The sequence below is a fragment of the Guyanagaster necrorhizus genome (assembly GCF_019112545.1).
Source record: "Guyanagaster necrorhizus MCA 3950 unplaced genomic scaffold BT62scaffold_29, whole genome shotgun sequence".
Lineage (NCBI taxonomy): Eukaryota > Fungi > Basidiomycota > Agaricomycetes > Agaricales > Physalacriaceae > Guyanagaster > Guyanagaster necrorhizus.
This window is the reverse complement of record NW_025064908.1, coordinates 21,429-160,844: the sequence shown is the minus strand read 5'-3', so window position 1 is coordinate 160,844 and position 139,416 is coordinate 21,429. Positions and strand designations below refer to the sequence as shown.

The 139,416-nt window shown below is 45.9% G+C and overlaps 24 protein-coding genes and 1 non-coding gene across 25 annotated transcripts in view; 17 read left to right on the top strand and 8 right to left on the bottom strand.

The window, feature by feature from the left end:
• Positions 1-81,684: 81,684 nt before the first annotated feature.
• BT62DRAFT_922602 (uncharacterized protein) lies at positions 81,685-82,494 on the bottom strand (the record flags this gene model as incomplete). The annotated part of the gene is made up of 4 exons (XM_043184414.1): positions 81,685-82,028; positions 82,115-82,149; positions 82,265-82,383; positions 82,447-82,494. The coding sequence occupies 4 exons, from the start codon at positions 82,492-82,494 to the stop codon at positions 81,685-81,687; spliced, it is 546 nt and encodes a 181-aa protein (XP_043035911.1).
• A 570-nt stretch (positions 82,495-83,064) lies between these two features.
• Positions 83,065-83,927, top strand: BT62DRAFT_922601 (uncharacterized protein; the record flags this gene model as incomplete). Its single annotated transcript, XM_043184413.1, has 4 exons — positions 83,065-83,149; positions 83,230-83,517; positions 83,610-83,647; positions 83,700-83,927. 4 exons carry the CDS (start codon positions 83,065-83,067, stop codon positions 83,925-83,927), a joined length of 639 nt encoding a protein of 212 aa, XP_043035910.1.
• A 1,894-nt stretch (positions 83,928-85,821) lies between these two features.
• On the bottom strand, positions 85,822-86,055 carry BT62DRAFT_1010332 (uncharacterized protein; the record flags this gene model as incomplete). Its single annotated transcript, XM_043177643.1, has 2 exons — positions 85,822-85,966; positions 86,033-86,055. The coding sequence occupies 2 exons, from the start codon at positions 86,053-86,055 to the stop codon at positions 85,822-85,824; spliced, it is 168 nt and encodes a 55-aa protein (XP_043035909.1).
• Positions 86,056-86,819: 764 nt separating this feature from the next.
• Positions 86,820-87,582, top strand: BT62DRAFT_905912 (uncharacterized protein; the record flags this gene model as incomplete). Its single annotated transcript, XM_043183616.1, has 3 exons — positions 86,820-86,978; positions 87,036-87,110; positions 87,160-87,582. 3 exons carry the CDS (start codon positions 86,820-86,822, stop codon positions 87,580-87,582), a joined length of 657 nt encoding a protein of 218 aa, XP_043035908.1.
• A 1,907-nt stretch (positions 87,583-89,489) lies between these two features.
• On the top strand, positions 89,490-90,591 carry BT62DRAFT_996585 (uncharacterized protein). Its single transcript, XM_043190593.1, has 5 exons — positions 89,490-89,700; positions 89,751-89,779; positions 89,836-89,900; positions 89,952-89,988; positions 90,039-90,591. Exons 4-5 carry the CDS (start codon positions 89,953-89,955, stop codon positions 90,582-90,584), a joined length of 582 nt encoding a protein of 193 aa, XP_043035907.1. The 5' UTR covers positions 89,490-89,700; positions 89,751-89,779; positions 89,836-89,900; position 89,952; the 3' UTR covers positions 90,585-90,591.
• Positions 90,592-90,747: 156 nt separating this feature from the next.
• BT62DRAFT_1010328 (uncharacterized protein) lies at positions 90,748-91,802 on the bottom strand (the record flags this gene model as incomplete). The annotated part of the gene is made up of 3 exons (XM_043177642.1): positions 90,748-91,031; positions 91,545-91,686; positions 91,737-91,802. The coding sequence occupies 3 exons, from the start codon at positions 91,800-91,802 to the stop codon at positions 90,748-90,750; spliced, it is 492 nt and encodes a 163-aa protein (XP_043035906.1).
• Positions 91,803-93,209: 1,407 nt separating this feature from the next.
• Positions 93,210-94,021, top strand: BT62DRAFT_935974 (uncharacterized protein). Its single transcript, XM_043187043.1, has 2 exons — positions 93,210-93,940; positions 93,991-94,021. Exon 1 carries the CDS (start codon positions 93,491-93,493, stop codon positions 93,746-93,748), a length of 258 nt encoding a protein of 85 aa, XP_043035905.1. The 5' UTR covers positions 93,210-93,490; the 3' UTR covers positions 93,749-93,940; positions 93,991-94,021.
• BT62DRAFT_954786 (short-chain dehydrogenase) lies at positions 93,783-95,411 on the top strand. Its single transcript, XM_043188320.1, has 6 exons — positions 93,783-94,190; positions 94,250-94,430; positions 94,494-94,697; positions 94,744-94,775; positions 94,839-95,170; positions 95,227-95,411. Exons 1-6 carry the CDS (start codon positions 93,983-93,985, stop codon positions 95,302-95,304), a joined length of 1,035 nt encoding a protein of 344 aa, XP_043035904.1. The 5' UTR covers positions 93,783-93,982; the 3' UTR covers positions 95,305-95,411.
• Positions 95,412-97,455: 2,044 nt separating this feature from the next.
• Positions 97,456-97,896, bottom strand: BT62DRAFT_905944 (uncharacterized protein; the record flags this gene model as incomplete). The annotated part of the gene is made up of 1 exon (XM_043183617.1): positions 97,456-97,896. A coding segment is annotated over one exon (441 nt), but the record flags the coding sequence as incomplete, so codon positions are not given.
• Positions 97,897-99,910: 2,014 nt separating this feature from the next.
• On the top strand, positions 99,911-100,135 carry BT62DRAFT_905846 (uncharacterized protein; the record flags this gene model as incomplete). The annotated part of the gene is made up of 1 exon (XM_043183614.1): positions 99,911-100,135. A coding segment is annotated over one exon (225 nt), but the record flags the coding sequence as incomplete, so codon positions are not given.
• A 687-nt stretch (positions 100,136-100,822) lies between these two features.
• Positions 100,823-101,202, top strand: BT62DRAFT_827419 (uncharacterized protein; the record flags this gene model as incomplete). The annotated part of the gene is made up of 2 exons (XM_043182388.1): positions 100,823-100,975; positions 101,032-101,202. Coding segments are annotated over 2 exons (324 nt in total), but the record flags the coding sequence as incomplete, so codon positions are not given.
• A 2,867-nt stretch (positions 101,203-104,069) lies between these two features.
• Positions 104,070-104,149, top strand: BT62DRAFT_t153. The gene has a single exon. It is a non-coding gene; the product is annotated as a tRNA-Thr (tRNA).
• Positions 104,150-105,563: 1,414 nt separating this feature from the next.
• On the top strand, positions 105,564-105,788 carry BT62DRAFT_823688 (uncharacterized protein; the record flags this gene model as incomplete). The annotated part of the gene is made up of 1 exon (XM_043182369.1): positions 105,564-105,788. A coding segment is annotated over one exon (225 nt), but the record flags the coding sequence as incomplete, so codon positions are not given.
• Positions 105,789-106,144: 356 nt separating this feature from the next.
• BT62DRAFT_1010322 (uncharacterized protein) lies at positions 106,145-107,366 on the top strand (the record flags this gene model as incomplete). The annotated part of the gene is made up of 3 exons (XM_043177641.1): positions 106,145-106,388; positions 106,444-106,580; positions 106,647-107,366. 3 exons carry the CDS (start codon positions 106,145-106,147, stop codon positions 107,364-107,366), a joined length of 1,101 nt encoding a protein of 366 aa, XP_043035899.1.
• Positions 107,367-107,488: 122 nt separating this feature from the next.
• BT62DRAFT_922593 (uncharacterized protein) lies at positions 107,489-108,563 on the bottom strand (the record flags this gene model as incomplete). The annotated part of the gene is made up of 6 exons (XM_043184412.1): positions 107,489-107,575; positions 107,726-107,880; positions 107,911-107,971; positions 108,040-108,103; positions 108,271-108,493; positions 108,536-108,563. The coding sequence occupies 6 exons, from the start codon at positions 108,561-108,563 to the stop codon at positions 107,489-107,491; spliced, it is 618 nt and encodes a 205-aa protein (XP_043035898.1).
• Positions 108,564-110,005: 1,442 nt separating this feature from the next.
• On the bottom strand, positions 110,006-112,003 carry BT62DRAFT_996582 (AP endonuclease). The gene is made up of 12 exons (XM_043190592.1): positions 111,681-112,003; positions 111,455-111,622; positions 111,320-111,403; positions 111,232-111,297; positions 111,092-111,206; positions 110,942-111,041; positions 110,878-110,894; positions 110,795-110,826; positions 110,738-110,741; positions 110,575-110,687; positions 110,203-110,519; positions 110,006-110,147 (listed from the first exon to the last, which is right to left on the bottom strand). Exons 1-11 carry the CDS (start codon positions 111,935-111,937, stop codon positions 110,213-110,215), a joined length of 1,263 nt encoding a protein of 420 aa, XP_043035897.1. The 5' UTR covers positions 111,938-112,003; the 3' UTR covers positions 110,006-110,147; positions 110,203-110,212.
• Positions 112,004-113,672: 1,669 nt separating this feature from the next.
• BT62DRAFT_1079267 (P-loop containing nucleoside triphosphate hydrolase protein) lies at positions 113,673-116,799 on the top strand. The gene is made up of 12 exons (XM_043179469.1): positions 113,673-113,810; positions 113,862-114,267; positions 114,321-114,439; positions 114,492-114,556; positions 114,612-114,644; positions 114,691-114,921; positions 114,986-115,111; positions 115,166-115,293; positions 115,352-115,614; positions 115,677-116,240; positions 116,315-116,503; positions 116,569-116,799. The coding sequence occupies exons 2-12, from the start codon at positions 113,950-113,952 to the stop codon at positions 116,675-116,677; spliced, it is 2,145 nt and encodes a 714-aa protein (XP_043035896.1). The 5' UTR covers positions 113,673-113,810; positions 113,862-113,949; the 3' UTR covers positions 116,678-116,799.
• Positions 116,800-117,789: 990 nt separating this feature from the next.
• Positions 117,790-118,613, top strand: BT62DRAFT_954777 (uncharacterized protein; the record flags this gene model as incomplete). Its single annotated transcript, XM_043188319.1, has 5 exons — positions 117,790-117,988; positions 118,039-118,257; positions 118,303-118,357; positions 118,410-118,469; positions 118,529-118,613. Coding segments are annotated over 5 exons (610 nt in total), but the record flags the coding sequence as incomplete, so codon positions are not given.
• Positions 118,614-119,173: 560 nt separating this feature from the next.
• Positions 119,174-120,112, top strand: BT62DRAFT_1010318 (uncharacterized protein; the record flags this gene model as incomplete). The annotated part of the gene is made up of 3 exons (XM_043177640.1): positions 119,174-119,581; positions 119,632-119,711; positions 119,770-120,112. 3 exons carry the CDS (start codon positions 119,174-119,176, stop codon positions 120,110-120,112), a joined length of 831 nt encoding a protein of 276 aa, XP_043035894.1.
• A 479-nt stretch (positions 120,113-120,591) lies between these two features.
• On the top strand, positions 120,592-123,247 carry BT62DRAFT_935964 (uncharacterized protein). The gene is made up of 12 exons (XM_043187042.1): positions 120,592-120,802; positions 120,856-121,025; positions 121,082-121,111; positions 121,156-121,173; positions 121,224-121,244; positions 121,294-121,563; positions 121,611-121,857; positions 121,912-122,140; positions 122,191-122,316; positions 122,366-122,449; positions 122,500-122,511; positions 122,558-123,247. Exons 1-12 carry the CDS (start codon positions 120,629-120,631, stop codon positions 123,079-123,081), a joined length of 1,905 nt encoding a protein of 634 aa, XP_043035893.1. The 5' UTR covers positions 120,592-120,628; the 3' UTR covers positions 123,082-123,247.
• Positions 123,248-128,192: 4,945 nt separating this feature from the next.
• Positions 128,193-130,239, bottom strand: BT62DRAFT_1079262 (uncharacterized protein; the record flags this gene model as incomplete). The annotated part of the gene is made up of 4 exons (XM_043179468.1): positions 128,193-129,030; positions 129,084-129,161; positions 129,216-129,747; positions 130,179-130,239. 4 exons carry the CDS (start codon positions 130,237-130,239, stop codon positions 128,193-128,195), a joined length of 1,509 nt encoding a protein of 502 aa, XP_043035892.1.
• An 800-nt stretch (positions 130,240-131,039) lies between these two features.
• BT62DRAFT_381111 (uncharacterized protein) lies at positions 131,040-131,520 on the top strand. Its single transcript, XM_043180714.1, has one exon. It carries the CDS (start codon positions 131,130-131,132, stop codon positions 131,448-131,450), a length of 321 nt encoding a protein of 106 aa, XP_043035891.1. The 5' UTR covers positions 131,040-131,129; the 3' UTR covers positions 131,451-131,520.
• Positions 131,521-132,513: 993 nt separating this feature from the next.
• Positions 132,514-134,128, top strand: BT62DRAFT_905772 (MFS transporter; the record flags this gene model as incomplete). Its single annotated transcript, XM_043183609.1, has 6 exons — positions 132,514-132,618; positions 132,671-132,944; positions 132,997-133,030; positions 133,086-133,669; positions 133,730-133,909; positions 133,965-134,128. The coding sequence occupies 6 exons, from the start codon at positions 132,514-132,516 to the stop codon at positions 134,126-134,128; spliced, it is 1,341 nt and encodes a 446-aa protein (XP_043035890.1).
• A 1,290-nt stretch (positions 134,129-135,418) lies between these two features.
• On the bottom strand, positions 135,419-136,952 carry BT62DRAFT_1010311 (uncharacterized protein; the record flags this gene model as incomplete). The annotated part of the gene is made up of 4 exons (XM_043177639.1): positions 135,419-135,696; positions 136,462-136,738; positions 136,799-136,864; positions 136,929-136,952. 4 exons carry the CDS (start codon positions 136,950-136,952, stop codon positions 135,419-135,421), a joined length of 645 nt encoding a protein of 214 aa, XP_043035889.1.
• Positions 136,953-139,103: 2,151 nt separating this feature from the next.
• Positions 139,104-139,416, top strand: part of BT62DRAFT_1010309 (uncharacterized protein) — a gene marked incomplete at both ends in the record, with an annotated part of 1,729 nt that continues 1,416 nt past the window's right edge. Inside the window, 2 exons of the mRNA XM_043177638.1 lie at positions 139,104-139,159; positions 139,307-139,416. The exon at positions 139,307-139,416 is cut by the window's right edge and continues 186 nt beyond it. Of these exons, the coding sequence (XP_043035888.1) occupies positions 139,104-139,159; positions 139,307-139,416 (166 nt within the window). The remainder of the gene's footprint in view (positions 139,160-139,306) is intronic.

Below are 139,416 nucleotides of genomic sequence, written 5' to 3'. Positions count from 1 at the left end.
GAGTTCACTGGATGTGACTAGTAGTCATATGCATCAAGGCCTTTAGATTGGCTTGAGAGAGAATAGTGTGATAATAAACTTTAGCTTGAAGCTGGAGACTACTAGCAAGAGCAAGCCTCTTTAAATACTGTACAAGTCTGGTGCTAAATATACTACTGCTAATTGTGCATTGCTGAGTCTCTTGTGCCTATTGTCTTTAGGCACCATTACTGTACATAAAAAGATAATTGAGCATCATTGGGCAATGCTGTTGCATTGAAAGACAATGACTGACTTGGCTGTCTGTGGTGACTAAGCCTTGTCTCACAGTCTTAAGTGCTTGTGTTTAGTGCCCTGACTAAGCATAAATAGGGGTTAATCCAGGAAAGAAAAGAGAAAAATCATAACAATACCACTCATGAATATTCAGTCAATGACAAAGTTTGGCTGGATACAACAAACCTCCACCTTCCATGACTGAAATGTAAACTTGCTGACAAGCAAACAGGCCCATTCCCTGTATTAGCAAAAGTGAGCAGCTTCACCTACAAATTATGACTCTCAGCGACCTGAAAAATTTATGATGTCTTTAACAAGACACTATTAACACCCTATATCACACCAGCTTTCTCTAACCAGAAATGACCACCTCTGCCACTGCCTGACTTGATCAATGATGAAGAACACTACAAAATCAACTAAGTATTAAACTATAAATTATGGAAAATCAAGATAAAGGGTGGCAGTATGACAACAATGGTCAACTACCTGGTTAGTTGGAAAGGCTACAGACCAGAATCAAATCAATGGGTTAATGAATGACACATGAACACTGAGGATGCAATACATGAATATGACCAGAGGCATTGACCAATTTAACAGTCAATGTCTTTATGAATCTTATGAGAAGAAAGGCAGATTACCTGCTCCAGAATGACCATACTTATCTTTAAATTAAGCCATTGGAATGATGGTCTTAAGGCAAGGGTAATGTTACAATTTTTCCTCATTTTTATCTTTTATTCAAGAGATTAACTCCTATCTTTGCTTAGTCAGGATATCTAGGCCAACACTTAGGACTGTGGGACCAGGGCTTAGTCATCACAACACATCCAGTTGGTCATTGTCCTTTGATGCAATGGTAACTGCTCAACAACAGACAATACTCTTTTGTAGATAGCTTAACAACACTGGACAAAACACTCTATAATGCCAGGATGCACAATTACATAGTTATATCTTTAGATGGATGATGACTAGTATATAAGTAGCATAGCTCTTGCTGTAGTATCCTCGGCTTTGAGCTAAAGTTTATTTCTTCACCATCTTATCTTGAGCCAATCCAAAGGCCTTGTGATACAAAGCCACATAACACAATCAGTGAACTCTGACATCATTGCCAAAGTGTGAGGCAGTGTCAGTTTATTACATGTTTAGATCACATGTCATTTGGGCTTAACACTTCTCTACTCATGAGATTTATGCACTGAGTTCAATGACAAGACCTACTCACTGACCCTTTCTGCAAATATCATGACACCCAGTGAGCATCCATAGATAAATCTGAATATAGGTACTCTTGTACCTCATGCTGTTCTCTTGTCTTACTACCCACAATTCTGCAGCATGACCAGAAAAGTCTTTATACAGCAACTGACAGTGCATATAGATACTTCAATTTAGTGAACAGTATCAGCATCTCATATAATGCATCCATCTCTTGTGACAGCCACTGTGCACTCACAGCTTTAAAATATACATTGTGTCTATCTGACCCATTACCTCTGATGAGATGCATCCACTCAAGCTATATTCATCACCTCTTTCAAGGTTGAGCCTTACACTGTATACAGTATGTTTCTCTGCCTATTCTTTTGCTTACATTCTCAGATTCAGGAGTACCCTTTGAAGACTGTGGAGCCATTAACCTCTGGACAACCATCTGATCCTGTGAAACAAATGAAACAGGGTACCTCTCTGTGTTCAGCCTAAACAAAAATAGACCCATCACTGACTGGCTCTTCCTCACTCTTGTCACTACCTTGAGGGCCACATCTTTTATGGATGAGGTTGCTGCCATCGTAGATATATCTGTTGGGTTCATCAAGATTTGGCAGTTATTCAATGATGCATCAAACACCACTGCTGTAGTGCACATTGATCTAGTTGACAAAAGGTGCTGTGCAAATGCAGTTTGGTATGGCTGAGAGAGACAATAATGTGATGTATACTGTTACAATTTTTCCTATATTCTTTCTTTTTTCTTATCTTATCAGAGCATCTATCTTATCTTGAGTGCCTCTTTAGAGAGCATAGAATGATTATATAATCACAATAGATAGAGTGTCATTGCTCACTCACAGACAATGCTCCACTGTTTTATCCCCAACAACCAGGCAGGATTGGTATTGTAGTGCAGAACAGCACAATACATAGTAGCTATATTTATTAAAAGTCAAATGGTATATAAGTAGTATAGCTCTTGCTGTAGTAACCCAGCTTTGAGCTATAAGTTTATCTCATACTATCTTTTCTTGAGCCTTGCTTGTCTTTGGCCTTGATAGCACTTCACCTATTAGAACACAATGAGTGGACTCTAGCATGACTGTGTAAACACAATACAGTGCTAGTTTACCATGTGTTCAGGTCATATGCTAGTTAGATCTAACATACACAGACTTTGTGGCATGCCTTATTGTCTCAGAGTGAGACTTATGACACCACAGGCAGCTGGCTTGATGTGCACAGATGAGACCTCCTGGAAATACATCATTTCTCTTATCAGAGACTCTGAATTGGAGAGAATTTCACATGTCTGCAACTGTTTTTAAGTGAATGTGTATGATGAATATCAGTGGCTTACATTACAAAGTAAGTACAGAGAAATTGTTACTTGTACACCTTCCAGCTGAAGGATTGAAAATTTAATGCCTAGAGATATAGTGTTTAAAGTTCAGAATGGATATGTAGATAAGTGACAGAGAGCAGATAGATTTAAAGAGCAATGAGATGAAGAGAATGCTGACTAGTTAGCATTGTGGATGAGAGACCACAAGAACCTCCAACAGAAGAAGCAACAATTACTATACTGCTACCACCTGAGAAGAGTGGGCTAGAGCAAAAGCAGAAGAACAAGCCTGAAATGCTGCTGAGTTTGCAGCAGCCCAGGTCTAGCACAAGTATAAAGAAGATCAGTATGACTGCCAGTTTCAATGACAACAGTGTGAGTCTTTGCTCTGAACAGATAGTATTGGAGACACCAATACTATTCCCTCATACTCTGAGTCTGTACTTGATGCCTATGGACTATGAGTCCCTCTTAATGTTCATATTTCCAACCACAGACTCTGGAGATTCCTTGCAGGAAGGGTGGCAGCACTCTTCCTCAATCCTCAGTTCTATCAAAACTTCCATCAGTATTGCTGAGAACTGGAGGAGCAAAGAGTGTGCCACAGAGCTTGAAGGAACATTGAAACCAATCAGCATGATGAGCATCCTCCTGCTAGGACTGACTCTAATGATGCTAGCCTTAGCAATAACAATGACAACCAGCTTCCCAGCAACAATCAAACCTTTAGTTCCATCCACCTATAGTCCATGTGACAGCTCCCTTGTCAAGGACAGTGAGGACAAGAAGGATGAAGAAGATGAGGCAGATGAGAAAGAGGATATTTCTCTTAAATGGAGAGATTGGGAGTATGTCAAAGAAGATACAGACAAAGAAGCCTTGTGTGAAGAAGTACAGTGGGAGAGAAAAAAGGAATATTTAAGGCTGTACCAGAAAGAGATGGTGTTTCTATGGCAGGATGTCAATTGGCTAAGAATTCCATTAGGGAGAGAGTATGCAATTTTAGATGACATTGAAAAAGCAGACATTCTACAGTATGCAGTGATAGAATATGCCATTAGGATCTACAACCAAATCCACCCTGAAAACCAACTCAGCAAGCTTCCTCCATACAAATCAAAGTACCAGGTGGAACCTATGCTATGAACCCCTTTGGTTATGCTGAAATGAGCTGTTTACATGGCCCCATCCATCTGAACTGCCAGCTTGCAATATACATACTTGATGCTGTCAGTCTGAACCATGGCAACTTGGCTCACCTACAGCTGCCTATGGCTGACTCCCTGAAACACAGAATTCCAAAACTCTTGAACTGGCCAGAGAAGCTGACTCCTGGCAGACAACTACCATCTGACAAAGCCAAAGGAAGTGGCTAGGACTCTATCAAAGATGACCCTGAAGCAATACAGCTAGGATTCACCATATGAAATGAGATGATTATATGCAAAGAAGCAGGACTGAGGGAAAGCCCCATCACTGATAATAATTCCCTTCATTCATTCTCTGCTCCACCAGTTAAATGGCAATGACTGCCCTTTGACCAATGACTGAACTCAATGGGAGCATTGCCAGAGAATGCTGCTGTCCTCCAGTGCAAATCTGATTTACTTTGAAAGCCCCACTCTTTCAAGGATGCTGTTACATGCATGCCACCAGCCTCCACATCACCTCAACTCACTATGAATTCAAACACAAGTCCCACTGGACTCTGCCCATTTCTCATTAACTAATTTTATTTCACTATTACTATTTCACATTTGTATTTCACACACTAGTATCTAGACCTCAAATATGATAGCAAATAGTTAACACTGGAACCCAATGGATCCTGACTTGGAATTAGCTACCAATAGTATATAAACCACATATGAGCATTGTAAATACTCAGTTTAAATATCAACTTGGATAGCCATCTACACTTCATGCTCATTTCAGCTCCTCTCTATCTTGTCTGTCAGATTCCATTCCAAAGGATATTCTTTTTCACTGCCACAGAACCCTGTTCTGTCCATCCAAATCCTTGGGCCCTGACTTGAGGGTGACATTGCCAATAGCTTTGTTGATGCCCATGCACTTCAGTGGTCTCTGCATATGCACTCAAGCCCAATTGATTGGCATGTTCCTAACAGTATATTCAAACTCAAACCCCTGAGTTGAAAATTTTTATCATATCCACCACATTTATCCAGCCCACAGAAGCTGATCCCAAACAAACCCAGCCTACCCATTGCAACATGTTTTCCATGGAAGACATCCTGGCTTCTGTCTTGAAGGAACAACCAGACCTTTTTAGATCAGTCTCCAGTGGAGAACAACCTTTCCATAGGGAAACCTACACCCACTCTAGCTTCACTGTCTGCCAACCTAATTATGATGATTCCCCTAACCCTTTTGATGCCATCAGCATGCTAACCAATGCAGCCCAATGGGTCAGCCTGATGTATGGTGTCTGAACTGACCCCCTAATAGACCCCTTATCCTTGGGCAACATGCATAAGAATTCAGACAGCCCAGACACAGAGGGCAGAGGTGAAGACACCCCTACTCATACCCCCATCCAATGAGAACCAGGTGGTAACCCACTAAATCCTTTTTCAGGAGGTCCAGATGGTCCAGGTAGTTTAGGTGGTCCCAATAGCCTGGATGGCTCTGACAGTCCCACAGGCAGCAGCAATCCAAACCAGCAGAATATGTTCTTAGAATTCATGAACTTGTTATGAGGAGTCTCTGCTTCTCTTAATAACTCTAAGCCAGCCACCATTCAAACTAAAGTCAAAGAACCAGAACCTTTTAATAGCTCTGATTCTTGCAAACTGAAGGCCTTCATAGTCTCTCTTCAGTTGAACTTCAACACAGACCTACTGCATTCACAATGGATGCTAGCAAGATCAACTATATCATTTTCTTCCTGGCCTGCACCATGCTTAACCAGTTTGAACTAGACCTTCTTAACCCTAATCTGCAGAATCTGCCAGCCTGACAATTCTCCTATGTGGCTTTCTTAGATGAGCATCATAGTAACTTCAGCCCCTTCAATACCATCAGAAATGCTGAAGATGCATTAGAACACCTTCAGATGCATGATGGAGACCGGATCATGAAGTATATGGTTCAATTCAATCAGTATGCCTCACAAATTGGGTATAGAGATAACCTCCTCTGCTATGCCTTTTACTGTGGCCTCTGTACCCACATCAAGGATGACAGGGCCCACCATGGGGAGCCAAACAATCTTCATGACATGTGCTTCCTTGCCTAAGAACTTGATACTCACTACTAGACCCAGAAGACTGAAATTGTCCATGAAAACTGAGACAATAAGGCCTCCAACTAATCCTCTAACCCCACATCTAAGAGGTCCAACTCTTCTTCCTTGGACTCCAGCTTCACACTGGAATCTACCATCTCTAAGCCCTATGCCAGCAAGCTAGGCAAAGATGATCATCTTACTCAGAAAGAAAAAGACTGCCAGTGCCAGAACAACCTTTGCATGTTCTGTAGAGCCAAACACAAGACTGAGGATTGCAACAAGCAGAAGGCAGCAGCCTCTGCCAAGGGTCACTTATTGATTCTGGTTCTAGCCACTGCTTTGTTGACACTAAGTATGTAGCTGCCAATGATATTCCTATTAAAACTATCTCTAGCATGAAACTGATTATTCAATGGCTCTGTCAGAAGCCACATATCTCAAACTGCAATCATTTCTATCTGTTTTCCTTCTGGAGACACTTTTCCCATTGACTTCTATGTCACTTGTCTGGATTCATCTTACAATCTTGTCCTAGGATACAACTGGCTCTCCTGCTACAATCCACTGATTGACTGGGCTGAGAACAATATCACTTTCCATTCAAGCAACCAGGATCCCACTCCAATCAATTCTATGGCCTCCACTGCATCTCTGGGACTTTCATGCCCACAGGACAACAGTACACCCCTCTCTAAGCCCTCTAGCTCAATTCTGGGACTTCCATGCTCATCAGACTCCATCAATCCAACTTCTGGAGCTTCACTCCATTCCAAATCTACTTCAGGTAGCTAGCAGGCTCCATTTCTATATGAATCCATCTATTCCTATCCTCTCTCAGAATCCTTTACTATGAAGGCACATCCAAAGATCTCCATCATATCCACTGCTGCATTTGTCTGAGCCAGTGCAGAAGAAGGCACTCAGCAGTTCACACTGCAGCCTTCCTTGCTTAATATTGGAGCCAAAGCCATATCCACAGAACCAGCAGGTCTTTCATCAGTGCCAGTAGAGTACTATGATTTTGCAGACATCTTCAGTGATACTCTCTCTAAAAAGCTACCTGAACACAGGCTGTATGACCTCAAAATCAACCTCAAGAAAGGAACATCTCTACTACTTAGACCCATTTATTCTCTCTCAGAATCTGAACTCAAGGCCCTATGAGAGTTTATTAATGATAATCTGTGCAATGGGTTCATTACTCTGTCCTGCTCTTTACATGAGGCTCTGATCCTATTTTTCAAGAAGAAAACCAGTGAGCTCCAACTCTGTGTTGACTATCATGGCCTAAACAAAATCTCCAAGAAGGATTGTTACCCTCTTCCCATCATTTCTGATCTCCTCAACTCCACCTGCTCTGTGCACATCTACACCAAGCTCAATCTTTGACATACCTATCATCTTGTCCACATAGCTAAAGAGAACAAATGGAAAACAGCCTTTTGGACCTGTTATGGTTCCTTTGAATAGCATGTCATGCCTTTTGGCCTCACAAATGCTTCAGCAGCATTCCAATGATTTGTGAATGATATATTCTCTGACATGCTCAATATATCAGTAGTAGTCTACCTTGATAGCATCCTCATATATTCTGACAATCTAGAAGATCACCAGAAACATGTTTATGAGGTCCTATGCAGACTTAGAGCTAATGGACTCTACTGCAAAGGCTTCAAATGCAAATTCAACTGGGATTCTGTGAAATACCTAGGCTACAATCTATCACCTGAAGGACTTTGCATGTTTGAAGAAAAAGTCAAGGCCATTGTTGACTTGCCAGTGTCATGAAAAGTCAAGGACATCCAATCTTTTTCTGGCTTTGCCAACTTCTACTGTCACTTCATACACAAATATAGTGATATCATTATTCCCTTTATATGACTCACCAGATCATAAGTGGGCAGTGCCAGGAGTCTGATCATTGCTGGAGAGCTGATCACTGTTCTAGTTACTGGATCTGGTGATATTGGCTGGAGGAAGAAGCTGGAGGGTGGCTCTGAGGTCAGGGTCATATCAATGGCCACTATGTGTTCTTGCTGCCTCCAAGTCTCAGCTATAGAGATGGAAGTTGGTATAGAACCAGAGATTAAAGAAGAGAGCTGTGACTCTTCCTCCCAGAAATTGCCAGAGCCCATAGTCAGGGATGTGAGCATTGAGGGAAACTCAAAGCCTATAGACATTGAGAACAGAGTTGGCATGTGAGGGGATGGTATCTGTGCTGATGTTGCTAATGGCTTGGAGAGAGGGATTATTGCCCCTTCTTGTGGCTTCACTGGGGATGACAGAGCTGGCAGATCCTGTCCAGAGATTGGTTTCAGTACTGGGCTCTCTGAATGGAGAGTGCATATGGTCTGTTCATAGGTCAGGAGTGCAGGAGCTGGAAGTGCTCCACTTGGTGGCTTTAAGCTCTCACTGTTGTTAATGATACTGTGCATCATATAGCTCATCATAATAGAGGGCTTCTCTTTGTGCTTGTTCTTCTTCTGCCCAGTGAAGGTCCTGGAGGACCTCTCCACTGACTGCTCTGAGCTCTTCCTCAGTGAAATCTCTTAAATGGTGGTCAATAATGTCTTAGATAGTTGGTTCCCACCACTCTCCTGGGCCTTCAGACCCTGGGTAGGAGTTGGTGTACTCAGTTGATGGTGGATGAGACTCCAGAGTTGCATAGAGAGAGTTGTGGGTGGAGTGTGCAGGCAAAATGGATTGGGGTCCTAAAGTCATCCTAGTAGCATTAAGAGAGTCTCATGCATGGTTTCCAATGTCAGGTTCTATGGAGATAGAAGTGTTAGAGGGCATATCATCAAAGAAGTTATTGGAGAGGTCTTCATCCTCATGGTCAGAGACCAGCAGTGGGATCCACAGGTTTCTGAACTCTGTGAGATGAGGGTTACTGTTTCTGCTATTAGTTTGAAGAGATTGGAGAGGGTATTGGTGTCTTTCTTTTTGTGGAGTGTCCTACAAATTCATTCTCCTAGACTTGGCTTAGAGTATGGATCCTGTCATAGGCTGGTAGAAGACACAGGGAGTGACTGGGATGTCATGGAGAGAGAGGTCAGATGTGATATTTCAGAGGATTCATCAGATATTCTGGAACTCTTAGTAGTGTCTGACTGCCCAAGCAGTGATAGATTGTCATCTTTGGCAAAGCTGGATGATTACCAGCAAGCCTAACAGTGTTCCAATGATGGAAGTGAGGAGTTCAAAGAACTTATGGTCAAATTTTGGTGATTCAGAGTTGATGGATGATATTTAGTTTGCTCCACACTATTGTGCATGAAGAAAGGGAAAGATTTAGGCTAATTATTAGACTGAAGCTGCATGTTAACACACTCTCTCCATGTTCAGGCATGTAAAATTGCAAAAATTGAGAATACATGGACTGCATTCCAGTCCAGTAAGCATATAACTGAGAATAGGATAAGAGTGCACAGAAACCTAGCCATTATAAGGCTAAACTGAAGTAACAATGAGCACACTACATGGCCTAGTAGCAGACTAATACCAGAAGGGTTAGACTGCATGTGAGGTCACAGCACTTGACCCTAAACACACCAATACCATTACAAGGGGAACATGTTAAAAATAAAAAGAATACAATCAAAATATGATTGGCATTCTGATCACATTGATCAAGGATGCACAGCCATTGATGCACTGATAGAACATGCTTTAGAACAGAGAACTGAGACCCAAAGAAAGGTATCTGAATAACTGGATGTTGAACAGAGAAATAAAATGATAGCAACAAAGGAATAGATAGAGAAATACTATCCTCAGAGATGAATAGCATATATACTGCTCAGAGACTTGCATGTATACCTATGATGCCTTAGCATGCATAACATAGTGAGGAACCCTACATCATACTGAGTGGCACATTTTGTGAGCCAGATGGAATGTCGAGACACTGGAAAAGAGAACATAACTATTGTGGCTGACACCAGACATGAGAGATAACCCCAGAGGTCTAGAACAGTTTACTGCTGTCAGAGATGTGTCACTAGAGAAATAAGAAAGTGAGCAGACCTGGCTAGGCCAGCTAGCCAATGTCAGCTAGTGAGAAAACAGCAGACACAGTCCTGGCCCAGAAGAGAATAAGCACAGCAACTCTGATATATATGTGAATAATGCCCATAGAATCCAGCATGGAGCCCCATGCTTTGAAGATACCATAGTAGGATTATATTAGTAAGTATCACAGTAGAGTATTTAAAGACTGCATTGTATAAGTAGAAAAGAAAGTTTCCAACCCTCTCAGTTGCAGTGTATTGGACACAAAAAGCCTTGCATCTTAGCTTTGGGTTTGTGTTTGTAACTTTGAATGAGAGAGTAGACTAATTGTTGATATCATTGAGAGAGATTTGAGAACTAAGTGAGGCACAAAAGCTTATAAGGGACTTGAGTCTGATTCAATAAGAGGTTTTGGATTGTACTCTAATCTGAGAATAAGAGAGTGGTGGCTGAAGGGCATCATCTTGAGTTTTTGAGGTATTTGTGACATGCAGTGCTACAGGTGGCAGAGGTTCAAACTCTTTGGTCTGTTGGATGGTGTTTTACTGTGTTTTGTGTCTCTGAATCACATAGATTTGAATCCTGTGGGTCTATGATTGGTTTGAAAGCTTGTGTACAGAGATCTGAGCTCTTTGGCACTTGTGGATGTGTTTGTGATTAGTTTCTGCTTAGAGTGCTAAGCTTTGAGTCATGTATTGTGTGTGTTAGAGATTTTGAGTTGACCCAAGCTATGCTTGGGACCTTTTGAGAGTTTTGTGAGAGTGTTTTGACATATTGTATTGAGTTGCAGTACTCTGTGCCTTGAGGCCCAGCAACACCAGTTGCCACCTCTTGTTTTGATAAAATAAAAAGCTTTGAGACTTAGAGAGACCAAGGCCTGTTGTAAGCATACTATTGCTGTTTGCATGCAGTGGATTCAGTGAAAAAGACAACTATATTTGCTAATTACTACTTTTATCACATTATAATCCTCCTATGAACTAAGAGTTTTATGTGTGTGTTGATGTGAGTGTGGTCAGTGGATAGCACTCTGCTGTATCTGTTTTCACCTTGTGCACACTCAGATCCTCTTCACTGGCAAAGGCAGCTGACTGCTCAGAGGACAGCCACCACTTGATGAAGCTGAGGGAAGTAGGACAGGAAAGAACCCAGTAAGAGACAATTCTGAAGCCATCTGGTTAGAGTTCACAATCAGAAACAGAGTAGTCATATGAAAGGAAGCTGCTCTACAAGAAAGTCTCATTGCCAACAATGGCTCCCTTCACTCTTTCCCTGGACCTCTGACCAAATAGCACTGTCCACCATTCAAAAAATACCTGAATCCAATGGATGCACTACCCCTGAACATTATCATGCTCTAATGTAAACTGGACCTTTTACAAACCTCTTGTCTCTTTAAAGGGGCATCCAATGATATTGATTGCTTTCTGGTCAATTCCAAACAATACTTTGAGGTGTATATAGTATATCTAAGAACTGACATGAACAAGATGGCATTCACAGCCTCCTACTTCCAAAGCAAGGCCAAACAATGGTGGATGCTCATCTCCTCCTCCTTTTACACTTGCATCAGACAGCATCAATGCTTCCTCTTGTGGCCAGTCTTTGAACAGATAATACATGACAAATTTGTTGATCCAGCCATCCAGGAGGTGCATAAAAACAAGATGAAAGAATTATGAATAGCCAGTGACAAGGTCACAAGTGAGTACTTTGATAAGTTGAAGCATCTAGGAACATTGGCTGGCATATAAGACATTACTGATGATGATGAGCAGATGGTCAAGTACCTCAAACTCAGTGTCTCAGCCTCATACATAAGGATGATCTCCAACATTGGGACTAACATCCTGAAGGGGTATGATTCATGAAAGGATTGGATCACAGAGATGAACAAGAAGTGACTGCAACAAAAGGCAGTCAATGCTAGAGTCCAGCCTAAGAAGAAGCCTAGCCCATCCTCCAGCAGAAAGACCAGTAACAGTATCACCCTGAAGGGCAGCACACTATCCTACAGAGTGCAGAAAACCAGGATCAGGAAGACTTACATTGTTATGATTTTTCTCTATTTTCTTCTTTTTGACCTCTATTTATGCTCAGTCAGGACGTCAAGAATAAGTGCAGAAGACTGTGAGAACAGCTTAGTCATCACAACAAGCTGACCTCATCATAGTTTTCCAATGCTACCAATGTCCAACAACAAATGCACAATCAGCCTTTTATATACAGTAATGATGCATAAGGACAACAAGCAGCTGAGACAAGAAAACACACAATAAGTAGTAGATATTAATAGTTAAGCATGTACAGTATTTAAGGAGGCTTGCTCTTGCTGGAAACCTCAGCTTTGAGCTAAAGTTTATAACTATCATTCTATCTCAAGTCTACCCTTGACCTTGTGATACATCAGTATAAGTACACATCAGTGAACTCAGCTGATCCCTCGAAGTGTGAAGGGACATCTGTTTATCACATGTATTAGTCCATGTGACACTTGGACATAACAATTAGCTTGAAGCTGCCTCTTTTTCTTTCTCAAGCCCAATTGTGCTGAGAAACTGAATGCCTCCCTCTAACAACAACAATTCTGACTTTGATCATGAATTCTTTGAACTCCTTGCCTTCATCATCAGAATATTGATCAGACTTTTGGTGATCATTCAGCTGTGCTGAGGATGCCATTCTATTACCACCTGGGCTCTCAGACATTACCAGGAGTTTCCACCCATTCAGCACATACTATAAAATGTAACCCCTGATCTCCCTCTCTATGACATCCCCGAATCCCAAAGAATGACCTACCAGCCCTCAGAAGCCAGGTTTAGTGGCTCGCATCAGAAGAATGATCAAGAAGAAGCAGGAGGACAACATTTCCTCTGACCTGGAAACTAGCACTCTCACATCCCAGAAGAACATGGGATCTTTGTACCAAACATGGTCCTTCATGGGGAAGACCAGAACCTCCTGGAGGACTTCTTTGAGCAGTCCTCCTCTCCTGATCCCTCTTCTGCCTCCTGTACCCATGGGATTGCCAACCATGCCTAGGACTCTCTAGATGCCCCTTGGATGGCTTGATGATCCTGACCCTCAACTCCTCACAGCCAGTCTCACAGCATCCCCTTCCCTGCCAGAACCAGCATCCAGATGGGGCAGGATCTCCCAAACCAGCCAGACAGTGAACAGCAGTGACAAGAGTGATGGGAAGAAACCATATGATGGTACTTTCCAATCTGAGACTTTACTGTCCCCTTCAACTATGATGATGCCATATGACAGGAAGAGTGTAGGCAGCAAAATGACCTGCAGCCAGTACATGATGAGCATATGGAACACTGTACAGAGGAAGAGTCACAGAGAAGAGCTGCCACCAAGTATGACAAGCAAAACTGAGACACCCAGCAAAGGATGGAAAGAGACCAGCTGGACAGGGCCAACATCTCCAACTGGTATGAACTCCAACCAGAGATTGCGAGCATCCTTGCCCCAGTACAAGCAGACCCCTCCCTGTTCTCCCCAACCTTTAGAGAACCCAGCACTGTGAGAAGTGGAACCCCTGAGTACTGGGCAGATGGCACCTGAACCAAAGGAGGCCAATACCCTCCAACACCATAATATCCCTCTTCCCAACAAATGCCCAGCACTGACTCTGCATTCAGGAGTGACAAGTCTGTGCTCAGACACTACAGACTTCAGATCCCTGGCAATGCCCATATCCCCACCCATGCCCTCTGAGGATTTCTCAGAAGTAGGATTATTGGTCAGCTTATCGATGACAACTACTGATAAAATGTCTGTCTCTATCGCAAGCAAGTGAAGGTGGTGAGAGCAACTGGCAGAAACAGGTATGACTCTGACATCAGCAGTCAGCCCATAGCTGCCTATAACTATATACCAGGTCCTGCAACTGCTGGACCAAGCACCCAGCCAGGGGTCCAGGATGATGATACAACCAGAAGGGGCAGGGAGTTTCTATGACCTGCCTACTGTTTCCCTCCTCAAGGAGGAAGGGGACACAGAGAAAACAGAGGAAGAGGAAACTGAGAGCAGTGACCCACCTCACCCAGGCAGGATCCTCAGATATGGATTACTGGAAACAACAGATGAAGAAGAACTTGAGCAGGAAATAGAGAAGGCACAAATGCAGGAATATCAGGAGTTTTACCTGAGAGGGGTAAATTTCTTATAGCATGATGCTACTTGGCTAGCATTGCAACTAGGACAATTATATTTAAATTCCACCACTAACAAAAGAACAGAAATTCTGAGGCACATGGCTACAGACTATGCTGCAACTTAATACAACCAAAGACACCCTGAAGACTGGGTCCAAAGACCACTGGCATATCCAATGCCAATAAAAGTCCACCCCATGCTGCAGACACCACTGACAGCACCAAAGTGAGCCATATACACAGCCTCATCTGTCTGAAGCATGTTTTCATACTCCACCCCCTCCTCTCACTCTATGGCAACTCGGCTCTCCTGATCCTGACTACAACCCAGAGAGATGCTGACATCTATTGAAACCCATAGAGTGGTAAGGGAAGCCAATTGTTAGGGGCTCAGCCCCTTCCAGACAAAGCAACAGGAAGCAGAAAGGAACCAGTACAGGATGATCCAGAGGTGGTCCAATTAGGATTCACCATTCATGATGGTGTCATCATATGAAGAAAAGAATTACCATGAGGGAGTCTGGTGGCAGATGATAACTTGTTACACTCCTTCTCTGGCCCACCACATGAGTGGCAGCAGCCTCCTTTTTCTGAATAGCCCAATCCAATAGAAGCATTGCCTCATGACATAGCAGTCCTTTAGTGCTACCCAGACCTTTTGCAAAAACCCTGCCCTTTTAAGGGAGCCTCCAATGACATCAACCACTTCCTTGTTGACTGCAAACAGTACTTCGAGATGTACATTGGATATCTCAGAACAGACCTAAACAAGGTCATCTTCACTGCCTCCTACCTGGAAGAGAAAGCGAAGACATGGTGAATTCTCATCTCCCCTAACTTCCAATCAACAACCAGGGAACACTATCAATATCTCTCATAGCCAGTGTTTAAACAAATGTTAAATAACAAATTCATTGATCCAGCAGTACAAGAGGTTCATAAGCAGAAGATTAAGGAGTATAAGATGGGGGATAAGGCAGCTATGGACTATTTTGATGAGCTAGAGTGGCTTGCAAAGCTCACCGGATTCTGGAATGACATCACCAATGATAGATGCATGGTCGAGGCTCTCAAGCGAGAAGTCCCTCCTTCTTATATCATGATGATTTCTGTGATCAGCATTAAAATCTTGATGCCAAACAGCTATAACAAATGAAAGGAGCAGATCATTGAGATGTATAAGGAATGACAAAGGCAGAAAGCAGAATCAATGACACTGCAAGAATATCCCAAGAAGTCAACACTGCCAACCCCAAATAAGATGACAGGGACAACTGTCAGAAAATCACTGGGACCCTCTATGGCCCTTGCTTACAGCACCCAGAAAACCAGAACAGAAACAACTTACACTAGGACTGGGAAGCCAATGAATATTGACTGCATGAAAAAAGAAGGAAAGTGTTTCAATTGCAGACAAAAAGGGTGTTAAGCCCAAGCGACACGTGACTTGACAACACATGATAGACGGCTGTCCCTTCGCACTTCGAGGGATCACCCGAATCCACTTGTGATGTTGTCCTGTTTCGGTGTGTCACAAGGCCACGCAGTGGCTTGAGAGTAGAATGGTATGAATATAAACTTTAGCTCGAAGCTGGGGTATACCAGCGAGAGCTGTGGTCCTTAAATACTGTACAACTGTTTGCTAATTATACTACTGCCTATTGTGTATATCTGGTTCATTGTGCTCGTTGTCCTTGAGCGTCGCTATCGTACATAAAAGGGCGATTGTGTGTCGTCGGGCACGACCGTCGTAATGTCTGGATGGAGGGTTTTAGTTGTGCTGACTAAACTCTCCACGGTCTTGTGCCTTCTGACTCAGTGTGAATAGGGGTAAAAGGAAAGAAAAAAGGAATAAATCGTAACATTACCCCCCACTTAAGACCATCGTCCCAATGGCTTAATTAAGGGATAATTCGTAATCATGTATTGCCTCGTCCGCATTCATATATTTTTTGTTGATCCATTGGTTAGACTCCGGACCATAGCCTTTCCAGCTAACAAGATAGTCAACTGTAGTTGTTGTGCCGCCTCTGCGGGCTTTTACTTTTCGTAGTTTGTGGTTTAATACTTGGTCGATTTCGTAGTGTTCTTCATCATCGATCAAGTCTGGGGGCGGCGGTGGTGGTCGTCCTTGGTTTGGGAAGGCCGGCGCGATGTATGGTGTCAATAGGGATTCATTGAATACGTTGTGGATCTTCCATCCGGTTGGTAAACGTAGTTTGTATGCTGATTCTCCGACTTTTGCAAGGATTGAGAAGGGACCCATGCGTTTGTCGGCGAGTTTGCGTTTCGGTCATGGGAGATGGAGGTTGGTTGTATCAAGCCAGACTTTGTCGTGGACGTGATACTCGTGTGCCGGGCGGCGATGTTTGTCGTATTGGGTTTTCATTGCTGCAGCTGCTTTCTCGAGTGCTTTTTTCGTTTCGGCGTGTATTTTGTCCATCGTCTGCGCGAAGTCTGTAGAGGCTGGAGTTGTTGTTTTATGGTGACTTGTTTGAGTTAGATGTGGATGCCTGCCGTAGTTGACAAAGAAGGGTGTTTGGCCTGTGGCGGAGTGGACTCTGTTGTTGTGCTGGAAGGCAGCGAGTGCCAGCCATTCAACCCAGTCGTCCTGTCTGTAGTTGATAAATAGTCGGAGATATTTTTCAACTTCTTGGTTCGCGCGTTCGGTCTGACCATCCGTCTGCGGGTGATATGCTGTCGACGCGTTGTGTGTGATGTTGAGCAGTTTATATAGGTCGGTAAGGAACTTGGAGATGAATTGTGGTCCCCGGTCTGAGATAACTACTTGTGGCATCCCATACCTTGCGTAGATTTCATCCCGCAGTATCTTCGCCCATCCCTCCGAATTTAACTCGGTCGAACAAGCGATCGGAATGATCGCTTTGGAGAATCGATCGACTATGATGATGATCGCGTCGTAGCCATTGCAATCCAGTAATCCGGTGATCATATCCACTGATATGTGAGTCCATGGTCGTGCTGGTATCTCATTAGGATGTAATGGGGCCGCCTTCGGTTGTGTGGATGACTTCCCTCTTTGACAGGTTTCGCAACCTTTGACGTACGCCGTGATATCGTTGGTGAGTTTGGGCCACCAGTAGTCTCGTAGGACAAGTTCCTTTGTCTTGGCGATGCCTGGATGCCCTGCCGTGGCATGGTCATGGTGTTTGGCGATGACATCACCGCATAGGTTCTGGTCGCGTGGGATGTAGATCCTCCCATCATAATGGATCATCCCTTCCTTCCTTGTGAGCCCTCTTTCATGGTTGAGCGAGGCGGCGATCTTTTGGTCCCACCGATGCGGGTCTCGTGTCGCGCTTTTGATTCGCTCATGCATTTCCTCCTCCGTAGGCATTATCATCGCTCGAAAGTGTTCAGGGCGAAGGATGACGACTCCCTCGTTATCGCTTCCCCCCTGATCGTGGTCTGCGCGACGAGAGAGGAGGTCCGCCTTTTTATTGGTGACCCCGGCTTTATGATGGAGAGTGTACTCGTATTGAGCGAGTTCGGTGACCCAACGAGCTTGGCGACGGTTTAGTTTTTGAGGTTGTCGGAAGTACCTGAGATTCTGGTGATCGGTCCAGATCTCAAAGGTCTCGGCCGCTCCAATCAGGTAGTGACGCCACTCTTCGAGGGCGAGCATTATTGCGAGCAACTCTTTGTCGTAAATCTCATAGTTCCTTTCCGTTACTGTTAACGCCTTTGAGAGGAAGGCGACGGGTCGCCATTTGCTGTCCTGTTCTTGGGACAAGACGGCGCCTATGGCCCCTTCGCTTGAGTCTGCTTCCACGCGGAATCTACCTTCTTGGGACGGTATGGCGAGGATTACGTCTTCCGCCAGTCGTCGTTTTAGGTCCTCGAAGGCGTGTTGCTGGGGTGTGCTCCACCCCCAGGGTGCGTTGCCGGTGAGTTGGGTCATGGGCCGTACAATTTTACTGTAGTCCCGTATGAACCTTCGGTAGAAATTGGTGAAGCCTAAGAAGGACTGCAACTCCTTCTTCTTGGTTGGTGTCGGCCAGTCGACTACTCCTGCAACCTTTATTGGGTCCATTCGAATGTTCCCCTCGCTAATGATTACTCCGAGGTATTCGGTTTCTAATACCTCGAATTCGCATTTCTCCACCTTGAGGAATAGCTTGTGCTTCCTCATAAGGGCGAGCACCCGTCGGACCAAGCTTCGGTGTTCCTCCCTGGTCTTGGACATGATAAGGATGTCGTCTAGGTAAATGGTAACCTTCCCGGTGGCGATGAGGTCCTTAAAGATATCATTCATCATCCACTGAAAGGTGGCCGGGGAGTTGGTTAAGCCGAAGAACATTACTGTTGGCTCGAAGAGCCCCCAGTTAGTCCTGAATGCCGCCTTCCATTCATCCCCTTCCTTGATTCGGACGTTGTTGTATCTCCAACGTACGTCGAGCTTGGTGTAGTATTTGGCTCCTCGGAGTTTGTCCATTAATTCCGAGATCAGGGGTAAGGGATATCGATTCTTGATCGTCATCTCGTTGAGTTTCCGGTAATCTTGGACAGGTCGAAGCTTGCCATCTTTCTTTTTCACAAAGAAAAAGGGGGAAGCCATAGGGGACTTCGACGGTCGGATCCGCCCAGAGGAAAGGTTCTCATCAAGGAACTTATCGAGTTCCTGTTGCTCCTGGTTGCCGAGGGGATAGGTCTTGCAATCCAGGTTGGCGTTGGCATTGGGGATCAGCTCAATGGCATGATCCCAGGGTTTTGGGCCTGGAAGCTCATCGAAACTCTCTTTTTCAAAGAGGTCTCGGAAGTCCCGTGCCCACTCCGGTACCATTTCTTTGAATGTCTTCTCCTCCCTTCCCTCGTTCGCTTTGGCCGCCAAATTATTGGCATGGTGCACTGCCTGGATATGGATTTCTTTCTGTAAATCCACCGCTAGGATGGTTTCACCATCCTCCATTTCCTCATCCCACCGGTCTTCCGGGTCCTCATCGGGTAGTTCGTACGGGATTTTCCGGCAATGGCATCAGGCAAATGTAAGTCGTCCGGTTTTCCAATTGATAAGCGGATTGTGTCGGATTAACCAGTCGTGACCAAGGAACAGTTCCTTTGTTCCGAGATCAGTAACGGCTAAATCAATCCTTTCTGAATGATCTCCGATGGTGAGTCGGAGTTCGACGAATTCTGTGATTGATCCGGCTTGGTTTTTGGTTCCGTCGGCATTGTATACTGGAATAGGTGCTGCGGTGGACCTGGTAGGAAGTTGATGTTGGAGAACGAAGGCCTGATTGATGGAACTCCCTGTGCATCTGCTATCGATAAGGGCGGTTACCGAATGCGTCGTTCTATTGGTTAGGGTTTCGATCTGTGCCTTAGTGGTCAAGTCCCGTCCCGGGGTCTTGGCTCGTCTGACAAACTTCTGTGGCCCTTTCAGTTCGTCCAACCATTCCAGGGCTCGACTTCGTTCTGCTTCTCGTAAGCCGTGGACGGTGTCAGTGGTGACCTCTTCCTTCCTGGTCCGGTGTATCCATCCTTGCAGTACGGCCGCAGCCGCTTCTTCATCCCTTGCTTCTCTGATGGCTCTCCAGGTCCACTCGGTATCGAATGGTTTGAGCCAGGTTTTCAGGCTCTCTGCCTGTGTTCGGCCCGGGGGCGTTTGAGTTTTGTTTTGCGACTCTTTAGGGTGTGCGATAACGGTTCAGGGTATATTCGAATGCGTTGTAACTACAGAAGTATCATAAGTTTGTACAATGGTAGGGGCCCGCACAATATGAAGTCCTTTGGCCGATTCAGTGGAGTTGCTCACTGATCGGCCTTGTCTTTTACTTCCTCGATCTTTGTCTCCTTGCCCAGCTCTTCGTCTTCTTTTTGCAGCTCGGCGATCTGCGCTCATATGTCTTCACGGGTTCGTTTCTTCTTTGGGCAGTCTTTGGCCATGTGGCCTTTCAGCCCACAGTTGAAACATTTTCCCTCCTTCTTCATTCGGTCGATGTCCATCGGCTTGCCGGTACCGGTGTATGTAGTTCCCGTCCCAGTCTTTTGGGCACCGTAACTTGGCGTCTGGGGAGATCCCGATGATTTCCCGGCAGTTTGCCCTGGCTTGTTCGGGGTTGGCGGGGTCGGCTTTTTGGAATACTCCTGTAGCGTCGTTGCCTCCGCTTTCTGCCTTTGTTGCTCCCTGTACATCTCGATGATTCTTTCCTTCCACTCGTCGTATCCGACTGGCATCAGCATCTTGACGCCCATAGCAGAGATCATCGTGAGGTACGAGGAGGGGACTCCTCGCTTGAGTGCTTCTACCATCCTCCCGTCGTTCGCAGTATCCTCCCTGATTCCGGCAAGCTTCGCGAGGCGTTCTAGCTCGTCGAAGTAGTCTGTAGCCACCTTGTCCCCCATCTTGTACTCCTTGATTTTTTGTTTATGTACTTCTTGTACCATGGGGTCTATGAACTTGTCGTTCAACATTCGCTTGAATACCGGCCATGAGGGATATCGGTAATGGTCCCTAGTGGTGGATCGGAAGTTCAGAGAGATCAGGATCCACCACGTTTTGGCTTTGTCTTCTAGGTACGAAGTAGCGAACGCGACCTTGTTCATATCGGTTCCGATGTACCCAATATAAACCTCGAAGTATTGTTCGCAGTCCACCAGGAATCGGTCGATGTCATCAGAGGCCCCTTTAAAGGGGCAGGGCTTTCGAAGGAGGTCGGGGTGACACTGTAAGACGTTGGCATTGACAGGGAGTGAGCCCATCGGGTTGGGCCAGCCGTCAAACGGCGGCTGTTTCCATTCTGCTGGTGGCCCAGGGAAGGAGTGTAGGGAGCTGTCGTCAGCGACTGGGCTCCCTTTTGGTTCAACAACCCGGACGATTACCCCATCCTGTATTGTGAAGCCGAGGCAGACTGCCTCGGGGTCGTCTCAAACAGGGTCCTTTCCGCTTGATTCTGCTTGGTCCGGGGGAGGTTGTCCGCCGAGAAGCCGGCTTCCACTACGGGTCCAAGGATTTTGGGTCTGAACGGCCTGCCATGCCGGCCGAGTTCTGTTTTGAATGAGTCGCGATGCCGTGCTTCGGATCGACGGACTGTCTTCGGCCCGACTCCGAATTGAGGGGCGATGTAGATTGCTCGCTTTGGTGGGATGGGGGGGGTACGCGGCATTGGTGCCGGTACTTTCGGCTTGTTAATTGGTCGATATGGGGGTATCGGCGCGAGCGGGTCTTCCGGATGCCATCGCCCATATTCTTTCCATGCATACTCCATCGCGGCATACTGTAGAACTTTTTCTTTTTCAGTCCCTTCCGCGTACCTATATTCAAGTCCCAAGGACGTCGCTTGCCAGCGCACATCCTGCCATAAGTGATTCCTTCCCTGCTCGTACAATTCCTGATACTCCCTGTCCCTGGCCCTTTCAATCTCTTCTCGCAATGCTTCTTCATCCGTATCCTCTCCTGCTCGTTCCAGTCGTCATCGGTATGGGTCGTCACTGTCCTCGTCGTCCTCCTCGTCGCCCTCGTCCCCGCTGTCCTCTTCCCCGAGGAGGGAACTGACGGGCTGGTCGAAGATGGACGGCGCGGCTGGTCGAAGGGTCACCAGGGACCCTTCCGTTGACTTGGGTGCTTGGTCCGTCGTCCCCTCGATCACTGGTTCGAGCGATGGGAGGACTTCTGAGTCGGCTGTAGCGCATCCCACCGTGCGCTCTTGTTTCCTCCAGTTCTCGGCTATAGACGCTGAAGAGTCGCTGGAACTCGGGATTAAGGAACTGTCGAGCGACCCTACTGCCCAGGAATCGCTGGAGAGCCCTGTCGGGGACGTGGGCATTGTCGGGTACTCGGAGCCCGTAGGCTCCGAGGACGGAATCGGCGTCGGAGGAGATGGTATCGGTGCGGGTGGGGTACTCGAGGCTAACAGGTCGGGGTCTTTCGGCATTTCCTCGCCTGATTGCCTCGTTCCAGCTGACGATGCTGGCAGGTCCCGTCCATGGGTCACTGTCTGAGTCGGGCTCTCTGAAGGGAGACCCGGTATCGGTACGGAGCTCATACTCCCTAGGGGAAGCTGACCCCATCCTTTCGACTTCCTCCATTCTTCTTTGTTCTCTTCCCTGTCTGTCATACTCTGCGGCCTCGTACTGCTCTTGGGCCTCCTCTCGGACATAGTCGGCGAGCTCCTCCTGGGTTCACCTGATTTCTTCCTCCCGGTCCTGATTCTGCTGCTGCTGCCGTACGGCCTCATCGTAGTCGAAGGGAACGGCAAGGTCCCAATCTGGGAATATCCGGTGTATGATTCTTCTTGTCGCAGCTCTTCCCCTTTCGCTAGCGGTCTCGTTCTCGGGCTCACTTCCGACATGGAGGTGCCGGTAGGGATCCCCTGCTGCCGAGATGGCAATGTCCGCGTTGTCGTAGTCGGGGTGGATTGTTCTTCCCTGTGGGTCGTCGACCCCCAACCTGCTGACGGACGGGCTGGGCTCGGAGTTGGGCTCAGTGGGGGTCTCGGGGGGGTTCTGGGGGGTGTGGGGGCCTTCGCGGGGTCCCGCAGCCATCCGAGCGGCATCAAGGGAGTCCCAAGCACGGTTTCCAATCCCTGAGGGAATTGGGGAGGCGGAATGCTTGGGGGAGCTGGCCGGAGTGACGTAGTTGGAGACCTCGGCGGGCTCCTGAGCGACGTTCATCGTCCATGGGTTCCGGAACCCTGTGAGAGCAGGGTGGCGGTTTCTGCTGTGTCGTCGTGCACGCTCGGATCTTTCCTCCTCGTGAAGGCTCCTTTGATCCGGGTTGCTATCCCTGGTTTCTGGTATGGGTCCCCCTTGCGGGAAGAAGGACGTTCTGGCGGAGGGGGGGACGTCATGGAAGGGGAGGTCAGGGGTTACGTTTCATAGTATTTGTTGAATATGCTGGAATGCCTGATAGTGCCTGACTATCCAAGCTGCTACTGATTGTCTTCCACGGCAAAGGGTGATGATGGCTAAGAGACTGAGCAATGTTCCGATGATGGAAGCTATTAGCTTGAAGAAGTCATGATTTAGGTCTGCGGTTGTTATTGGAGGCATTCGGTTTCTCAGCACAATTGGGCTTGAGAAAGGGAACGAGGAAGCTTCGAGCTAATTGTTAAGCCCAAGCGACACATGACTTGACAACACATGATAGATGGCTGTCCCTTCGCACTTCGAGGGATCACCCGAATCCACTTGTGATGTTGTCCTGTTTCGGTGTGTCACAAGGCCATGCAGTGGCTCGAGAGTAGAATGGTATGAATATAAACTTTAGCTCGAAGCTGGGGTATACCAGTGAGAGCTGTGGTCCTTAAATACTGTACAACTGTTTGCTAATTATACTACTGCCTATTGTGTATGTCTGGTTCATTGTGCTCGTTGTCCTTGAGCGTCGCTATCGTACATAAAAGGGTGATTGTGTGTCGTCGGGCACGACCATCGTAATGTCTGGATGGAGGGTTTTAGTTGTGCTGACTAAACTCTCCATGGTCTTGTGCCTTCTGACTCAGTGTGAATAGGGGTAAAAGGAAAGAAAAAAGGAATAAATCGTAACAAAGGGCACATGACAAAGGATTGCCCGAAGAAGAAATAAACTCAGGAAGACATCTGCATGCAGATTGCTGACTTGCAGAAAGAAGAAGAAGAACTCAGCATGGAAACAAAGGTGGAGGAAGTAAAAGATGGGGCCAGTCAGTGAGCAATTCCACTGAACTGGCCAACAGACTTCATGGTGTGCAAACTCCAGCCACTAGTCAGACTGACAGTGTTTCTGTAGTTACCAATATGTTTACTATGCATTCGAATATACCACAAGTTATGCACCCACACACTGAAGAATTGCAAAAGAAAACTCAAGTGCCCTCAGGCCAAACAGAGGTAGAGAGCTCTGTCACATGGCTCAAGCCATTCAATACTGAATGGACTTGGAGAGCAATCAGAAATGCCAAGAGCAAAGCTGAAGCCAAAGCCATGTTGAAAAATTAGATCCATTGCACAAGAGCTAAAGAAGTAATCGATGAAATGATAGAAGAGGTCAAAAAAGACAGAACAATGCTGAGCCCTAGAGTGGCTCAATGAACTTCAAGGACCATAGAAGTTCATCAGGCAAACCAAAACCAATGGGTGAGATCTGATCATCAAGGCTCAGATTGAAACTCTCACATCCTGATCCACCCACACAGTAACAGCCTTAATTGACAGTAGATGCACTGGGAGTTCTATCAATCGTGCTTTCATTGACATGCATAAACTCCCAACCCAAGCCATGGCAGCCTCAATCCTGGTATATAATGCAGACAGGACAAAGAATCAAGCTGGCTCGATCACAGAATTTGTTGAACTAAGGCTCACAATCAGAGATCACTCAGAGTGAATTGACTTAGCCATCACAGATCTCAGCACCAAAGAGATCTTCCTCAGGCATGATTGGCTCATATGTCATAACCTGCTGATCAACTGAAAGACTGGACAAATCACATTTGCCTGATATTGGTGCTAAAAAATCCCCTTCAAGTTGCCAGATGAAGACCCTAAAGACTAATGGGATGAAGAAATGGAGGATGGGGAAACCATCCTAGCAATCGACCTCCAACAAGAAATACATGTTCAGGCAGTTCACCATACCAATAATCTAGCTGCCAAGGCCAATGAGCATAAGGAAGAAAAGACATTTGAAGAAATGGTGCTAGAGTGGGCCTGAGATTATCAGGATCTGTTTGAAAAGGAAAGCTTTGATGAACTCCTGGGGTTTAAGCCCTGGGATCATATCATCGAACTCATCCCAAATGCCAATGCAAATCTCTACTGCAAAACTTACCCACTGGGAATTAATGAGCAATAAGAACTCAACAAGTTCCTTGATGAAAACTTGTTCAGCAGAAGAATTCAACCCTTCAAGTCCCCTATGGCTTCCCCATTCTTCTTCATCAAAAAGAAGGATGGCAAACTCCGACCAGTCCAGGACTATCAAAAGTTGAATGAAATGACCATCAAAAATCAATATCCTCTACCACTTATCTCTGAGTTAATGGATAAACTCTGGGGAGCCAAATACTACACAAAACTCAATGTTCAGTGGGGATATAACAACATCTGCATCAAGAAGAGAGACGAATGGAAGGCAGCATTCAGGACAAACTGAGGACTATTTGAACCAACCATCATGTTCTTCAGGTTAGCCAACTCTCCTGCCACTTTCCAGTGGATGATGAATGATATTTTCAAGGACCTCATCACCACCGAGAAAGTTACTATCTATCTCGATGACATTTTAATAATGTCTAAAACAAGAGAGGAGCACTGCAGGCTGGTATGACAAGTACTGGCCCTCATGAGAAAACACAAATTGTTCCTCAAAGCCAAGAAATGTGAATTTGAGGTACTTGAAACAGAGTATCTAGGAGTCATTATCATGGAAGGAAGCATCCGAATGAACCTGATCAAGATCACAGAGGTAATGGATTGGCCAGTTCTGACCAAGAAAAAGAAACTACAATCCTTCCTTGGGTTCACAAACTTTTACTGATGCTTCATCCAAGACTACAGCAAGGTAGTCCACTCAATGATGCAACTAACCAGCAATGCCCCTTGGACTTGAGGAACCTCCCAACAGATCACCTTCAACAACCTGAAGCATAGGCTGGCCGAGGACATTGTCCTTGCCATCCTGACTCAAGAAGGGAAGTTCAGGATTGAAGCCGACTCAAGCGAAGGAGCTATTGGAGCTATACTGTCCCAAGAACAAGATAGTAAATGGTGACCAGTCACATTCCTGTTGAAAGCACTCACTGCCATGAAATGGAATTATGAAATCTACAACAAGGAACTCCTCACCATCATGCTCACTCTTGAAGAATGGCAACACTATCTAATAGGGGCAGCCAAGGTCTTCAAGATCTGGACTGACCATCAGAACCTCTGATACTTTTATCAGCCTCAGAAGCTGAACCACCACCAAGCAAGATGGGTTACAGAACTAAGCCAATACCAATACACACTCTATCATAAAGCAGGCACTGCTAATAAAAAGGTGGACCTCCTCAGCCAAAGGGCAGACCATGACCAGGGAGGGACTAACAATGAAGGAGTAACATTATTACAATCAGAGCATTTCAGAGCCATGATAATGCTGACCAAAGAAGAGATTCATGAACAGATCAAAAGCATGACACATGACAGCCATAAGTGGGATCAGCAAATAGCACCCTCACTCAACCACAAGAGAGGAATAACACAGGAAGAAGGGCTGATCTGCTATGATGAGTGGATCTATATCCCAAGAGATTGGGGGCTCCAAGGAGAAATCATCACAACCTGCCATGATCACCTCACTGCAGGTCACCCTGGCATCACCAAAACCAAGGAATTGATCCTACAGAAATACTGGTGGCTGAAAATGGGCAATGACATTACCAAATATATCAAGGCATGTGAGGTCTGTCAAAGGGGAAAGTCATCAACACAAGTCTGACTGGCCCCCTTACACCCAAACGAAGTTCCATCTACACCATGGACCCACATTTCAGTCGACATGATTATCAGATTACTGGACTGCAATGGATATGATGCAATCATCATCATCATCAATCGATTCTCCAAAGCAATCATCCCAATTGCCTGCTCAACTGAACTGACCTCAGAAGGATGGGCAAAAATCCTGCGAGATAAAGTCTATGTGAAATATGACTTGCCACAAGTCATTATTTCAGATAGAGGACTGCAATTCATCTTAAAATTCCTGGATGATCTTTACCACCTTCTTCATATTAAATGAAATGCTTCAACTGCATACCATCCACAGACCGATGGACAGACAGAATGAGTTAATCAAGAAGTCAAAAAATATCTTTGACTTTTCATTAACTATAGACAAGATGACTGGATTGAATGGCTGGCTCTCACCACCTTTTAACATAATAATCGAGTCCATTCAGCAATAGGAAAAACCCCTTTCTTTATCAATCATGGGCAACACCCAAATGTTACCCAAACAGAACAACACCATGTAACCACACTGGCATCAACAGACTTCGCCTCCACAATTGTTACGATTTTTCCCTTTTCATTACTTTTTTACCTCTATTTCATGCTTAGTCAGAAGGCACAAGACCATGGAAGAGCTTAGTCAGCACAACTAACTCATCCATTAAGTCACTGCGACAATCAAGCCCAACGACACACAAGCATCCTTTTATGTATGGTAATGATGCTCAAGGACAATGGGCACCATGGACACAGACATACACAATAAGTAGCGATATAATTAGGAACACTTGTATAGTATTTAAGACTGACGCTCTCGCTGGTACACCCCAGCTTCGAGCTAAAGTTTATACACACCATTCTACCTTGAGTCAACATCTGACCTTGTATCACACTGAGTGGATATACAAACAAGTGGACTCAGGTGATTCCTCGAAGTGCAAAGGAACACCTGTTTATCATGTATATCTGTCCATATGATGCTTGGGCTTAACAATTAGCTCGAAGCTTCTAGCTTCCCTTTCTCAAGCCCAATTGTGCTGAGAAACTGAATGCCCCCCGTGACCTCTACCGACCCGAATTTCAACCACGAGTTCTTTGAACTCCTCTCTTCCATCATCAAAACACTGATAGGACTTTTGGTGATCATCCAGCTGTGCCAGGGACACTATTCAATCACCACATGGGCCCTCAGACATTACAATGAGTTTCTATGTATCTGCGAAATCCTATGAAATGTAACCCCTGACCTCCCCTTACATGACATCCCAGAATCCTGACGAATGACCTACCAGCCCTCAGAAGCTGGGCCTAGTGGCATGCATCAGGGGGATGGTGAGGAAGAAACAGGAGGACAATGCTCCCTCCGACCTGGAGACACAGACAATAGTGTCTCAAGAAGGCATGGAATATTCGTACCAGGACCACCCCCCAACCATGAGGATGAGGACCTCTCGGAAGACTTCTTCCATCAGTCCCCCTCTCCCGATTCCACCCCCTGAGCCTCTGGGATTGCTGACCATGCCAGGGACTCTCTTGATGCCCCTTCAATGGCTTGCTGACCCAGCCCCTGAACTCCTAGCAGCCAGCCTCACAGCCCCTGTCCTTTCACCCGAAACAGCTCGAGGGTGGGGAGACCCCCTCCAGATGACGAAAAGCAGCAATGACGAGTATGGGAAGAAACCATCCACTGGTACTTCCTGACCTGGGACTTCACTATCCCTTTTAACTATGACAATGCCATTCGACAGGAGGAGCAAAGGAGGCAGGATGAGCCACAGCCAGTACATTGCGAGTCAGAGGAGCAGCAGAGCAGGGAGGCAGAGCAGTACGATGAGCAACACAGAGATGAGCAGCAGGAAATTGAGAGGGCCCAGTTCACCACAATCAATGAGGGCAACTGGTACGGACTATGTTCAGAGATCGCCAGTGTCCTTGCACCCATACAAGCCAACCCCCCACTGACCTCCCCCTTCCAAGAACCCAGCACTCTGAGCAGCGGGTTCCCAGAACACTGGGCAGATGGCACTTGGACTAGACAATACTTGAGGCCTCCAATCCCTGAATACCCCCCCTCCTCCCATACCCCCAGCGCCGACTCAGTATTCAGGAGTGACGAGTCCATCCTCGGACACTATAGGCTATGAGTCCCTGGGAATGCTCACATCCCCACCCGAGCCCTCAGAGGATTCCTTAGAAGTTGAGTGGTTGGGCAGCTTATTCATGACAACTACAGAAACAATGTCTGCCTCTATCATGAGTGAGTGGAGGTGGCACGAGCAACAGGAGGAAATAGATATCAACCTGACATCAGGAGTTGACCAGCCTCTGCCTACCAGGGGCCCCCAACCACTGGACTGAGCACTCAGCCAGAGGAGCAAGATGACAATATTACAAGAGGCTGTGGAGAGTTTTTATGCCCAGCCCATCAGTTCCCTCCTCAAGGAGGACGACAAGGATGAGGAGGAAGAAGAAACCGAGAGCAGTGAGCCACCCTGGGGACCCCCATATGACTTGTCCAAAGAAACAGATAAAGAAGAAGTACGAAGGCTCGCACGAAAGGAAAGAGAGCAGAAATACCAGGGGTATTATCTGCAGGGGGTAAATTTCTTATGGCGTGATAGCACTTGGCTAGCATTGCATATGGGACAATTATATTTGCATTCAGAACCTGACCAATGAGTAGAAATTCTTCTGTGGGTGGCAACGGATCATACTGCCCAACTATATACCGAACGGCATCCAGAGTATCCCATAAGCTGACCCACGGCATACTCTACAAAGCCTGTCTGACCAATGCTGAGAACACCTCCCATTGCCCCATCTCGAGCCATGTATCAGGCCCTTTCAGCCTGAAGCACGACTACAATCTCTGACCAATCCACCGCCATGACAGCCCCATGTCTGACCCACTCCTGAGAACAGCCAAAGGCAGAATACCTTAATCCTTGGACTGGCAAGAGAAGCCAATTACTAGGGGCCCAGCTGCTGCCAGACCAAGCTGGCCCGAGTAGGAAAGGAAAGGAACCTGTACAGGACAACTCTGAGGCCATCTGCCTTGGATTCACCATACACGATAGGGTAATCATCTGGGTAAAAGAGAACAAAGGAAGCCCAGTCGCTGACGATCACTCCCTGCACTCATTCTCTGGCCCACCAGAAGAGTGGAACCAACTGCCATTTGACGGATGGCCCAATCTGATGGGCACCCTCCCTAATAATGCCAATGTTCTTCAGTGCTGCCCTGACCTCCTTTGGAAGCCCCGCCCCTTCAAGGGGGTCTCTGATGACATCGACCAGTTTCTGGTCGATTGCGAACAATATTTCGAGGTCTATGTCAGATACCTGAGGACCAACATGAACAAGGTCACATTCGCCACCTCCTACCTAGAAGAGAAAGCCAAAATGTGGTGGATCCTCATTTCCCCGAACTTCTGATCCACCACTTGGGGTCATTACCGATACCCCTCATGGCCGGTATTCAAGAAAATGTTAAATGACAAATTCATTGACCCTGTGGTGCAGGAAGTGCACAAACAGAAGATCAAAGAATATAAGATGGGAGATAAGGTGGCAACAGACTACTTCGATGAGCTGGAGCAGCTCACCAAACTAGCCGGAATCAGGGAGGATGTGGCAAATGATGGCCAGATGATAGAAGCCCTCAAGTGAGGAGTCCCCTCCTCATACCTCATGATGATCTCCACAATGGGCATCAAACTATTGATGCCAGTCAGATATGATGAATGGAAAGAAAGAATTGTCGAGATGTACAAGGAGCAACAAAGGCAGAAAGTGGAAGTGTTGATCTTGCAAGACTATGGCAAGAAACCGACACTGCCAATCCTGAACAAGTCGGGGCAAACTGCCAGGAAATCATCAGGAACTCCTGTGGCATCAACCTATGACAGCCAGAAAACCGGGACCAGAACGACGTATACTGGTGCTGGTAAACCAATGGACATCGACTGAATGAAGAAGGAAGGCAAATGCTTCAATTGTGGACAGAAGAGGCACATGGCCAAAGATTGTCTGAAGAAGAAACGAACTCATGAAGACATTCGGGCCCAAATTGCTGAACTGCAGAAGGAGGAAGAGGAGTTAGCCCCCAAGATGAAGATTGAGGAAGTAAAAGGTGAGGCCAGTCAGTGAGCAGTTCCACTGAGCTGGCCAAAGGACTAATAGGTGTGCCTCTCAAAACCGCTAGTCAGACTTATGATATTCCTGTAGCCACGAAATTGTCACTACATACACATTCAAATATACCCGGACTGGTTAACAGACACACCAAGGAACTGTCAAGTATACAAACTCAAGTGCCCACAGGCTGAACAGGGGTAGAGAACCCCTCGAAGTGGCTCAAGCCCTTCAAAACTGAATGGACCTGGAGGGCCATCAAAGAAGCAGTTAATGGGAGTGTGGCTAAAGCTGCCCTACAGGGGTGGATGCATAGGACCAGAATGGAGGTGGTGGAAGGACTAAAGAATGCTGAGCAGAGTAGGGCCTTTGAATGGCTAGATGAGCTAAAAGGCCCCCGCAAATTCATCAGACACACCAAAACCCCCAGATGAGATTTAACTGCAAAGGCACAGATCAAAACCCTGACCAACAGGGCTAGACACTTGGTGACAGCCTTAATCGACAGTGGATGCATGGGCAGCTCGATCAACCGAACCTTCATCCATCAAAACAAACTCCCCATCTGATCCACGGCTGCTCCGATATCTGTGTATAAAGCTGATGGAACAAAAAACAAAGCAGAGTCAATCACAGAATTCATTGAGCTCCGATTAATGATCGGAGATCACTCCGAATGAATTGACCTAGCCATAATGGATCTCAGATCCAAGGAACTGTTCTTGGGACATGACTGGCTTATTCGACATAATCCACTGATCAATTGGAAAACCGGACGTCTTACCTTCGCCCAGTGTTGATGCCAAAAGATCCCATTCGAATTGCCTGATGAAGATCCAGAGGACAGGTGGGATGAAGAAATGGAAGACAGAGAAACCATCTTGGCTGTTGATTTACAAAAAGAAATCCACATTTGGGTGGTGCACCATGCCAATGACTTGGCCACCAAAGCCAACAAAGGAAAGAAGGAGAAGACGTTTGAGGAAATGGTACTGGAGTGGGCATGAGACTATCAGGACCTCTTCGAGAAAGAGAGTTTCGATGAACTCCCATGCCCAAAACCCTGAGATCATGCCATCGAATTGATCCCCAATACCAATGCCAACCTGGATTGCAAAACCTACCCCCTTGGCATTCAGGAGCAAAAAGAGCTCGATAAGTTCCTTGATGAGAACCTATCCAGCAGGCGTATTCGACCATCGAAATCTCTGATGGCCTCTCTTTTTTTCTTTGTCAAGAAAAAGAACAGCAAACTCTGACCCGTTCAGGACTATTGAAAGCTGAACAAAATGACCATCAAAAACCGATATCTATTACCCCTGATCTCGGAACTTATGGACAAGCTTCAAGGAGCTAAATATTACACCAAGCTCAACATCTGCTGGAGGTACAATAATGTCTGGATCAAAGAGGGAGATGAGTGGAAGGCGGCCTTCAGAACCAACTGAGGGCTGTTCGAACCAATGGTTATGTTCTTCGGCTTGACCAACTCCCCTGCCACCTTTCAATGGATGATGAACAACATATTCAAGGACCTCATCGCCACCGGAAAGGTCACGATATACCTAGATGACATTCTCATCATGTCCAGGACAAGGGAAGAACACTGCAACCTGGTACAGCAGGTACTCGCCCTCATGAGAAAACACAAGCTGTTTCTCAAAGCAGAAAAATGCGAGTTTGAAGTATTGGAAACAGAATACCTTGGAGTAATCATCAGCGAAGGGAGTATTAGAATGGATCCAATCAAGGTAGCAGGGGTAATGGAGTGGCCAACACTGATCAAGAAGAAAGAGCTACAATCCTTCCTTGGGTTCACAAACTTCTATTGAAGGTTTATTTGAGATTACAGCAAGATCGTCCACCCCATGACCTAACTCACTGGCAATGCCCCATGGGGGTGGGGAAATTCCCAGCAGCTTGCCTTCAACAACCTAAAAAGGCGGCTGGCAGAGGATGTAGTCTTGGCCATACCATCCCAAGAAGGAAAATTCCATGTGGAGGCCGATTCGAGCGATGGGGCTATAGGTGCCATACTGTCACAAGAGCAGGAAGGGGAGTGGTGTCCAGTCGCCTTCCTCTCCAAGGCATTGACCATGACAGAGAGGAATTACAAGATTTATGACAAAGAGTTATTGGCAATAATAATTGCCTTAGAAGAATGGTGACATTACCTGATCGGTGCCCCTGAAACCTTCGAGATCTGGATGGATCACCAGAACCTCAGATACTTTCAACAACCACAGAAGTTGAACCGCCAGCAAGCTCGATGGGTCACCAAACTCACCTAATATCAATACACTCTCCACCATAAGGCCGGGGTGGCAAACAAAAAGGCCAACCTCCTCTCCTGTCAGGCCGACCATGACCAAGGGGGAGACGATAATACAGGAGTCATAATGCTCCAGCCCAAACATTTCTGAGCATTAATTATGCCAACAGAAGAAGAGATCCACAAGTGGATCAAGAGCGCAATCTGAGACACCCATAAATGGGATCAAAGAATCGCTCCCTTGCTAAATCACGAGTGAGGAATGATGAAGGAGGAAGGGATGATCTGGTATGATGGAAGGATCTACATCCCACAAGACCATAATCTATGTGGGGAGATTATTGCCACGTGTCATGATCATGCCACCGCAGGACATCCTGGAATCGCCAAAACCAAGGAGCTCATCCTGTGAAACTATTGGTGGCTGAAACTTGGCAATGACATTATGTTATATGTCAAAGCCTGTGAAACATGTCAAAGAGGAAAACCCTCTACACAGTCATGAGCGGCCCCCCTACACCTGAACAAGATACCATTGTGTCTCTGGACTCACATTTCAGTAGACATGATCACTGGACTACCAGATTGTAACAGCTATGATGTGATCCTTGTCATTGTAGATTGATTCTCCAAGGCTATCATCCTGATTGCATGTTCCATGGAGTTAACCTCAGAGGGATGGGCCAAAATCCTGCACGATGAAGTATATGCCAAGTACGGGATGCCCCAAGTAGTCATCTCGGATTGGGGACCTCAGTTCATCTCAAAGTTCCTCAACGACCTATACAAACTACTCAACATCAAGCAAAATGCATCAACAGCCTATCATCTGCAGACCAATGGTCAAACCGAACGCGCAAATCAGGAAGTGGAAAAGTATCTTCGACTTTTCATTAACTACCGACAAGATGATTGGGTCGAATGGCTCACACTAGCGGCCTTTCAACATAACAACAGGGTACATTCAGCTACTGGCCAAACCCCATTCTTCATCAACCATGGGCAACACCCTTATGTCACCCAAACAACTCGCCACAAAACTACGATGCCAGCCTCTGTAGACTTCACTGCCAACATGACAAAAATCCATAATAAAACTAAAATTGCTCTCAAAAAGGTGGCTTCTGCAATGAAGAAACAATATGACAAGCACTGTCGCCCAGCTCATACATACAATGTCAATGACAAAGTATGGCTGGACACAACAAACTTTCACCTGCCCTGACCAAAATGGAAGCTCGCTGACAAGCGAATGGGCCCCTTCCCAATTATCGCCAAAATAGGGGAGGGCACCTACAAGCTATGCTTGCTGATGGGATGGAAGATCCACAATGTATTTAACGAGGCACTCCTATCACCATATATTGCCCCAGCCTTCCCTAATCAGCAACGCCCCCTGCTGCCACCACCAGACCTAATCAATGATGAGGAACACTATGAAATTGAACAAGTCTTAAACTATAAACTCCAAAAAGTCAAAGTGTATAGTGGGGGAATGAAAACGATAGTAGATTACCTTGTAAGCTGGAAAGGTTATGGACCAGAATCCAATCAATGAATCAACGAAAAATACATGTCAGCAGACGAGGCCATACATGACTATGAACTATCTCTAAATTAAGCCATCGGGATGATAGTCTTAAGAAGGGGGTAATGTTATGATTTTTCCCTTTTCATTACTTTTTTACCTCTATTTCATGCTTAGTCAGAAGACACAAGACCATGGGAGAGCTTAGTCAGCACAACTAACTCATCCATCAAGTCACCACGACAATCAAGCCCAATGACACACAAGCATCCTTTTATGTACGGTAATGATGCTCAAGGACAATGGGCACCATAGACACAGACATACACAATAAGTAGCGATATAATTAGGAACACTTGTATAGTATTTAAGACTGATGCTCTCGCTGGTACACCCCAGCTTCGAGCTAAAGTTTATACACGCCATTCTACCTCGAGTCAACAACCGACCTTGTGTCACACCAAACGGGTATATACTAAGTGGACTCAGGTGATTCCTCGAAGTGCGAAGGAACACCTGTTTATCACGTGTATCTGTTCATGTGACGCTTGAGCCTAACAATTAGCTCGAAGCTTCTACCTTCCCTTTCTCAAGCCCAATTGTGCTGAGAAACCGAATGCCTCCAGTAACAACTGCTGACCTAAATCACGACTTCTTCGAGCTTATCGCTTCCATTATCAGAACTTTACTCAGACTTCTAGCCATCATCACTCTCTGTCGGGGACGACAATCAGTAGCAGCTTGGATAGTCAGGCACTATCAAGCATTCCAGCACATTCAACAAATTTTACGCAACGTAACCTCTGATCTCCCTTTCTATGACATCCCCCCCTCCGCCAGAACGTCCTTCTTCCAACAAGGGGGACCCATACCAGAAACCAGGAATAACGACTCAGATCTGGGGAGCCTTCACGAGGAGGAAGGACCCCAACACCCCCCTCGATGACACAGCAGAAACCGCCACCCTGCTCTCACAGGGTTCCGGAACCCGTGGACAATGAACGTCGCTCAGGAGCCCGCAGAGGTCTCCAACTACATCACTCCAGCAGGCTCCCCCGAGCATCCCGCCTTCCCAATTCCCTCAGGGATTGGAAACCATGCTCGGGACTCCCTTGATGCCGCTTGGATGGCTACGGGACCCCACGAAGGTCCCGACTCCCCCCAGAACCCCCCTGAGACCCCCACCAAGCCCAACTCCGGCTCCAGCCAGTCCGTCAGTAGGCTGGGGATCGACAATCCACACGGGAGGACGATTCACCCCAACTATGCAAACGCAGAGATTACCATCTCTGCAGCAGGAGACCCCTACTGACACCTCCATGTGGGGAGTGAGCCAGAGGTTGGAACCGCCAGTGAAAGGGGAAGAGCCACGCGAGACAGAATCATACATCGAATATTCCCAGACTGGGATCTTGCCATTCCCTTCAATTACGACAAAGTGGTCCGATAGCAGGACCAGAACTGAAGGGAGGAGATTAGACGAACACAAGAAGAGCTTGCCAACTATGTATGAGAGGAGGCCTGAGAGCAGTACGAGGCCGCAGAGTATGACAGGCAGGGAAGAGCATGAAGGAGAAGGGAGAAAGTTGAAAGGATGGGGTCAGCCTCCCCCAGAGAGTACGCACTCCGCTCCGGCTCGGGGTCTCCCTTCTGGGAGCCTGCTTCAGAAGACGACCCATGGACAGGACCCACCAGCATTGTTAGCTGGGACGAGGCCATCAGACGAGGGAGAGCCGAGGAGCCTCGACCTCCCACCCCCGCCTACCCTACCCGCACCAATACTATCTCCTTGGATGCTGAGTCTGTCCTCGGAGCCTACGGGCTCTGAGTACCCGACAATGCCCACGTCTCCAACAGGGCTCTCCAGCAGTTCCTGGGCAGTAGAGTCGCCCGGCAGTTCCTCAATCCCGAGTTCCAACGACACTTCAGCCTCTATAGCCGAGAACTGGAGGAGACGAGAGTGCGAGGAGGGACGCGCTATAGTCGACTTAGGAGTCCTCCTGTCACCCGAACCAGCAACCGTGAGGCCACCAGACCTAGCACCCAAATCAACGGAGGGATCCCCGACGACCCTTCGACCAGCCATGCCGTCCATCTACGACCAGCCCATCTATTTCCTCCTCGAGGAAGAGGACAGCGGGGACGAGGGCAACAAGGAGGACGACGAGGACAGTGATGACCCATATCAGCAATGAATGGAACAAGCGGGGGAGGACACCAATGAAGAAGCATTGAGAGAAGAAGAAGAAAGAGCAAGGAACAAGGAGTATCAGGAATTGTATGAGCGGGGGACTAACTTTTTGTGGCAAGACGTGTGCTGGCAAGCAACGTCATTAGGACTGGAGTACCAGTATGCAACAGAAACTGAAAAAAGAAAGATTTTGCAGTATGCCGTGACAGAATACGCATGGAAGGAGTACGGCTGAAGGCACTTGGAAGACCCGCTCATGCCGATACCCCCATACCAATCCCACAACAAACCGAGGGCACCAGCACCAATGCTGCACCCCCCCCCCCTATACCACCAAAACGAGCCATCTACGTCGCCCCTTCAATCCGAAGCCAGGCCGATATCAATCTGTCAATCCAAAGCATGGCTTCACGGCTTGTTCAATCCAGAAATCGGCCGGCATGGCAACCCGCCAAAATTCAAAATCCCTGGACTGGCAGGGGAAGCCGACTTCTTAGTGGGCAACCACCTCTGGACCAAGCAGAATCGAGCAGAAAGGATCCGGTCCGAGATGACCCTGAGGCGGTCCGTCTCGGATTTACGGTACGAGATGGAGTCATTGTTCGCATCGTCGACCCGAAGGGAAGTCCAGTCGCCGACGACAAATCACTGCACTCCTTTCTGGGACCACCTGCGGAGTGGAATCAACCGCCATTCGATGGCTGGCCTAACCCGATGGGTCCACTCCCATATAACGCCAACATCCTACAATGCCACCCCAATCTCCTTCGAAAGCCCCGACCTTTCAAGGGAGCCTCTGATGACATCGATCGGTTCCTAGTAGACTGCGAGCAATATTTCAAAGTCTACATCGGGTATATCGGAACCGATATGAACAAAGTCGCATTCGCTACCTCGTACCTGGAAGATAAGGCCAAAACGTGGTGGATCTTGATCTCTCCAAATTTCCGATCCACCACTAGGGAACACTACCGGTATCCCTCGTGGCTGGTATTCAAGCGAATGCTAAATGATAAATTCATCGACCCTGCAGTCCAGGAGGTACACAAACAGAAGATCAAGGAGTATAAAATGGGGGACAAGGCAGCAACCGACTACTTCGACGAACTGGAACAACTTGCCAAACTCGCAGGAATCAGAGATGACACTGCCAACGACAGAAGGATGGTGGAGGCGCTCAAGCGAGGAGTCCCCTCTTCATACCTCACGATGATCTCAGCCATGGGCGTCAAAATGTTGATGCCCGTAGGATATGATGAATGGAAGGAATGGATCGTCGAGATGTACAAAGAGCGACAAAGGCAGAAAGCAGAGGCAATGACGCTACAGGAATATTCCAAAAAGCCGACCCCGCCAACCCCGAACAAGCTGGGGCAAACTGCCGGGAAATCATCAGGATCCCCTCAAACGCCTAACTACAGAAGTCAGAAGACAGGTACCGGGACGACATACACTGGGGCGGGAAAGCCTATGGACATAGACCGCCTGAAGAAAGAAGGGAAATGCTTCACGTGCGGCCAAAAGGGGCACCTGGCTAAAGACTGCCCGAAGAAGAAGAGAATCCGGGAAGACATACGAGCACAGATAGCCAAATTACAAAAGGAAGACGAAGAACTCGGGAAGGAAACAAAAATCGAGGAGGTAAAAGACGGGGCCAATCAGTGACCGACTCCACTGTATTGGCCAAAGGAACTAATGGTGTGCCTGTCTCAACTGCTGGATGGACTTACAATACTTCTGTAGTAACATATGCACATTCGAATATACCAGTTGATCATGCACACCCAAAAGAGTCGAAAAAAGAAACTCAAACGCCTAAGGGCCGAACAGGGGCAGAGAGCCCCAAACAATGGCTCAAACCATTCGAAACCGAATGGACATGGAGAGCCATCAAAGAGGCAGTAGATGACAGTGCAGCCAAGGCCGTCCTACAAGGATGGGTACATCGGGCTAAGACAGGGGAAGTCACCACAGATACCATACACAAATTACGAAAAGCCGAGCGAAGCCAAGCCCTGGAATGGTTGGATGAGCTAAAAAGCCCACCAAAGTTCGTCAGATGAGCCAAAACCCCTGGAAGGGACCTGATAACCAAAGCACAAATCGAAACCCTGACAAATCAAACCACCCATTCAGTCAGCACCCTAATCGACAGTGGCTGTACCAGCAGCTCCATCAATCAATCCTTCGTCCACCAGTACAATTTACCCACCAGATCCACCGCCGTGCCCATACCAGTATACAATGCCGATGGAACAAAGAACCAAGCCAGGTCAATCACGGAATTCGTGGAACTAAGATTAACCATCAGGGATCACTCCGAGAGGATTGATCTAGCTGTAACGGATCTCGGGACAAAGGAATTGTTCCTGGGGCACGACTGGCTGATCCGGCATAACCCGCTCATCAATTGGAAGACTGGGAGGCTCACATTCGCGCAGTGCCAATGTCGTAAAATCCCATATGAGCTACCTGATGAAGATCCAGGGGACAAGTGGGACGAGGAGATGGAAGACGGCAAAACCATCCTGGCCATCGACCTACAGGAAGAGATTCGTATCCGGGCAGTACATCACGCCAACAACCTGGCCACCAAGGCTTACGAAGGGAAGAAAGAGAGAACCTTCGAAGAAATGGTACTGGAATGGGCACGTGACTACCAAGATCTCTTCGAAAAAGAGAGCTTCGACAAACTCCCATGCCCAAAGCCCTGGGATCATGCAATTGAACTGATCCCCAATGCCAATGTGAATCTCGACTGCAAAACCTACCCCCTCAGCAGTCAGGAACAAATAGAACTTGACAAGTTCCTAGATGAGAACCTGTCTTCAGGACGAATCCGACCGTCAAAATCCCCCATGGCCTCCCCCTTCTTCTTCGTGAAAAAGAAGGACAGCAAACTCCGCCCTGTATAGGACTATCGAAAACTAAATGAAATGACCATCAAGAATCGATACCCGTTACCATTAATTTCGGAGCTGATGGACAAGCTCTGAGGGGCCAAGTACTATACCAAGCTCGATGTCTGCTGGGGGTATAATAACGTCCGAATCAAGGAGGGGGATGAATGGAAGGCCGCATTCAGAACGAACCGGGGGTTGTTCGAACCCACCGTAATGTTCTTCGGCTTGACCAACTCCCCGGCCACCTTCCAGTGGATGATGAACAACATATTCAGAGACCTCATTGCCACTGGGAAGGTGACCATTTATCTCGACGACATTCTCATAATGTCCAAAACAAGAGGGGAGCATCGCAGTCTGGTCCAACAGGTACTCGCCCTCATGAGGAAGCACAAATTATTCCTCAAGGCAGAGAAATGTGAATTCGAGGTACTAGAAACCGAGTACCTTGGGGTGATCATCAGCGAAGGGAGCATTCACATGGACCCAATAAAAGTTGCGGGGGTAGTGGACTGGCCGATCCCCACCAGGAAAAAGGAGTTGCAATCCTTCCTCAGCTTCACCAATTTCTACAGGCGATTTATATGAGACTACAGCAAAATTGTCTGCCCCATGACACAACTTACAGGAAACGCTCCATGGGGATGGGGGACTTCTCAACAACTAGCATTTGAGGACTTGAAACGGCGATTGGCAGAGGACGTAGTACTTGCCATTCCATCTCAGGAAGGGAAGTTCTGAGTCGAGGCCGATTCCAGTGAAGGAGCCATCGGCGCTGTATTATCCCAGGAACAGGATGGGAAATGGCGCCCTGTTGCCTTCCTTTCAAAGGCACTAACTGTGACCAAAAGGAACTATGAAATTTATGACAAGGAGTTACTTGCGATCATACTCGCTCTTGAGGAATGGCGACACTATCTAATTGGGGCAGCCGACACTTTCGAAATCTGGACGGACCACCAAAATCTTAGGTACTTCCATCAACCCCAGAAGCTGAACCATCGCCAAGCCCGATGGGTCACCAAACTCGCCCAATATCAGTACACACTCCATCATAAGGCCGGGGTCACTAACAAAAAAGCCGACCTCCTCTCCCATCATGCAGACCATGACCAAGGAGGGAACGATAATGATGGAGTTACCATTTTACACCCCAAACACTTCCGAGCGCTAATAATGCCAATGGAGGAGGAGATACACAAGCGCATCAGAAGCGCGACGCGGGACACACATAAATGGGATCAGCGGATTGCCGCCTCACTCAATCACAAGCGGGGAATGACAAAAGAAGACGGGATGATCCGCTATGACAGGAGAATCTACATCCCACAAGTTCAACAATTGCGTGGAGAAATCATGGCCATGTGCCACAACCATGCCACGGCAGGCCATCCTGGCATCACCAAAACAAAAGAACTCATCCTACGAAATTATTGGTGGCCCAAACTTAACAATGACATCACATTGTACGTCAAGGCCTGTGAAACATGCCAACAGGAAAAGGCGTCAACACAACCACGACCAGCGCCCTTACACCCTAACAAAGTACCATCACAACCATGGACTCATATCTCCGTAGACATGATTATGGGGTTACTGGATTGCAATGGCTATGATGCGATCCTCATCATAGTAGACCGATTCTCCAAAACGATCATCCCAATTGCGTGTTCCACTGAGCTAACCTCGGAGGGATGGGCAAAGATTCTGCGAGACGAGGTATATGCCAAATATGGGATGCCACAAGTGGTCATTTCCGACTGAGGACCGCAATTCATTTTGAAATTCCTCAATGACCTGTACAAACTACTGCAGATAAAACAAAATGCATCCACCGCCTATCATCCACAGACCGACGGGCAAACCGAGCAGGCAAACCAAGAAGTTGAAAAATACCTCCGGCTGTTTATCAACTACTGTCAGGACGATTGGGTCGAATGGCTAGCACTCGCCGCCTTTCAACACAATAACAGAGTCCACTCTGCCACAGGCCTCATGCCCTTCTTCGTCAACCACGGCCGTCACCCATACATCGTGCAAACAACTCACCATAAAGTAACAACCCCTGCTTCCAAGGACTTCACGACAACCTTGGAAAAGATCCACGCCGAAACAAAAACCACGCTAGAGAAAACAGCAGACACGATGAAAAGACAATATGACAAACACCGATGCATGGCACATGTATACCAGACCCATGACAAAGTCTGGCTCGACACCACTAACCTCCACCTCCCTCGCCTGAAATGAAAACTCGCCGACAAGCGCACAGGCCCCTTTTCCATCGTGTCCAAAGTCAGAGAATCCACCTATAAACTAACCCTACCGTCAGGATGGAAAATCCATGACATCTTTAATGAGGCTCTCTTGACACCATACATTGCGCCAGCCTTCCCTAATCAGAAAAGACTGCCACCACCGCCCCCCGACTTAATCGACAACGAGGAACACTACGAAATCGACCAAGTCTTAAATCATAAACTGCATAAAGTCAAAGCGTGCGGGGGCAGCATAACCACTACCATGGATTACCTCGTCAGTTGGAAAGGTTACAGCCCAGAATCAAATCAATGGATCAATGAAAAATACATGAACGCTGATGACACCATACATGACTATGAATTATCCCTTAATTAAGCCATTGGGACGATGGTCTTAAGCGGGGGGTAATGTTACAAATTTCTTTCCTTTATCTCCTTATACTCCTATTTATGCTTAGTCAGAAAGGCACAAGACCATGGGAAGCTTAGTCAGCACAACTAACCTACCCATCAAGTCACCATGACAGTTGAGCCTAATGATAACACAATCATCCTTTTATGTATGGTAGCGATGCTCAAGGACAACGAGCACCATGGCCACAGACAAGCATAATAAGTAGCGATATAATTAGAGACATCTGTACAGTATTTAAGGACCAACGCTCTTGCTGATAAAACCCCAGCTTTGAGCTAAAGTTTATACACGCCATTCTACCTCGAGTCAACAACTGACCTTGTGTCACACCAAACGGGTATATACTAAGTGGACTCAGGTGATTCCTCGAAGTGCGAAGGAACACCTGTTTATCATGTGTATCCATTCACATGACGCTTGAGCCTAACAAATGGTCTTAAGGAGGGGGTAATGTTATGATTTTTCTCTATTTTCTTCTTTTTGACCCCTATTTATGCTCAGTCAGGATGTCAAGAATAAGTGCAGAAGACTGTGGGAACAGCTTAGTCATCACAACAAGCTGACCTCATCATAGTTTTCCAATGCTACCAATGTCCAACAACAAATGCACAATCAGCCTTTTATGTACAGTAACGATGCACAAGGACAACAAGCAGCTGAGACAAGGAAATGCACAATAAGTAGTAGGTATTAATAGTTAAGCATATACAGTATTTAAGGAGGCTTGCTCTTGCTGGAAACCTCAGCTTTGAGCTAAAGTTTATAACTATCATTCTACCTTGAGTCTACTCTTGATCTTGTGACACATCAGTATGAGTACACATCAGTGAACTCAGCTGATCTCTCAAAGTGTGAAGGGACACCTGTTTATCACATGTATTAGTCCACATGATGCTTGGGCATAATATACATGAGGATCAGCAAACTAATAGACATTGATTGCTTGAAGAAGGAGGGAAAGTGTTTTAATTGTGGACAGAAGAGTCATATATCAAGAGATTGCCCAAAGAAGAAGAGAACTTGAGAAGACATTTGAGCACAGATCATGGAGCTACAAAAGGAAGCTGAAGAACTGGACTCAGAAACAAAGATTGAAGAGGTAAAAGAAGAGGCTGACCAGTGAGTGATTCTACTGGATCAGCTGAAGGACTTAGCAGGATGAACAAAGCTACAGAACAGACTAATAGCCTCTCTGTAGGAATGAGTATATCTAAACTATGTGTGTATTCAAATATATCTGCTTTGACTACTATGCATCCTGCCAAAGAATTGCCAAAAGAAAAATCTCAAACACCCATAGGTGAAACAGGGGGAGAGGCCTCCACCAAATGGCTCAAGCCATTTGATACTGAATGGACCTGACAGGCCATTAGGGAAGCACCAATAGAAGAGGCAGCAAAGACTGTACTCAAGAACTGGATACACAAAACCTGAGCCAAAGAAGTTATAGATGAGATGATTGAGGGAATAAAGAAGGTAGAGTGATACTAAGCCCTAGAATGGCTGGATGAACTCTGAGGCCCCCAATGATACATTTGACACACCAAGACCCCAGGCCAGGACTTGACCACTAAGGTGCAAATTGAGACCTTAACCAATCAGTCCACCCATGTCATCACTGCCTTAATCGACAGCAGATGCACTAGTAGCTTAATAAATCATGCTTTCATTGATAAGCACCACCTCTCTATCTGGGCCATGGCAGCACCCATCCCCATGTACAACACTGATGGAACCAAGAATCAAGCCAGCTCAATTACTAAATTCATCAAGCTATATCTAACTATTGGAGACCACTCTGGGTGAATCAACTTGACTATCACAGACCTTGAAACCAAAGAAGTCTTCCTTGGTCATGACTGATTGATCTGGCATAATCTCTTGGTCAACTGGAAGAATAGGTGAATCACCTTCACTTGGTGCAAGTGTCAGAAGATTCTATTTGAATTACCCAATGAAGATCCAGAAGACTGATGGAACAAGGAGATGGAGGATAGAGAAACAATCCTCACAGTATATTTTCAACAAGCCCTTCACATCCAGGCTATACATCATGCCAATAATCTAGTAGCATGGGCTAATGTCACAAAGAAAGAAAAGATGTTTGAGGAGATGGTCCCTGAATGGGCCAGAGACTATCAGGACCTCTTTGAAAAGGAGAGCTTTGATGAATTGCTCAAATCCAAATCATGGGACCATATGATCAAACTGATCTCCAATGCTAATGCCAACTTTGACTGCAAAACATACTCACTCAGTAATCATAAACAGGAGGAACTAGACAAGCTCCTCAATGAAAATCTCTCCAGTGGATGAAGCCAACCCTCCAAATTGCCAATGGCATCACTATTCTTCTTCATCAAGAAAAAGAATAAGAAGCTACAACCTGTTCAGGACTATTGGAAGTTAAATGAAATAATGATCAAGAATTGTTATCTGCTCCCATTGATCACAGAACTTATAGACAAACTCAGGGGTGCCAAATATTATACAAAACTCAATGTCCAATGAGGATATAACAATGTGCACATTAAAGAAAGCAACAAATAGAAGGCTACCTTCCAGACCAACTGGAGGCTCTTCAAGCCTATGGTCATGTTCTTTGGACTCACCAACTCATCTGCTACCTTTCAATGGATGATGAACAATATATTCAAAGATCTAATTGCCACCAAAAAGGTCACAATATACTTAGATGACATTCTCATAATGTCCAAAGATTGAGTGGAGCACCAGAATCTGGTACAGTGAGTTCTAGAACTAATAAGAAAACACAAGTTATTCCTCAGAGCAGAGAAATGTGAATTGGAGATACTGGAGATGGAGTATCTGAGGGTCATTATCAGCAAAGGAAGTATCCACATGGATCCTGTAAAAGTCACAGGAGTCACTGAGTGGCTGGAGCCAATGAAGAAAAAGGAGCTCTAATCATTCCTAGAGTTCATCAACTTCTACCACTGGTTCATCAGAGACTATAGAAAAATAATCTGCCCAATGATCCAGCTAACTGGGAACACTCTCTGGGTCTGGAGACAGTCACAACAAGCAGTATTCAATGACCTAAAGTGGTGAGTCACTGAAGATGTCATACTAGCTATACCCATAAAGGATGGGAAATTCCAAGTCAAGGCTGACTCAAGTGAGGGAGCTATTAGAATGGTGCTTTCCCAGAAGCAAGGAGGAAAGTGGATACCAGTAGCATTTCTCTCAAAGGCTCTCTCAGTTACAGAATGAAACTACAAAATATATAACAAGGAGTTACTCACTATCATGCTTGCCCTCAAAGAGTGATGGCACTACTTGATTGGTGCAGTTCAAGACTTCAAAATCTGGACCAACCATCAAAATCTCTGGTATTTCTGACAGCTACAGAAACTGAATCAGCAGCAAGCTTGGTGGGTAACTGAACTAAGCCAATATCAATACACCCTACACCATAAAGTAGGGACAGCCAACAAGAAAGCCAATCTCCTTAGTCAACAAGCAGATCACAACCAAGGAGGAGATGATAATGAAGGTGTCATTCTCCTAAAGGTGGAATATTTCTGCACTATGATAATGCCAACAGAAGAAGAGATGCATAAACAGATCAAAAGTGTGACTTCACACATGAGTAAATGAAACCAGCATGTAGCTCCATCTCTCAACCACAAATGAGAAATGAAGAAAGAAGGAGGGATAATTCACTATGACAGCCATATCTATATACCTCAGAATCAAGGCCTATAAGATGAGATCATTGCCATATATCATGACCATGCCACAGCAGGACACCCAGGGATTGCAAAGACTAAAGAATTAGTCTTGTGAGAGTATTGATGGCTGAAGATGGGACAGGATATCAAATAGTATGTTAAAGGATGCAAAATGTGTTAACATGGCAAATTATCCACTCAACCATGGATAGTGCCCTTACATCCAAATAAAATACCCATGATGCCATGGACTCATATAATGATAGATATGATCACTGGTCTCCCAGAGTGCAATGGGTATAATATAATATTTGTCATTATTGACAGATTCTCAAAGGCTATCATTCTGATCACATGCTCAACAGAACTGATGTCAGAAGATTGGGCAAAGATTCTTTGTGATGAAGTATATGCCAAGTATAGCATACTACAAGTTGTAATTTCTGATCATGGCCTACAATTCATCTTCAAGTTCTTGGACAACCTTTACCACCTTCTATACATCTACTGAAATGCTTCAACCACATACTACCCTCAAACTGATGGTCAAACTGAATGCATCAACCAAGAAATCAAAAAGTACCTCCAACTATTTATCAATTACTGCCAAGATGACTGGGCCAAATAGCTAGCCCTCACCACCTTTCAGCATAAGAACTGCATACACTCCACCACAGGAAAAACACCATTTTTCATCAATTATAGCTATCACCCTCATGTTGCCCAAACCACATGCACCCACATCACAACACCAGCCTCCTCAGACTTTGCCATCACAATAGCCACTATTCACAATGAAACAAAGACTGCCCTTAAATGCATCACCTCCACTATAAAAACACAATATGATAAACACCATGCTACCTTCCACACCTATAATATTAACAACAAAGTGTGGCTCAACACCACTAACCTTCATCTCCCATGACTGAAACAAAAACTGGCTGACAAATATACAGGCCCATTCCTAGTCATAACCAAAGTCAGTTTATTAGCCTATAAGCTATGACTACCATCTCACTGAAAAGTCTACAATGTCTTTAATGAAACACTCTTCACATTCTACATCATGTTAGTCTTTCTGAATCAAGAATGGCCATCTCCACCTCCACTTGATCTAATCAATGATAAGAAGCATTATGAAATCAACCAGATACTTGACCATAAACTATGAAAAGTAAAGGCAAAAGATAGCAGAATAACAATGACAGTAGACTACCTGATTAGCTGGAAAGGCTATGGTCCTGAATCTAACTAGTGAGTAAATGAAAAATGGATGGATGCTGATGATGCAATCCTCAATTATAAATTATCCCTTAATTAAAACCATCAGGATGATGGTCTTAATGAGGGAGTAATGTTATGATTTTTTCTGCTTTTATTCTTCTTTTTTCTGAATTGACCCCTATCTATGCTTAGTCAGAGCATCTAGGCAAGCACTTAGGATCATGGGAGAGGCTTAGTCATCACAAAGCAAGCCAATCCATCATCATCCTCTGATGTAGCAACCAGCCCTTGACAACATACAATCAACCTTTTGTGTACAGTAATGATGCCCAAGAACAATAGGCATAAGGACTTGGAAACATACAATAGGTAGTCTTATATTTATCTCCACCATGTACAGTATAAAGAGGCTTGCTCTCACTGATAATCCTCAGCTTCAAGGTAAAGTTTATCTTTATACCATTCTACTCTTGAGCCAATCATAAGGTCTTGAAGCATAAAAATCAATATTCACATCAGTGGACTCTGATGGAACACTTGAATGTAAAGTGACATCAGTTTATCATGTGTTTATGATCACATGCAGCTTGGATCTAACAGAACTTCTACTGATGGTTTATCTGAGACTACAGCAAGATCATCTGACCAATAATGCAGCTGATGGAAAATGCTCTATGGAATTGGGAACCCTCTCAGCAACATGCATTTGATGATCTAAAACAGTGACTTGCAGAGGACATGATTCTCACCATCCTGACTCAAGACAGGCAATTCTGAGTTAAAGCCAACTCAAGTGCAGGAGTGATTGGAGTCATACTCTCTCAGGAGCAGAATGGAAAATGGTGACCTGTGGTCTTTTTATCCAAGGCTTTGACAGTTACTGAATGCAACTATAAAATTTATGACAAGGAGCTCCTTGCCATAATGCCTGACCTCAAGGAGTGGAGGCACTACTTGATCAGAGTAATCCAGATCTTCAAAGTTTAGACTGATCACCAGAATCTCCAATACTTCTGACTCCCTCAAAAGCTTAATTGACAACAAGCACAATGGGTAATAAAGCTTTCTGAATATGACTACACACTTCATCACAAGATCAGAGCAGCAAATAAGAAGGCAGACCTGCTCAGCTAACAGGCAGACCATGATCAGGAAGAAAGAAATAACAAGGATGTAAAACTCCTAAAACCCAAGCACTTTTAGGCAATGATAATGCCAATAGAGGAAGAGATCCATAAGCAGATCAAGAGCACCATAGGGGACAACAGTAAATGGAACTAATGAGTGGCCCCATCACTCAATCACAAGCAGAGAACAACAAAAGAAAAAGGACTGATTCATTATGATGGGCAGATTTATATTTCATGAGACCAACAACTCTAAGGAGAGATCATTATCATGTGCTATGATCATGTTATGGCAGAACATTCAGGGATCACAAAAACCAAGGAGCTCATACTTTGAGAATACTGGTGGCCAAAGATAGGCTATGACATTGAATGCTATGTAAAAGGATGCAAAATATATTAAAGGAGAAAGTCAATGACTCAACCATGAGCTGCCCCTCTTCATCCAAATGAAGTACCACAGTTACCATAGATGCATATCTCCATTGACATGATCACTGGATTATCAGATCATAATGGCTATAATGCAATCATAGTCATTGTCAACCAGTTTTCAAAAGCAATTATTTCAGTCACATGTTCAATGGAGTTAATCTCAGAAGGATGAGCCAAAATCCTCTATGATAAGGTCTACACTAAATATGGCATGCCTCAGATCATAATCTCAGACCAAGGACCACAATTTGTCTTAAAATTCCTTAATGACTTATATCAACTTCTAAATATCCAGTGAAATGCCTCCATGGCTTACCACCTCTAAACTGACAGGCAGACAGAATATGTAAATCAAGAAATTGAAAAGAACCACTAGCTCTTTATAAACTACCACAAGATGATTCAGTAGAATGGCTGACCATCACCACCTTCCAACACAATAATCATACCCACTCTGCAACTGGAAAGACCCTCTTTTTCATCAATTATAGCCAACACCCTAATGTCTCCCATACTAAATGCACCTATACAACAACCTCTACCTCCTCTGACTTCATACAAACAATGACTAAAATTCACAATGAAACCTGAATTGCACTAGAAAAGGCAGCAACCATGATGAAATGACAATATGACAAACATCACCTTCCCTTCTGACAATACTCTGTCAATGATAAAGTCTGATTGGACACTACTAACCTCTATCTCCTCCATCTGAAGTGAAAGCTTGCTGATAAATGTACAGGACCATTCTCAGTTATTGCCAGAGTGAGCCCTACTACATACAAACTCTGACTCCCTACTGCCTGGAAGATTCACAACACCTTTAACAAATTACTACTCCAACTCTATATTGTGCCCATGTTCCCAAATCAAGAGTGTCTTCCACTGCCAGCATCTTAACTAATTGACAAAGAGGAACATTATGAAATCAATCATATCCTTAACCATTGCCTTCACAAAGTTTGTGCATATGGTGGAAGAATGACAACAATGGTTGATTATTTGATCAGTTGAAAAGAATATAGCCCAGAATCTAACCAGTGAGTAAACAAGATATGCATAAATGCTGATGACAATATATGAGACTACAAATTATCTCTAAATTAAGCTATCAGGATGATAGTCTTAAGGAGGGGATAATGTTATGATTTTTTCATCTTTTCCTTGTTTTAACCTCTATTTATGCTTAGTCAGAGCACCTAAGCCAGTGCTTAAGACTGTGGGACAGGCTTAGTCATCACAACAAGCTGAGTCCATCATTGTCTTCCAATGTGATGATGCCCTTTGATGACACACAACAACTCTTTTATGGATGATAGTGACACTCAAGGACAAGGAGTACAAAGACTTAGACAGATATAATTAGTAGTAGTGTTAATATCTTGATGGATGACTGTATATAAGTAGGATAGCTCTCACTGTATATCTCCAGCTTTGAGCTAAAGTTTATACTTCACTATTCTACCTTGAGCCAACCACAAGGCTTTGGAATACAACATCACACAGACATATATAGTGAACACAGGTATGACTATACAAATATGATACAGTGCCTGTTTATCACATGTCTTAGATCACATGTTGCTTGGGCTTAACAGTTTTAGATTGTGCTCTAGCCTGAGAATAAGAGAGCAGCATCTGAAGGGCACTATCTTGAGTTTTTAAAGCATTTGTGATGTGCAGCACTACAGGTGGCAGAGGTTTGAATCCTTTAGCTTGATTAGTGTGTGCTTTTCAGTTATTTCTGCAGGTTGGCAGAGGTTCAAACGCTTTGGCTTGTGGATGGGATTATTTGTGATATTTCTGCAGATCAGTGATATGCTTGGTAATGGCTAAGTGACCAAGAGAGGTGAATGAGGAATGAACTCTCAAACACCAACACCCAATCACTTAATACACAATCACCAAATACAGTTAAGGTCAGTTGTTTCAAGTATGATAGGAGCACTCTTGCAGTCTTAAGTAAAATCAAAGAAATAGTCAATAAAGACAGTTATTCAACTCTATCTTGCTTTCTAAGATGCAATACTCATGAGAGTAGTTTATAGCAATGTTTAAGTATGATTAGAACTTAGAATCAATGCACAATTGTGCTCTAAATCAACTTAGAATATTTTAAAACCCAATGAACTCCAAAACTCAAATACTAAGTCTATCAAGCACTTAGGCTTGACTATCTGCACTTTTGGCTGGCTAGCAGTCCTTAAAACTGAAGAACTTGTATTCTGATGCTGAAACCCAAAATACAGTTATTATTCCAATCTAATCCTCTCTAAGTGACAAAGCAACTTAAATAAATCACTAAGTTGAAGCAGAACTCAAAAACCATTGTCTCAGGGACTAACTACAGTGAGCTAGAAGGCCTGAATGTGAAGGTGGGTCACTTGCCTGCTATTTTCCTCTTTTTCTACTTTTATACATCAAAAATAGATACATAATGTTAAGCTCAAATTCCATGTGACCAATAACATGTGATAAATGACTGCTACCTTACACTTCAGGTAAAATGATCAAGTTCACTGATGCATTGTTGGCACTGTGTGATCAAGGCATTTGCAAGTCACTCAAGATAAGATGGTGAAGAATAAACTTTAGCTCAAAGCTGGAGTTACTACAGTAAGAGCTATGCTACTTAAATACTAATTCCTTATCATTCTAAGAATATAACTACCTAATTGTCCTTGCTGATGCTGTGTAGCATTTTGTCCAGCATCACTAAGATACCTATAAAAGAGTATTGTCTGCTGTTGAGCTGTTACTGCTGTTACTGCTGTGCAATGACAAAAGAGACACATCTGTCATTGTGCTGCTGTGAGGCTCACAGCAGTGCAGTTGAATCTGGGCAGTGCTGCTGACTAAGCATTCCCACAATCCTAAGCACTCAGGTTTAGGCACTCTGACTAAGCAGAAATAGGGGTCATTTCTGAATAAATCAAGAAAAAAAAAAAGAAAATAGGAAAAATCATAATATTACCTCCTCCTTAAGACTATTGTCCTGATAGCTAATTTAGAGATAAGTCATTCAGTCCAGTTGCAGTATCCACAGTCCTTTCTGGTGTACTAGTGAGGCTGTGAGTTGGAGATCTATCAAAGTATCCTGCTCATATCCTCTGCTGTCAGTGATATTATGTCATGATTTTTGTTATGTTTTGACATTGCCTTTTATCTATTGACCATTTGTTGGTCAATTTAGATGCTGTTCATAGTTGTGTATTGCTTTCTCTGCATCCATATATTTTTTGTTGACCCATTGGTTTGAATCTGGGCCATATTCTTTTCAGCTGACTAGATAGTCAATAGTTGTTTTCATGCCTCCACCTCATACCTTTACTTTTTGGAGTTTGTGGTTTAGAACCTCATCAATTTCATAGTGTTCTTTGTCATTGATGAGTTCTGGTGGAGGCAGCAGTGGTTGTTCTTGGTTTGGAAAGGCTGGTGTGATATATGGTGTTAATAATGCATCATTGAAGATATTATGAACTTTCCAAGTTGCTGGTAACTGCAACTTGTATGTGGAGTTTCTGATTTTTGTGACCATTTTGAATGGTCCTGTTCATTTGTCAGCCAACTTCTGTTTGGGATGGAGGAGGTGAAGGTTGGTCATATCCAACCAGACTTTGTCACTGACTGAATAGTTATGTGCCAGTTTATGATGTTTGTCATACTGCTTCTTTATGGTTGAAGCAGCCTTCTCAAGGGCTGTTTTTATTTCATTGTGGATTTTTGTCATTTCATTGGCAAAATCCATTGATGCTGGCATCATTGTGTGCTTTTGCTCACTTTGGGTGATGAGAGGATATCACCCATAGTTTATGAAAAATAGAGTCTTGCCAGTTGCTGAGTGAATTCTGTTATTGTGTTGGAAGGTGGCTAGTGTAAGCCATTCCATCCAATCATCCTGATGATAGTTGATGAAAAGTCAGAGATACTTTTCAACTTCTTGATTTATCTGTTCCATTTGGCCATCTGTCTGGGGGTGATATACCATTGAGGTGTTCCTTTTGATGTTGAGGAGTTGGTATAAGTCATCTAAGAATTTGGAGACAAATTGTGGTCCTCTGTCCAAGATTACTACTTGAGGCATGCCATAATTTGCATAAACCTCATCTTGCAGGATTTTTGCCTATCCCTCTGATGTTAATTCTGTCAAACAGGTGATTGGGATAATCACCTTCAAGAAGTGATTGACTATGACAATGATTGCATCATAGCCATCACTTTCAGGAAGTCTGATTATCATATCCACTGAAATGTGGGTCCATGGTGATGAAGGGACCTCATTTGGGTGGAGTGAGGCTGCTCAGGGTTGTGTTGAGGATTTGCCATGCTGACAAACCTCACAAGCTTTAACATATCAGGTGATATCATAGTCTATTTTGGGCCACCAATATTTCTGTAGAACAAGTTCTTTTGTTTTAGCAACCCCAGAGTGTCTGGCAGTCATGTGATCATGACATGTGGTGATGATATCACCATGAAGTCTCTGATCCTTTGGAATATAGATCTGCCTGTCATAGCAGATCAATCCTTCTTCTTTCTTCAGTCCCCACTCATGGTTGAGAGATGGAGCAATTCATTGATCCTATTTGTGGGGATTTCAGATAGTGCTTTTGATGTGCTCATGTACTTTCTCTTTGATGGGCATAGTCATTGCCCAGAAGTGTTCTGGTCATAGGAGCATGACTTCTTTGTTGTTGTCTCCTCCTTGATCATGGTCAGCTCTTCAGCTGAGGATGTCAGCCTTCTTGTTTGCTGCACCAGCCTTATAGTGCAGTGTATATTTGTATTCTGATAATTCTGTGACCCATTGGGCTTGTTGGTGGTTAAGCCTCTGAGGAAGTCAGAAGTATTGGAGGTTCTGATGATCTGTCCAGATCTCAAAAGTCTAGATCACTCCAATGAGATAATGCCACCATTCAGCTAGGGTGAGCATTATAGCGAGGACTTTCTTGTTGTAAATCTCATAGTTGCACTTCATGATAGTGAGCACTTTTGACAAAAATGTGACTGGTCATCATTTGCCATCCTGTTCCTGAGAGAGGACTGCCCTAATGGCACTCTCACTCGAGTCTGCCTCCACTTGGAACTTTCCATTCTGAGTTAGTATTGCTAGAATGACATCTTCAGCCAATCAGTGTTTGAGGTCATTAAACATTGATTGCTGTGATGGTCCTCAAGTCCATGGCACATTTCTGGTTAATTGCATCATAGGTCAGACTATTTTGCTGTAGTCCTGAATGAATCACCAGTAGAAGTTGGTGAATCCAAAAAATGATTGCAGTTCCTTCTTCTTGGTTGGTTCCAGCTATTTGGTTACCCCTGTCATCTTGACAGGGTCCATTCTGATGCTTCCTTCACTGATGATGACTCCAAGGTATTCAGTTTCCAATACCTCAAACTCACACTTCTCAGCTTTGAGGAAGAGTTGATGCTTTCTCATCAAGGCTAATACCTGTCATACTAGCCATCAGTGTTCCTCCTTGGTTTTGGATATGATTAAGATGTCATCCAAGTAGATTGTAACCTTTTCTGTAGTGATGAGATCTTTGAAGATGTCATTCATCATCCACTGAAAAGTAGCAGGCAAATTGGTGAGTCCAAAGAATATAACCATCAGTTTGAACAACCCTTGGTTAGTTCAGAAAGTGGCCTTCCATTCATCACCTTCTTTGATGTGGATATTGTTGTACTCCCATCAAATGTCCAATTTGATGTAGTATTTGGCACTGTGGAGTTTGTCCATCAATTCTGAGATCAAAGGAAGCATATAGTGATTCTTGATCATCATTTTGTTGAGCTTCTGATAATCCTGTACTGGTCAGAGTTTTCTATCCTTCTTTTTGATGAAGAAGAAGGGCAAAGCCATCAGGGACTTTGATGGCCAAATTCTTCCACTAGATAAGTTCTCATCAAGGAACTTATCTAGTTCTTGCTGTTCATTGTTGCCAAGTGGATAGACCTTGCAGTCCAGATTGGCATTTGCATTGGGAATCAGTTCTATAGCATGATCCCAAGGCTTTGGGTCAGATAATTCATCAAAACTTTCCTTTTGAAATAAGTCCTGAAAGTTCCATACCCACTCAGATACCATCTCCTCAAACATCTTTTTTTTCTTTTCCATATTGGTCTTTGCTGCTAGATTGTTCATGTGGTGTATGGTATGAACATGAATGGCCTTCTGTAGGTTGATGGCAAGATGATTCTTGCCATCTTCTATTTCTTTATCCCACCGATCTTCAGAGTCTTCATCAGGTAGTTCAAATAGAATTCTCTGGCATTGGCATCTAGCAAAAATAATGCATCTGGTCTTCCAGTTGATCAGCAGATTGTGTCAAATCAGCCAATCATGACCAAGGAATATTTTCTTTGTCTCTAGGTCAGTCACAGCCAAATCAATTCATTCTGAGTGATTACTGATAGTGAGCCTAAGCTCAATGTATTCAGTGATTGAACTGGCCTGGTTTTTCATTCCATCTGCATTGTAAACTAGGATAGGGGTCACTGTGGCTTAGGTCAGAAGGTTGTGCTTGATGATGAAAGCATGGTTGATCAAGCTCCCAGTGCATCCACTATCAATTAGTGCCATAACCACATAGGCACTTTGAGATATGAGTGTCTCAATTCAGGCTTTGGCCAGGAGATCCTGACCCAAAGTCTTGGATCATTGGATGCACTTCCACAGTCTATGTAGTTCATCAAGCCATTCCAGGGCTTGGCATCATTCTGCTTCTTGTATCCTGGTGATCATGTCATTGATCACCTCCTCAGCTCAGGTCTTGTGTATCCAATTCTTGAGTACAGCCTTTGCCTTTTTCTCATCTTTTGCATCTTTGATGGCCCACCAAGTCCATTCAGTATTGAATGGCTTTAGCCACCCAATGGGGCTCTCTGCCTCCATTCAGTGTGTGCACATTTAAGTCAATTCCTTGGGCAATTCTGGTGTTTGAGTGGTAATGTTGGATATATTCAAATGCACACATAATTTAGACATAAGTGGTACTACAGAAATAAAGTCAGTCCATTCAATGGCTGGTTGTGACAAACCACTCTTTAGTAATCTGGCTGAGTCAGTAGAATCACTTACTGCTTGGCTTCCTCTTTTATCTTCTTGGCCTTTGTATCAGGTCCAAGATCTTCATCCTCCTTCATCAACTTGGTGATCTGCACCTGTATGTCTTCTTGGGTGTGCTTATTCTTTTTTTGGGGACAGTTTCATGCCATGTGGCCCTTCTGACCACAATTGGAGCACTTCTCCCCCTTCTTGAGGTGATCCACATCCATTGGCTTATCTGTTCCAGTAAATATCATGCCCATACCAGTTTGCTTTCCTCTGTATGAAGAAGTTGGGGCTGAGACACTGGGCTTAGCAGATGTAGTTATGTGGGAGGTGGAGGGCTTCACACCCTGTCCCTGATTCTTCTGTCCACCCTATGATATGGTGGATGATTCCACCTTTTGCCATTGTCACTCTCTGTACATGGTGGTGATTTGTGCCTTTCATTTATCATACCTGACTGAAATGCTATATCTGATGTCAGAGATGATCCTGAGATAGGAGGCCAGAGCTCCCATCTTCATATACTTGACCATCCTGCCTGTGTCAGATATGTCATCTCATACTCTCACTAACTTGCTGAGCCATTCTAACTCATCAAAGTAGTTGTTGGCCAATTTATCTCCTATCTTGAAGTCCTTCCTCTTCTGTTTGTGTTAGGCCCAAGTGTCACATGAGCAAACCACATGATAGACAGAAGCTACCTTGCACTTCAGGTAGTCATCTGAATTCACTGATGTGATTCACTATGGTGTATCAGAAGGCTAATGGTATAGCTTGAGAGTAGAATGGTATGAATAAACTTTAGCTCGAAGCTGGGGATTACCAGCAAGAGCAAGCCTCCTTAAATACAGTTTCTAGTCTGCTATTAATACTCATACTTATTGTGTGTTTCTCTGTCCTGGATGTCCATTGTCTTTGAGCATCATTACTGTACATAAGAGGTTGATTGTGCATTTGTTGTTAGATGTCAGTTGCATTGAGGAACCATGGTAAAGCCAGCCTGTTGTGATGACTAAGCTTATCTCATAGTTCTAAGTGCTCATCTTTGATGCCTTGACTAAGCATAAAATAGGGGTTAAAGATCTAAAAGAAGGAAAAATCATAATATTACCCCCTCCTTAAGACCATCATCCCAATGGCTTAATTTAGAGATAGTTCATAGTCATGTATGGCCTTGTCCACATCCATCAGCTTTTTGTTGATCCACTGATTGGATTCCAGTCCATAGCCCTTCCAACTGACAAGGTAGTCAACCATCATTGTTGTTTCCCCACCTCTTGTCTTTATTTTGCATAGTTTGTGATTGAGGACTTGATCAATTTTGTAGTGTTCTTCATCATTAATCAGGTCTGGCAGAGGTGGTGGGGGTTTCTCTTGGTTAGGGAAGGCTGGTGCAATATATGGTGATAACAACATTTTATTAAAGATGTTGTGGATTTTCCAGGGTGTTGGCAGACATAGTTTATAGGCACTTGCCTCGACTTTTGAGATGATCAGGAATGGACCTGTTTATTTGTCTGTGAGTTTTTGCTTAGGTTGTGAAAGATGGAGATTTGTGGTGTCCAACCAGACTTTATCGTTGCTGGAATACTTATGGGCTGGTCATCAGTGTTTGTCATATTGGGTTTTCATGGATGATGTGGCTTTCTCTAATGCTGCTTTTGTTTCCAAGTGAATCTTTGTCATCATGACAGTGAAGTCTGTAGAGGCAGGCATGGTTGTTTGGTGTCATTCTGTCTGAGCAACATGTGGGTGTCATCCATGGTTGATGAAGAATGGTGTCTTTTCTGTTGCAGAGTGAATTTGGTTATTGTGTTGAAAGGCTGCAAGGGCTAGCCATTCTACCCAGTCATCCTGGCAATAATTGATGAAGAGTCATAAGTACTTTTTGACTTCTTGGTTAGCGTGTTCCATCTGCCCATCAGTTTGTGGGTGATATGCAGTGGATGCATTGTGCTTGATGTGTAGAAGTTGGTAAAGGTTGTTCAGGAACTTTGAGATGAATTGAGGTCCTCTGTCTGAAATAACAACCTGTGGCATGCCATATTTCACATAGACCTCATCTCACAAGATCTTTGCCCATCCCTCTGAGGTTAGTTTGGTTGAACAGGCAATTGGAATGATTGCTTTTGAGAAACAATCAACTATGACAATGATTGCATTATAGCCATTGCAATCTGGTAGGCCAGTGATCATATTGACCAAGATGTGGGTCCATGGCAAAGTTGAGACTTTGTTTGGATGCAGCAGGGCAGCTTGAGCCTGCATTGATGATTTGCCCTGTTGACAGACTTCACATGCTTTGATGTAAGTGGTGATGTTGTTACCCATTTTGGGCCATCAGTATTCTTGCAGCACCAGTTCTTTGGTTTTAGTGATGCCAGGATGTCCAGCAGTGGCATGATCATGGCAAATAGCAATGATCTCGCCTTGAAGTCTCTGGTCCCATGGAATATAGATGCACCCATCATAATGGATCAATCCTTCCTCCTTTGTCATTCCTTGTTCATGGTTAAGGGAGGGAGCCACTTGTTGGTCCCACTTGTGGCTGTCACAAGTCACACTTTTTATATGTTCATGAATTTTCTCCTCTGTTAGCATTATCATGGCCCTGAAGTGTTCAGGGCATAGTAATGTTACTCCTTCATTATTGGCTCCCCTCTGATCATGATCTGCTCTTTGACTAAGTAGGTCAGCTTTTTTATTGACAGTCCCTGCTTTATGATGGAGCATATATTGATATTGACTCAATTCCATAACCCATCTTGCCTGTTGGCAGTTCAGTTTCTGGGGTTGTCAGAAATAATGAAGGTTTTGATGATTGGTCCAAATCTCAAAAACCTCAGTTGCCCCAATCAGGTAGTGTTGCCATTCTTCGAGGGTGAGCATAATGGTAAGGAGCTCTTTGTCATATATTTTGTAATTTCATTTCATGATGGTGAGTGCCTTTGATAGGAATGCAACTGGTTGCCATTTGTTGTCTTGTTCCTGAGACAGCATGGCTCCAATGGCCCCTTCACTCAAATCAGCTTCTACTCAGAATTTTCCCTCCTGGGTCAGAATCGCAAGTATGATGTCTTCCACTAACCTTCTCTTGGGGTTGTTAAAGACAGTTTGCTGGGACAGCTCCCAGGTCCAAGGGGTGTTGCCAGTTAGTTGTGTCATTGGGTGAACCACCTTGCTGTAGTCTTGGATAAAATGTCAGTAAAAGTTTATGAATCCAAGAAACAATTGCAGCTTCTTTTTCTGAGTTGGCTCTGGCCATTCTGTCACTCCTGCAACTTTGATGGGGTCCATCTGGATACTTCCTTCTGAGATGATGACCTCCAAGTACTCCATTTTGAGTACCTCAAACTCACATTTTTTGGCTTTGAGAAATAATTTGTGCTTTCTCATGAGGCTTAGTACCTGTTGTACTAGTCTCTGATGCTCCTCCTTTGTCTTGGACATGATCAGGATGTCATTGAGATAAATGGTGACCTTTCCAGTGGCGATGAGGCTCTTGAATATGTTGTTTATCATCCACTGAAAGGTGGCTGGGGAGTTGGTGAGTCTAAAAAACATGACCATCAGCTCAAACAGTCTCTGATTCATCTAAAATGCTGCCTTCCACTCATCTCTCTCCTTGATGCAAACATTATTGTATCCCCATCAGACATTGAGCTTGGTGTAATACTTGGCATCTTGGAGCTTGTCCATTAATTCTGAAATCAATAGAAGGGGGTACCAGTTCTTGATTGTCATTTTATTGAGTTTTTGGTAGTCTTAGACCAGTTGGAGCTTCCCATCCTTCTTTTTGACAAAGAAGAATGGTGATGCCATAGGAGATTTGGAGGGCCTAATGCATCCACTGGACAGGTTCTCATCTAGAAATTTGTTGAGCTCCTGTTCTTTGTTATTGCCAAGTGGATATGTTTTACAGTCCAGATTGGCATTCACATTTGTGATTAGTTCTATAGCATGATCCCAGGGCTTGGGCTCTAGCAGCTTGTCAAAGCTTTCCTTCTCAAACAGGTCCTTGAAATCATGTGCCCATTCAGGCATCATTTCTTCAAAGGTCCTTTCTTCCTTCCACTGATGGGCTTGAGCAGCCAGGTCATTGGCATGATGTGTTGCATGAATATGCAACTCCTGTTGGATGTTCACTGTGAGGATAGTTTCTCCATCCTCTATCTCTTCATCCCACCGGTCCTCTGGGTCTTTGTTGGGGAGTTTGAATGCAATTTTTTGACAGTGACACCTGGTGAATGTAATCCACCCAGTTTTCCAGTTGATCAGCAGATTATGGCATATGAGCCAATCATGGCCAAGGAATATTTCTTTGGTTCTAAGGTCAGTGATGGCTAGATCAATCCATTTGGAATGATCGCCAATTGTAAGTCAGAGTTTCATGAATTCAGTAATCAAGCCAGCCTGGTTCTTGGTTCTGTCAGCATTATAGACCAGGATTGGAGCTGCAGTGGCTCATGTCAGGAGTTTATGTTTGTCAATGAAGGCCTGATTGATAGAGCTCCTGGTACACCTGCTATCAATCAATGTGGTTACTCCATAGGTAGATTGAGACATGAGGGTTTTGATCTGGGCTTTGGTGAGTAAGTCTTGCCCAGTTGCCTTAGTCCAGTGAATGTATTTTTGTGGTCCCCAGAGCTCATCTAGCCATTCCAAAGTCTGGCTTTCTTCATCTCTTCTATCATCTGGTCAACAACTTCTTTGGCTCATGTCTGATGGACCCAGTTCTTTAATATGGCTTTTGCTATGGCTTTGCTTGTAGCATCTTTGATGGCTCTCTATGTTCATTTGGTATCAAATGGTTTAAGCCACATTTTGAGGCCCTCTGCCTCTGTTTGGCCCAAAAGTGTTTGAGTTTTTTTGTGTGATTTACTGGTGTGTGAGGTACAACTGGGTATATTCAAATGCATGATCAGAGCAAACATAGGAGTATCTACAGAGGTACTATCAGTCTGTCTAGCAGCTGAGAATTGCACACTATAAGTCTTTTTGGCCAGTCCAGTGGAATCGCTCACTGGCTGGCTCCATCTTTTACTTCCTGGATTTTTGTCTCCTCACTGAGCCCTTCTTCTTCCTTCTGTAGTTCAGTGATCTGGGCCTGAATATCCTCCCAGGTCCTCTTCTTCTTCAGGCAATCCTTTGCCATATGCCCCTTCTGTCTGCAATTAAAGCATTTCCCCTCCTTCTTCAGGTGGTCTATGTCCATTGGTTTCTCCACTCCTGTATATGTGGTTTTGGTTCCTGTTTTGTAAGGGGTCAGGGCCAAAGAGGTTCCCTGTGGTTTCCTGGCAGTTGTCTCTGACATTTTGTTTGGGGTTGGCAGGGTCAATTTCTTGATGTAGTCTTGCAGGGTCGATGATTCTGCTTTCTGCCTTTGCTGCTCCTTGTATGTTTCAATGATCTGCTCTTTCCACTCATCATATCCATTCAGCATGAGCATTTTGATGCCGATGGCAGAAATCATCATGATGTATGAGAAGGGGATGCCTCTCTTGAGGGCCTCAACCATTCAGCCATTGTTGGCCATGTCATCCTGAAAGCCCACTAACTTGGCAAGCCATTCCAGCTCATTGAAGTAGTTTGTCACTGCCTTATCTCCCATCTTGTATTCCTTGATCTTCTGCTTGTGTACTTCTTGGACTGCTGAGTCAATGAATTTGTCATTAAGCATTTGTTTGAACATGGGCCAGGATGGATATCAATAATAGTTCCATATTGTTGATCAGAAGTTGAGGGAGATAAGGATCCACCACATTTTTGTCTTCTCCTTGAGATAGGAGGCAGCAAAGATGACCTTGTTCATATTGGTTCCCAGATATCTGATATAGACTTTGAAGTATTGTTCGCAGTTGACGAGAAAGCAGTCAATGTCATCTGAAGCCCCTTTGAAGGGGCAGGGCTTCTGTAGGAGGTTTGATCAACATTGGAGAACTGCTGCATCATGGGGCAATGCCTCCATTGGATTGGGCCAGTCCAAGAAAGGAGGTTGGTGCCGTGCCATTCATGGGGTGGTCTGGGAAAGGAATGTAGCAAGTCATTGTCTACTACTGGACTCTCTCATGGCAGTTCATCCCTTTGCATGATGACACCATCATAAATAGTGAACCCTAGTCAAATGGCTTCTGGGTCATCCTGCATTGGCTTCTTTCCACTTCTGGTTGCTTCATCAGGAGGAGGCTGTGCCCCCAGTAGTCAGCTTCCTTTGCCAGTCCATGAGTTCTGGTAAGATGATGGCATTTCTCTGTGCCAAGGTCAGCTCTGAGAAAGCCAGATTGCCATGGAGCAAGTGGAAGGGGTGGAGTACAAAAATGTGCTCTGGATGGATGGAGCCATGTACACAGCTTGTTTCAGTTCTTTGGGTGGCATTCATGGCATGAGATGGATTGTTACCAGCATCTGATATGCCAGCAGTCTTTGAACTTGGTCCTCAGGGTGCCTCTGATTATATTGGACTGCAGTGTAGTCTATTGTGGCATGCCTTAGGATTTCTGTCCTTTTGTCAGTTGTAGAATTGAGATATAATTGTCTTAATTGCAATGCCACCCATGTAGCATCATGCCATAAGAAATTTACCCCTCACAGATAATACTCTTGATACTCCTGCATTGTTGCCCTCCTTATTTCCTGTTCCAATTCTTCTTCATCTATTGACTCAAGTAATCCATATCCAAGAACCTCCCCAGGACAAGGTGAGTTGCTGCTTTCAGTTTCCTCTTCCTCTGTTTCCTTGTTGTCCCCTTCCTCCTTGGGAAGGAAACTGGCAGGTGGGTTATAGGAACTCTCTACCTCTTCTGGTTGTATCATTGTTCTGCTGCCCTGACTGGGTGCTTGGCTCAGCAGTTGCAGAACCTGGAGTATTGTTATAGGTGGTGGCAGGCTGGCTACCGATCTTGGGATCATATCAGTTGCCACCAGTTGCTCTTGCTGCCTCCACTCACTCATGATAGAGGCAGACATTTTGTCAGTAGTCATCATTGATAAGTTGTCTGATGACCCTACTTCCAAGAAATCCTTAGAGTGCATAGGCAGAGATGTGGGTATTTTCAGGGGTATAGGAGGCAGAAGAGTGACTGGAAGAGAGAGACTGGTGGAAGAAATCTTCCAGGAGATCCTAATCTTCATGGTTGGGGATGATGTCTGGTACAAGGATTCTGTATCTCCTTGGAATGCTAGTGTGCTGGTTTCCAGGTCAAAGAGAGAGTTGTCTTCCCTCTTCTTCCTGACCATCCCTCTGATTTGAGCTGCTAGGCCTGGCTTCTGGGGGCTGGTAGGTCATTCTTCGGAATTCAGGGATGTCATGGAGTGGGAGGTCAGGAGTTACATTGTATAGTATATGTTGAATGTTCTGAAATTCCTGATAATATCTGAGGGCCCAGATGGTAATAGAATGGCATTCTCTGCAGAGCTGGATAATCACCAAGAGGCTAATCAATGTTCTGATGATGGAAGCAAAGAGTTTGAAGAACTTGTGGTTGAAATTTGGGTTGTCATTGCTAGGAGAAGGCATTTAGTTTCTCAGCACAGTTGGGCTTGAGAAAGAGAAGCAAGAAGCTTTGAGCTAATTGTTAGGATCAAGCATCATGTGAGCAGAACTATGTGATAAACAGAAGCTACCTTGCACTTTGGGTAGTCATCTGAGTTCACTGATGCAATTCACTTGATTGTATCACAAGGCTAGTGTAGCTCAAGGATAGAATAGTATAGATAAACTTTAGCTCAAAGCTGGGGATTATCAGTAAGAGCAAGCCTCCTTAAATACAGTTTCTAGTTTGCTATTAATACTTTGTACTTATTGTGCATTTCTCTATCCTGGATGCCCATTGTCCTTGAGCATTGTTACTATACATAAAAGGTTGATTGTGCATTTGTCATTAGATGTCAGTTGCATCAAGGAACTATGGTGAAGCTGGTCTGTTGTGATGACTAAGCTTTTCCCACAGTTCTAAGTGCTCATCTTTGGCACCTTGACTAAGCATAAAATAGGGGTTTAGAAATGTAAAAGAAAGAAAAAGATGAAAAATCATAACAGGTATTTAAATACTCTACTATGGTACTTACTAATACAATTCTACTATAGTATGTTCAAAGTGTGGGACTCTGTGCCAGGTCCTGCAGGTACTATTTGCACACATATCACAGTTGCTGCACTTATTTGCTCTCAGGCCAGAACTGCACAATGTTTCTTTGCTTAGCTGACTTTGACTAGCTGGTCTAGCCAGGTCTGCTTGCTTTCTTCTTGCCTTGGTAACACATTCCTGACAGTGGTAGACTGTTCTGGACCCCAGAGTTATCTCTCATGTCTGGAGTCAGCCACAATAGTTATGTTCTCTTTTCCAGTGTCTCAATATTCTCTCCAGCACATGAAATGCACCACTTCTGGCCTGGCATGTATTAATTAACTTACCCAATATGGTATATATCATACCATGGTACAATGCAGAGTCCCTCACTGTGTTAAGCATGCTAAAGCACTGTGAGTATGTGTGTGAGTCTCTGAGCAGTATATATGCTATTCATCTCTGAGAGTAGTATTCCTCTGTCTATCCCCTTGTTGCTATTATTGCATCTCTTCATTTAGCACCCAGTTATTCAGATATCTTTCTTTGGGTCCCAGATCTCTGTTCTAAAGCATGTTCCATCAGTGCATCATTGATCAATATGATCAGGATTGCTGATCATATTTTGATCATATTCTTTTTATTTTTAGCATGCCCTCTTGTAATAGTATTGGCACATCTAGAGCCAAGTGCTAGAACCTCACATGTAGTCTAACCTCTCTGGCATTTGTCTGCTACTAGGCCATGCACTCTGCTCCTTGTTACTTCAGTTTAGCCTCATGATAGCTAGGTTTCTGTGTGCTCTTATTCTATTCTTAGTTACATACTTACTGGACTGAAATGCAGTCCATGTATTCTCAATTTTTGCAATTTTACATGCCTGAATACAGAGAGAGCATGTCGGCACACTGCTCCAGTCTGTTATGATTTTTCCCTTTTATTTCCCTTTTACCCCTATTTGATGCTTAGTCAGAAGGCATAAGACCGTGGGGAGCTTAGTCAGCACAACTAATCTGCCCACCAAAGTCACTACAATGGTCGAGCCCAATGACAACACAATCACCCTTTTATGTATGGTAACGACACTCAAGGACAACGAGCACTATGGATACAGACACATATAATAAGTAAGTAGTATAATTAGGAACCTCTGTACAGTATTTAAGGACCAACGCTCTTGCTGGTAACCCCAGCTTCAAGCTAAAGTTTATACATACCATTCTACCTCGAGTCTACAACTGACCTTGGGTCACACCGCACAGATATACATCAGTGAACCCAAGTGATTCCTCGAAGTGCGAAGGAACACTTGCGTATCACATGTATCTGTCAACGTGACGCTTGGGCTTAACAGTCAAGGACTGCCCAAAGAAGAAACAAACCCAAGAAGAGATTCAAACTCAGATCACTGAGCTACAAAAGGAAGAAGAAGGACTCAGCATGGAGACCAAGGTTGAGAAAGTAAAAGATGAGGCCAGCCAGTGAGTGATTCCACTGGACTGGCCAAAGGACTTTATGGTGAAGTGGTTCCTAGCATGTGCAATGTGAAAAACAGAGACAGCAGAGCATTTTCCACTGATCACACTCACACCAACACACACACAAAACTCTTAGTTCATGGGGGGATTATAATGTGATAAAAGTAGCAATCAACAAATATAATTGTCTTCTTCAATGAGATCACAGTATGCGAATGACAATAGCATGCTTACAACAGTCCAAGGTCTTTCTAAGTCTCAAAACAAGAGGTGGCAACTGGTGTTTCCAGGCCTCAAGGCAAAGGGTACTGCAACTTGATATAATATGTTGAAACACTCCTTCAAAACTCTCAAATGGTTCCAAGCACAGCTCAGATCAACTCAATTCCCTAACACACACAATACACAACTCAAAGCTTTATGCTCTAAGCTAAAAACCAATCACAAATGCATCCACAAGTGACCAAAAGCACAGATCCCAGTTCACAAGTTTCCAAACCGATCGTAGACCCACAGGATTCAAACCTATGCGATCCAGAGACACAAACACAATAAAACCCCATCTGACAGACCAAAGGGTTTGAACCTCTGCCACCTGTAGCACTGCACATCACAAATACCTCAAAAACTCAAGATGGTGCCCTTCAAACACTGCTCTCTTATTCTCAGGTTAGAGTGCAATCCAAAAACTTCTTATCAAACTGGGCTTAAGTCCTTCATGAGCTTTGATGCCTCACTTAGTTCTCACAGCTCTCTCAAGAGTATTCAATAATAGGTTTATTCTCTTGCCTAAAGTTACAAACACAAACCCAGAGCTAGAGTGCAAGGCTTTCTGTGCCCAATATACTGCAACTGTGGGGGTCAGAAACTTCTTTTTTCTCCAGCCATACAATGCCATATTTAAATGCTCTACTATGGTACTTACTAATACAATCCTACTATGGTATCCTCAAAGCATGGAACTCCATGCCAGATCCCACTGGTATTATTCACATGCATGTCACAGTTGCCATGCTTATTCTCTTCTGGATGATGACTGTGCCTGCTGTTCCTTCACTAGCTGACATTGGCTAGCTGGCCTCACCAGGTCTACTCACTCTCTTATTTCCCCAGTGACATTTCTGACAGTGGTAAACTGTCCCAGACCCCTGGGGTTATTTCTCATGCCAGGAGCCAGCCACAATGGCTATGTTCTGCTTCCCTGTGTCCAACCAGTCATTCCATCTGACTCACTAAAGGTGCCACTTCTCGGTATGATGCAGAGTCCCTCACTGTGTTATACATGCTAAGGCACCATATGTATGCATGCAAGGCTCAGGGCAGTATCCATGCTATTCATTCCTGGGGTAATATTCCTCTACTTGTTAGCTTGTTGTCATCATGCTATCTCTCTGTTCAGTACCCATTTACTCAGATACCTTTCTTGGGGTCTCAGTTCTCTGTTCTAAAGCATGTCCCATCAGCACATCAATAGCTGTGCATCTCTGATCAATGTGATCAGACTTGCCAATCATATTTCAATCATAGTCTTTTTATTTTTAGCATATCCTCTTGTAATAGTATTGGTGCATTTAGGGCCAAGTGCTGGGACCTCACATGCAGCCTAACCCCTCTGGTATTAGTCTGTTACTAGGCCATGCACTCTGCTTATTGTTACTTCAGTTTATCATTATGATAGCGAGGTTTCTGTGTGCTCTAGTCCTATTTTCTGTTACATGCTTACTGGCCTGGAATGTGGCCCATGTATTCACAATTTTCACAATTTTACATGCCTGAACATGGAGAGGGTGTGTCAATGGTATGCCTCAAACAGCTGCTAGTCAGACTGATAGTACCTCTTTAGTTACACACATGCCTACTGTACAGATGCATTTGAATATACCCTGATTACCTGTCATGCACACTGATGAATCACAAAAAGAAACTCAAGTGCCTTTGGGCCAAACAGAGGCAGACAGCCCCACTATATGGCTCAAACCATTTGACATTGAATGGACTTGGAGGGCCATCAAGAATGCCAAAGATGAAGCTGCAGCAAAAGCCACACTCATGAATTGGATTCACCAAACACAGATAGGAGAAGTTAGTAACAAAGTAGTAGAGGAGATAAAGAAAGCCAAATGATGCTGAGCCTTAGAGTGGCTTGACAAACTCCATAGACCACAGAAGTTCATTTGGCAATCCAAAACACCTGGGCAAGACCTACTCACCAAAGCCCAGATCAAGACTCTTACATCCTGATCAATCCATGCAGTAACTGCTCTGATCAACAGCAGTTGCACTGGAAGCTTGATCAATCATACCTTTATTGACAAGCACAAGCTTTTGACTCAGGTGACAGTGGCATTGATTCTAGTCTATAATGCAGATGGAACAAAAAACCAAGCCAGTTTAATCACTGAATTTGTTGAACTTAGGCTCACAATTGGCAATCATTCTGAATGAATTGACTTGGCTGTGACAGACCTTGGGACCAAGGAAGTTTTTCTTGATCATGATTAGTTAATATATTATAATCCATTAATCAATTGGAAAACTGGGAGAATCACATTTGTGAGTTGCTGCTGTTGAAAGATCCCATTTGAACTACCAGACAAAGATCAAGAAGATCAATAGGATGAAGAGATGGAGGATGGGGAAACCATTCTCACCATTGACCTCCAGCAAGAAATAAACATTTGAGTGGTCCACCATGCCAACAAATACAAAGAGGAGAAAACCTTTGAAGAAATGGTGCCTGAATAGGCATGAGACTTCATGAATCTCTTCAAGAAGAAGAGGTTCAATGAGCTATCAGAACCAAAACCATGAGATCATGCAATGGAACTGATCCCAAATGCCAATGCCAATTTGGACTGCAAAACCTACCCTCTTAGCAACAATGAGCAACAGGAGCTCAACAAGTCCCTGGACAAAAACTTGTCCAGTAGATAAATCTGACCATCAAAGTCTCCAATGGCTTTGCCATTCTTCTTTGTTAAAAAGAAGAATGGTAAACTCTGACCAGTCCAAGACTATTGGAAACTTAATGAGATGATGATCAAGAACCACTACCCCCTTCCACTAATCTCAGAGCTGATAGACAAGCTCCAAGGTGCTAAATATTACACCAAACTCAATGTCTGATGGGGTTATAATAACATCCACATCAAGAAAGGAGACAAATGGAAGGCCACATTCAGAATGAATCAGGGACTGTTCAAACCTACAGTTATGTTCTTTGGGCTCACAAACTCTCCCACCATATTTCAGTGGATGATGAATGATATCTTCAAGAATCTCATCTCCATTGGGAAGGTCACCATTTATCTTGATGACATCTTAATCATGTTAAAAATGAAGGAGGAACACCAAAGGTTGGTACAACAAGTACTGGCCCTTATGAGGAAACACAAGCTATTCCTCAAAGCAGAGAAATGTGAATTCGAGGTACTTAAGACTGAGTATCTTGGAGTCATCATTAGTGAGGGAAGCATCTGAATGGACCCCATCAAGGTAGCAGGAGTAACAGAGTGGCCAGAACTGGTTAAAAAGAAGGAGCTACAATCATTTCTCAGATTCACAAACTTCTACTGGTGCTTTATCCACAACTACAGCAAAATTGTCTGACCAATGATGCAGCTAACTAGCAATGCTCTCTGGATCTGGGGACCCTCCCAATAGGCCACCTTCGATGATCTTAAATGACAACTGGCTGAGGATGTCATACTCACTATCTCTACCCAGAAAGAGAGGTTCTGGGTCAAGGCCAACTCCAGTGAGGGAGCCATTGGAGCTGTACTTTCTCAGGAGCAGAGAGAGAAGTGGTGCCCAGTTGTATTCCTCTCTAAAGCACTTACTGTCATCAAATGGAATTATGAGATCTATGATAAGGAGTTGCTCACCATCATGCTAGCCCTAGAAGAATGGTGACACTATCTGATTGGGGCCATGGAGGTTTTTGAGATTTAGACAGATCATCAAAATCTTTAATACTTCTGACAGCCCCAGAAACTGAACTGCCACCAAGCCAGATGAGTCACAGAACTCAGCCAGTACTAATATACACTCCATCACAAGGTAGAAACAGCCAACAAGAAGGCTGATCTTCTTAGCTGAAGGGCAGATCATGATCAGGGTGGAGCCAACAATGAAGGAATAACATTATTACAGCCTGAACATTTCAGGGCCATGATAATGCCAACAGAGGAGGAAATCCATGAATATATCAAGAGTGCAACCTGAAACAACTGTAAATAGGACCAATGAGTGGCCCCATCCCTCAATCATAAACAGGAAATGATAAAAAAAGGGAGACTAATCTGCTATGATGGGCAGATCTATATTTTCTGAGACCAAAACTTAGGCAGCAAAATCATCACCACCTGTCATGATCATGCCACTGCCAGCCACCCCAGCATCGCCAAAACTAAGGAGCTAGTATTACAAGAATACTGATGGCCTAAAATGGGCAATGACATTATTGCATATGTTAAAGCATGTGAAGTCTGTCAGCAGAGGAAATCATCAACACAGCCTTGGGCTGCACCACTTCACTCAAATGAGGTTCCATCATCACTATGGACCCATATCTTCATCAACATGATCACCAGACTTCCAGATTGCAATAGCTATGATGCAATCATCATTATAGTCAATTGATTTTCCAAAGTGATCATTCTGATCACATTCTTGACAGAGCTGACTTCTGAAGGATAGGCAAAAATCCTGCATGATGAGATCTATGCCAAGTATGGCATGCCTCAGGTGGTCATCTTAGACAGAGGACCACAATTCATCTCAAAATTCTTGGAGGACCTCTATCATCTTCTAAACATCAAATGAAATGCATCAACTGCATATCATCCTCAGACTGATGGGCAGACAGAATGTGCAAACCAGAAAGTGGAGAAGTATCTTTGCCTATTCATAAACCACCAGCAAGATGATTGGGTCAAATGGCTGGCCCTCACCATATTCCAACACAATAACTGAGTCCACTCAGCCATGAGAAAGACCCCATTCTTTGTTAACCATGGCCAACACCCAAATGTCACACAGACAGAACAACACCAAACTATGACTCCTGCATCCACAGACTTTGCCACCACCATGGCAAAGATCCATTCCAAAACCAAAGCCACCCTCAAATGAGCCACAGTAATGATGACAAAACACTATAATAAACACCACTGTGCTGCACATACATACTCTACCAATGATAAGGTCTGGCTTGATATGACCAACCTACACCTCCTATGGCCAAAACATAAACTAGCTGACAAATGCACTGGCCCATTCCCCATAATCTCCAAAATTGGGGCCAGCACATATAAACTACATCTCTCATCCATCTGGAAAATTCATGATGTCTTCAATGAGACACTATTAACCCCCTATGTCACTCCAGTGTTCCTCAAACAGGAGTGACCTCTGCCCCCACTGCCTGATCTCATTGATGATGAAGAACACTATAAAGTTAATCAAGTTTTAGATCACAAACTACAAAAAATCAGGGTGAGAGGCAGTGGAATGATGACAACAGTTGACTACCTCATCAGCTGGATGGGGTATGGTCCAGAATCTAACCAATGGGTGAACAAGAAGCAGATGAATGCTGATAATGCCATATACAAGTATGAGTTATCTCTTAATTAAGCTATCAGGATGATGGTCTTAAGGAGGAGGTAATGTTATGATTTCTCCATTCCTTTTCTTAAGTAACCTCTATTTATGCTTAGTCAGGGTGCTAACACAGGTGCTTAAGACTATGGGATAAGGCTTAGTCAGCACAACTAACCAAGTCTGTCATTGTCTTTTGACACAACAGTGTTGCCTGACAATGCACAATTGCCCTTTTGTGAACAGTAGCAATGCTCAAGGACAATGGGCACAAAGGACTCAACAATGCACAATTAGCAGTAGTATATTTAGAACCAGACTTGTACAGTATTTAAGAGGCTTGCTCTCACTGATAATCCCCAGCTTCAAGCTAAAGTTTATTCCATCTCATTCTACTCTTGAGCCAATTCTTCAGGCCTTGTGACACACCATTCTGATTATGCAACAGTGGACTTGATCATTGTACCTGAAGTGTGAGATAGCAGTCATTTATCATGTGTAATTGGTCTATGTGACACTTGAGTCTAACAACCAGGCACCATCAGCCCTCTTGTTCTTGGGAGAGAATGGCAGAGAATGGCACTGATGGCACCTTTGCTTGAGTCAGCCTTGATGTGGAACTTCTTATCCTGTGTCAGAATGGCAAGAATCACATCCTCTGCTAGTCATCATTTAAGGTCATTGAACACTGACTGTTGAGATGTGCCTCAGGTCCATGGCATGTTGCTGGTCAACTGCATCATTGGTCAGACTACCTTGCTGTAGTCTCAGATAAATCACCAATAGAAGTTGGTGAAGCCCAAAAAGAACTGTAGCTCCTTTTTCTTTGTTGGCTCTGGCCACTCTGTCACTTTGGCTACTTTGACAGGGTCCACTCTGATACTTCCTTCACTGATAATGACTCTAAGGTACTCAGTCTCAAGTACCTCAAACTTGCACTTCTCAGCCTTAAGGAACAGTCAGTGCTTCCTCATGAGAGCTAGCACTTGTCATACTAGTCATTGATGTTCCTCTTTGCTTTTGGACATGATGAGGATATCATTCAAATAGATCATGACCTTCCCAGTGGCAATAAGGTCTTTAAAGATATCATTCATCATTCACTGAAAAGTGGCTGGTGAATTGGTGAGACCAAAGAATATGACTGTCAGCTTGAATAATTCTCAATTGGTGCAGAAGGTGGCCTTCTACTCATTGCCTTCTTTGATATGCATATTGTTATAGCTCCAGTGGACATTCAGCTTGGTATAATACTGGATGCCATGAAGCTTGTCTACTAATTCAGAGATTAGCAGAAGTGGATAACAATTCTTGATTGTCATCTCATTGAGCTTCCAGTAATCTTGGACCAGTCAGAGTTTGCCATTCTTCTTCTTGATGAAGAAGAAGAGTGAGGCCATCAGAGATTTTGATGGCCAAATTCATCCACTGGAGAGATTTTTCTCCAGGAACTGATCAAGCTCTTGTTGCTCATTATTGCTAAATGGATATACCTTGCAATCTAGATTAGCATTGGCATTCAGGATTAGTCTGATCACATGATCTCAAGGTTTTCAGTCTGGCAACTCATCAAAACTTTTCTTATCAAATAAGTCTTAGTAGTCTCAGACCCACTCTGGCACTATCTCTTTAAATGTCTTGTCCTTCTTCTCTGCATTGGCCTTTACAGCCAGATCATTGGCATGATGCATGGTATAGATGTGTATGGCCTTCTGCAGGTCTACTATGAGAATTGTCTCACCATCCTCCATCTCTTCATTGCACTGGTCCTCAGGATCTTCATCAGGCAATTCAAATAGGATCTTCTGACAGTGGCATCTTACAAAGATGATGTGGCTGGTCTTCCAGTTGATGAGTGGGTTATAGCAAATCAACCAGTGATGACCAAGGAAGATTTTCTTGGTTCTTATGTTGGTGACAGCGAAGTTGATTCTCTTGGAATGATCCCCAATTGTGAGCCTAAGCTCAACAAATTCAGTGATTGATCTGGCTTAGTTCTTGATGCCATCTGCATTGTAGACCAGTATCATGGCTGCAGTGGCCCAGATGGGAAGATCATGCTTGGTGATGAAAGCATGATTGATTGAGCTGCCTGTGCAGCTGCTGTCAATCAGGGCAGTTACTGCATAGGTGCTTCAAGATGTGAGCATCTCAATTTGTGCTTTGGCTAAGAGGTCTCAGCCCAGAGTTTTGGATCACTGGATAAATTTTCATGGTCCTCATAATTTGTCAAGCCACTCCAGGACTTGGCACCATTCCACTTTCTTTATTCCTTTGATCATCTCATCAATCACTTCTTTGGCTTGGATCTTGTGGACCCAGTTCCTAAGCATGGCTTTTGCCACTGCTTTGTCCTTCACATCCTTGATGGCTCACCAAGTCCATTCAGTGTTGAATGGCTTAAGCCAACTAATGGGGCTTGCTGCCTCTGTTTGGCCTGTAGGTGGTTGAGTTTGTTCCTTAGGCAATTCCAGTTGTTGAGTGGTGATGTCAGATATATTCAAATGCATGCATAATTTAGACATAAGTGGTACTACAGAGATGAAATCAGTCTGTCCAGCATCTGTGTTAGGCTCAGACAACATGTGATGGACTGACATGTGGTAAACCAACGTGGCTTCATGTTCGAGCCTTCCATCAGAGTCCTCATTCTATCAGTCACAGAGTGTTATCAAGGCATATAGTATAGCTCGAGAGGAGAATGAGTGTTTATAAACTTTAGCTTGAGGCTGGGGTATACCAGCAAGAGCTGTGGGTCTTAAATACTGTTCTGTGTGTACTAATAATACTCCTACTTATTGTGCTCTTCTGTGTCCATGATGCCCATTGTCCTTGAGCATCATAGTTGTATATAATAGGTTGATTGTGTGGTCGGGCTATCCATTGTCAGGTCGAGTTAGTTGTGATGACTAAGCCCTTCCCACTGTTCAAAAAAGGAGAAATGTTCTGACTAAGCATAGAGGTTAGAGAAAAGAAATGAATGAATTGTAACATTACCCTCCCCTTAAGACCATTGTCCCAATGGCTCAATTAAGGGAGAGTTCATATTCATGTATGGCATCGTCCGCTGTCATATATTTTTCATTTACCCATTCGTTGGATTCAGGGCCATATCCCTTCCAACTGACAAGGTAGTCGATAGTGGTCGTCATTCTGCCCCCTTTTGCTTTGACTTTTTGTAGTTTGTGATTTAGGACCTGATGGATTTCATAATGTTCTTCATCGTCAATTAGGTCCGGAGGGGGTGGAGGAGGTCGTTGTTGGTTAGGGAATGCAGGGGTGATGTATGGTGATAGCAAGGACTCATTGAAGATGTCGTGAATTTTCCAGGAAGTGGGAAGCTGTAATTTGTATGCGCTTAGGCTGATTTTGGTAAGGATGGAAAACAGTCCTACTCTTTTATCAGCCAGTTTCTTCTTTGGATGAGATAGGTGGAGGTGGATAGCATCCAGCCACACCTTGTTGTTCGGGGCATATTCATGTGTGGTGCATCGGTGTTTGTCATATTGTGATTTCATCAATGATGCAGCCTTCTCTAGTGCCATTTTTGTCTCGGTGTGTATCTTTGCCATGGTGGTGGCAAAATCTGTTGAGGCAGGGGTTGAAGTGTGCAGTCGGGTGGTCTGATAGACCATGGGGTGTCAGCTGTAATTTACAAAGAAAGGGGTTTTGCTGGTGGTGGAATGTACTCAGTTGTTATGTTGGAAGGCTGTGAGAGCAAGCCATTCAGTCCAGTCATCTTGTTGATAATTGATGAAGAGTCGGAGATATTTCTTGATCTCTTGGTTGACTCATTCGGTTTGTCCATCAGTCTGGGGATGGTATGCCATTGATGTGTTTTGTTTTATCGATAGTAAGCGGTATAGGTTGGTCATGAATTTGGATATGAACTGCAGTCCATGATCTGAGATGATGACCTGTGGCATACCGTACTTGGCATATACCTCATCTCGGAGGATTTTGGCCCATCTCTCAGAGTTTAATTCAGTGGAACAAGCGATGGGAATAATGGTTTTTGAGAATCGATCAACAATGACTAGAATGGCATCATATCCATTGGATTCGGGTAGTCCGGTGATCATGTCCACGGAGATGTGGGTCCATGAAGATGTTGGGACTTCATTCAGATGGAGCGGTGCAGCATGAGGCTGTGTCGATGCTTTGCCTTGTTGACAGATTTTGCATGCTTGGATGTAGTTGGTGATGTCGGTTCCCATTTTTGGCCACCAGTATTCTCATAGGACCAATTCCTTGGTTTTGGCGATTCCAGGGTGCCTGGCACTCACATGGTCATGGCATGTTGCAATAAGGTCTCCATGGAGTTTCTGGTTTCGGGGAATGTAAATGCGATTGTCATAGAGAATCAACCCGTCTCTTTTGACTAGATCCTTTTCATGATTGAGGGATGGTGCAATGCGCTGATCCCAATTATAGCTGTCTCGGGTTATGCTTCTGATGTGCTCATGTGTTTCCTCTTCCATTGGCATTATCATGGCCCAAAAATGTTCTGGTCATAGGAGGGTGACCCCTTCATTGTCATGCTCCCCCTGGTTGTGATCTGCTTGTTGGCTTAGGAGATCCACCTTTTTGTTGGCTGTTCCTGCCTTGTGATGAAGGGTGCACTGGTACTGACTGAGTTCTGTTATCCATTAGGCCTGTCGACAATTTAGTTTTTGGGGTTGATGGAAGTATTGGAGGTTTTGATGGTCTGTCCAGATTTCAAAGGTTTCTGTGGCCCCGATCAAGTAATGTCACCATTCTTCTAGAGCAAGCATGATTGCCAACAGCTCTTTGTCATAGATTTCATAATTCCTCTTGGTGATTGTGAGGGCTTTTGAGAGGAATGCGACTGGGCACCACTTTCTGGTCTGTTCCTGGGAAAGTATGGCACTGACCGCTCCTTGGCTTGAGTCTGCTTCTACTCGAAACTTTCCATCTTGTGTGGAGATGGCAAGTACGACATCCTCTGTGAGGAGGTGTTTCAGATCATTGAATGCGGATTGCTGCATGGGTCCCCAGACCTATAGCGCATTACTGGTAAGTTGTGTCATCAGCCATACTATCTTGCTGTAGTCTTGGATAAATCATTGGTAAAAGTTAGTGAACCCAAGGAAGGATTGTAATTCCTTCTTCTTATTGGGTTGTGGCCATTCTGTCACTCCTTGTACCTTGATCAGGTCCATTCGAATGCTTCCTTTGCTTATAATCACCCTGAGGTACTCCATCTCCAATACCTCAAACTCGCACTTCTCTGCTTTGAGGAATAGACAATGTTTCCTCATAAGAGCTAGTACTCATCGTACTAGCTCCCTGTGCTCTTCCCTCATTTTGGACATGATTAGAATATTGTCCAAGTAGATGGTGACCTTCCCCATAGTGATGAGCTCCTTGAATATGTCATTCATCATCCATTGAAAGGTTGCGGGAGAATTGGTGAGCCCAAAGAACATGACTGTGGGTTCGAACAACCCTTGGTTTGTCTGAAAGGCAGCCTTCCATTTGTCTCCCTCCTTGATTCAAACATTGTTATATCCCCACCAGATGTCCAGCTTGGTGTAATATCTAGCACCCTGAAGCTTGTCCATTAGTTCTGAGATGAGGGGTAATGGATATCGATTTTTAATTGTCATCTTGTTTAGTTTGCGATAGTCTTGAACAGGTCGCAGTTTGCTGTCTTTCTTTTTCATGAAAAAGAACAGCAATGCCATAGGGGATTTGGAGGATCGAATATATCCACTGGATAAATTTTCATCAAGGAACTTGTTGAGTTCCTGTTGTTCCAGATTACTGAGTGGATACGTTTTGCAATCCAGGTTGGCATTTGCATTTGGGATTAACTCGATCGCATGATCCCAGGGCTTGGAGTTCGGTAACTCGTCAAAACTCTCTTTTTTGAAAAGGTCCTGATAATCACATGCCCACTCCAGGACCATTTCTTCGAAAGACTCTTCTTCCCTCTCTTCATGGGCTTTGGCTGCTAGATTATTAGCATGGTGGACTGCCTGGATGTGTATCTCCTCCTGTAGATCTATGGCAAGGATGGTCTCACTGTCCTCCATCTCCTCATCCCATCTATCCTCGGGATCCTCATCAGATAATTCAAATGGAATCTTCCTGCACTGACACTGGGCAAAGGTGATTTGTCTGGTTTTCCAGTTTATCAAGGGATTGTGCTGTATTAACCAATCATGTCTTAGGAAGATTTCCTTCATTCTGAGATCTGTTATGGCCAGATCTAACTGTTCTGAGTGATCTCCGATTGTGAGTCGGAGTTTGACAAATTCAGTGATAGACCTGGCCTGATTCTTTGTCCCATTGGCATTGTATACAGGGATAGGTGCTGCTGTTGCTCAGGTCAGGAGTTTGTGTTTGTCGACGAAGGCCCGGTTTATTGAGCTCCCGGTACATCCACTGTCAATCAGGGCAGTGACTGAGTGTAGGCTGCATGCAGTCAGGGTTTCAATCTGGGCTTTGGTGGTTAGGTCTCGCCCAGGAGTTTTTGAGCGACAAATAAATTTTCGGGGTCCATGTAGTTTGTCGAGCCACTCGAGAGCCTTTTGTCACTCTGCCTCTTGTATTCCTTCTATATTTTCACTGGTAGCCTCTTCAACTCAGGTTTTATGGACCCAGTTGGTAAGCACTGCTCTGGTGGCTTCTTCTGTCCCTGCTTCTCTGATGGCTCGCCAGGTCCATTCAGTGTCAAATAGTTTGAGCCAAGTTTTTGGGCTCTCTGCCCTTGTTCGGCCCAGGGGCATTTGAGTTTTGTTCGACAGTTCATCAGTGTGTTTGTTAAGCAGTCCAGGTATATTCGAATGCATATGTGATATTTTTGTAACTACAGGAATTTCATAAGTCTGGCTAGTGGTCATGGGGGGCACATCTATTGCTTTCTTGGCCAGTCCAGTGGAATTGTTCACTGACTGGCCATGTCTTTTACTTCTTCGATCTTTGTCTCTGGCCCCAGTCCTTCTTCTTCCTTTTGCAGCTTGGCGATCTGGGCCCTGATGTCTTCACAGGTATGCTTCTTCTTTGGGCAGTCCTTGGCCATGTGGCTCTTCTGCCCACAGTTGAAGCATTTCCCTTTCTTCTTCATTCAGTCGATGTCCATCGGCTTTCCAGTACTGGTGTATATCGTCCCAGTTCCAGTCTTTTGACTCCCATAGGTCGGCAGCTGAGGGGATCCCAATGATTTTCCAGCAGTTTGCCCTGACTTGTTCAGGGTTGGCAGGGTCAGTTTCTTGAGATAGTCTTGCAGTGTCGATGCTTCTGCTTTCTGCCTTTGTTGCTCCTTGTACATCTCGATGATTCTCTCCTTTCATTCATCGTATCTGACTGGCATCAGCATTCTGATGCCCATTGCAGAGATCATCATGAGATATGAGGAGAGGACCCCTTGCTTGAGTGCCTCGACCATCCTCCCATCATTTGCGACATCTTCCTGTATTCTGGCTAGTTTGGTGAGCTGTTCTAGCTCATCGAAGTAATCTGTTGCCACTTTGTCCCCCATCTTATACTCCTTGATCTTCTGTTTGTGTACTTCTTGTACCACCAGATCAATGAATTTGTTGTTCAACATGCATTTGAAGACCAGCCATGAGGGGTATCAGTAGTGACCCCTCGTGGTGGATCGGAAGTTTGGGGAAATGAGGATCCACCATGTTTTGGCCTTGTCTTCCAGGTAGGAAGTGGTGAAGGCGACCTTGTTCATGTTGGTTCCTAGGTATCCAATGTAGACCTTGAAATATTGTTTGCAGTCCACCAGGAACCGGTTGATGTCATCAGATACCCCTTTGAAAGGGCAGGGTTTTCAGAGGAGGTCGGGATGGCACTGAAGGATGTTGGCATTATTTGGTAAGGTGCCCATAATATTTGGCCATCTGTCAAATGGTGGTTGATTCCATTCCACTGGTGGTCCTGGGAATGAATGTAAAGAGTGGTTGTTGGCGACTGGGCTTCCTCTGGGTTTGTTGGCCCATATGATTACTCTGTCTCGTATGGTGAACCCGAGATGAATGGCTTTGGGTCATCCTGTATTGGTTCCTTCCCCTTCCCACTTGGTCCGGCCTGGTCCAAGGGTGGCTGTCCCCCCAGGAGCTGGCTTCCTTTGCTAGTCTAGGGGTTTGGGGGCATAGTCGGCTGTGCTCGGGATCAGGTTAGCCATGTTGCCATTGCTTGTGCGGAGTAGTTGGACGTTGTTAGGATGCTTTGGACCGAGGGTGCCTGGTATGTGGCATGTCTCAGATTGATGGAAGGAGTTTGTGGCATTGGTTGTACAATGGTTGCCACTTGGTAAGCCAGTGGTTGGCTGATCAGATATTTGGGATGTTGGTTGTTATACTGCTGGGTGGCATAGTCTATAGAAGCCTGTTTCAAAATTTCTGCTTGTTCGTTAGGATTTGAATGTAAATATGACTGTCCTATAGAGGACGCTACCCAGGTAGCATCACACCATAAGAAATTTATCTCTCACAGGTAATACTCTTGGTATTCCCACTCCTGCTCTTCATGTGCCAATCTTTTTACCTCTTCTTGGTCTGTTTCTTCCAATGAGTTATATGGCGGTCCTCTTGGGGGTTCACTGCTCTCCATTCCTTCTTCCTCATCCTCGTCATCCTCCTCTAGGAGGGAAGCAGTGGGCTGGTCATAAAAACTCTTGGCCCCTTCTTGTTGTATCGTTGTTACACTGCCCTGACTGGGAGCTTGGTCCAGCAACTGAAGGGCCTGGTGTATAGTTATAGGAGGGGGCCAGCTGGCTCCCAACATCGGAGTCATAGCGATTCCCTCCTGTAGCTCTTGCTGCCACCACTCGCTCATGATAGAGGTGCACGTTTCACTGGTAATCATGGTTGTCAACAAGTTGTCTGACCACCCTGCTTCTAAGAAATCCTCAGAGGGCATGGGCAGAGATATGGGTGTTTCCAGGGACTCGAAGTCTGTAGTGTCTGAGGATGGACTCGTCGCTATCAAACCTGGTGTCAGTGCTGGGGGTTCTGCAGGGAGGGGGATACTGGGGAGTCAGGGGTCAGAGGGGGGAGCCTGCAGTGCTTCCTTCTGCTGCTTGGGTTTCTTCTTGGTATCATTGCTTGCTCCAGACACTGGTTCCAGAGCTGGGCTCTCAGAAGATGGGGGTTGAGAAGGATGGGTCGGTTCATACTGGGGTGAGGATGCTGGCACTCTTGGGTTATATTCCATACCAATTGGAGATGTTTGTGCAGGCCAAATGCTCTCTTTCGACTTCTCGCTGCTGATTTCTGTTCTGCTCATCGTACTCTGTGGCCTCCCACCTTTGCTGGTCCTCCGTCACCTGTGAGCCATGCTCACCACATACTGGCTGCGGCTCATTTCAAGACCAATGCTCTTTCTGCCAGACAGCATCATCGTAGTTGAAGAGGATGGTAAGGTCCCAAGTGGGGAAGTACCAGTGTATGGTCTCGCCCCATATTCATTGTCGTTCTTCACTGTTTTGGTCACTCCCCACCCAGTGGCCATGCTGGCTAGGAGAGGGGGTGCTGTGAGGCTTGCTAGCAGGTGTGACCAGTTGGGATCTTTGAGCCATCCTAAGGGCATCAAGAGAGTCCTGGGCATGGTCAGCAATCCCATGGATACAGGGGGCAGAAGAGGGGTCAGGGGAGGGGGACTGTTCAAAGAAATCTTCAGGGAGGTTCTGGTCCTCACCATGGAGGACCACATCTGGTACAAAGATTCCTTGTCATCTTGGGATGCCAGTGTGCTGACTTCTCGATCGAGAGGGCTGTTGTCCTCCCATTTCTTCCTGACCATCTCTCAGATAAGGGCTGCTAGGCCCGGCTTCTGGGGGCTGGTAGATCATTCATCAGGATTTGGGGATGTCATGAAGTGGGAGATCAGAGGTTATGTTTCGTAGTATCGTTTGAATGTGCTGAAATTCCTGGTAATGTCTGAGAGCCCAGGCGGTGATTGAGTGGCATCCTCAGCACAGCTGGATGATCACCAGTAATCCTATCAGTGTTCCGATGATGGAGAAAAGGAGTTCAAAGAACTCGTGGTCAAAGTTTGGGTCAGTAGAGGTTGCAGGGGGCATTCAGTTTCTCAGCACAATTGGGCTTGAGAAAGGGAAGCTAGAAGCCTCAAGCTAATTGTTAGGCTCAGACAACATGTGATGGACTGACACATGGTAAACCAATGTGGCTTCGCATTCGAGCCTTCTGTCAGAGTCCTCGTTCTATCAGTCACAGGGTGTTATCAAGGCATATAGTATAGCTCAAGAGGAGAATGAGTGTTTATAAACTTTAGCTTGAGGCTGGTGTATACCAGCAAGAGCTGTGGGTCTTAAATACTATTCTGTGTGTACTAATAATACTCCTACTTATTGTGCTCTTCTGTGTTCATAGTGCCCATTGTCCTTGAGTGTCATAGTTGTATATAATAGGTTGATTGTGTGATCAGGCTATCCATTGTCAGGTCGAGTTAGTTGTGATGACTAAGCCCTTTCCACTGTTCAAAAAAGGAGAAATGTTCTGACTAAGCATAGGGGTTAGAGAAATGAAATGAATGAATCATAACAATCTGCTTATGACACACCACTTGTTATTTTGGCTGAGTCAGCAGAATTGCTCACTGCTCAGCCCCATCTTTTACCTCCTCAACCTTTGTCTCTAGACTGAGGTCCTCTTCTTCCTTCTGTAGTTCAGCAATCAGTGCCCTGAGATCTTCTTGGATGTGCTTATTCTTCTTCTGCAGGCAGTCCTGCACCATGTGGTCTTTCTGGCCACAGTTGAAGCACTTACCCTCCTTCTTGAGCTGATCCACATCTATAGGCTTACCCATTCCAGTAAATGTTGTGCTCATACTGGTTTTCTTCTTGCTATAGGAGGAAGTTGGAGTTGAGCCATCAGGCTTGGTGGATGTGTTTGAACTGGAGAAGGTATTCTTCACTCCTTGCTCCTGTTGTTTCTGTTCTGATGAGGACAGAGTTGTTGATTTAGCCTTCTGCTGCTATCATTCTCTGTACATAGTAATGATCTGTTCTTTCCATTCATCATACCTCTTTGGGATGTCATGGCCAATATCTGAGATGATCTTTAGATAGGAGGGCAGGGCTTCCATCTTCATGTGCTCAACCATTCAGCTGGTGTTCACAACATTATTGCAGACTCTGACAAGTTTGCCAAGTCACTTGAGCTTGTCAAAGTACTTAGTGGCCAGTTTGTTGCCCATCTTGTACTCCTTCATCTTCTGCTTATGAACTTTCTGAACCATGGGATTGGTGAACTTGTTGATCACTATCTGTTTGAACACTGGCCACAAGGGATACTGGTGATGTTGTCATGTGGTTGACCAGAATGTGGAGGCAAAAAGCATCCACCACATTTTCACCTTGTCTTCAAGATAGGTGGTGGCAAATCCAACCTTGTACTTGTCCATCATAAAGCATAGAGTGTAGACTTGGAAGTATTAGTCACAGTTGATGAGAAAATGGTCTATATCATCAGAGGCCCCTTTGAAGGGGCAGGGCTTCCATAAGAGATCCAGTTGGCAATTGATGACTGCTGCATTGGTGGTAAGAGTGATCATAGAGTTTGGGATCCCATCAAAGAGCAGAACATTCCAGATCATCAGGGGCCCTGAGAATAAATGGAGAGAGCCATCATCAGCAACAGAACTCTCTAGTGGCTGTGCTTTCTTGCACATGATATGCCTGTTCTCAATGGTGAAACCTAGTTCCACTGCTTTGGGGTCATCCCCTGTGCCTTTGGGAGTCTTCCCACTTTCTTTGGCTTTGTTGGGTGGGAGTCACCTGATGAAGAGTTGGCACATTGGCTGTGCCCATGGGTTCTGATAAGGGTCTCTCAGCCTGAGTCAGCTCTGTGTGAGCCAAGATGCCATGCTGCAGATGGCCAAGGTGGCAAACATATATCAGAATGAGCTGCTTCAGATTGAGAGTGCCATATATATGGTATGACTTCATGCTATGCTTGATGTCCACAGCATCAGATGTCTACAGCACATGGTGCTCTATCTGCTCTGCTGCTCTGGCTGCATCTTGCCAGTATCATTCTTCTTCACTCCCATAGTCAAAGTATTAGTCATCAGTTCTGATGACCTCTGTTCTTCCTCCCTCACTATCAGTGCTCTGGTTTCCAATATATAGCTCTGCAGGAAAGCTTTCTCCACTTCCTGTTGGAGTAGCATATAAGGACTCATGTCCATTGTTGGAGAAAGTGCTTCAGACCCTTGAAGCCACCCTAGAGGCATCAAGAGAGTCTCTGGCATGGTGTCTAATGCCAGGCTCAGAGGATGCAGTTGAGGGGGTTGCCCTCATCATATGGATATTGCTGGGGACATCTGGATGCTTGACTCATTGGACTAGCATGTTGGTTCTTGGCCTTCAAAATTCTGCAACCCAAGGGTTGCTAGGGTCTCTGATAATTGCCATCAGGGGTCAGAGTGGGTATCTGTGCTGTGTTTCTTTCCCAGGATGCTCTTCAGGCATGTCTCCAGAGACAGTTTCAGGTACAGTTCCTTCTGTGGGCTGGAAGGACTGTCAGGCAGAGAGAGGGATGTCATGAAGGGGGAGGTCAGAGGTGACATTGCATAGAATACATCTAATATGCTGAAATTCTTGGTAGTGTCTGATGGCCCAGATGGTGATTGATTGGCATCCACAGCACAGCTGTATGATCACCAATAATCCTAACAAAGTTTCAATGATAGAAGTGAGAAGTTTGAAGAACTCATGGGTGAAGTTCAGATCAGCAGGGTTGATGGCAGAGGGTATCTGGTTTCTCAGCACAATTGAGCTTGAGAAAGAGAAGCTAGAAGCTTCAAACCAATTGTTAAGCCCAAATGACACATGACCTAAACATGTAATAAACTGACACTGCCTTACACTTTGGGCAATGATGTCAGAGTTCACTGATTATATTATGTGGCTTTGTATCACAAGGCCTTTGGATTGGCTCAAGGTAAGATGGTGAAGAAATAAACTTTAGCTCAAAGCTGAGAATACTACAGCAAGAGCTATGCTACTTACATACTAGTCATCATCCATCTACAGATATAACTATGTAATTGTGCATCCTGGCATCATAGAGTGTTTTGTCTAGTGTTGTTAAGCTACCTACAAAAGGGTATTGTCTATTGTCAAGTGGTTACTGTCATGTTGAAGGAGAATGACCAACTGAGTGTGTTGTGATGACTAAGCCCTGGTCCCACGGTCCTAAGTGCTGGCCTAGATGCTCTGACTAAGCAAAGATAGGAGTTAATCCCTTCAATAAAAGATAAAAATGAGGAAAAATCATAACAAGAAGGTTCCAAAAAGATGGTGGACTGCTGCTAAGAGAACCTTGACAGCAAGAGAGCTCCTACTCAACTTAGAGGTTTTCTGAATATCATCTGCACTATAGGCTCAGCATCTGAAGTATGACAACTAAACAAAAACTTAGATATTGGTGAAGCACTATCTGATCCAAGGTGTGGATATAGACCAGCATTCCATATGTGTATTCTTTCCTCTGGCATCAACCAGACTGATTTAATGGTGAAAGGGAATTCTGTGAACCTGTTCCTCTGGATCAGTGCCACCTTTGTGAGCATCAATCTCATTGTCCACATATGTTCAGATTCAGCCATCACAAGAGTCCTTGAAGATACCTAATTTCAGCTTTAATATAGTCCTCAACCATGCTCAAACTCTCTATCTCCAGTGTTGGGATTTTGCTGAAAAGCTCTAGAAAGGGCAATCCAGCATCATGCCAAGAGTTGATGAGTAAGCTCGAGAGAAAGAGAAAGTTGTAGTAAATTCTAGATATAAGTCTGGAGAGTATAAATACAAGCTCTATAGGAGCTGTAGAATAGGAGTTCATACCTTCTGGCCTTACCAGCCTGGAGTCTACCCTGCACATCACTGAGGATTCCCAACATCCAGGAACCTGTGTATATCTTTACATATGATCTCGAGGGCATCGGTCTTTCCCTTGCCAATGGACAAAAAAGGATTGCCAGTGACAGAGTCATGGAAGCCAATTTGTCACTGGATATTGTTGATCAGGATTATTGATCATATTCAAATCGCATGGATCCTGTTTTGTAGTGGCTGCTCCTGATCATTGATGATCTCACTCTCAACTTTGATGCAGAGAGTTCTTCTTTCTTCACTAAAGATTGTTAACAATCACCTGGAATTACCCAGTGTCATGGCCTCATCTCAACAAATGCTATCTGCCACTGCATCCTCCAATGACTCTGTCTCTCTCGCCTTGGCCCACCAACAACAGAGCAGAATCAGATGTCGACCTGGTGGCTATCACCCCGTTCAGATAGGCGATAATCATTCTGGTGCATGGTACTCAATAACTGGCAAACCAGGATGGGGAGAATATTCAACTGTCTGGCTCGCACACGACAATGATGCAAATATGCAAGTCTGAACCCTATGTATGTCTTTGTGACTAATACCATACGCAGTTATGTGGCGCTCATGATCATGACTGGTGCACGTCTATACTATTTCATTTCCTTTAATGCATCACTCGTGAATATTCCTTGAGGATCCATGTGCCAGTGATGTGCGAATGTTGGTATGGGGAGAGCGGAGTTGTCCACAGTGCGTCAGACAATGGGACAATTGTGGTTACTAGCATGACATCTTCACAGCGAAGGCTCGCACTCTTTTCTCACTTCATTGCGAGTAATCACGACCTGCCTTTATTATGTCGAGCGGCATGCAGGCCTTGTCCATGCCCGTTTAGTCTAGATTTGCGGCTGGGAAATGTGTAAATCGCACCTCCTCTCTGCGGCAACATTTATGGCATCGTCTTCTTTCATGGAAATTTCAGCTTCGCCATCCCGCTTGTCAGAAGCTACAGCCGGAATAGTGGACGGAGCACGAGTGCCACTAGACGAAAAAAGGCAGGATTCCATAGTGAGCGTAAATGGGGAAAAGTGAGCTCGTCGTGAAAACATCGGTTGGTCTTTATATCCCATGGAATCTTTGCTTGCAGCTACTTGCTAAACATTGACATAGATAGTCGGAGGATCGAAGGATTTTCGAATTAAGACCCAAATGACGATAAATTTCTGTAAACTCAATCTGGCTACTTCACCCTGCAGATGCTAATTGCTAAATGTCTGTGTGACTTCAAGTTTTTGATCACAAGCTTCGGTTCGCATTTCCGGGGAAAGACAAGTATAAAATCAATTTAGCGGATCTACGGATACAAATCTGAATACGGTGCTGAGGGACTTCATCAAAGGAATATAAATTTAGGTCCTGAATAAGTGCTGTATGTCACTTCGGCGAAAGATCGTGAGCATATCATGGGTAGTGATAGCGGCTTCATGTCCTGTGTCGAACGCTATTGACAAGTATTGCCGGACGGCATATACTTGTAACAATCAGAAAATCGACGTCGTTGTCGTCTACACTTTGAAGCAGTGCGATAGAGACAACGCGCCTGGCATTTTAGTTTCTGCTCCAATAATCTCTATTCCATCCTCTCCACAACCATGGCCCGAATCCCGGAAGTCACAGCTGATAGTCACGTGTACAGGGTTCATCATCAAGTTGCGTTGATACGAGCAAGAATAGCTGTGTTTACTCCTTCCACAGGACAAGCTGTCCCTGGCCTCTCCGCCAGGCCCTCACGTCGTCCGACATTATGGTTAACCTCGAAAAAGTCTGCCATGACCCGGAGGACATAAGGCCCTCCGCGCTGGCTTTTATCGCTCACGGCGGATTGGGTGGAACAATGGATTCTCCGGTTACAGCCGCCCTTGCTGAAATTCTCCAAATATTGGGGGCCCGAGTGATTAGATGGAATGCGCGTGGGATAGGCCAGAGTAGCGGAAGGTCCGAATGGTCTAGTTGGCCGGCGTGGGTAGGCCAGGATAATTGCTCGGATTACAAGGTGTGTCGTTACCTACAATCATCTCCTATACCAGTTAGCGACGTAGATATGTAACAGGACATTTTCCGGGAAGAAGTCGTACGATTCCTGGACGAATTCCCTTATGCCCGTGACTGTGATCTACTCGTTTGCGTGAGCGGCCTTTTTCTCGTGTCGTATTTTCTTCTAACTGTTGGGTAAGGGATACTCCTGTGGAGCTATTTATGCCACCACCATTCGTATGCCAAATGACCTCGCAGATCGATGCTCAAAGATATTCAACCCTATCCGATACATCCTAGTATCTTACCCAATCGCTGTTTCTCCCGTTCTCGGTCTCTTCAGGACGGGGTGGTACTTCCGTGCACTGGAAGGTCTCATTGGAGGCTCCTGGGAAGACTGTCAACACGAAGCACACGCGGATGTGCTCATCCTGATGGGTAAAACAGAGCTCGGATGGAAGTTATCGCCAGTGCGGATTTCGTATAATATATGGATGAAAGTACTGAATAGCAAGAGGCGCTCAGAACAGGGAAGGTTTGAGGCTATTGTCGTTGATGGGGCAAATCATGTTTGGAGGGGTAAGCTGTGGGCGCTCAAGGAGGAGGTGGAGAAATGGCTATGATATTGGGTCCACATTTAATGAGCTGCAGAGACTTGGTTCAAGGGTGCAGACTTCTGGGGAAGCTGGGTTTCCCTCGGAAAGGAGATACTTACCAAATGACAAGGCATTCCGTGGAGGCTCTGAATTACAATGAAATCGAGAAGTAGATGAAACTTTGCATCGGAGATGATCGACGGAAGCACTATCTTCTACTCCTAGCACATATTATTCTTGCCTTACAGGAGACTTCGGGTAGCGCGATGGCTGGAAAGACGAAGAGGGAAGTTGTGAAAGTATAAGTATGACCACCCGCAGATCACCGTTATGTGTATGATGAAAAAAATGAACTAGCACTGTTCGATGCTGTTCTGACACCCTGGAAAATAGGCACGGGGAAAACACGCCATGATACGTACAGTTCCTGGGAAGACCGTCCATTTCTATACCATTTATCCCGAGAATACAGACGATTTTACGACTACAGACGGACTGGGCAGCCACAGGACGAAGTCGGAGCTTCTAGCACGTCGAGTCGGAATAAGCACACGTTTTCGTTAGCAAATTTGTTTCGGTCATGTAAAGCAGGTGATAAAAAACCCACAGAGTAGGAACATTATCAACGTTCTAATTTACTACCGAGGTGATAGCCTCGCGAAGCCCGTAGAAGATAGATTTTGACTCTTGAGAGTAGAGTCAGGCTCAGGGACTTCGGCCCGGACATTCCAGATGGCCAACTGGCTCTGTCAAGTTTCTCACGATCCAGAAGGTTAGCTGCCTCCTGTCAGGTTTAAAAGCATACCCGTCATGAACCAGACAGTCCTAAGTGTTTCATCGACCCCAGTACGCGGTAATTTCCGTTATATCGGGCCCCGGTCCTCAACACATCCCTTCAGTGACTCTTTGAACTCTTAATTTAGGTACGGTGAGAGTCTCGGTGCCTTGTGACAGAATCTTTCTGATCACAACAGATATAGTCGGACGCCAACTAAATTGAATTCCTTTCTAAAATTTTCGCAGTGGGATCCTACGAGTTTTCCAATGAACATCTTTCTCCTGTCCGGTGGGTTCCATCAATCGGTACCCTGACTTCTTGGTTTCTTGATTCTAGGAATACAACCCTCAAGATGAAAAAAAGAACGCATCAGGAGTGAACCCCTCTACGCATGGTGCTCTCATGACTAAGAGCGCAATGCATCACCACACTTGGAAGGCCAAGCGGAGCGCCCAGCTCCGCTGTTATAGTGAGGCGAGGACAATTCCATTTGTTCGTTTAGCCTTCCGCCGATAAATCAATAAGCAACTGACAAATTTCCAGCTCAGGAGTGGAAGTATATGAGAGTCTTCAAATAGCCGTCTCTGGAGTACCCCGTTTACGGAAGCTTCGTCATATCACGTTGTCGGCAGGACAATTCTGCGGTTCCTTCCCACTGGTTTGAGGTTCTCAACCTTCTTGTTCTTCTTAGCTGTCAATCATCTCTGGGAACTGCGGAATTACGTCTTCATCTCAAAGGCACTGGCGGCAAAGGCCATTGGCTTTCGGGTATTGTTTCTCTGCGCTACCCACTGCATATGTTTTCCTTGAGGTCGCCTGTGCTACTGTATCGACTTAAGTATCAACGACGCGATGTGCCGACCGCTAATTCAAACAGCCCAGAGTTCATCGGACCTTAGGTGCTAATTATCCCCTTGGATGAGTACCATAAGGTGGGAACAATTATACCATCATGAAGGTGCGGCTATTTAATTGAAAATTAACTTTTGCCGCCCGTGGGTTTCGTCAGCGTTACCTTTCAACGCCCAGTCCGGAACCGAGGAATGAATTTCGCCGATGAGCACATCGTATAGGGTACGAAATCAGGGATATCTCTATGTCTAGTGGCAATCGTGTTCGAAGCTATCCGGCGATTCAATGCAAATCTTGATCCTAGATCGATGACTCCTTGGTTGCCGGACTTGAATTCCCTTAACTTCTGCTCCTGCTTTTCCATATTTTCCTTCCAACCATGTACCAGTTTCCAGTCAGTGACCGAAAACGACTTCACAAAGGAAATACGCCGACTCTACCGCAGACAAACTACTGCCAGCTTTGTTCGGCCAAGTTCACTAGGCCCACCCACTTGAGGCGTCATATTCGTTCTCGTAAGCGGCATCTCACCTCCTTGCGATGTAGACTCATCTCATCTCGACAGATACCAACGAACGTAGTCACCAATGCGATGTAGGCGAAACCACCTAGACGATTCTTCGTCGTACAGACGCTCATCATCATTGCAGCTGTGTGGTGCTCAATTTACCAGAAGAGACGTTCTCTCGTGACACAAGAAATCCTGTAGAGATCGGTGAGTATTGTTTTTCAAGCCGACTACGCGGACACTGACTTCGGGCGGAAGTATGACATCCAGTCGTTCGAGACAGAAGTCTTGTCAGGTATGTCACCGATTTAGCACCCGCTCTTGCGCAGGCTGACGGTTCCATAGGCATGTGCCGCCGCCAAAGTTAAATGTGATCTCCAGTACCCATGCTCGAGATGTGCTTCACGCCAAGGACCATGCATCTTCCTTAATGATCCTGCCGTTTCCCGAGAGAAAAGGCGTGATGCCAAGGAGCGTCGTATGAACTCCAGTGCGGACTACCGTCAAAGCTCAGCCGAGACTGTTTCCGATTCTTGCCTTTCTTCAACTCCCTCCTCCTCGGCCTCAGACGACACTTTGTCGCCTACATTTTGCACCTCGCCAACCATTCCTGACACCAAGGACCTTGGTTGCGCGGAAGCGGTCTGGAAAATATTTCACGCCGATTCGCACCCTTATTGTTCATCCTCGACCTCCAACCAAAAGTACATGGATTTTTCGTGGTTGGGCTCAGACGATGGGTCCGGAGATGACGATAGTTATTACACTTCCGTCCTGCATTCCGCCCTGGTTCCTCATTGTGTATCGACTAACACCTATCTCCCGCTTCCATCGTTAGATGCTACCGGCGTTAGTATGTATGATATCGTTGGCGCGACGACGACCTTGTAAATAAACCATAAATCATTTTGTGCACATTTCAGTTCTTTCTTCAGTTACTAAGAATACCGAAGGTCCTTCCAGATGGCAGGTAACAGGTATATAGGTAGCTATATCGTCTTTCATGCGGTATCCTTGCCCAGTAAGACAGCTCAATACTGGCGACAAAATATTCCTAAATCTCGTTACAGTCTAGTTTCACAAGGGCGTCCGTCTTCGATGAATTGAATGCGAAAGTGTTCCAGACAGCAGTCGACATACGTCGAGAACAGATGTTTACAGAATTAGAATGATGGAACATGTGTCGATCGTAGTCACCGACAGCTGTTGTGCCCCGCCTTTGGCGGAAAAACACCAAAATGATCTTGCAAGATTCTGGATCTTCCAGATCTTGCTCCGTGTGACGAGCACGGGCCTGGTACCAGATTACCAAATTGCAACTCGGGACGACCGAGCTTCCTATACATATTGTGCATCGCTGATCGCCGTTAATTTCCATAGTCCAGTCTTTTTGTTGACTGGACCAGCTGGTTGGACGTCGCCATCAACAAGGTGGTCAGACGGACGAAAGCTTAGTAGTGGGTTCACTTTGGGCCAATCCATACAGTATTCAAAGGAGGGGATGTGAATGCATCGCGCTTTCTTCCATGAAAGATGCAATGTATGCGATCTTCGTGTTACCGTGCGACCGTCCTAAGACCGACACGTTCTTGAACGCTAGATTCTTTCACCGAGATGTCGTAAGGGATCCAGCCGCTCTTCACTGCACTCGGAACTTCCAGTTACCATCGATTCTGGAAACTAAGGTTATTTTGCATAAATGCTCGGGCTTTCATTTCCCAATTTTGAAGCTCAGCAAGATTAGATAGCAAGTTTGTGATTTGATACACAAATTAAGACACAACCGCAATGAGTCGCAGACAGTCACAGATTGGTCGTGATGTCCTTGGTTCCGCTTGAGATATGCCTTACCATTAACGAAGTCGTAGCGTTCTCCAGCTTTGTAACTCGGTGACAAAATCACAGCTGCGCCCGCCTGGCGCCTTATACCACTGGCATTTGTCAGCGTTATGACTTTGGCGCCGCCGCTTCCCAGCACAAAGTTCTCCCGAATCTATGACCATCATTTGAACCCATAACTTCGCTCGTTCTATACCCTCACACCACGGGGAGCGCCAGGATGCATATATGTGGGGGTGAGTCGTCAGCTGCTTCCCAGCCATTTCTCATTTACTTAGCTTCTGTATCTGAATCAGTTCAACAGTATTACTCAATCAACGCGACGTCGAGGAGCACCGTTCTTAGACCGGGATGTTAGATCCTACCGCTTGAATCGCAGAAGCCTGTAAAAGAAGAAGTCTGAGGAAAACCAGATCTTCCGGTAGACGTGACACGTCACTCAGGCAAATTGTAACAGCGAGGTGGGATGTTGTCGAGACGGTGTTGATTCGGCATCCGGGGACTCGCCTTATGAATTGGAGAAAGAACCCAAGTACGTACGCATAGGTCCGTAAAGAGCATTCGCTCCATCTTCGTTACGTTCGTTCCCATATCGACTCATGGTGGCTCTCTTGCCCGCCGGCAATTCTTCAGAACATGATGATAATCTTCGTCAAAAAATCCGGCAGTGAATTCGATCTCCCGTCGAGGATCGCTCCTGGACGGTGATTGATGATCCGAGGGGTATGCCATGGAGAGAAGGAACAGTCTTTCTGTCGTTGTGGCGGGAGAAAAATTGAGGATGTAAAGGACTTCTGGGTTCAAGAGACACGTCATATTCATCCAGGTCAACGTCGTATTGGCGAAAGAAACAAGATCAACTGTGAAAGACCCATTAGACAGAAAAGCGTGACAGATGGTACACACACTCACATTATATGGTACCAAATTTTACACGCCCCTTTATGCAGGCAAATGAACGACCGCAGGGGTTGCAAAATGAAAGCAAGGACGAAGGAAATGAGGAGTGCTGTGCCCAGCATTTCTGGGATCGTCGAATAGGCGGATCTCTAGTGGAAGAGAATTACGTCTAGGACATGGGAAGCGTTCAAGTGAATGTACCCATAGAAAGAAAATGGTGGGCAACGCAGTCAAGATGCCATTTCTCCTCTTTGTATGTCTAGAACGGTCCCATCACGATTGGACTGTGCACAGCAGATGGCTCTGTCATCGATGTTATTCATGTGTCCTGGGCTGCTGTTCCTTGTTTGAGATCGAAAGAGGCTACGCTGCTGTGGGAATCTAAAATATCGTTTTGGGGCCAATGATTGGAGCAAAGAAACGCGTGCACCTCGGAAATCTTTGGATACCCCGACATAGAAGATATCAGTCCAGTTCCTTCTTGACGGGGGTAGAAAGCACGTCGAAGCGGGACGAGGTTGGACTGGTGGCGGAAAGGGGAGAAGCGGAGCGAACTCGGCACATCGACGACGACGACGGCGCCATTTTGGATGTATGCTCTTCTCCTCCTAATCACCATCATCAACTTTTATGGTTTGCCTTTACTCACATTACCGTTCACCATGTGGACTGAATAAGACGGGAATGCAAATGCTCGTGAATCGTTGGCGTTGTTGATGCTGCAACTGACATTAGCTGCGATCTTAGGACATCGGAAGACTATCTATTTGGCAGGCACGAATGCAACAGCGAAGAATGACTTCGGTCGAGACGCGGGTGGGGCCGGGCCGGGACTCCTGACCCACCAGAACCCGGTTTCGACCGATGCATCGGACAGCGAGAATGATCACTACCACCTCGGAATTCGGTATTCCTTTCCTGGGATTATCGTTGCAAGTAACGGACAACATATAGCAACTTCAACCGTTTACTTTCTCGCAAGGCCCTCCGTGCTGATGTAACTCTGGTATGGCTTTGGTCTGAGTGGTAGGTGCTGAGGCTGCTGCATCGGACCCACCATGTGCGATCCACATGGCCAATCGTCCCTGATCACTCGAAACTATTCCGTTTATAATGAAGTTTCCACGGACAAGTATTCAATCGGCTTTGAGGCTGTTTCGCGAAGATGTCATTTCTCCGAGATACTGTGCACTCAATTTTTAGAAGCAAGGGCTGAATGCGATTTTAGCTCGCGGTCCGGTATTTTTAGCCACCATTCCTCAGTCGCGTCTCTTTTTCAGTGTAAATGGTCCATTCTGTGGACGGGTTGGTTTTAAATGTGTCTAATGTCTCCGTCTATCGGTTGGTATGCGACTAAAATTCTGGAACTCCGCAAGATAGTATTACAATGGACGATTTGACAGACTTATGTTCGCTAAAAGGATCTGTGTCTGCGAACGTCGGCATTCCGGCGCGTGTGGTCGCTTTTTGATACCCCAGTAAATTCGACGCTATATAAAACAGGGAAGGTCAGACGACTCTTCACTATCCCTACCCCTACCTGCCTCACGATGCGCAGAACTCACGATCAACTAGCTGCAGACCAGAACAAGCCCGCACCACCCGTCGTCACCGCTGACTTGAGTGAGAAGACACTCATCCTGATCGGTGCGAACGCTGGTCTCGGGTTCGAGGCCGCAAAGCACTTCGCTAGCATGAACCCTGCGCGACTGGTCTTGACGGCAAGAGATGAAGCGAAGGGGAAGATGGCTCTGGCCCGTACGTGGCATCCGATTATCCGGTTTTACAAGTGCGACTCATCCTGGTTTCATTCTCAGAGATCCAAGAGGACACTGGCTATACCAAGGCGGAGCTATGGATCATCGATCTTGCCAATTTCAGCGGCGTCATCGCGTTTGCTGATAAAGCCGAGCGTGAACTAGACCGATTGGATATCCTTATAGAGAATGCTGGCATGATGACTTATGAGTACGAAGAAGCGGAGGGTTGGGAGAGAACGTATGTGCCGTGCCATCTTCTTCTTTTCCGGAGCACGAAAGGGCTTATCATCGTCGTCCTCAGTTTGCATACGAACAACCTCGGACCTGGCTTACTTGCGATTCGCATGATCCCCAAGATGGTTGAGACAGCTCGCAGGTATTCAGCTCACCCGAGAGTGGTCGTCGTCGCGAGCGACACGCATTATTGGACAAAAATAGAACAGGACGTCATCGGTTCGGCTGGCATCCTCGCGACGCTGTCAAACAAGGAGTACTGTACCCAAGAGTATGTTCTTGATTCCTTCGCTGGTGTCTTGTTGACATGTAGACAGGGTGATGTACCACCGGTATCATGATACGAAGCGTGCGTCAACTTGGCAATTTTTGTTTTACATGGGTTCGAATCTGACCTGACAGACCAAGACAGTGCTGAACGTGCTGTTCGCGCGGGCTCTGCAGGTCCACGTCCGATCTTCCCCGGCAATGATCACCGTCTGCGCTGTGAACCCAGGGCTGTGTGTCTCGGGTCTGCTGACGAGGCTCCCTTCTGATGCTGAGGAGGCACAGGCTATCCTAAAGGACCGAGACGAATTTGCGTTCACTACGGAAGAAGGGAGCCGGCAACTGGTGTACGGTGCGGTTGGGTCGTTGGATGACGAAGAGAGGATTCGGGGCAAGTACATACAAATGTCCGAGGTGACGGAGGAGAGCGACTTTGCGATCAGCGAGGATGGGAAGATCGTTGAGGGAAAAGTCTGGGTAGGTGGTTCTTGAGCATCGAGTTGTATGGTGGAGTTTCTGATTGATGTGCTTAGGAGGAGATGCTGGAGATCTTTGGTGATATTGATCCCAAGGTTACGGAGGTGGCCAAAGTGTATCTGACGATGCCTTGAGTTCGGCAGTGGAAGACATTGCATCGATTGTTTATTAAGAGCCTGTCATTTCTGTGTATCCTGTACTGTAATGCATGGCAATTTGAAGGGTTGGTCGTACTATTGACATCCAAAGTTTGGAGGACGGGCATACTAGTAAAGAAGACCCCGCGGAAATCCAATATCAAATCGAAAAGTTGCAAACAAAAAGAGGGCATTGAGGGCTCTGCGTTTTCAAATTCTCGAGACCAAGACCAAAGATCTTGCGGTGCTCATGATTCGTTACGAATCGCTTGCTAAGACTGCCAAGTCCGTATCGACCAACGCGCTGTGAATGGCGCTTAACAGTGCCGTGGATCCACCCCTAAACACAGGTGTAGCATCGTACCGCCAGATGAATTCCCGGGAGGAGATTCGACGGTTAGGATCGGTCATAAGATCCATGTCTTCGACTTGGACGAAGCGTGCACCGATCATCCCTCCGATTTCACTGCCTTTCAAGCGTAAGACGTCGTCGCCCGGACCATCTCACCAGGAGATGGAATACCAGCTGTCTCACGGCAGACACCGCTTCAAAGGTATCTCGCACATCTGGTGTGGCATGAGATTAATAGGGTGGTCTCATCGGCAAGGGATATGGACAGGGGCATGACGGGCGGAAGCAACTCAGTAAGTGTCGAATCACCTGATAGGTCACTTGTCAAAGCCCTCGGGGTTGTCGGTAATGATGTCCCTTGGCTCTCTGAGTTCCCTCAAGGGCTGCTTTTCGCGTTTTGGGAGTCTTAGCTTTGCCAGTCATGGTGCATCTCATTCATAGTTATATTTGTTTATGGATTTCTTTGGTTTTTGTAAAGTAGTTCATGCAATGTGTGTCTTGGTTCATTATATCATATGTAAGCTGCCATATATGTGACTAGACATATGGTACAGTGTAGATCAATTTCTGTTTCTTCTTCCACCCAGTGTTTTGACTCAGCTCGAAAGCTGATCAGTGTTTGAGATATCTGCTCAGGACACATACCATTGCTTTTGTGTAGAATTTTTTGCACCATTGTTCACAGAAAAGGCAGCCAGAAAAGGACACATTAGAATAGAATTCTGTGTCTGTCCTCCTGTTCTAAAGGTGTATTATCCAATAGCAGTCACCTATCCAGTCCAACTGTGTCAGAAAGAATTGGTCCTCGTCTTTACTATTTTGGAAGTGTTGGGATAGCAATCCCGAGCGAGTACGAGAATGTACTCGAAGATACGATGCCAGTCAGCGGCAGCTGACTTGGATCGTGATCCGGACTTATTTAGTATCTTGTAGAAAGATCTCGAAGTAATACGAAATGTATTTAAGTAGAACGTTTCTCTCTCGAGAGGCTAATTCTAGTTCTCTGTTACATTACTCTGCTCTCTACTTACAACAGGAAGATTGTCTTTGTCTTGTGGGTGTTTAGCGCGAAGACCAGGAACCAAATCGTCAGGTACAACATCATGACAAATGGATATTTATTTCAAGCGACTCGGACATGTGTCATCGACTTCTCGAGCTCTACTGCCGGCCCCTTGCAACTATTGTCTCCTGCCCTTATATATATAAATTTCATATTGTTGAATCTTTCAGATATGATAAGCCTCCTGTGTCCAAGCCCTGCACGGACACGGCGAGCTCATTCACTAAAAAGAATGTGGATGCAATTGATGTCGACGAGATAATGATGGGATATGTGATGTGCTACACATGTACAGAAATGGGAAATTTGTCCGTCTTGTGTTGTACAGATGGGGTCTTTGGAATGTACAAATAAAAATCCAACGAGAATAAACATAGCGATAAGAACTGAGAGATGAGCAATGGTTAGGCCTGAGGCGTTCAGTAGAGGTCCAACGCTGGCTCGATCGGATATGCCATACAAGTCGTTCAACGTGGCCAGTATGTATTGTAGTCATACACTGGCTCTGTCGCATTAACGTAACCTGAACTACCATGCGAAGAAGGGAAATGGATAGTATGCGGAAGGTGCTGGAAGTTACCAGGAATCGGGAGTGGGTCATGGTGAAGTCGGCTGTCGACGGATGGTGGCGGGTCTGCGGGAGGGGGGGCTGTTGAATTAGTGGGTGGATACGGTGTGTACATATACTGTAACGGTGCTCAGAATTCAAAGAGAAAGACGACGTGATAGAATAGCTTACATATTTAGACAGGACTTTCTCAAGCGCCTGTCCAAGAAGTGACCACTCAAACACTTTGATGTCTTTCTCAATATTCCGGGGCTTGGGATCAGGGAAGTCCATGATCCGCCGGAAGAAGGTGTCTAAAATATGTCCATGTTTGCTGACGGTTGTCGGTTTCAAGCACTCCAGATTGCGCCTTATGCGGTTTTTCTCCTCGACAGGAAAGTCGTCGTTGGTGATCCTCTCGAGCAGATAAATGATATCTACGCCGGTGACATAGTACGGGCCGTTTGGGATGCCATAAATACAGGAAATGACGGTGTCCGTGCCATTGTAGTCATCCTGGCGGATAGCTTCGCAGGTAAGAATGATTTTGCAACCGTCTTGGACGTTGTGAAAACGAACGAGTCGACGACCGATGAGGACTTCGGATGGATTCCAACTTGTGCACATAGTATCAAGAGGGGTTTGTATGTCGAGAATAGGCGTCTGGGGATGGAGGTTGATGTCGTCTGGAGAGCCACGGTTAGCGCGGATGAGGGAATTCGGGCGAATGGGGCGTGATGCTAGTCTGCGATCAGAAGGAGTTGCAGAAGGACCTGATGGTGGGTCGTGTATACTTGTGGTAGTATTGGCCCGTAGGCGGAGCACTGGCCACTGGGAAGCTACTACTGGCTGGGAAGCCATCCAAGACGGCTGAGAGGCCAAGAGTGGCGGATTCTGTATGGGAAGATGGGGTTCCCTGTAGGTAAACTCGCCAAAGAAGACGGAATGGAGAACGTTGTTGCGCGAGTTAACTAGCTCGACGGTAAGGGCAACCTTCAGTTCACTCATTCTGTGCGGAATCATAGCACGAAGCCTATAAAGGTCACATTTTTCGGGAGAAAACTTGAAGACTTGAGTACTGAGTGCTGTCGAGCCAACTTTTAGACGTAGATATATTTTCTCTCCAGTGGGATGGCGGAAGCGAAGTCGGACCAAAATGGGGTCACCGATGTTGCCTTCGGAGGGAGAGAAGTCGACAATAGAGATAATAGGCAAGCATGGGCTGGACATGGCAGCTGGAAAGGCAGAGAGGGAGGAACTGGCAGGAATCATGGCAGTGAAAGCCAGCTCCTACAGTCTCTGACATTGGTAGATAACAGGGGTATTGACACCGATTTATTTCCATTTCTGGTATAATTTGTCTTGCACCGATCAGCGTGGCGCGGTCCGTCCATCCAAATTAGGCTCACGGACGGCACGTGCCCTTCACTCCATAAGACTTGGCCGCAGAGAGAGCAGCGGGGCGAGACTGCCAGTAAGCAGTGAACCCTGGAGCCGGCGTTGATCGTGGAATATCGTAAAGTGAAGAGTTGATAACAAAATTGGACAGTATGTGGTGCTCATGCTCAAAGCCCTGTCTACGATGTGTACGATGAGCTCGAGCATGAACTTCCCATTGCAAAGCACAGCCGAATTGAGAGCCAAAATTCCACTGCTGATAAAAACATCCCATCCCAGGTATATATCGTAACTGATGTCTTACCCGTGCTAACATTGTTTTCAACTAGTCGCTCTCCACTACTGACTAGTGGAAATATCAATGGTCAAATGAAAAGTGGCGGTGATGCTTGATTGTGACCACCTCCGAGAGTGTTAACGACAGCGTAGAGCCTGAGTTAGTTATTGGCTATTATGCATTTTGAATAAAAGTTTTGACAGTGTTGCCGGAAATCTCCTCACGGAAGATCAGTCGTGCATTGCTGTAAATCTGACATGTCTTTCCATTCTGGATGGACAATAGCGCGTCAAAACGAAGAGGTATGAAGGGTAAGGTAAGTCTGTCCTGGCTACAGATCCGATCATTATGTTTACACCGCAAACGTGAAATCCATGTCCAATGTCTCTGTCTTTGTGCAACGTCCGCGCACATTCATCATATATCAGGAAAGTATTGCCTTGTTTATTCACGGTCCCCGAAAACTGTTAATCCGACAGCTTTGCAGTTTACTGATCTCAAATCAGCATGGATCACAATCTCGTCGTCAAAAAACGTCAAAGGTACAATAAATTCATCGTCGAGGCACCTAAAATCCAAAAAATACAACGGGAGATCGCTGCCGAAACGGGCGGTGATTTTATCTGCGGTTCTGAAGCAAAATCGCTTCTGGAAGAGTACCTGCCTTGGAACGACAGCACTCCAGGGAGCTATGAGATGAAGGAACCAATCCGGCAACAAAAGGATCTCCTCGTGTCCATTGCAGGCTTTCAGTATTTTAAAATGTACGAAAAATATGTGCGTGCTTCGGCGATTGGATTCGTCCATCTTCTTACAGTCTCATGGTATACAGAGCAACTCGTTTGAAGAATGGCCCTTACCGCCGGATACAGCAAAAACGAGGCAGAGTAACAAGATGACAAGGTCGTTGAGACGGCGACGGAGGACGTCTCAGAGTATGCGCAACCGGCTGACCCTGTGCCTCCTCGTTTCCCATTCGATAGCAACTCGATCGAGGGAATGGAGACACCCGGTCAGATTGCCTCCTACCCTGGTGCCACCATGATGCTCCAATACCGCTCTCACCTGTTTACTATCCTCATCTGTGGGCAGTTCGCACGGTTCATACGCTGGGATAGAACTAGGGCCATCGTTAGCATGTCTTTCGACTACACTAATGATCCTGATTTGGTCTCCGATTTCTATAAATGATTTTCCGAGCTATCACTGAGTCAACGGGGGAAGGACACCACTATCTTTCCTATAGCAGATGATGAATCAGACCCAATTACTGCTCGAGCCAAATTTGGCCTGTATGTTACAGATATGTGGCATGGCGATGCGCGTGCTAACGCGAAAAGGGATATTAAGATCCAGGACCAGAAGCTTTTCCGTATGGAGGTGATCCTCGAAGACGGCGTTCGCTAGTTCGTGGTGTGTGCTCCAAAATTCGACGAAGACTCATTGACACCATTCGGCGATCGATACGTCGGTCTCTCGCTCTCGATTTGGATAGTCCTGATCTTCATGACCCTAGAAACCCGTGCGGGAGGCTGCCGTTCATGAAGGACTATTGGCGTGAGGAATCGTCTCGGACCCCCAAAGAATCTGACATCTATCGTCTTCTCGCCCAGCACGAAGTCCCCCATGTAGCTGAAATGGAGACTGGTGAGACGTCCCTGATATGGTCACGATTACACAGGAATATGTACGAGCGTCAGAGGAGATCTACCGTCTCCGGAGGCTGCAGGTTCTCCGGATCTTCTTGAAGACCATCGGAAGAGATCTAACGACATTCTTCAGTGTTAAGGATCTGGTGATGTGTATTGCCGACGCCATGGAAGGTATTCCTGACCTCGTCTTTTTTCGACTATGTTGATCGTTTGTTTCCACTCAGCTCACCAGATTGCGTTCGAAAGGGCCTGTATTCTGCACCGCGATATAAGTGTCGGAAACATCATGATCACCGCAAATCACAGAGGCTTTCTTATCGACTGGGATCACTGCGTCATTCTTAGCCACAAAAGCGGCGAGAAGCGCGTTGGAAGAGGTGTACGTTTTCCATGAAACTCTCTGAACCTTCTTTGCAGCTTATCCTTGTCATCTAGGGAAAATGGCAGTTTGTGTCTGCAAAGCTCTTGACTTCCTTCTGCAATGTACATACAATTGTAGACAATAGAGATTCCTCCCTATGGATTCTTCCCTATGTGGTTCTCCGAAATGTCCGGAATGAACTTTCACCGGTTGAACTGTACGAGACCATGAAGATGTTGTTCGAATCCTCTCAGGGTTCAGGCAAGCGCAGTTTACTGGGTGAGGTTGGAGAAATGCCTTCCTTCGTGGTGGATGGACTCAATGAATTGCTGCAACAACTGGTCGGTGTCTTCGTTGTTCGATATCAGCCGGAACCTACCATAAAGGAAATACAAAAATACGAAGCATGGAAGGTGTCGCATACAGATGACGCTCTAGAGCTTCGGGTCGCCGAGTATCTCATAAATCAGGAGAAAGTGAACAGCCTTACTTAGCTTTATGACACGTTGGGTGTGCATGCCGAGAAGATGAAGGTACCTCCAAAGGGGAGCTATGACTGAAACTACAATGCCTGCTACAGCCAGGATGACTTATGGGGAGGCTCCAAAAAACGGTTGGCGGCGATGGACTGTCTTGAGACAAAGCGGTGGAAAGGGATGAGCACCGAGTCACATAACATGCCTTATGTGATAGAGCAGGACGAAAAAAAGGCTCTGAGAAAGAATTGATGGAAATGGAGATCTCGCAAAGTTTTAGGTAGTAAATGGATATATTTTTCTATGACATTTACACAGAATGGTTGCCAAAAAAGCGAGCTATACTTTCATGTCCTCGTTGACAAAATCAAGAAACTCGGTCTTTCACTGCCACGTAGATATGGTTACGCCGAATAGCCGTAATGATAACAATGCTGGCCATTATGTCTCAACCACCATATGTTGAGCGAATGTGCTATCTCTGCTCTGTTTTCTGGAGCAGGGTTAATGACGATCGATGAGGCTCAATCCCAGCTTCTCTCCCAAATGGTTGTATTTGTCAAAGGAATCCAAGAAACATCAGACTATAGGCAATCATTCAATGCTGTATTTGGTGCACAAAGCTGAAATTTAAGCATACAATCATTGCCAATAATGAACGTTTGATCAAGCATCCTATTTACCCTTAGTCCTAGTAAGCGGCGGGCTTGTGCGAAGTCTTATCACACCTGTATTGGCACACTGAGAAAAGGACTAAAGAGACAGGACCAGAGAAAGTAGGTGGCAAGAGGCGTCATACAGAAGTAAAAGCCTGCGAGCCATAAGCCCGTTACCTTAGCTGTCGACCTCGGTGCAGAGTCATGCTACAAAACAGTCCGAAGTCAACAAAACCATCGGCGAGGACATATCCCAACATCATGTAGATGGCTTAGGTAGTTGAGAAAACCATCATCAAGGATTTATCTAGGGTAAAATGCGCATGGTAAATGAGTAAGATTCATTTATCTTGGCTTCTTGTTTTTCTGGAGTCCTCAAGCACCACGGAAATAACAATCCTATCAAGTAGAATAACGAGAAATCTTCAGACAAGAGACCTGTGAAAACAAAATATGACGAAACTGCTGCTTGTGAGAGTTCGAGACGCGGAAATCATTCGTCATTCGAGCGTCGGTACAATGAGCCGTACTTCGTTCGGACTTACCCGATGCAGGTTGTCACGAGCACGTGCTTTCAGTCACATATGAATCCGCCACAACGGGTCACTTACTACCACCACAACGGTGCAATTCATATAACACATCCAGGGTGCTGATATCATCGCCATGCTCCTTGGCGAGGACGTTCTCATCCACCATTAGCACGACAGATGCTCTTTGACAAAATCTGGTCGCCGTCGCATTATCGTTCCCAAGTGCCAGCAGTGACGACTATACTCAAACGTCTACGGCCACCGAGAGCGCGGTGCATGAAAAAGGGAATTCTGGCTATCGGTGCATCACAGAAACTGCGCAGCGAGATGATAGTTACTGACACACGTTGCTCCAGGACTGTCAAGCCTCATCTACAGCAGCGGCTGTCCCACCTCCATCGAGTACTACCGCGGCGTCTGCGTTATCCTGTGTCTCTTCCACGCTCACCAGGTCGACAAGCACGCCTATTCCCATGTCGATTTTGCCGATTTTCGCACCACGGTGGCGTATTTCATTAAACTGAGCGGAGCGATATACCTGAGGATGCGGGTGTGGTTCCCGATAGCAGGGATGGAGACTCCGGGACGGGTGCATGAGCATCTGGAGGTGCTATTTACCCTGCAGGGGGAGGCAAGGAAGACGGCGCACCATGTCATACACCAAGCGTGTGTCCAAATGCATCACCTCGTCCGTGGCTTCGATCCGGACGTCGGTGTTGCTGAAGATCCGCTGAGATGGGGTGAAGCGGCAGCAAATGCCGTGGTACTGTTGGTGGAGTTGATGGGCGAGGCGGCGCTAGCGACGGTCCCGTCGGCCCAGACACAGACGCTGTTAAAACCGGATGGGGTATCAGATGACTATGCCTCAACGGAGCATTACGAGTTTGCGCGTGAGTCTTCTCGGAAGGCTTCGCTGGTTCTCTGTACTAACCTTCGTGCGAGTTTCGGAAGAAAGCTTTTAGGTCAATCTTCGACCCGGACCAGAATGATAGGAAGGCCTGCTAGGGCCGAGTTAGGTTTCTTCTCTCATTACTTATTCTCTTGACGCTGGACGCATCCGTAACGATTATATCGATGTCAATATCTTGTAGCAATATTACTTTCACTGACTCTTATGATGATTTCTTTGTTCATTACTCAGCTTCAGTGCTCAGATCGCCACTTCCATGATGATCGAACAAGTAATGCTCATAAAGGCACTGAACGTTTTCTGTACCACACAGGAAGCAGCCGCATGGTAGATGCAATGTTTTCAATCTCTACGGAACCGCGATCAGTCGCTCAACTTGCGTGGCCTGCTATGATGCTCACCAGGAAGACGTCTTACAAAGCGGATAATGTGCATGGTCGCATCAACACTGGGAATACTACCACGGACCTGGACGGTCGTTTCTCATTCTTCATCCTCGCCTTGCAGCCATATCTATTCAATTCGTCAATGCTACAGTCCCTCTTAACTCAGGTGGTAGAGCGCGTCACTGGTATGTTTATTTGTAGAGGTCAGTTGTTCAAGTCGGCTAGAAGTGTAAGTTCGCTAGAATTCTTCTAATTTTGGTTTTCGTGTTTGAAACTTGAAAAAGGTCAATTCTGGTCCTGTTCTTTCTATCTGAGACATTCTCTCAATGACTCATGATTTTGAGCCTCCGATTTTTTTTGAGTAGTCATCATAATCTCCTTTGCGTTAATATCAATCAATTTGAATTATGTTATGTCTATAGTAGCACATTTCTTCTATTCTGCCCAGGGAATTTGATAGTTTGATAGTTTGAATATCTGCATCAACGGTCATGCCAAGCTTTGGATTACTTAGAAGAACATGAGCTGCTAGTAAGGAATGAGAGAAATGTTTCAATTCTTCACAGCCTCTAATGCAGGGCATTAAATGGAGAGCAGTGAGCAGTGAGCCCTTAGGTCGTGTTCGAACAGTGAATAAAATGTAGAGGTCGTGACCATGTGTGATCCCCGTGCACGAGCAGAATTTGAAATCGTCAACTTGGACATGAATGCGACACCGGCAGCGCTAGCGCTACGGCCCCCTTGTTCAAGTCATTGTGGTTTGCCTGGGAACAGACAGAAGAGGAAATTATTCTGCCAGGTCAGTTTCCATTCACGATTTAGTTGAGCAATGTTGGGGGCAGTTCTTCATCGTCTTTATCAATGCTTACTTAGATACCGCGAATGACTATTGTGCACCTCCCACACATCCAAATCACACTATGAATCACAATCCCATCATTTAAAAAGGTCAAAGACCCAGAAAAAGGTTTCTCGAGTCTCCGAAAATCCGACAAAGACATCGGGAGATCGTTGCCGAAACGCACGGTGATTTTATCTGCGGTCCTCAAGCGAACTCATTTCTGGATGAGTACATGCCTTGGAACGACAGCACACCGGCAAGCTATAGGCTTAAGGAACCAAACCAGTCTCAAAAGGGTCTCCTCATGTCCATGGCAGGTCTTACCGAGTTTGACATGTACGAAAAATATGTGCGTGCTTCGGCGATTAGATTTGTCCATCATCTTACCGTCTCGTCGTGCACAAGTGAACGCTTTCGAAGGATGGCCCTCGCCACCGCATACAGAAAAACCGGAATATCAATCGACACGTCCTCTATATGGGAAGCTCCGGGACCCGGACAGAAACTGTGAATCTTGCAGTGGATATCGGAGTCTATGATGCGTATAACGTGTCAGAGGGCCCAGCTGCGGCTTACGCGCTGATGGAGACACAGACAGAATTAAAGTCCTGCGATAACTACGGTGCTTTCCTTGACTTGGATGATGAGGATCTCTCTGGCGCAGGAGATAATGATGAAAAAAACGAGGTAGAGCAGCAAGATCAGCAAGCCGAGGAAGACGATGCAGCGGAACGTGACAAGATCGCTGAGACGGCATGGGACGACGTCTCAGAGTACGCGCAACCAGCTGACCCTGTGCCTCCTCGTTTTCCATTCGATAGCAACTCGATCGAGGGAATGGAGACACCCGGTCAGATTGCCTCCTACCCTGGTGCCACCATGATGCTCCAATACCGCTCTCACCTGTTTACTATCCTCATCTGTGGGCAGTTCGCACGGTTCATACGCTGGGATAGAACTAGGGCCATCGTTAGCATGTCTTTCGACTACACTAATGATCCTGATTTGGTCTCCGATTTCTATAAATGATTTTCCGAGCTATCACTGAGTCAACGGGGGAAGGACACCACTATCTTTCCTATAGCAGATGATGAATCAGACCCAATTACTGCTCGAGCCAAATTTGGCCTGTATGTTACAGATATGTGGCATGGCGATGCGCGTGCTAACGCGAAAAGGGATATTAAGATCCAGGACCAGAAGCTTCTCCGTATGAGGTGACCCTCGAAGGCGCGGTTGGCCGATTTGTGGTGCGCCAAAGTTCGACGAAGACTCATTGTCACCATTTGGACGATCGACCCGTCGGTCTCTTGCTCTTGATCTAGATAACGACAACCCCGAGACAAAACTTGGAGTTCTCTTCATGAAAGATTCTTGGCGCGAGGATGCTCTTCCTACGGAAAAGGAATCCGACGTCTATCGTTTTCTCGCCGAGCACCGAAATGGAGACTGGCGGCGATGTCCCTGGCATGGTCACCATTTCTCGCAAGCACGTAGGGATATCCGGTTGTGATATACACCGTCCCCGAAAGTTGCTCTCCCACCGTGTCTTAAAGACCATCGGAAAAGATCTAACGATGTTCTTCAACGTCAAGGACTTGGTCATTTGTGTTGCAGACGCCATGGAGGGTAGGCCCTAACTTTCCTCTTCCTTTCTTACTCAGCTGATCTTTTGTTGAACCAGCGCACCAGGCGGCGTTTGATAAGGCGTGTATTCTGCACTGCGATATCAGTGCCGGAAATATCCTGATCACCCCGAATAAGAGAGGGTTTGACTGGGATCACTGCTCCATTCTGAAGGCCAGGACCGCGAAGTGCACGGTGAGAACAGTAAATTTTCACTCAATCGCAACATCTTTCTTCGCTTATACTATCATCGTCATCTAGGGCACATGGCGATTCATGTCTGCGCGCCTTATGGACTCCGTATGGAACCCCGACACCCTGATAGACGAAAAAGAGTTCTCGCTCTGGGTTCTCCTTGACATGGCTCTCCGACATACTCGTCATCCCCTTTCCCCGATTGCCCTGCACCGAAAAATGGAAAGCTTGTTTGAGGACGGATCCCGCCTGCGTACTGGCGACCTTGTGAATCGCAGTTTTCTACGCGGTGATCACGCAATGCCTTTCTTTGCTGTCACCGGTCTCAGCCAGATGTTGCGAGAGCTAGCCGACGTTTTCGATGTCCGACATCAAGCGGAACCTAGGCAGGCTGAAGATGAGTTGTATGAGGTGGTTAAGGCATCGCTTCCTAACTTGGTAGAGAGCACTCAGAAATGGAGGTATCTGAAGAAGATGGAGAAACTGAACAGCGCTACCTTGCTTTGTCATACCTTGCGCGCGCATGCCGAAAAGGTGAAGGCTCCTGACAATGGTAGCTATGACTGGTGTTGCAATGCTTGCTACAGCGAGGACAAGTACAGGGAAAGCCCCAAAAAACGTAAGGCGGAGGGGACAGATCGTCTTGAGATGAAGAGGTGGAAAGGGATGGGCGCTGAGATGTGTAGCCGCCACGACGATATTATGGTGGACACAAAAGAGACAGAAGAAGAGTGCTCATTAAAACTGGAGCACCTGAGGCCCTGGGGCCCTTTACGTGGCAATTAACGATAAACTTTCGCGATGTCATTTATAATGAAGGGTTGCAATCGAAACTACCAGAACAAATCGTGAGACGCGGCATTCAAGCAACAGCCTATCTTTTATCTCTCCCATGTTCTTCTCTTGGATCATTTTGCGTACATACTATTCCGTGCAGTAGCTGATGGCTGAATGTTCAGATCATTGTACTGCGTCATGGACTGGTCGAGAGATGGCTGCAGCAAACGATTTTTAAGTTAGGATCAGCAGCACCATATCCCTGTTACCAGTAGCGTAAGTCGATTACCTTGCGATTATCATGCTTTTGTGGTATTATATCGAGTCACAATCAGACCTGTAGGCGTGGCCTTAACCCTTATACTTACTTTCTTAACTGGTTTTGACGCTTGTTGGATGGAAAACAGAAGTGCAGGATAATGCACTCTTTCCTTGCAGTTACTTTGGTTAGCTCCTAGCCCATCGAGCGGGACAATAAAGAGAGCGCGGTCTTGGTTTTCGATATAAGTACGAATTGTGACACCTCCAATGATGAGAAAGTGATGATGCTTACCCAGATAAGAATGGGAAGCACCGATATTTTCCAAGTCCTGCGTGGGTTCTGCCCGTGATATCTACACAACGCGTTACGATGATATTATGACCACTGTATCATGACACGAATCAGATGTCCGAGGTTTACTTTTTCGCTGACGGTAATTGGAGAAGCCGTGTCTTCCGGGCCGAAGGTCAGACAATACGATCGCCTAGTCATTTCTTTAAGTTGTTCCTCGCTTTGTGAACAAAATGGATTATTTTTTGTTGGTGTACGCGGTTGTATTCACTGTTGTCTACACAGATTCTTCGATATTGTCGACTCCTTTTGTGAACAAAATGTAATCTCGTGGTGTCCAAATAGTAGTCATGTATTTACGTGAACAATAGACATCTTCTTTCCTTCCGCTCGAGGTAGTCCATAAGATCTTCCGTCACTATCTGACAAATTTCCTGTGCAATCTCTCGATTTTTTTCGACAGATTGTGGGTTTTGGAGAATGTAAACAGAGGGTGGAAGACTGCCTCCTTGTCGTATAACCATAAATACAGAGTGGGAGAATGTTCCTCTCCTAGTATGCGTCTTATCGCCGTAGGCCCTTCCTACGATGGAGGTAACATAACGAAAAACCCTTTATGTCATACCTGGTGATACAGCGAACCAGATTGTCATCGAAAATCATTCATCGCTCCGGAAATCTGGCCCTCGATATTACCCTATGGACCTTCCCTATGAGCAGCGCTATTTTCCCCGTTCTTTTGACAACAAAACAACACTCTTTTCTCTCCTCTTCGCATCCTCTTTTCGTTGGAAAACGCTAAGCCTCAAGGCGCCTGACGCCCTGTAGGAACATTTTGTTGGAAGTTCATCTGCTCCAGCGACTTATATGATCTAAGGGCGACCGACTCTTTGGGAGGCATCCCCTGTCCGCACTCGCCTTTTACGCGCTTGGGCCCAAAGTAGTGACATTGCACTTGGACGTCACCCACACCCGAGCTGGTGTTCCGAAAAAAAAAGATCCTGTTCCGATGCTATTACTGAGGTTCATGCCACTGATATACTTTACTGAGCCGGCTCTCAAATAGTTATCATGAACCACCATTGTAGCGGAAATCCTTCGTCGTGCAATTTCTCGCACGGTCCTAACGCTCCTCTGGCGCTGTCGTGGTCATGTCCTAAGGTGTTGTAGATATCCTATCTCATCCCCACACCCGAATCTCTATCAATTTTCTTCGACTTCGCATTAGTCACCCGTCTTTCCTTCCCCATGGGACATGAATGTCGTCCTTGACATGATTCAGAGTCGAGGCTGGCATGCAGGATACTAGGGGTCAAAGATTCTTCGAAAACGAGAGCATTTCACAGCCCCAATTGGATGCTCTGCCAAATTTCACTGTCCGTGATGGACCCGAACCAATTCGCAGGGTGAATGGTAGATATTTTGATGAGGATAAGCTTTAAGTACCAGTGGGGATTTTCGGGAAATATCATTTGTATGTTATTATCACGTCAATGCAGGCAGGTTCGCGTCTTGGTAACTCTGTTTTACATTATATAGTCAAAGGATGGCGAGAGCACAAGAGAGAGATATTGAAATAAAACGAGTAGGGGGAAATCCGGTTTCGAGCGGGTTTCTAGTTCCACAAGCATGAGTATGCCAATTTTTTTTCACCATTGGGTCAGACCAGCAGCCATCATATCGCCGCGTCATTCAAATGTACTCCGGCGTGATACCGCCCGGGAATAAGAAAAAGGTGTCCTACCACCCGCACGTAGCGTTGTTGCTCATCAATGCGGTAGCGCCGTAATACGCGAAAACATCTCTCTGGAGATTTGTTAACATCATCCTGGCTTGAAGCACGAAGCCTGATGTCAAGATGTGGGTTATCCGACCGTCAGCGCCAGCTGGTCCATCTCGGTGTCTCCGTCGGCCGACCGCTCTGAGCTCGTAGGGAGGTGTTTCTTGAGCGAATGGCTGGGGAGAGAGCGCACCAGAGTGTGAAGACAATATCGATATCCCCTCTTCTAGACTCGAATATTTCTCCAGATACAGGTTGCTGACCTATTATGTCAGGACTCAAAAATTTGGCAAAGTCAGTATACGCCCTTCAGTGAGCTTCATGTATTACTATTTCCGTACATCTTGACGAGCGGCAATACTATAAGATCTTTCACTGGTTGATGTCCTATCGCTCAGGCAGGTGTTCCATTTGCCATTACATTTCAGGGTGCTTAAGATATAGATATGCAATCTCCCTGTGAAAGAAGATCAACGAACGTCCAAAGGAGGGGGAGCTGCTGCTGGTCGTACCGCACAAAAGTCAATGATCGCAATACTCTTCTTCATCTTCATCGTTTTTCTTCTCGCCCTGCTGCGGCTTTTTCCTACCTTTACGCTTCCTTGTATTACTCCTGTACGGAGGACCAGCTCTTTTGACGCTCTTCCGAATACTAGTAAGGAGAGCCTTCTTCTTCTTATCATCGAGCTCTGTATAGGTTGAGAGTGCATTCAGCACCTCGATCTCCGTAGCATACGTCTCTGGTTCTGGCGTCTCTAGAATAAGAGGTATACCTTGAACCCTAGGGTCGGTCAGGATATGGTAGAACGACTCCAAGCCAATGAAGCCCCTACGCATCGTGAGCAATCGAGAAACATGAGAACAGAGAAATGAAAGGAACGAACATGCCAATGGTCTCGTGGCGATCACGATTCGATGCGAGTTCTGTTTTCGAGTCGTTCAAGTGCATTGCTCTCAAGTACGACAGGCCAATTTGTTGATCGAACTTTGTTACTGTTTTGAATGCGTTAGTGCTCAGCAAACGAAAAGAAGAGACGCGGTACTTGTGTCTCTGTCATTATGTCAAGCTTAATGAAAGGCCAGTACAAGGGGATTGAGACTCACTCCCACCCTTTCTTCGTTCGGATGTCGTAGCCCTGTCGCAATGTAAGGTGTCAAAGAGTGTTTCAACATAGTTCATAACTCACGGCCGCAAACATATGACCTAGACAAGGCGTTAACTGGAGAAAAAAAAAGTTAATCGAGACAAACATGTGTCCAAGCAGACTCCAACACGGGATTTGTCTTCAACTGCCGCTATGATATCGGCGAGATGGGAGAATTGAGAACCTATGACGTAGCCAGTTCCGGCCTTGAGTCGACACATTAGAAATTGGCCATGTCCTTGCCTGATGCTCATACCATATTTTCGAGAACGGTCATTACAGAGGTCGTAGTTTTGTGAGCGCGATTGAGGCATTCGGCGATAAGAGCTATTGATTCCGCTGTCGTTCCTGTACCCACAGAGGATCCTGGACTATGCGTTGTCAGAGGACACTTACCACCTTGAAGAGTTGATGTTTCCACGGACCGGGGTGATACGAGCACGTAACCGGACCGCGGAAACACTACCTAAGCTATATCACTTACTGGAAATTATAGACCTCCAAGCCGAGCTGTTCGCAACGGTGTAGATCGTCGACAAAACATCCATAGGACTTTTCTCGCTTTTTCCTGCGCGGATGATTCGCCGGAATAATGCGTCGCGGAATGGAGAGAACTCACGGATCTGGATTACCGAGATTAATGAGATAACTTCCATGTGGTAAAACATATCTGGGTTCGTAGTGGTATTCCTCCATACGCGCCTTGAAGTCTTCGATATTTTGTGCTGTGAGGGCGGGAGATGTCCATTTCCTGGGGGATTTGAGGAACAACGCGAAGGCGTCTGCTCTACATGAGTAGTTGCGTTAGAAAAAGTCGCTATGTAGGCTGTGGTGACACAACACACGCTATAGACGCCGCATTCATTATTGCATTCTCCACGCCGCCAGTGACAGAAACGTGGGCACCAACATACCAAGGACTATTTACCGGATCAATGTATTTGCCTGTTTTAGCCTTGGCATGCGGTGTTCCGTTGTTCCTCTTTGCTTTGCGGGCCCTTTTGGCTGGCCATTCGTCCGGGAGAGAGCTGGACCTGCGGGTCTGGGCCATGATCTGTAACAGATATGGAAACTTTCGTTTATACCGTAGCAAGGAGAGCATGAACGGAAGGGGGACAACAATCCAGCGAAAATATGATCCTCCGACGTGATGGCGTGGGGAAGGGGCTCCTCGGCATTTACCGGATAATGTGACGTGGACCTTATCTTGGCTTATCTTATTGGCGCCGCCTTTGCCTGTTCTTCCGTAAATCCGTTCACAATTGCCCAATGTTACGAACTCTGCCTTCATATGTTGGGCATAGGAGTAATTGATGTACCCTATCAGGTGATAGGCGACAAATGGTTAACAAATGGACGGCTGGGCCCCGGTGCCCCATTTAGCTGGGACAAAAATTCTTTCATGTTGCCGTGCCTGTCGATGGTTAAGGCTACTAGGATCCAGAGCGGAGCTCAAACGCTCATTTTTCATGCCTTCACATCACTTTTCAGCACTGCTACGCCAAGCATGCATTTGGAAATCGTTAGCTGTATGTACCTCCCTTTCACAATGTCTGATTATAGTCTGATTTCTTCTTATTCTTTGTAGTATTTAGCGTCATGTACTTCGCTTCTCCGCTGAAACTCTGAAGCTGAACCTCGAAGCCCTGCAGGGGATGAATATAATTATCCTACCGGGATGGTTTCGTTCTAAATCCATCATATGAGCTTAATATTTGTTTTTCCAAAAGGTATTCGCATAAATATTTTTCCAATTTTAGCTCTCTGATCTATGCCACCATAACAGTCAGGTTACACCGTCCCCACCGAATCCGTACAGCCTCATTATGCCACAGACTTTGTTCACGTTTGCAAAAAAAAATCCGGTAAAGCCGTAGCGCACTACGTGCACACGGTGTTCCATTATTGCGCAACAGGTCATCCTTTGATCCCATCGCCACTTCATTATGACAGGAGAACATTGCTTCACGCGCATGGCTGCATAGCAACAGGCTTGAACGACCTATATTCCCAAGCGCAAAGTAGTGCTGTGCTTTCCTCTCACGGGCGCCTCCCAGAACGATCCGAATTGCGGAAATTAACGTCGCTGGAATTAGTTGTAGATCTTCGGGGCGTTTTTGCCAAACACTGACATAGGAAGGTTGCCCTTTCTGTGGGTCTGGAACTGCGCGCCATTAGACCATAACTGACCTGATTGGCGCCAGCGCTGCTGCTTTTGTTCCCATTCATGGGAATAATTGGATATCACTACCGACGCACGTCTTAAGCGCCGTGTAACCATCAGCGCCATCAAACGATAGTAAATTTTCCCACCGAATGGCTACTAAAGATTCTGACTCCGACTACAGCCTCGTTATTCATCGTAAACGTGATCGATACCAGAACCTGTGTCACCATGATCTTTTACAAAGACGATCAACACCCTCTTTTTGTGGGGTGTGGACCTAGTGCTGAACTCTGATCCCACAGAAGCTAATAGCATATGACCGGAGGGCTACTTTCGACGAGTCTCTTGCACCCGACACGTGTGTGTACAGCGTCTGGCCAAAGCTGTTTCATGATAGATCCCCGTCAAAAAATTCCAAGTCCGTTCATAACCAAGGAACCATTATGGCATCAAACTCCGCGAAGCTACCAGTCGATGAGATACGTGTCCTTTCTTCTCCTTGTCATTTATTTTTCGTCCTGGCAGACGAAGCAACATGAAGGATGACGTCGTCTTTTAACCTGGCCTTCCTACGCACAGTGCCATGCATTGGCTTGGAAACGACCAACATTTCACGTTCTTTGTCCTTTTTTTTTAATAAAAAAATAAAAGAGATTTCCCACAATCTCGTCCACTTCTGTTCTCTTCTTGGGTGTGGTTTTCCATTCTCTGCTCGATCCCAACCTTTTTCGAGATGAGTGTGGCAAAAACGCATGTTGTTCCTGCGAAACCATCGATGTTTACTATAACAAACCATGAGCCGAATCTGGTAAATAGATCTTCGCCCGTTTGACTCTCCATTATTGACTCGCCCACTTAGGGATAACCCGAGTCGAAACGAGTAGTATAAAAACGGAAAGAGTTCCAGCCACACATCTCATAGCCCTCTTCAACCACTCATCTCAATAATGTCTGAATCCTCAATCTCATCCAGCGACACTGCCGGTTGCGAGCCGATCGCTGCCACTCCCCAAGGCCCTATCAAACGAGACCGACTGGGTATCTTCGAAATTGCGTACGAGAAGGAAAGGACCTTCATCCCCTCTCGCCACGCTGTAACGTCGGTAGTAAACAGCGTCTCAGAGAACGGGCCGTTCGTCTTTCGCCTCTTCAAGGATGTGTACTCTGCCGCACCGACAACGTTCCTGCTCTACCTCATCGCAAACCTATGGCTGAGCGTCTCGCCGACGGTGGCGATCTATGTCGTCAAAGTGGGGCTCGACATCGTGAGGCGCCACCTTTTACTCTTTACCTTTTCTTGGCTCACGCGCCCTCTTAGATCGAGAGGTGGATGTCGTCTGGATTTTCCAGCTCAGACAATATGGTAGACGATTTCAGATATGCCGTACTATATTGGCTTGCGTTTGCTTTAGTGTCGCTCATGGCCTCGCGTTACATGTCAGTCGTCCTCGTTGAATACGATATTTTATTTGTGTTGACGATATCACAGCACCGAGAATGAACGTGTCCTGGACTCTGCCACCAAGTTGCTTCTCTATCCCCAATTCGCTAAATGTCAGTGCTCTTTTCTCCGCGCCATTTATTTTGTATTCTTATCACGATATTCCAGTGAGCTTGGCTTTGGATCTGGATACTGCGACCGGTATGAATAGTTGTCATTGTGCAAATCCTTTTCTCACATATCCTAGGTGGTAATAGCTTCCCCAACCCCGGCGAGTTTCACCGAGCGTACTGTAAGGCATGGGAGACTCTATGTGTTATTATTCTTCAACTACGGTCCTTGATCTGCATTCTCCTTCAAGCATGCGTTGTGACCATCGTCCTACATGATTCCTTACCCCTGGATATCGTCATTACGTTCGGTTCTTGTGTTCTGGCTAGTCTTTTGCTCAAGCCCGTCAACAAGTTTGGCGGTGCAGGTGAATGGTTTTTTTCGAAAATTTTTCAATGAAAGGGAAGTGGCCCTGACACGTTGTATTTTAGGATACGTATTCTGGACGAAGAATCGTCATTACGACCGTTTGATAGGCCTCCATCAAATGATCTTCAATCCTTGGGTCTACCGTGATTCCATTATCAAGACTGTTCCAGAAGGCTATATATACCAAGGTCAGTGTTTCTCTCACACCAGTGACCTTGCTCTGAATGAACGCCATGTAATAGAATACAAGAAAGAGATTGAAGGCTTGGGCGTACAGAAATACAGTGAAGCGGACTTTGCCTCGACGACAAGTGTCCCCGCTCCATGGTACTGGGAGTTTCCCAGCAAAATCATTGTCGACTGCTTTCCGGTAAGCACCCTATTCTTTCCTAGGCCGGCCAAATACTGAAGTATATCACATCTCAAAGGCCGTGTGCTCTGTTGTGTTGTTCTGGAATCCTCTCACACCGTCTCTCCTGTGTGCAGGCGTGCTTCTTCAGACGGCTTCAGTGAGCCTGAGAAACCGTGTTGACTTGATGCTGCTGTGCCAATCGAGATCCTTTGTGGACTTACTGCAGGCCGCTAAGCTATGCTACCAGGATCTGGGTATCTCTTCGACCATGATCGCCGGAAATCACGAATACTCTGATAGCGAGAAGTCTTCCGGTCAAGGCATGAGTGTCTCCTTCCAGTGAGTTGAGTCCGATGCCGTACCATCGATGTTTCCTAAATCGTAACCATTTCAATGTCCAGGAATGTCTCGCTTGTGTACCCTGGCCAGAAGCAAGCCCTTGACGATGTTTCTTTTGATATATCTCCCGGACAACTCATTGTTCTCGTTGGCGTCAACGGAAGCGGAAAGTCTAGTCTTTTGAACCTGTTGCCTCGCTTGAGGGATCCTACTACCGGGAGTATACTTATCGACGGGAGGCCTATACAAGACTACGACTTGGCTTCTCTTCGATCGTCCATTACCATTCTCTCACAGGACGATGTGCTCTATCCTCTTTCCTACGGCGATAACTTTACCATGGCTCTGGGTAACTCTGTGTCCGTCGACGATGGAAAATTGCCTATCAAGATGCTTGAAAGGGCAGCTACTATGGGGGGGTCATCCGGAATTATCCATGCACAAAAGGAAGGCTTCGATTCACTGTACACCCCCAGTGACAACGCATTTGAACGGTCACTTCATGTTTCTGTCACGGGTTGCGGGCACAGGTTTCCCTCTTCGGCGGCGGTACGGGTGCTGGGGCTGGAACATCCTCTGCGGAAGCCCACGATGCTGTCCGGAGGCGAGACTCAACGACTTCTTGCGTATGTTTTTTTTTTTTCCTTCTCGCTTATGGCTATGGCTTTTCATGAGTTTTGATGAAATGAAATTTTTTCAGGTCAAGGGCATGTATGAAACTATTGAATGGTGGTGTCAAGCTCCTGATTGCGGACGAGGCGATTTCGGCGATGGATCCTGTCGCTGAGCGTGCGCTGTTGAAGGGTTTCTTGGAACATGGGAAAGGCATGACGATGATCTTTGTCACGCACCGGTTCGCGCATCTCGTCAAGCACGCTGATCAAATTTTGTGAGTGGTCAATCGATGGGATCGATCCCTGATAAGGGGAAGGGTTTTGCTGATGGGTGTTGTAGGTGCCTGAACGAAGGGAGGGTTGTGGAGCGTGGGACTCATACCGAGTTGCTGGGTGTTGAAGGGGAGTATGCTCGAATGTATAACGCACAAGCGGAGGCGTACCAGTGAGTGCTTGGGTAGGCGACCACTGCAAGCTCTTATCTTGATCTTTGGACCTGTTTACTACTCCATCGACGGCTGGATTCTTAGTGTAACGGTGTGCTATATGTCTATGCTTGCTATGTCTTCTGACATCTGTGAATGAAACTGAGTATGGTACTCGGCGCGGTCTGGATAAATGTTCCCCGGCAGAATGCTGTTTGGTTTTAGAGCTCCGATGATCTCAGTAGTGGGTCTCCTCTGATTAGCATGATGGACCCTATAATACCCGTTAGATCGTGGTAATCTCGCACTACGATCGGGCTATTCGTTCAAATTCAAAACAGTGTGCTAAGCCGGTACCTCGCGTTAACACCACACCACGTCTGTGAATTTTCCAATGCGACATGGGATTCGCGAGTCCCATGGGTGTCCTTTTGGCGCTTAGATCGTAATCGCGGATGAAGTAGAGGATAGATGCCTCATGTCGCAGACCGTGTATCTTTTGTTAACACTTGCCTTACATTAGCATCCGTTCGACTTGAAACCTAATCCGCCCCTCCATGCCTTTGAATTTATCGACTAATCGGTATGATCGTCGGATAATTAAAAATGACTTCAAGATACATGGGCAGCGGTAAAGGAACATCTGCGTTATGATCTCGGCAATCTCTTCACTCCTTAGGTACTCGGACTGTTTCAAGAAGAAGTCTGAGTCTGTATGGTTTATCAAATATCAGACGCCTCGGATCTGATTCTTGGACTCACAAATGCCTGAATTCGAAACGCCCGGCCGAAATGAGTGTTACAGGTGTTGAAACTCCGACTGGTATGGACTAAACGGTGCTGTTAAATTTAATTACATGAACGCCGCCCACCAGTTTCGGCGTGGGTATCGCAGGACCTCGCGGCAAGACCGCGGAACAGTGAAGATCAATCCTTGATGGAGCAAGAGGCGGGTACACGAGTCATATGCCGAGAGCTCCCTAAACTTCAACGCGCCACAGGCGTCGGACTGCGGCATGCCCGTAGCGCCTATATGGACCCACATGCTGTCACGGATATATTCGGATCGGAACCGACCGCGCCGGGTGCGAACCCCTGGTAGATAGATCCTTTCTTGCGTTCATCCTTGTTGCTCAGATGCATCTAGACAAACTTGGTCGGCAATTGCGATGGAGCGTCCATTTGAGTAGGACATTTGGGTACCAGATACCTGCCCCGCCGCCTCTCAGGCAACAGCCCCGTATCACGACGTTTTCGGATACGGCGCGTCCCCGGCCTTATCTTGTAAGGAAAAAAGAATTGCCAGAGATAAAAGGAGGGTTGGCGCTGGTTAAGGTAGGTGGTTTTCTTACGCGTGCATTTATGATGGTGACGAATTGGTGTAGAGACCCTGGCTGGCTGTTGTTGCGTGTAGTGTCACTGGTGTATCTGCGTGGACTCTGTTCTGGACTGACATTACCATTGAGGAGAGCTTGTCCAGCCCGATCATGAAGGAACTTATTCATGTACTTCGGAGTGATACAGAAGTGAAGATGATTCTTGGCGAAGCGATTATGCCTGAAGGTCAATGGTGGCATAAAGGACGTCCTAGGGTTTACGGATCTGTGGGTGTCTTCTGTGGGATGATGGTCAAGCTAATTTTCGTCTAGGTTGATATTCCACACGGGTATGTTGATATCAGGTTTAGGGTCGAGGGAAGTAATGGTACGATGGCGCAAAGGGCTGCATCTTTCTATGCTCACGACGCTGTGGCTAGGTTCGGGAACTGTGTATTTCACTAGTAAGCGGAGGGATGAGGCGCCACCATTCGATATAGGTGCATCGAATTGATATCTCTCGGTTACGTTTTACTTCTTACTTACTCCTTTCTGACAGTAAGGTTCAAAGTCGTCGCTGATGATGGTACAGTATGTAAGGTCGACATGTCGAGTGGTCTAAACTCTCGACAGTGAAAAACTAGGAAATAAAACAGTAAATTTGTCTTTGACTTGGCGTATTTTCGTGATATTGACCATCTCCACAGATAGATACCTCATTTATGTATCAAGTGTATTTTTGAAACACTAATTTCATTCGTTTTGTCCGGTCAAAGCTGTTCTCCGGAATCTTCTGGTGGACAATGATTTTTCAGTGGCAGAAAGAGACGAACTTTCTATCGTCGAGGTTCTGGATACATTCATTTGAATATTCTAAAGCCTTCTTTGGCCGACTCGGCGTGGCAATGGCTGGCACAATGAAGCTTGAACCATGAAGACAATGATCGAAGCTCTTCGACTATGTGCTTGTCAGTGTTTATGTGGCTTGTTCCCTCACGAACGATCAAAAATATCCCAAGGTGTCACGTTACCGCATTCTGCAAGCGTGGCTTGGCTTTTGCCACCTAGGAGACTACATATAAAAACCGTTCAATATGAATACCCTCCTCATAACATCCCTCCACCATCGTTCTCCCCCTACCTTTCTTTTTCCATTTCTGTTGTATTTTTTTGATTATCTCTCTCTCTGCTCCTTGCTTCTATCATGGACTTCTCGACTCAAACCTATATACCCCCGCCCTACAGCGTCGTGGATCCCTTCCTTTCAAATAACCAGCAGCATTCGTCCCAGTCAACTGAGCCTGCTTTATGGTCCAACTTTCTCAGTTCTGTCCCCTCCGCTACTAGCGAATATCCTTGCGACGAATCGAAACCGCAAATCCCCCATTGGTCGCAGCTCCCGCCAAGTTCGACGTTGCCGCCATCCGCTATGGGTGTCATGGACCTGGGTGGGCGGCCCGCCGTGACGGAACTAATGTTCCCTTCATCTCTATCCAATGGTCCGATTCCCATGGACTTCCCCGACACTGGAAGCCTCTCTACAGGTTGGCCTCATCCAAAGGCACTGTCTCAGGCCACCGATGATTGTGTAGTTGAGGAAATAAAACCCAGCGTAAGTCGTGTAGATGCCTCTATTACGACGCTATTAATATTTTTGTGTAGAAGCACATATGCGATCTTTGTCCGGGCCCCCTCAAGGCACAGAAAGGCCGGTGGCTTCTTTGTCCAAAATGCACTTACTCGTACGTGTCATGTCTTTTGCTTTCCATTTGGTCTTATTGGAACGCGCTTTCTACGTAGGCTCTTGAATAGACCAGAGGAGCCGAATCCCTTGATTCGCAATGGGGGGAAGGCGACGTTCAAGTGTGTTTACCCTTCGGAGGACTTCCCCGTGAAGAATCACATCGACGAGTCTACGGGAGTGTGCCAGGCGCTGTACGCAATGTACTTGTACTACCTTAGGGAGGAGAGCGCTCTGCACATAAAAGATGGCTTGACACACACTGAATTCCAGATTCTGGTCAAGACGAACGCGTCGCGGCGCGCATATACAGATTTTGGAATCGAACCGCCAATGTCATCCGGGGAGGAAGAGTATGATACTTTTGGGGATGACGATGATGTCTCAGACTACGAGTTTTAGGATGCGCATACGCCTGGACCATCCGATCTCCATGCAAGCGCCCGAGGGGCGAGGAAATGAGCGGGAAAGAAATACTAAGCGCTGGTCGTTTGGACTATCTGTGGGCTGGACAGTTTGTGTCAGTACTGTTATCACGGGTATACCTAGTCATTAATCATTGTTTATCCTATGTCCTACCATAATACACCATAATTCCACCTTTCGTAAAGTGACATATATACCTAACATAAGTTGGCAAGAGAGACCGAGGTCTTTCACATAAGTCTCGCGGCTTCCTTGATATGCATTAATAATCAGCGACAATTGAGCAAGCAGAATAATGAGATCTCGAAAGGATATTTCAAGCGAGCCAGCAAGTGAGCTTTTATTGGCCTCATGGTCGTTTTGGGCCAATTGTAATACCAAATTCAAATTGGCCACGTATGCCGTCGGCAGCAATATGTCATCAGCGTCTAAATTCGTATTTTCCACGCGACTCTATCTACAGCAGCTGTTGTCCCTCAGTTCCCAACCACCATGGCCTCTCCCGACAGGACGACGGAACAGCTGCACGCTGCCAGCAAGGGCTTCAATCTTCTCTTCTCGAATGCCATTGCTGATGCCCAGAAGGAGTTCGCGGCTGACGATTCGCCATTTCACTCCTTGGGTGCTGGCGTCTGCGTGTTTTTGGAGGCGGCCATGGGAATGGAGGTACGTATCTACGCGTGGTGCTGAATCTTTGACTGACCTCGCCTGTTTTACAGTCAGCCAAGATGGAAGAGGCCTCAAAGTCACTGGCCCAGTCCGAGGCTGGCTCCAGGAAACAGATGAAGGCGGCCAAAAGCAGGAGGAACCCCCAGCTACCGCCTGGAATTGAGTGGGAGATTGTGAATGCTGATTCTGTCGTTTTGTTGGGGTTAACGCTTGCTCTGGGGTGCGTGTACCAACATACATGATGTTCTGGTACCTGCTCATCCTTACTGCATCCAGCGAATCGTACATGGGATACCTTCAGTGCATGTAATACCCTCGCCTTTCTTCTCGCGCGCTTTCTCATCCGATTTCAGATACTCTCTCAACAGGCGAGCTTCTTTTATCTCCTCCAAAGCAAGCTGTTAATTCCCAGGTTTAGCGCCCATTCTAAATTTACCAAGTGATTTCTAATTTGTTCATCTAATTTTGAACTAATGATTTCTTCTCAGGTTATTCAAGACCGTATTCCCAAATGGTTTAGATGGGTACCGAACACCTGCTGCATCACCATCCGTATCCCCCAGTCCCAGCATTCGTTCCGTTTCCACCGGTTACGCTCCCAAGACAAGCTTCTTCAGAAAATGGTCTGGGGGGTCCATGCTGGCGGTGCCCGGGCCCATCATTCCTGAAGGTCCCGTCGATGAGCTCGTAATATCAGGGACTGCTTTCGGCTTTGGACTCTTTAACCTCGTCTTCTCCCTTTTGCCTAAACGTATACAGTGAGGTGCTCGTCCCGCTCTGCGCGTCATCTATTCAATTTTTACAGGGGCGTTGTCGGTTTCTTTGGTTTCAAGCATGATCGCAAGCTCGCTCTCCAAGCTCTCGCAGTCTCCGCTGCTAAAACGGACGTGCATTCCGTCTTCGCTGCGCTGGTGTTGATGACATACCACGGCGTTGTTCTCCTCCTTGCTGGCTATCAGGCCGATGAGGCCCATATCCTCAAGCAATACGGTGCAATGGTCGACAGCGTCAGTAAGCGCTATCCGACGGGATCGTTATGGATATTGAACCAGGTCCGTATCCATGATATCTAAAGTCTGTATCCTCGACTGACGCGTTATCCCAAGGCCAAGATTAAGCGGATGTCATACGACGCATCGGCGGCTATTGCAGTTCTAAGAAATGGGCTGAAGCCCGATAGAGACGTGTCGTTCAGGCAGGCCGATACATTACTTGTTTTCGAGTTAGCGTGGACACTGTTGGCCGAGAGAAGATACGAGGAGGCCGCCATCGAATTCAAAAGGATGACGGAGTTGAACAACTGGAGTCATGCTACCTACTTATTCATCGCTTCCGGTGAGAACTTTCGTATCCTCGTCATCTCGTACTTATGCCCTGCATCTCAGGGTGCTACATCGCTATCGGCAACCTGGACAAGGCACAGGAGTTGTTTGATGCCGTCCCTGAGTTCATCGATAAGCGGAAGCTGGGCGGCAAAGATTTGCCAATGGAGGTTTTGATCAAGAAGAAAAGTTGGTGTCATGCCTTGAACGTCAGAGCCTTGCTGACGATCATCCACAGTCGAGTTCTACAAGGAGAAGCAGAAGCGACGCGGCGGAGATGAGAAGAATCTTGTACAGTGCATGAAGATCAGTCCAGCCGAAGGTACGTTCGTTCCTTCTTGAGTCTGGGCATCGCTCTGATCGCTATTCTAGAGATGGCGATATGTAAGGATTACCAGTCACCCTTTCAATGAAGCTGACATATGTATAGTCTGGAACACCCATCAGCGAATCTCGAGGTCCGTCGCTGAGGCTCACATTCGAGATTGGACGTCCCTCACGCCGCGGCCCACCATACGGAGCGCTTACATGGAAACTCTTGACCTGCCTCCTCCTCCTTCTGATGCTCCGCTTGACCTGGACACACCTGATGAGCTCGCTTTGCGGTCGCTGCTGCTCGGTATTGTTCATCGAGCAACTAAAGACTTCCAGTCTTCTCGCACGTTCTTCCAGGATGCGATTGGAAAACAAGGCGAAATACGCATTAGTACATGGATCGGCGGCGTGGCGACGTTCGAGCTGGCTGTCGTCGACTTGAAAGAGAAGGAGGCAGAGGGGAAAGAAGGAGGTGGATGGGAGGAGGTGCTGGAGGGTGCCGAGGCCAAGCTGGACAAGGCAATGGCTCTTTCGACGCACTCTACAGATTTGTCATCGAGGCTGGATAGCCGTATCTCAATGCTGAGGGAGGAGATTGGGATGAAGAGGGAGATGTTGGCCGTCGAGATGGGACAATAAGGAAGAGGAAATTCGTTACTTTTATGTCATTACAGGTTATACAGGACACTATCATTTCCAAGTACAGGATATCACTCTCCTTTCTACATTAGACTAGACTCATTAAATAATTGCATAACAGTTCGTAGGAGTCTTTCAAGTTTGGATTCCTCAGTTATTAACCGACTCTCACAGTTAGTAAGTGGCACCAACTTCCATGTTTTTAGTTTTTTTTTTCGAGGGGTACCCCAAAATGTGGGAGGGTGGGATAAGATTGCGTGCGCTTTTCAGTACGCATTCTCCAGGTGCCATTCCCGGGGCCGCGTTTCATAGTACCCGGTCTGACAGCTGCCGCTCGGTATTTTACCCAAGTTGGCACTAGTACTGATTGCAACGGCTCGGCTTCACGTGTGAGTCTCATAGAATTCTTTATCATGGCGATTCAGAGTACCTGGTAATTCGTTAGAGTCCTGCATTATTGGGCAGTTAGCGGCTAGTGTAACGGCACAGCTGCGCAGGGGACCAAGGATCAACGAAGCCTTATATAGGTAATCCCACCTTCCCACTGATTTGGGGTATACTCGTTTTTTTTTTTCGAACAAACAAAGACCATCCCTTGTCTGTCCATTGTTTCTTTGACAGTACGGTCATAGTTGCCGACGCCACTGACGCAACGCATCATTATTGTCCTCTATGTGAGCTTTTGTCTTTCTTCGAAACTACTAGTAGTGACTATATAATCGTGTTTTCGTGTACTTCTTTATTCCCACGTTCTTCCACTGAACACCATGATCGACTCTGCTGTAACCCCTGCTCCCACCATTCCGGCGCCGCAGCTTAGCGGAACGACTTTTTCAACACAGACCGAAACAATTTCTTCTACCGCCATTGTCGTGCCACTCGGAAAAATGTCGAACGAAGATGCGAAGACTGACGTTTCGGAGGAACTGAAGACGAGAGTTGTAGAGAGTCTTGAAGGTCCGTCTCGGTCTTTATGAGAAGACTATCTATAACCATGGACGCTGATTGTTTAGCTCATCGAATCGCGCATGAGGGAACTGTGAAGGTGCTTCAGAGAAATGTCGACTTGGAGACGAATTCTGCTTCTGTCAATTCATCCGGTGGAGATTTGGACTGTGCTTCAGATCCGAGGGCTCCTTAGTGACTCAAGATGAGCGTACATGCTGTTCTGGTTGATGTGTTGATATTTGTCAAAATCTAGCCTGGCGATACTGTAATGTATCTTGGAGATGCGATTGGAAGGACGAATGTTGAGATTTATATTCATAAATAAGAACATGACTCTCTGCCGCCATCGACCCGACCCATTGAACGGGATGATGGTCTAATATTGTTCTCGACCGTCATCCAGACGTCCGCGGGCCTGTTCACGACTTCCTTCTATCTTGAAAGATCGATGGCTCTTCTCCGCTCTCCCCCTGAAAAATGGTGATTGCTTGATTCAGATGGACTGTTCATCAATCCAAGGCACACCCATTCTTGATTTGAGTTGTTGAAGTCTTCCTCAGACTGTCTTATGATAAAATCGCGCCGTGGTCGCTTTTGAATTGGGATGAACTGGTTCGTGGAATATCCGAGTTCTAATTTAGGACCTAATGCAATCCATTATCCTGGATCTGCTCTCCTATTTTGATAAGATCCTTCTTTGCTTGGGGTTATTGTTAGGATCCATACCCTGTAAATGGATTTCGCAGTGTGTGAACTGCATTGACGTGCTCAATCGTGGCGGCCAATACGACTGGACTCAGTGGACGGGTGGCGAACCTGCTCGCCACGTGCAATGGCTTCCATAGTAATTACAACATGACTATCCCTCCCCTTTGTTTCTGACAATGTCTGTCCACCGAAGCTCAACCGAAGCCTGTTTACCGTGTATGTCATTCACATGTAATGCCTGTGGTTTAGTGGTCCATACGGTTTCCGGACGAATTTCTCGACATGTTAACGTCTTATTAGGGCTTATCTCTCCTGGCCATATGCCGCATCTCGCTCGGATCCGGAATTTTGACGTTCGTGTGTCTAAATATCACGGACTGATTTGTCACGGTCATGGGAATTCTAGCTCTAACAATGGAGGAAGAGAGGATAAGGCTCATGACTTTACTCTTCCTGGAATTTCCACGATGTCTTATCTTGGGGAGAACGGCGCGTCGGTTTGAAGAATATAAACGTACCTTCAGGTTGGACTGTTCCATATCGTTCCTCTTGATAATGGTTAAAAAGAGAATGATATTTAGTACTATAGTAGTGGGGCTCCATTCATCCTTGCTCTGGTTCTTTTACCACAGATGAGACTGGTGCCACGAGGGCCAAGGCTTTGTTTTTCGCTAATCAAAGATGCTGGGAAAATATTTCGTTGACAAATGAGAGGGTGCGTGAAATTTTCTGAGGGCCATCTCTACAGGGAAGTGGTTCGAAGAAACGCAAATTGCAATTCAATTGAAGGCGGACGCTGTAAACTTGGCAAGGCGATATGTGCTTTGAAAATACGGTAGTTGATTGCTTATGGACAGAGATTACTTCAAGAAGCGGAACGAAGGAGGTTGGATAAGGAGACTTGAAGGAGCTACGAACGGGAAGAGGGAGGGAGGGCCTCGGAGAAAAAAAATCTCTCTCTCTCTCTCTCTCTGTGTGTGTGTGTGTTTTACCTCTATTACACTTCCTAGAACATTCTCTGGGATATAGGTCTAGCAGCCGAATGCAATGGCGGTGTTAAGTATGTAATGGACGGGAAAAAAAATAAGAGCGGTTTTTTCAGTGGACGGATGGCACCAAACAAGCGAGCTTATACTGATGGAACCTCCATTGTCATCATAGTCATTGATATCCCAAAGATAAGGATCAAAGCAGTCCTAGAACTTATTGTATGAAATGGAAGGTGAACCTTAAGCGGGGGCCGAAAATGGATAAAAGGATTTTGAGGAACTAGGATGGAGATGAAGCGTGAGTTTGAATGAACTATAGTTGTTTCAGGGCTAGAACAACCTATTGAACAAGTTGAATCAAGGTGTCAAACTCCCATGCTACAGCGACACAAGGCTTGGAGATTCTTCAGCATCCTGTTATCAGTACTCGACAACACTCATTCACTTCGTTTTGTACGAGCGACAGGATAGATCTGGATCCTCGAAATTGGAACGAGTGGTTGGGGAACAGACAGACGAGAATGGCGAAGTTTTCCACGAGGCTGGTTGGCCGCACCCAGGCTTCTACGCGACGTGCGCGTATGACGGTCCCTCGATGATTAGACAGAATCCACAGAATGAAAGGCAGGCGCTATCAATTGGGCCGAAACAGGTCCGTAATCGCAAGTTTTAAGCAGCGGTCGACTTTCAAGCGATGGTCTTTCCTTGCCAGAATTTAGAAATGTCCAAGTTGTTACTTGGCCGAGACCCATCAGCGCATCAGTACCGGTCAATGTTCACTCTGATTTATAGATCTAGAGGAAGTCGAGAGTCCGACTCGAGACAATGGGGGAGCGGTAGCGGCCGCAATCAGAAAAGGATTATCCGCCTGGAGTCGGGGCCCGTCGGACTGCGGAGTAAGCAAACCATTTTGGCTCAGTTCGATTTGTCGTGATCGGCTTTGTCCAAGATGCGGACAATCAAACAGATTGATACCTCCGCGGAGTCATTGGGACTATCACTTCGAGAGAATGTCGAAAGGCTGCTAGTTACTAGTCGCGATACCAGGGTAAGATACTCGCAAGTTTCACATAAGTACAGTCAAATATTCTCATAGACAATAGGATATTTAAATGCGCGTGTATGTACAGTACAAAACAGATTGATCATATGAATAATAAAAAATGGGTAAAGTCAAGCCCTCCAAAACACGTGAGTGTGGGATACGGACCGCGCCGATCCCAACTCAACACGCCTTTCTTTTTGACAACCATACACGATTGTCAAGAGCGATACCCAACCACCGCCATGCTGGAAGCGTCGGTATATTTGCTCTGTCCCAAACTCTCCATTGAGATTTGGGAGGAAATAATGGACGAGGTCGCCGCCTCGAACGCACCTTCAAATTTTTGATTATCCGGCAGGTCTTCCCCCCAGAACTTCACGAACGATTATCCGCCGGAGGAGACTCGACTCGACTTAGGATGATGCAGTCTCGTTTGTCGGTCCTGGATTCCTCGTGTTTGATACCATCTTTTTGGAACCATCACTCTCAAGTTGATTTTGATTTCGCTCGTCGCTACCGGCATTGTGGATCTTCTCCTCCACCGAAACTCGACAATCAAATATCCTATTGGATGCCTCAGAGTAGAAACCGAGTGCTACGAGACTGCGGACACTCTCATGAAGTACTTGCCTAGTGTACGCAACCTTGTTCTGAGCTCGATCGATTTGTCTCTGGTAACCACTTATCATTTCACGCCATTACATAGCTCTCTCTCTCTCGCTGCCTATTTTCCTCTCCCGAATCATTCGTCCAGTCTATCAGCCTATGCCGATCGTTGAGTGCTCTGAAGCTTGAGCGAGTCGTTTTTTTTTCGTAGCAGTAGTATGCGAGTCCCCCTCTGGGGATCATTCCATTTCTACGAGGATCAATACACAAGTTATCAAAGGGGTATCTTCGCGTATCTGGTATTTTCTACCTATAGTCACATCTGCCATCCGTACGCACTTCATGGGCTCTGATGATTTATACCTACCTGTATATCGATACATCAATGATATAGGTGGATCTCTCAAACACGTCGCCGTTCCTCCCCTCTCTACATTCTCTGAAGTGTTGTTCTGATTAGGTGGGGCTTGGAGGCATTTTGGAGGAAAGGAGGTTTGCTGAGATGAAGTTGATGTTATGCGTTATGCGCCAGGAGGATGTGAGCGACGCTGAGAAATGGACGGGGACAGCGAAAGCTTTGCGTCCTTTGTTTGAGCAAGGTTCAGACAAGATATGTGAGGATCACATTTATGATATTTTGTAGATGTGCGTTCGGAAATTTGTTTTATTTTGTTTTCTATTTAGGATTTATTGTAAAAACGGTGTTTCAGATAAATATAAACAAGATGTGGTATATGATACATTGGACGGTATAACTGAATTGCGAATAGACAATAAGAAAATGTGAAACATGAAACGTCCAGAAGAAGAGAGAATTAGATCAAGGGAAAAGGTTCGATACTGTGTCCGCTCCATTCAAAGTTCGAACCATGCGAGGGCTGCTCCAAAGACGAAGACGAGGATGGCGACAGGCCAGAGTCAAAGAGAAACGGGCTTAGTGGCGCCTCGGTCTTTCCTAATGATAAGGAGGAGGAATCCCCAACCAATGAAAGGTTAATTGGGAGAAAGAAGGAGGAATCGACGGTGGTATCCGCAGCGTCAAGTTCCAGTGTACTTGGGTACGTCGCTAGCGTATTATCGAATGTGAAATCGGATGTGGATGATTGGCTAACACCAAAAGGCGAGGGAAGCGAAAGGCGTTCGTGTTCCCCAAAGGACGTCGATGTGGACGAGAATGACGACGCAGGTGATGCTGCTTGAAAAGAGAAATCGAAGGAAAATGAATCTGTTACGGCAGACTTGGGGACCAGGGAGTCCAGCCATTTCTCCATAGCATCTATGTCGAACCTCTCCTCGTTCGAGGTCGTAGCTTGGAGGTCGCTATGCTGTCTGGCGAACATGGGTGATGTAGGGAGTCTCTCTTGGAAGCTGGGGTCTACGTCAGACTTGAAGGAGGTCGACAGCGACATGAGTTCTTCGGGGGACCAAGGACCAAGGTCCGACTGGGGAGATGGGGGTAAGGCGATGAGTCCTTCGAGTTGCGTGCCAGCATCGATAGCGGGAAGAAGCTGCTTCGGTGGGAGTACTGGATACCCGACGTTCCCGAAACCATGAAGAATCTTGCATGTTCGCATATGTCGGGAGAGGCAGCCAGCGCTAGCTGAGTCGTAAGTGCAGCCTATGCCAGGGCATTTGTAGGGCTTTTCACCGGTGCTGAGGAAAGAATAGAGTTGGTGGTGCAGAGAAATCGTGCAGAGAAAACTTACTGTATGGCACGCATGTGGGCCCTGAGGTTTGGCATCTGCCACATGCGCTTGGGACAGTGGTCGCATTTGTGCATGCGGCTGAGAAAACGGGGAATAAGTAAAAGTTTGGAATGAGAGATGAAGAAGGTCTACCTCTCGGCGTCGGGGCCGTGGGTCTTGGCATGTCGGCTAAGGCCAGTCGCGTCGGCGTATACCTTGAAGCAAATTTGGCATTGGGCCAGGGTGCGTTTCTGGATAAAAGAGAAGATTACATCAGCATTGGGACAATTGGGTGCCACTAGGCCCTGATATAGAGGGGCGAAGTGCTCACGGTAGATTTCTTGGAGGCAGCGCGGGGCATTTTGTTCAGTATAGGGCAATGTGAGGGACGGAGGGACTAGTATGTAGTATGGCTGAAGGGAAACCGCGAGGGATGGGGAAAGACATGCTGGGATGCCCCTCCTTATATTGGTTTTCGAGGGAGGTGAATTGGTTGTGGGGATATTGACTTTTATGGACAGAGTTGCTCGTTCGGTATATCCGCAGGACAATGTTTGACAGGACGTGGCTTTTATGGCTATTAATCGAGTACCAATCGTTGGAATAGCCGTTTTGAGTAATCGTGAGGCGATGCTTTGGCCATCCGAGTGACAAGAAGTGGCACCGGGAAGGGTGGGGTGGCACCCTGAGAGAAAACTATCAGTTCATTTGCCGAGCAACGATTTTGCGAAAATCCCATACATTTAATAAGTGATTATTTCCCGTCCTTTGGGCAGGAGATAGCCTGTAGAGCCGTTGCTACACCTCGCGTCTTCAAACAAAAGGGATATCGGCGGCCCGGACGAACAAGGGGAAGGCGCTCCTGGGTGATTGTCGAGGCAGGTAAATGGTTTCAGAGTAAGAAATTGCAAAACGATACTCAGAATTTGGAAAACCAAAATATGAAAGAAGGCGTAGCAATGTCTGCAATTGCAGGTTCGTCGAGGACCCTGGCCTCCCGCGGGACTTGCTTCGATGATACTTACATTATAATATTACTAGGGATATACGGAATAATTTTTAAAAGTGAAGGTGGGGAGTCGTTGGTGGGCTATGATATTAGATCATTGGACAAACTTCGGGCGACAACACAAAAGAGCATTCCCGCTGAGTCAGCGCGCCCAGGAGTCGGGAACATCACATCACAGTCACAGTCACATAACATCCTTCTCTTGAACCATCATCCATCTTTGCAGCTTCGACCGCTGCCGGCACGTAAATGCGTCTAACGGGAAAGGTGTGGTATAAATTTTCTTTATTTCGAGAATCCCATTGATTGTTTTTTCTCTGTTGCGCAGATGGAAGAGCTGCATGTTCCGTACTAGGGAAATGGGCGAGGAAGAGACTGGGCTCTATTACCTACGGAAAGTGGTGCGTCTTCCACCTCTAGAAACGGAATGCTTACATGGATTCGTCCACTAGGCTGAATCTTGCTGGCATGTTGTGAATCACAGAAAAGCAGTGCTCGGGCTTGTCCACTATGGATGAAGAATGCCACTCGTTTCACCTAGCGTCGTCAGCGAGGGGACAAGATTCAGAGGGCGACAACTAGGAATAGGAAAAGAAGATGCTGGAAGACTGAATCTCTGTCATGAGCGGGGTCGCATACCTCGACCGTTGCCGCTCCTGTATTCGAGAAACGACAGAGGTACGTCCTACTTCACCCTTTTTGTATTACCTCGTCACTCACTAACAACAAGGGAACCGAATTACTACTCTCAAGGCCTTGAGAGAGATTGTGCCACCGTTAAATGTTACAGCCTCGAGTTGCCATCAAGCGTGTAGAGGTATAACGCAGATGATATCTGTAGAGTTGTTACCAAATGTTGTCGACCCTCCGCGGAAAAGAAGTGACGATAGGAAACTCACGAATTGGTGTCACAACGACGACAACCCCTACAGGTCTGCCTCGGTTGAGCAATATGAACCTTTGAGGTTCCCCGTCACTATGCGCTAACGCTATGATTCTGATGAAGGTAACTGACGTTGCAGATAAGATAAGATAATCATGGACGTACGTTGTCCCCTATGCGAGGAACTTGCCGCTCAAGCATGACATTTTGTAGCATAATGCCCTCTTTTGTGCGACCTTGTTGTGCAACCATCGTTCCAGGTGACGCACAAAACAGATATCAGAGTGTGCACATGTGCGTTATGCTCGTGGTGTTCGTCGCTGTCTCTTTGCGCGACAAACATCAATGCGGCGGTTGCGCTGCGAAGCTTTTTGTCTCTGTGGGCGGGAGTGGTCCTTGCTCAGCCAAACAATATCGAAGGCTGTGGCAACGTTCATCGCAGACCTCCGAATCGTTACTCTTCTCATGGTCGGCGACGTCATCGTCAAGAACATAACGATAGTACGTAACTGGACACACTTCTCCTTGTCTATTCTTCAAATATTGATAGCGTTGTCTCAGGATATAACCGTCTATCTTGTGTGAACCCTGCACCGTGGTCATGACGGGTGTCGCTATTTGGTGAGTTTCGATCCTCTTAGATGAATGTTAGCTGAAACGGCCCTCAGAGGGAGGCATGACAAATAGCGGCAGCGATGTCCTTACTTCGCAAGACGATTGTGCTATCTAGCTTATCTACGATATCAGAGTCTTCAGCTTGGAAGGGTAGGCGCTCATTCGCCAGTAGTCAAACTCAGAGATGCTAAGCCCTAACGTATAATTATGCTTCCGCTCGCGCACATGTCATGATGGTCTGTAAGCCAAGGAGGATCGCTCCACTGTCATTACATTTCAGTGCCACAATTGACGTTGATCTACCTCAAGAACAAGGGTGCCGGGAATCAACCTGGAGGCTATAAGAGCCGAACGTGGTTTAGGGACATCATTTGATATGTGGCGTGTGATGTGGGGAGGTGGAGCTGAAGCGCCTTGTGTTTCATCTCTTTTGCATCCAATGCATTACAAGTTAACGAAGCTACGGTGATGTATATGTTGTTCGATGGATGCAACTGGAGGATAGCGCCAAGGCAAAGGTGAAGTAGACATCGTCTTTATAAGGTCTTACACTGATCGGAATGTTACAGCCTCATTAGCAGCCTGCGCCGGATTCTACCGTCAATTCCCGCTTCCAATACCGTAAACATTACCCTTAATAGTGTGGAGAAACGCTGCGCTTTCCTCGTCCAACACTCCCTGTCTCCCACCCCGCGTTAGGCAGGGAACGTGTCTTTACCTTGCCCACCAGAAGTGTCAGTGAACTCCACCAATTCCAAGCCGGCACTGCATTACAAAATGGAAGAGACGAGCACTGCTCCCTTTTCATCACCTGACGACTTCGAGAAGGGTACTCCAAGTAACGAGGAGAGATCAGCACCCGAACATCTCTTCGTCGTTGAACGTGTCGCAGAAAGGAGGTATGTTTGCCACTGCCACTGCCATCGAACCAGGATGACGAGCTGATGCCGGTTCGTTTCACTGGCAGGCTGCTTCGACAGCTGGATCTCCGGATCATCCCCAGTTGCATGTCCATTTATACCCTCAATTTCCTCGCCCGCGCCAATATTGTACGCCGATCTGATGATGCCCGATCGTTCTCTTAATTAAATTATTTGTCAGGGAAATGCGAAAATCCTTAATGCCGACAGCGGTGACTCATTGTTGGAGGTCCTTGACATGACAAGTGGCCAGTTCTCCACTGTGCTGACAGTGTTTTTCATTTCTTATGCACTGTTCGAGACGCCGTCGAATTACATGCTCAAGCATTTCTCTCCTCCGCATTGGTTTGCGTTCCTCATGGTCGGGTGGGGCGGAACGGATATGATCATCTCGTGCGTCAAGAGCTACAGTGCGCTGATGGGACTTCGGTTTCTGCTTGGAGCATTTGAAGCGGGTATGTCACAGAGGCATTTTAGCAGGACAGGAATGTCTCATCACCATCACAGGGTTCTATCCGGGAATAATCTACTTTCTCACCTTGTCAGTTCTATTTTCGTGTTCTGTACTATTCTCTGCTGACCGATTGCCTGAGTAGCTGGTACCGACCGCAAGAGCGGGCTCTCCGTCTCTCTCTTATCGCCTCTTGTGCATCGTTGGCTGGTGCTTTCGGAGGTAGCATCGCGTATGGCGTTGGTCTGATCAATGGCTCGAAAGGCTTGGAAGCGTGGCGATGGTTGTTCATCATTGAGGGCGCGCCATCATGTGCACTGGCGGTGGCGGCGTACTTCTTCTTTCCGGCGTATCCAGAGACATCGATTTGGCTATCTGAAAAGGAACGGGAGCTCGCCATCAAGCGCCTCAGAGGTGAATCGTCTTTAGGCCATGAGAGGATTACGTGGGCGGAGACGAAGGACACATTGATGGACTGGAGGTTGTACCTTCACTACCTCGCCTTCATCGCCGTCTGCGTTCCGTTTTCGAGCATCTCGTATTTCGCGCCGACCATCGTTAACGGACTTGGATACGAAGGACTACGTGCTCAGCTGTTCACTGTGCCACCTTTCGCCATAGCCTTTGTCGCGACAGTTACCTGCTCGGTATTTGCAGATCGATATGAAGCATGGTCGACGTTTGCTTGGATCCCTATGGTTGTTTCCGGTGCCACCTTTCTGATACAGGGTACGTTCAGTTCTGAGTTGGCCTCATCTCAGTTCGGGTGATTGACATTGTAACATATAGGCGCACTTTCACCTACAGCGTTCAAAGCACGTTACGCCATGTTGTGTCTCAGCACGACGTTCTCCATGGTTTGTAATCCATCTCTTATAACATGGCTGACTGTGAATCTTCGAAATACCAATGCCACGACACTCGCTATTCCTTTGATGGTGACGATTGGGACGGCTGGACAGATCACCGGTGAGTTCAGTCTCAGTTGGTATATCCTTTACGGGTTCGCTGAGTATGTCTATAGGTGTATATATTTACAAGGGTAGTGAAGCGCCAGGATACCCTACTGGACATTTTACCAATGGAGCATTCCTATTGGCGGGAGCCCTTGTAATCCTCGTTCTCCGCGAGGTGTATCGGAGACGGAACCTGAGCATGAAACGTGGAAGTCAGCCATGGCGTGTGTGATATCTTTCGGATGGTTGGTCCATATAGAACTTTAGAAGTTCGAAGGGCTATTTATGACCGTTGAACGGGCTGCTTGGTGTGACAATACTTACAGAAATGATCACTCCGTTTTATTTACCAATTTGGTGTTCACTGCTATCGATGGCAGCACTTGCTGGTCAGCGAATCTGTGAACTAATCGCATAATGACGCTGTTTTGAACAGACTGAAAGTTTATTTTGATCTCTTTCGTCTTGATGTGGACGGTGGACGGTGGGAGTTAAGGCGACCGCGAGTAACAGAGTACAGAGCGTTCAACTTCATTCTTATATTGTGCTGCCAGCAGTCACGATTAATATGGGGCTTGTCCCCATCAATAAATGTTTAATGTGTTGGAGCACGACATGGGAGAAATGCAGAGGTAGACGTATAAGGACATGACAAGGGAAGCACCTGCCGCTTCGAACATCGGATCTTCATCAATCCCCAGAATAAGTTGGGTCTTTTCACGGGGCAACGGCGAAGCCTGCAATATAACAGACATAACCGTATTCATGAATGATTGATTGGTATAACACTGATATCTCCGCAAACGGAACGGAACGGAAAGCGTGACATTAAAGGAGAACCCTCCCTTTGAGGACGATATCTACCGATAAGCGAAGTCTGGACTGGCCTTTAGACCGTCAATGAATAATGTAAATTCTAGGCCAGATTCCAAAGATTGGCAAAGATTCAGGATCAGTAGGGAATCGAATCTGAATCAACCTCCATCAGATCAGCGACGCCTTTGTTTTATTGAAGACTCAACGACATTCTTGGATGTCGTTTTTACTGTCAGTACTTCTAGAGAAGTTAGAGTGGCTAAAAAATTGTTTAGCGATCATCAAGCGTTTCACGAATACTGGCGCCGAAATATTATGTCCCATTTCCATTAAAAGGAAAACTGAGGTGAAGCGCTTCCAAATTGAGAGGATCTGGGTTTTATGACTCCAGCTAGATTTTACAGCGCTTGAATGAACTCGAGTTCGGATTCTTGCGAATAGAGTGTTGTCAAGAGGAGGAAAGGCTATATATATGACTCAGACTGCGGATGATTTGAAACTTTTCTTCACGTATCGGATATATGACTGATTTGAGCTGCCGCTATGCTCTTAGTCTGCAAGAAAATACAACAGCTATTCCATATCAAAATATGAAAATGAAAACTAAAGCTTTTGCTCCTCGATGTCAGTCCCTGTATTCGGCTTAGCACGAACTTCATCACCATACCGCAAATCTGTTTTTAGAAATCGGACATTTCGCTGGACTCTACAGCGTCAAGTCGTCATCTGCAACTGCAAGAGAAATAGTGTTATCTTTCGTAGTTGCTCCTGCGCGAAATGCTTGTAAAATGTTTGAATAAACCAACGAGGGGTCCTTAGCAGTATATTCGAACCGCCTGCGGAGAAACGCACCGGAGCAGAGCCATCGTGTGAATGTTGCGAGGCGGCCATAGATGAGGACCGTGAAGAGGAGACACCAATACTGGAGCATCATCACGGCACAGTGCGGCCTAGCAGGCGATCTGGCCCGCGCGTCTGTCGTCCCTTGATAGCGTCGTTTTCGAACGGAAAGCCGCGGGGGACATATTCGATGTTTTCTATGCCTGTCTGCTTGCCCCGGAAGAAGCCGCCGGCTCGACAGGTGAGGAACAAAAGGGCGGGTAGACAAGTCATGTTTTCCCTTTTTTTCTCTTTTATTTTGTAGGTAGTATGATTATAATATAGAATCACCAATGTAGCACCACGAGAAAGATACATAGAATTACACACGAAAGTTATGCCTTCCATAAAGTTGTAAAGCAAAATAACATAGCAAAGAGTAGTGGTATAGTTCTAAGTAGCCTCAGCGTACTCTGCCCCTGCGTCTTCGCCCATAACGAGGTGTGTTGTGGGTTACCAATATACATATTCATCATCTATGCCTATCTCTTCTTCACAAATCATTAGGTCTCTGCACACCTCCTGATTCATAATCCTCGTGTGCTGGTCAGTCTCTTCCATTCCCCATATCCACATCGACCAGCAAATACACATGGTTTTCTGGACTTGAGCTGTGACAACATGGGGTCTTCATAGCTGAAAAGATAGGTTCCACAATCTTATGGTGCATCGTACATGTAGTCTACTCAAATATCAAAGGCAAGGTTACCACAGATGGAATGGTCTGAAGTACGGCACTTGAGAAGCGTCTCACAATAATCTGGCTTCGGGTTCCTACATCAGCACAGGCCATCCCTGAAGAAACTGTAATCTGACCGGAAGAATCGATCCTGGAACGGACGAAGCGCACAAACTCGTCAAACTACATACGGAATGATTGTACCATTATAGATTCCGAGAGGCCCGCCATAGAAACGAGCGTATCCCTACACCTATCTTGGACGGCTGCTCTGTCCTGTTGCGCGAGGTCATGGCATCGTTCCACGGTATATGAAACGTTTTCGTTGAAGGGCCAACCAAGAAGCCCCCGTGCATTCCCAGAGCGATAATATCCTGATGTATTGTCCCGATCTTCTAGGGCTCGACGGGGAATTTGTTTTCGGAACTGAGGCTTTTTGAGAGTAGAGAAGATTACGGGCGAAGGGACCTATGCGGTTGCTTTCTTTTCGAAGTAGGCTGAGGCTGGGTTCATCTCCCAGGGTCTAACATGAAAGAACGTCAAAGCAAAAATGAGGAAGACCTTGCGTGTCACGTACTCCAATATTTCGGAGAACTTGCCGAGAGATCAAGAGGGATTGAACACTTTTTTTTTACCGTGTTTGAGATGTAGGAGGAACCTCATCGGAGTCGCAGAACGACATTGATGTCATCGCATGAAAGCGTTGTCGTCACGGGTCAACTTGCGATTTGAAATCCTATCCACATGTACGGTAGTGAGGGATGCGTCCGTTTAGGTTCATCTACTCCACGTGCCCTTCCAATTGCGCTCAGAACTGCCTCCGAGCCTGGAAAGACGTCACGTCTAAATCTTATCACGGATGTGCTGCTCTCTATAGATCAGTCTGCACTTCAGTCGTAGAAACTACTCACAGTTGTCTCCATTGATCCAATGTCCCCCAAAGCGACCAAGTTAAGGTTTCGGTCGCTCTATAGATAGACCCACGTTATTAGCGGCACTGAACGCGAGCTATTGCAACCGTGACACGGAAGTCCGTCTGCTTTCTACATAAGAAGAGACGGAACAGTCCGGGTCTTTGGGGCAAATACGCGTCGAAGTGAATCGAGGAGAACGTCTCGTTGCCAATCTTGACAATTATGCATTACATTCGTCAAATGCTGTTGACGAACTGAGAGAGAAAACATGCCTCATCCATTCCGAGAGCTCTGGAGTCAGGGTACCAAGAAGTTAAGGACTGTAGACTCACATCTATCGCCAGTGCAAGAGAAGATGGATGAACAGGCTACCACCTGTACTCTGACTCTGACTCCGGTTTCCATTCGAACTTTTTTGATGGATATATCGTTCATCTCGGCAGATGTACTTAGGTCTGGAACCAAACAAAAATGTGAGCCAAGACCTGGTTTGTTAACAACAAGGTAGCCATCCGGTAATCGGGCTGATCATTATAATGCTGGGTGTGTACGCTTGTAGGTGTGGACGATCGGGAAAAATGTGAACCCGAGAGCAACCAGGTATTTCTGGGACCGCGCTCCTGTACGACTCTACAGGAACCAAAATCCACGGTCGTCATGACACAGAGCGTCCTAATGTACGTTCCAGTAAAGAGACCCTGTTCGTTTCTTTTTAAAAGTCGAAGAAGATTCCAGTGAATGGACCGGACTCGAACGAAGTGCGATTTAGAGTTTAGAGGAGGAGTAGGGGTGGGAGAGATCGGCGAAAACTTGACCCCTCGGCCCGAGTGGTATTTATTTACCAATAGCTTCCATTCCGACCGGTATTTCTAAACGGGACTCGCCTCCGGTTGTTTCTGCCAGGCAAGAGGGGGGGGAAGGTCGCAGGTATATGCTGTTCAAGCTATATCTCATTTTTTGCCCCACCTGAGACGCGGGCCTGAATTCGTATACAACACGACCGCTCGACGAACCAAGATTTGTCCCCTGATACTTGCAACAACCAACCCCAGTTTCCCGCCGTACGAGAATAATAAACTTTCTCGTAAAGAAAATTATCAATCAAACCGCAGTTCTGAAGAATCAGAACAAATGCTCCCTTCGCATCGTGAATGTCCCATTCGTCTTTGTCTTTGTTCGAAGAGATGTGGGTATATATATATAAACATCCCCCTATTCCCAAGCTGCCCAGCCAACAAAACACCGGTGATGCGTTGCGTTGCCAATACATATTCGCGGGTGCGCCTGATTTTCTCCCATTGCATTCCTGTCCCCTATGTCGATCAAGCGCGCAGTATCCCATCTTGGCTGATCCGAGAGCTCGCCCAGCTTCAGGTAGATTTTGCGAGACATCAGACGGGGACGTGAGTCGCTGCCCGCTAGCAATTAAAGAACAATCCCTCTCACGCCAGAATAAAGTTTTCCATCAGCAAAAAGAAAATGATCTTGTTCCTTTTTCCCTGTTGTGGATCTCTGTTTGTTGTATGCAGCGCTTCCGGCTTGGTCATAAAGGCGAGGTTTATGTTCTCATGTGAGCTTTTTTTTGTCTCGGGGGTTTCCCCCCCTCCGCGCAAGTGGGTTTTTGGGTATGCGACCGCTTCCGTGCTGCCTATCAATTCATTCACCTCGGCTGCGGACTATATCTGCGAGTTGAACTTTCTCAACACAGCATTGAAGGGGGCGGGGACGGCGATCATTCTCGCATCGCCTTTGGAAAAAAAAAATCTGTCCCTTCCGTAACGAATACGAAAACAAAATCGGTTGTAAAGCAGTGAGCGGGTGAAGAGAGGGATAACCATACCGGAGCCCTGAGAAAAGAAAAAAAAACGAAGGTTTCGCACTCCGCACAATCAGAAGGGGCCGACGATTTAAGTACTTGGATGGGTATAGGCGTTGACCCCGGAATTCATTTCGGCGTTCTGGATCTCCTCAGACCGTAGGTGCGAGCAGCAACGAAATGCTACTGCTTATGTGTGCTAGAATGGGTATTTTATTTTTCGCTCTTCCGTAATATCTGGATAAACTGTTTCCTTGCATGTCCAGAATTCGGTAGGGGGATCCGACCCCTCCGATCTCGTATCAGGGCATCCGGTTCGGGATCCGTTTTTGGGATCCATAATACGGATCAAATATTTGTAGGGATATTCGGTAAGCCATCGGACGACTTCAGGTACCGAGTTCTCGAATCCCGAT

Bases quoted from the DNA above. Each gene is read 5' to 3' on its own strand.
- BT62DRAFT_954786 (XM_043188320.1), top strand. From the start codon at position 93,983: ATGCGCAGAACTCACGATCAACTAGCTGCAGACCAGAACAAGCCCGCA. The intron at 94,191-94,249 runs GTACGTGGCATC...TTTCATTCTCAG, and splicing joins GGGGAAGATGGCTCTGGCCC to AGATCCAAGAGGACACTGGC. The intron at 94,431-94,493 runs GTATGTGCCGTG...CGTCGTCCTCAG, and splicing joins GCGGAGGGTTGGGAGAGAAC to TTTGCATACGAACAACCTCG.
- BT62DRAFT_381111 (XM_043180714.1), top strand. From the start codon at position 131,130: ATGCGAGGAACTTGCCGCTCAAGCATGACATTTTGTAGCATAATGCCC.
- BT62DRAFT_996582 (XM_043190592.1), bottom strand. From the start codon at position 111,937: ATGCTCTCCTTGCTACGGTATAAACGAAAGTTTCCATATCTGTTACAG. The intron at 111,623-111,680 runs GTGTGTTGTGTC...CTACTCATGTAG, and splicing joins ATGAATGCGGCGTCTATAGC to AGCAGACGCCTTCGCGTTGT. The intron at 111,404-111,454 runs GTGAGTTCTCTC...TCATCCGCGCAG, and splicing joins AATCTCGGTAATCCAGATCC to GAAAAAGCGAGAAAAGTCCT.
- BT62DRAFT_1079267 (XM_043179469.1), top strand. From the start codon at position 113,950: ATGTCTGAATCCTCAATCTCATCCAGCGACACTGCCGGTTGCGAGCCG. The intron at 114,440-114,491 runs GTCAGTCGTCCT...ACGATATCACAG, and splicing joins CTCATGGCCTCGCGTTACAT to CACCGAGAATGAACGTGTCC. The intron at 116,504-116,568 runs GTGAGTGGTCAA...TGGGTGTTGTAG, and splicing joins AAGCACGCTGATCAAATTTT to GTGCCTGAACGAAGGGAGGG.
- BT62DRAFT_996585 (XM_043190593.1), top strand. From the start codon at position 89,953: ATGACATCCAGTCGTTCGAGACAGAAGTCTTGTCAG. The intron at 89,989-90,038 runs GTATGTCACCGA...ACGGTTCCATAG, and splicing joins CGAGACAGAAGTCTTGTCAG to GCATGTGCCGCCGCCAAAGT.
- BT62DRAFT_935964 (XM_043187042.1), top strand. From the start codon at position 120,629: ATGGCCTCTCCCGACAGGACGACGGAACAGCTGCACGCTGCCAGCAAG. The intron at 121,245-121,293 runs GTGATTTCTAAT...ATTTCTTCTCAG, and splicing joins GCCCATTCTAAATTTACCAA to GTTATTCAAGACCGTATTCC. The intron at 122,141-122,190 runs GTGAGAACTTTC...CCTGCATCTCAG, and splicing joins CTACTTATTCATCGCTTCCG to GGTGCTACATCGCTATCGGC.
- BT62DRAFT_935974 (XM_043187043.1), top strand. From the start codon at position 93,491: ATGTGCGATCCACATGGCCAATCGTCCCTGATCACTCGAAACTATTCC.